At 37.6% G+C, this 105,523-nt stretch overlaps 2 protein-coding genes across 2 annotated transcripts; both read left to right on the top strand.

The window, feature by feature from the left end:
- The first annotated feature begins 25,690 nt into the window (after positions 1-25,690).
- LOC139739449 (semaphorin-1A-like) lies at positions 25,691-69,282 on the top strand. The gene is made up of 16 exons (XM_071650060.1): positions 25,691-25,817; positions 29,116-29,246; positions 31,517-31,597; positions 37,068-37,181; positions 39,586-39,664; positions 41,459-41,596; positions 43,909-44,036; positions 45,872-45,983; positions 47,687-47,747; positions 50,955-51,105; positions 56,908-57,136; positions 62,394-62,488; positions 63,118-63,241; positions 64,180-64,533; positions 65,895-65,992; positions 69,078-69,282. Exons 1-16 carry the CDS (start codon positions 25,691-25,693, stop codon positions 69,138-69,140), a joined length of 2,085 nt encoding a protein of 694 aa, XP_071506161.1. The 3' UTR covers positions 69,141-69,282.
- Positions 69,283-79,279: 9,997 nt separating this feature from the next.
- Positions 79,280-96,099, top strand: LOC139739428 (BLOC-1-related complex subunit 8-like). Its single transcript, XM_071650040.1, has 7 exons — positions 79,280-79,392; positions 81,342-81,454; positions 82,127-82,174; positions 83,372-83,484; positions 84,080-84,144; positions 84,782-84,889; positions 95,782-96,099. Exons 2-7 carry the CDS (start codon positions 81,373-81,375, stop codon positions 95,810-95,812), a joined length of 447 nt encoding a protein of 148 aa, XP_071506141.1. The 5' UTR covers positions 79,280-79,392; positions 81,342-81,372; the 3' UTR covers positions 95,813-96,099.
- The last annotated feature ends 9,424 nt before the right edge of the window (positions 96,100-105,523 follow it).

The following is a 105,523-nucleotide window of genomic DNA, read 5'->3' as shown; positions in this document are numbered from 1 at the left end:
GATCTTGGGGATTTTCCTGAAATATTTACCCCCAAAAAGCAATATAAAGATTAAAAGCATACATCCGCTGGTCGTCATGTTCCATCAGTGATTACAGGAATAGACGAAAGGAAAAGCAGGAGGCGAATTTGGAATTATTTGAACATTTATTTAGATGTTTACACCATATATTCACTGAATATCCTACGAGAGTCTCCTTCCAAGCGCTGTCCGGATTAGACAGAAAAATCCGTCTGTTCGGAGGAATCTTTTATTTTATGTTATTTCATTTTGTTTTATTTCATTTTATTTTTTATTTATTTATATTTTTTAAAAGTAATCGCTCTCCTCCGGAGGGGATCCGTGAAGCCAGACGCAGTGTCCACGGATCATTATCCCCGACGACCAGATACAATGCCCGGATAAGCACATTGGATAAGAATGTTATTATAATGCGACAAAGTAAAACATATATACTTAGGACAGGAAACCAATTGGAGTTGATGAAATTGGAAGTCAACTGCGTGCCGCTAATTCAATAAAGACATAAAGCTACACAAGGCAAAGATGGTTCTACCAGGGATGTCTTCCATCTCCCAGGTGCCAATACCGCTTGCTTGACAGCAAGTTCAATCGATACTTATTGGTAGCACAGGAAACCTCAAAAACAGTACTTATATTTGAAGGGGTCGGTGCAATATAGTGCTAACCCACACAATGATCATTTTGAGATAATCGCTGTTAAATGTTTGGAAAGTCCATACATTGTACATTGATAAAACATGAATGAATGCATTTTTTACCATCTTATTGGTTGAATTCAAATATGATATTTTCACGGAGGTTAGAGTGAAGGGTTTATATTTTTTAAGGATCATGAAAATGCATGTAACTCAATTTTGACAAAAGCGTGGGTTAGCACTATATTGCACCGACCCCTCCAATTTAGTATATTGGAAATGTCAAAATCATCATCTACGTAATACAGTAAGTCCATAGATTAAAAAAAAAGTTAGAGCCAGCTAAATGCAGTTGTTTCTTATAAATACCATGAAGATTCAAAGAGTATATCATACATACAAGTTTCTATACCTTATTGCGCTTGTTCCATCCCCAACATATTTTTAGGGTCCGTGCAATTGTGTATTTATGACTTTGTAATTATGATATATAATTGCCATAGTCAGACGTCAGCATGTTTAAAAGATTAAATGCCTCAACAGTATATCTTAATGTTCTATCATAATAGTCTCAAACATGCCTCTTCATTTCATTAGTATTTCAGTTTAAATTGGTTACAATATGTAGTTTTATATATCGAATTGTTAATTATCGGTCAATTTGTTTATATATGTGATCTGTCTGTTATTTACGTCGTGTAATGTTCTGTTATCTTGCCAGTGGAGGAAGATTTTCTGTATTTTTTAAATCAGACAATAAATGATTGAATTGAATTGAAATTGAATTGAATTGAAAGGACACATCGATCTATACACCGCACTGAGTACATTGGTGCCCACGTATCAATTACAGATGACATGAGATGAAACGTTGACAGAATACACTGATACGTTCTTACCTTTCTTAAATCAGGCTGGTGGAGGCGAGAATTTATACTCAGAGTGCACATGTAGTAGTCGACATCGCGTGACTAAAGTCTCACAGAAATATTGTGGAATACAGTATACCTGTACCGGTGTTACATACTCCAGCTAGAATAATGCACGTGATTGTCATTGTAGAGCGCTAATATCACTAGCTGGCGCCCTTTAACCGTACCGTAGATGAGCAGTTGCACCAGAAATGTCCACCCAAGAGACCTGGGCTGCAAGATCGTGATTCAATATCCAAGTATTAATTCGTTGTAGGATTCATCGATGACACTTGCTCCTGGGACAATTGCTCACATGAAATATCTGCGCGCTATTAAAGCCAAATATAAATTCTACCCACGAAAAAAAAAAAAACCCAAACCGAAACCCTAATCCTAAAACACCAAATTAAACCTAAAACCCTTTTCACAACCCCAACCCTAAACCTAATATCAAACTAAACCTAAAACCCTATATTCACAACCCTGAAACCCTGACCCTAAGTCCTTGGAGAAACTTTCAGACAATAATCGCCGCAGGAGCAAAATGTCTTGTCACCCGTTGAGTTGGATGGATCAGTCCAGTCATCTCTCCAGTAACTCCATAGTCCAGTCTAACCATGGAGCTATACAAGATCTCTTATATCTCCATGGTCTAACCACTGAGCTATCGTTTTAGCTCCATTGCATGGTCTATCCGAGGAGTGTAGTGAATCTTCATTCCAAAGCTTATATAGGATCCCGCACCTGTCACGCGCATTGGAAAAACAACAGCAACAACGAAATTTAGATGAAAACGTAGAAATTTCAAGCCCCTAAAGATTCAATATATTTCTTCTTTGTCGTTGATATTTGGTACGCGCTATGTACACCAGCTGAGTCAATTGCTGTGGATTCGTTGCATCACTGGCATCTGTTATTGTTTGAACTATGTCAATTTTTAATTGTTTTTTTTTTCAAGTGATCCATCCACTTATTATGTATTGCTCTTTTCTTTGTTTTCTGTGACCAGTTTTTACTACTGTTGTTTTCAACGTAACGCGAAGATTGTGGAAAATGAATTCAATTCAAAATTGAATTCAGTTATGCATAGAATGACCAAAAATTTTAATGTGCCTGTTTTGAAGTGTTTCCACATCAATATTGATGATAAGGAAAACAAAACGAAAGCGAACAAATAATCAAACAAACATGCATGTTTGTTTGTTGTTTGTTTATTTGGGTTCCCCCCTCCCCCCCCCCCCCCCCCCACCATCAAAATGACACAAGATACTCTACCAGATTAGGGTATGGGTTAATACACAGCCCTGTCGTATTAATGAGCTGTGGTCGGGCTGGGTAGGGGCGTGCCCCTTGAAGTTTGTCAAAATAGCGATGGTAGATAGGTGCTGCTACTTATCCAATTACCTCGAATGATGCTAATGATGATAGTATTTATGACAATTTTCTCTGATGTCATTCGTAACAAATCATGTATATTAAACATGTTTATAATCTAGCAACGCCCCTCTTGAACCTAATGAATCCGTGAAGTAAAATTGGGTGTAACCATCACTTCTGATCTGAAGTGTACATATAACATCAATAATACTGTCGACAGTGCCAATTATAAAAGTTCTTGCATTTCTAAGACGCAATCTTCGCATAATATCCTCTGATGTCAAAGCCACAGCTAACAAAACGTAAGTTCGACCAATAAAGTATGTTTCCTCTGTTGGGGACCCAACTTCATTTTATTTCATTTATTTCCAAATTCTCATTCAAATGCAAAGAACGAGGTGAGAACAATAACATTGCATTGGATTACAATAACAATGTACAAAAAATCAACACACCGAGAAAGAGAGAAAAAAAAACACAAAACATGAAATTCTAAGAGAGAAAATGAAGAAGCCGTGCAGCAGGGGCCATTCTATTTGAGATTTTTTTAATGTATATTTTAAGATACACTTAAAAGAACGGGGAGGGGGGCAGGCAAATTGTGGCAGGAAGATCAAAGATATGCAAACATTATGATATCATATTGGTTAAATTTCAGCGAAGACTACATGTAATTATTCAACAAATATATTCTATATATAGGTGCCTACGCTTAAAAGAGACAAGAGACGGACATCTAACTCCTAAGAACCTTATATATTCACAAAGTGGAAATGGTCCAAAGAAGAGCTGCGAGATCCGGTCTGAATCGCTACCATGATACCTCAAATTTCACTAAAATGCTGCAAAAACTTGATTGGACCACTCTGCAACAGCGCAGAGAAAATCACAGGCTAACCTTGATGTACAAAGTACACAATAATCTACATAAGTAAAAAAAAAAAAAAAAAAAAGAAAAAAAAAGTACACAATAATCTTGCTTATCTTTCGGCACAGGACTATAATATCATACAGGTTACCCAGATGACGAGAGCCACCCAACCACATTCCTATCGGATACCAGGGGCGGATCTATAGGAATTTCGTAAAGGGGAGGCACCTTTACAAAATTAAAGGGTCGCACGTGCCCCCTTTTTTTCTTTTTATTTCTTTTGTTTTGACCAACAACAAAAAAAAATAAATAAAGAGGGTGTCCCCTCTGGATCCTCTGGATACCATACTCGAGAACTGAATGGTATCGTCATTCGTTCTTTTTCGAGAACAGTTTCAAGGAACTAGATTTCCCTTTCCTCATAAATTGTTACAGCGCCATCTGTGGGAGCATTCCGTAAGCGGCTGACGGTTGAACAGTGGCTGGATAGTCTTTGTTCTTCATTTATTATTTGCTATCTATGTGCTTGCAAAATGATTATCTGTAGATAAACTGTATTAAATAACACAGTCTGCAAGAATCTTCATCTAGATGAATGAAACAGATTTAACCAGAAGAAGAAGAAGAAGAAGAAGAAGAAGAAGAAGAAGAAGAAGAAGAAAAGAGCAAGAGATACAAGAATCTTCAAGAAAAATTTGACTTTCCGAACTCTTTTGTTGCCCTGTAGCCGCTGTTTGCTATGCGAGATCAAGCCAAATGACTTGGTAATAGAACGGCCAAACAAGCCTTAACACACAATCAAGTTGATGCTCAAAACAACTTAGATAAAAGTGGGTCAAATATCAGTTTACATCACATCAGAAATGCCAAAAGAGATGGGAAGAAACAATCTCCCCTCTAAAATGCATACATTGAATTATGTATCAGTGACATCCGAAAATCAAAAGAACAGTGCGACAATTTTGCACTGCTTAAATTATAATAGATATAGTTTTTATTATTAAAGAAGCATGATGCCGGGTTATGTGAAAGATGTGGAATACCAGAAACCACGAAACATTTTAATCGAATGCACTAGATTCATATAGTAGAAAGAACAATGCTTTTAATTGAAACAAATTGCAAGGAAGGAACGTAATATTATTCTGAGACTCCTAAATTCATCAGAGTATACTCAAACCAAGAAGCAATGGTGGCCTTTGTAAGAAGAACACAGAGATTCTCTTTCTTATAATCATTTACAATAAATTATTGAACCCCGGGAAAAACTTGTCAACGTGTCAACGCTCAACTCAACGATATAATTTAAGTGTGTGCATAGGTGTGTATGAGTAGGTGTACGTCACGTGCGTAATAGGCACGTGCGTGGGGTATGAATATTTAAAGACTACTGTATATGCCCTACACAATTACATGTATGTATTCAAGAGGTATGTATATATGCATATGATTTTGGTGATGAAAGATGATCTAGCTAAACGGTAGTAAGGCTTGAAAACTAGAACACCATCTCATCACATATCGAACAAGTCATACGAAGAAAGATGAGACATGAGGCACACAAGTCGTACATGGCGTATTCGAAGGTTTTATTCGAAGAGGTTTCACGTGGACAAGTCGTTGAGCAAGTCACTCTGATGAAACTATCCCCACAAGGAGCCATCCGTATGCAGCAAGCTGTGACTCACCTCTCTGGCTCTGGTGTCAGACGGTAAAACAATGGGATTAAAGATAGTTACAAAGCCATGGTCAGCGTTGATAAGCGACTACCTTCTTGATCATTCATGGGAATTCTTATTTATGTATAGGGGCCTAAATTACAGAAAACACATTTATGATATTAAAACACAATGTAAGAAATGAGACCTTCACTATAGGGCTCACACTTGTAAATAATAGAAAAATGGAATATCCCTGACTGCATCACAAAACTGTATCGAAGATACTAAAATAAATGAAGAAAATCAGAAAAGACGGGGGAGGGGGGGAGGGGTTCAAGAGTTCGAACGAAAGACCCCCTACCCCCCCCCCCCCCCTCTCTCTCTAACTCTGCTTAACTACAATCTTTGTTTTCTTTTATGTTCTTTTATGTTCTAATGTTTCTTTTTAGATCTTAGTAGTTGAATTCATAAGATAAAGTAGAATCATAATACAGATTTTTAAGTATTTCTTTGTTTTGACTACCACTAAAACATAGTTCAAAATACATGGAGTTAATCTGGTTGATAAATCAAAGCCTTTTACAGTACTTTGTAGAAAATAAGGTAATGATGATTCCCCTTATGCAAGAATAAGTGCATGTATCTATTTTATTCATCTTATCAACAGAACTACATTGACACTGCAAGATATATAAAAAAAACAACACCAAAATCAATGTGCATCATTTTCAAAAATGTTCCTTTATAAGCAGCTTTATATACAACCCGTTTAATGTGCAATTTTCATATAATGATGTATAAGGTCGAAATATCATGAAAAACATGTAACAGCTCAATTTTTTCTCTGTTTCTCTCTCTTCCACAATCTCTCTCTCTCCGTTCCGATCTCTCCGCCTCTCTCTGTGGGTCATTGATCCCCTCCGCTGGTTCTCCTCCTCAAACAATCATTATGCTACAGTATTTTTCTCTGTCATGTACACTAGGCCTATTTCAGCTAACTCTCTAATGATTATTTGCGAGCCTCTGCTCGCCAAACTTACCGCGGATACAAACTCTTAGTATTGGAACAAATAATTCTCTCCCGTGGCTTGTCAACGGACACCACTTGACGTCCACGCCGCTGTAATGTCCATAAATAAGGCCGCCAATATAATAATCCCATATACAAGGTAAATTAAATCGCTTGTCAACACTGACCACTGCTTTGTAACTTTCTTCAACCTCCTTGTTTTACTGCCTGATACCAGAGAGGTGAGTCACTTCCCTATACCGACTGCTCTTTGTGTGAAGAAAACAATGTCACAATTTCATCATCAGTTACTTGCTCCGACAACTCGCCTTGTTCAGTGCAGAGCCTCTAATAAAACCCTCTATCTACAATGTACGCCTAGAGTGTCTGCAAGTCTCAATAGGCGTTTTCACATCAGCCCGATAAAAATCCAAGCTCGAGATATTTTCCAATTTCCCAAGTCAGAAAATAGCGCGCTGTTTCGAAACATCGGGCTGATTTGAAAACGCCTAATTGTTGTATATTCGACTTTAGTGGGTAGGTGTTGCTGAGGAGTGTATTCTTGCAGCTGTGCAATACGAACAATACACAAACACACACACACACACATACCTTCGCTCAGTAAAAACAGATTTGTGATATTGAATTGAATTGAATTGAATTGAATTGAATTTATTCATTTCATTTCCATTTACATTGCATTCCATTTTACATTGCATTTTTACATTTGTATTTACATTGCATTGCATTGATGATTACATGTTGACACATAATATTACAGTAATATAACAGCATGAATTAACAGAATAACTGTAGAGTTACTATTCAAAACGGAAATGGGGTGACCCAACTAAAAGCATAGCTTGTAAAATTTGTAGGTCACCATTCAACGAGTAATATTCATAATATGTACAGAGTGATTGAGAATATAACATATATACAGACTCCTGAAACATATTTACATAACTTATACATTTATACATCTTAAAGATAGCAAAAATGAAAGAGAAAGAGAGGGAGAGAACGAGAGAAACAGAGGAAATAAAGTGAGAACCAAAGGGGGAGAGAGGAGGAAGAAAAAAGAAAAAAAAAGAAAGAGAAAAATAAACAATGGAATTAGAATGAATAGGAATTCCACATGAATGATATACCATATAAAAAATGATATAAGATTACCTTATTGGATAAAAGTGTCCAGATATTTGGTATAGGATTATAAAAAACTAGTTACATCGTAACATATTTACTCAAAAGACTTAGTTTTAATTTGTATTTGAATGTTTTGAGGCTTATGGTTTGTTGAAGAGAATAGTCTAAAGAATTCCAATATTTTGGTCCAGCGAAAGCAAGTGTATTGTGTTTAAAATTGGTTCTAATGGATGGCAGGTGGTAAGAAGAAGACTGCCGAGTGTAGTAATTGTGCACTTGTTCATTCATAACAAAAAGTGACGAAATGACTTGTGGAAATTCAGAATCCTTCGAGCTGTACATAATGGATCCTAGATTCATAAAATATATATCCTGTACTTTGTACTTTTATATTAAAAGAATATTATTCAAGAAATGCGACCTTCAGTACTGGGCTCACATCTCATAAATATACTGGAATCCCTGACCGCATCACAAAACCGTACCAAAGATACAAAGATAAATGAAGGGAAAAAATAATTAAAAATTCAATTCAATTTTTTCAATTCAATCATAGTTTATTTCCATTCAACGAAAATCAAGAAACATAGTACAAAGTATACATGTCATGAAATGATATTGTTCGAACATTTGCAAAAGATTCATGTAATATCCGAGAGAAATTACATGTATATAACAACATATGTTTATATATATATATATATATATATATATATATATATATATACAATAATACATAATATACTTCGTGGACGTGCGAAAAATAAATTCGATTATGGAAAATAGTGATCCACTAAAAAGCAAAGCTTGTGGGACGTGGATCGCTAGATAAATAATGAGTAAATAATATATTATTCGAGGGTTTTTATAGCTATTATATTTGATATAGATTATTTAAGTCATTTGTAAAAAATATATGTGTAGTTATATTGAGATACGCAGGTCGGGAGAAAAATATATAAAATATCAATGTTAATGCCTGGACACTGTTCACTGAACCACGTGTACCGAGAAAATATGACAAAATCAGTTCAAAAGGCAGTTTGTCCCCCCCCCCCCAAAAGAAATTAATAGCTGCAGATAGGGCCTATTGGGTATGAATTCCTCTACAAAGTGCATTTTGGTTGGAAGATAAAAACTACTTAGTAGGGCCTATTATCCCAGTCATGTCAAAGGTATAAAAGACAAGTAGAAAATTTGTCGTTCAAAGTTCATCTGACATTAAAATTATTGTTTATCAAAGTCGCATCGTATGTTGTGTTTGTGTGTGTGTGTGTGTGTGTGTGTGTGTGTTTGTTTGTTTGTTTGTTTGTTTGTTTGTTTTTTAGCTTATACCGTTACCATACATGCAGTAATTTCAAAAATCTGCCTATACACCACTCAAAAGGTCAATACCTGCCCTTTTAAAATGCTCAGTAAATTTCAAGAATAGAAATGAAAGAAAGGGTGTGAATAATTCTACCTTTTTCACACAAAAGTGTGATTATACGGATTTGCCAGAGTTAAAAACCTTTCGTTGTAAAAGGGTGGGGAGTAAGCGTACAAGAATTTGATTCCTAAATCATGTTATCTGTATGTAATAAAAATTGTAGATAGGCCTAGGCCGTATAAGCTAGGCTATACTCTAGTAAATGGTATACAAGTACCGGTACACCTGTATTCATTTATTGATCACCCTGAGTGTATCCTTGCGAAAATTTTTCTTTTCGTTGAATTGCTAGAAGATACCATATTCATTGGTGACCGACAGAGTCGGACTGGTAAATTCCCGTTCGCTTCCCGGAAGCATAACAAAAAGCAAAGAAACGATTGACGCGTCGAATGTTGCATTCATGTGCGGACCGTAGTTGACTGACTATGTGCACCTAATTGGTCGCGTGATCTGTGGCAGAAGTCGAAAATTCTGGCGAAAAAAAGCCCGAAAAGGTAATCGTATATCAGTATATTTCATGCAGATTAGTTGATGCTATAAATCTAGCTAGTGGTAGTCAGTGCAGTGTTAACCGTGGGGCGCTCCTTCTACACAGTTACTGCAATTGCAAGCGCTTCGCGTTGTTTCGGGCTGGTCGCAGTGCAGTTCGTACATACACTGTACGTAGTCGTACATATAGCTCCCGTAGGCCGTAGGTGGATGGACAATGTCTGTTCGACACAACAATGATACCGTAAAAATACATACATGTACATGTACTCTCAGCGTACTGTAATCGGGTATCGCTTAAACGGGTACTCCGTTGAATTGGGTAGTTAAATGTCAGAGTCAGTTCCAATCATGCAATGCACATTAAAAATTAAAATACCCTATAATCGGGTTGCCTCTCCTCTCCCCATATAAACGGGTAAATAATTTTCTTCTAGATATCTAATCTAATTTCCACCCACATTTTATCGCATATTAAACACTTTAAGAAATCATGCATGTCAGATTTTCCATGGCTAATCGCATTCTCTGCTTAATTTACAAAGAAAACCGATCATTTGGGGAGTGATTAAACATGAAAACACATGGATGTACACGTACCGACTTGCCACCCGTTAACGAACATTACACATGATGTAGCTGGCACTCACAATTGCATAGACAGACAGGAGTTGAACACACTTGCGCTAGCGCTCCTCCCTTGCTCCGCAACAACATTCACAATACGAAAATTTGCAACGAAAATCAGGCCATGCACCAGCTTCATAATTTTGCTTTTCCCCAGTCAATTCTCGAAAAGTAACCCGACGTTCTACGTTACTAGTGCACGCAAAGAGACGTGTTCATTTCGGAAAACACCTGCGTGTTTAAATAGCGAGGAGTCTATACACACTGTACGTCAAACGACAAAAGTTTTTTGAAGACATATTTGTCCATAAAAAGAGTGTACATTGTAAATTATTGCTCGTGACTGAGCAAGTGTAAGGTATGTATACATGTGCAATGTATGCAAGTACGCGTGGTAAGCAGCTCGGTGCTTTGTGCAGCTGTGTACAATGCATAGCACCATTGCCATTGGAAAAGCATTGGTGGCAATTGTGCACAATTGCCCTATTTACCTACAATGTACCTACCTACAAAATATGTATTATGGATACCTATGGAAGATTCTGAACGCAGGCTGAGCCTCTGTATTCAGATCCAGGTTCAGTCCTTAAGATGAGCTGGGTAGTGACCAGGTGGCGTGGCATCAAACTTAAATTTTATGGGTTCATTTTCCCAGAGATTATCCAAACCAATTTCAAAGCTGAAGACCCTGGGTGCATCTATTAAATTTCTAGGTAAACTATTCCATGGTTTCCTGATGCGCATGTAAAAAGAATTTCTTCTTGTAGTGGTTTGTGATCGAAAAATATATAATTTTTTACTATGTCCTCTTGTGCATTTTTTTATTAAACCCAAGTCAGGCCCTACTTCCTGATCATATTTATGAAATAATTTAAATAATTTATTTAGGGGCAACGTCGACAAATTTGCATTTGCCCAGAGATCCATACCTGAGCTGAGTGGAGCAAACTTCCAAGCTCTGTAATTTTAGTTTGTGCAGACTCACTTGAACAGTTCTAGGAACTTTTAATGACCCACCTTAAAATCACACCTTGTAATTAAGCCCACACCCCTCCTTTTATCGTGCACACAAGTCATATTCATCTGCATTATATAGCCCTTTGAAGATTAAAGAAGAAGAAGAATTGCCGCATTGGTAGTTTGCATTTCACACATATTGTCAGTGGAGGGTAGGGATGTTGGTTTCAAAAGTACAGCGTAATGCCGCACAACCTAGTGCGTCAAAATAACAACCCATACATACGTTCAAAGCAGTTATCTTGGAGCATGTACCAGTATCGCAAATTGCATTTTTAATGAGCACTTGTGAATTAAGGTTCGATGATATTCGGAAGATTCGTTATTCCGAAGGTTCATTAATACGAAAATGTGATAAGGTTTGCTATTCCGTTCGAAAGTTTATTAATCCGAAAATGAAATAAGGTTTATTATTCTGAAGGTTCGTTAATCAGAAAATGAAGCAAAGCTTGTTTTTATTCCAAAGGTTCGTTATGGACCCTATTTCATTTTCAAATCAACCAACCTTCGAACTAATGAACCCTATTTCATTTTCGGATTAATGAACCTTCGGAATAACAAACCATATTTCAGTTTTGGATCAACAAGCCTGCGGAATAGCAAACCCTCTTTCATTTTCAGATTAACGAACCTGCGGAATACTGTAATTTTGAATATTTTTACGCGACTTATTTTTCGCGCTTGGCTGGGTAAGAAGAGTTTTGCATGTTTTTAATTCCGCGGAATCAGGATGTCAACTACTGGAACATGTGGCACGCAAAAATATTTGCATGCGTTTATTTTCGCACTAGCTTCTGGTTGCGCGAAATGCGCGAAAATTTCAACACCGCAAAAATTTTCACTTTTACAGTCATGAACCTTCGGAATAATGCCACAAATGTTCGTGTGGTAAATGGAAATATGCGGTATGTTATTGTTGCGTCAATGCATTGAGGCGCGTTGTGTCCATGCCAATGGCGCAGTGTGCGTGTGGTTGGCAAGGGCACAACGTAACTTTTATTTTCATGAGATAAGATGACGCAGATTTAATTGATTCTGGACTTTGACTTTGACTTGTGAGGCAAATGGACGTGGACATAGTCTCTGCGAGCTCTTTGATGTCGAATAATCAAAAGTTCGACTCTATTTGTTATTCTGTATAGAGTCTAGTAATCCTGGCGCATTGGATGTACGCATGAGGATAATACGGAGTAACGGAGTTTATACATGTATCGGCAGACTGAGACTGTTTGATTTGTTCAATAAAATCTATGCAACGTCAACTGGAGACTGTCAGTGTCATCATTAACCTGGCTTACAACATTCGGATTAACAAACCCATTTTCATTTTTGGATTAACGAACCTCTGGGTATAGGGAATTTGTGTGTTTTGGATTAACAAACCTCCAGAATAACATACACATGTACCTTCGGAATAATGAACAGCACCCATTTTCTTTTGTGAGTAAAATTTCAGGCAAATTGTGGCATATTCTATTTCTATTAAAGTATCTATTGAAAAAACATTAGGGTGTCAATGTGTTGGACACCCACAACCATACAGTGTATGTAGGAGAGTGGATGGTATCAAAAGGCCTGAAAATTATGAATTTGGCAAAATTACGAAAATCATTCACTGCGATTTTTGTAAAATAGATTTCAAATAGATTTGAAGTGTGAAATTGGTGTAAAATCAAATTATGATTCTGGACACTATTTTTGTCATGGAATAATCAACGTGTTTGCATGTTGTCCTTTCACCAGAATCACAGTTCATGCCCACAATTGACCATACACATTCTTTTCGAGTGGACAACAAAGAAAAAAATGGCAAATGAGGTTTAAATTTTGTATTTTACGGTAAACTAAGATATCAAACTTGAACATTTTGAACAGTTCATGCAATAAAACCTTGTGGTAAATCGACATCTTCTTCTGAAACTGAGGTGAAATGTGAATTTCTTAGCATTTTTACATCTTATGTCACAGTTTTTGGGGTCTTTTTTTGTTGTTGTTGCAATTTTGGTCCTTACAACCCTCTGGGACTGTTAGTGTGAGGCTAATCTATGAAATCCAGTGCGTATTGAATGTCATTAGTACCAATGCGCAAAAATGTGTGTGTCCGGAATTACCATAATGTCCGGTAATACCATACCTGCATACCATTGTCGCAAAACCCCCTCAGCACCATATCACCAGACACATCCGTTCTCAGTCTCAGATGATCATCAAATGAAAATGGTAATCTTGAGGTCATTGAGACCGTCAAAGAGGAAAAGAAGCTTAGGGTGTATTTTTCTCTGAACCTCAATTTTACTCTTCATGTACACAAAGTCGCTGCCAAGGCGAATGAAACTATTTGGTGTGAAAAATAAAAAACTTTTACTCATCATACAATAGAAGTTTGTCTTTAACTGTATGAGGCCCTGGTGTAGTCACGGACTGAACTTACAAAGAGTGATGCATAAAAGCTTGAATCATTTCGGGGGAAAGCAACCAAGTTATTTATTCTGACAAGAGACTCAAGTCTTTGGGGATTCAATCCGTAGACAGAGACTACAACCCCAAGCACCATCTGATCTGGAAATTCTCCTGCCTGAAACCCGTAGCAAACTGGAGACTCTTGTAACTTGATGTGCTCGAATGGTAAGCTCACATCATGAGCGCAAAGTCCCTTGTGGCCGGGGTCCAGCTTTAGGATTCTAGATGCTCTCTCTCCTGCTATCTCAGGCTTTTTGAACATACATTGTACGAGGGCATTTTCTGAAGTAGATGATTCAATGATTCAAATCATATATTTTGGTTTGATACAACTTCATATTATAACTAGAAATGTCGTTATGGCGACTGGTATGCCTCCACCATAATGCATGATTCTCCTAATAGGTCTGTAGTACATGTGGACAATGTGTGATTACATTTTCACAAAATTAGCAAAATATCAAAATGACATGTTTGTCACAAATGTGTTGAATGTTCACCTTCCTTGACCTACATGTAGGTTTAATTGGATGAATGGGAGAGCATGTATTTGGGGACTGTAGGACTTTTACTTGACTTTGACCCTTTCATAAGTTTATGCATTGAGCAATTTTTAAGGTTTGGAGAAAAAGTGCAATTTCTGTATTGAAATGGTAAATTGGTACTATTTTCATCTGGCCTTTGATGCTTGACCTTTGAGCCTAAAATTCATAAGAGAATCACTGTCAAGCAGAACATGTATAAATATGTACTAAGTTTCACGATAACTTGAGCCACTTCCGAGATAAGGAGGAAGAAGTAAAGTTCAGCACTTTCACTTGATCTTTGACCTTTTCACCTTTGACCTTTATGGCCAAAAAAAAAAAAAAAAAAAACACCTTCCCAGAGAATCTCTGTTGGGTTATACATGCATACACCAAGTTTAAAAAAAAAAAATAATCCTGCAGGCAGTGCATAAATATGAGGGAAATAGTAAAATTCTGAAGTGTTGCCCTTGACCTTTGACCTCTGACCTTTCACCCCATGAACCCAAAATTCCCTAGATAATCACTGCCAGTCAGTACATGCATAAATAGTATGTTCCATGAAGATACCTTGAACCATTTCCAAGATATGGAGAAAAAAGTGACATTTTAACATTTTTACTTGACCTTTTGACCTTTCACCTTTGACCTCATGACCCTAAACTTTCACCAGAGAATCTTCATTGGGTAATACATGTTTACACTTCGTTTCAAGAAAATATCTTACGGCATTGCATAGATATGGGGGAGATAGTGAAATTTTGAGCATTTGACCTTGACCTTGACCTTTGACCTTGACCTTTTGACCTTTGACCTTGAGCATGTGCACCCAAAAGTTGATAGGCACAACTTCACCCCCTAATACCAGGGGTCGCACTTAACTTTTTTTTGAACTAGCCAGGCGGACTACTTAGAATCAATTTTGACACTGAAGCAATATTTTGGCTAGCCAGACGGACTAGTAACTTCAGAATTTTATGATTTTTGGCTAGTCCGACGTGATTTTGGGTGGCCAATGGCCAGCGGACCATCGCCAATTTCGAACCCTGAATACATACACATGCCAAGTTTCATGAGGATACCTCAAAAGGTTTTTTAGTTACGCTGTCCACAAAATTCATTACGGATGGACGGAAGGACAGACGGAAGGATGGTCAACCGAAAACATAATGCCTCCGGCACCACTTCGTGGCGGAGGCATAATTATCATATCATATGAAGACAGATGTATAGATCTACAATCTGTAATGATGCTCGACCTTGAATCCCCTTGGATTCATAAAAATTTAATTTCAGGTTTTAAAAAGAAGGTGTTTTGGCGGGAGAAATTACAATGTAGATATCAAGCGGGAGAACGGGAGATTTTGCAAAAATGGGCTTTTGGCGGGAGATCTCCCGTCAAAAGCGGGAGAGTTGGAATCTCTGCCTAGAGTATGGACGTGAATGTGCTGATATGATTCAAGTGTATAAAGGGACTGTACAGTACTGGTTGAGGTGGGGATTCATGTTTTGAACATTCCTAAATGAGATTATGAGAAACCTCTTAGAAATATGATAGAGCATGTAATTTCAAGAAGGATTCAATGTTCATTTGATGAAAATTGGTTTTCAAATGGCTGAGATATCCAAAAAAGTGATAATAATAAAAGGTGACAGGCCACGCCTTTTATTGGGCTCTCTTTGTTTTACCTTGTTTTTGGATATCTCAGCCATTTCAAAACCGATTTTCATCAAATAAACTTTTGATACCCCTTAGAATTGCATGCTCTTTGACATCTCATAGAGTGGTTTCTGAATATCTCGCAAAACATTAAAAGCTATTAAAATCCTCACCTCAACCAGAACTGTACACACCCTTTAAGGTTTTACATGATATGGAAGGTTTTTATACTGCATAGCAGTTTCTTTGTTATCGATGATGAATTTACACATGGTTATAAGTTTAAAGGATGGTTTCGCATTAGAGTAGTAAAAGGTTATTAAACTCTTTCAACCAGAGAGTAGTGAATTCTTGGAACAGCCTTTGTGCCGATGATGTTGAGGCAACACCAGTCAATGCCTTCAAGTCTTAACCCCCCCCCCCCCCCCCAAAAAAAAAAAAAAAAAAAAGAAAAGAAAGAAAGCTGTATTGGCTTTTAAACACAACCGACTCTAAAAATGCCCCAACCCTAGAGATTGTGAACAAAATTTCTTGGCTATTGCGATCATGATGGTATGATATTTCAATATCGAAAATGCAGTCGTTATCACTTCGAAGCAGTTGCCATCTTTTGCCAGCTCATTTCAGGTTTACAACTTTCATCTCTTTTTTTTTTGTGTGATTTATCTACCTATTTTAATTTAATCTCTGTGTATAGTAGGCTAGTAGGATGATTTTTTTTTCTCCTTAGAATATTGGGTTTTCGGTTTCACAAGTTGCTGGGTTTTTTTCTTCGTGGAGTCATACAGTGTTTGCTTTATGCAAAATGCCGCAGTAAACACACACACACATACACATACACACACATACACAAATGGCCCACTATGCCAATCCACCCTAAGCTCAATGATCACTAGAAACAGAAGGATTGCAAATCCAGATTGTACAAATTGACCACTCGTTGGTTACTTCAAATTAAACTTCTTTATTTAGGTCCAGGATTGGATCTGTTGAATGGTCATCCACAAGTCTGTGACTTCTGTATACTGGGTGTCATCGTAGGTGATTTAAGGTAATGTTTACCATTGGGAGCAGTGATTTAAAAAATGTTCCCGAGTTATCACATTTGAAGCATATATGTAGAGGTCAGTTGTATCACAAAACATCCTACCATATAAAATTTCCTTACGAAGCCCCAAATATTAGGAGATATCACTATTTTCCTCAATAAACCATACCTGTAGATAGTTTATTCTACAAACAATTTTATTATAACTGCTGTTCACATTTTGTATGTAACCATACTTAACATTGATTATTCTGATTAGCATTTTTAACATTTGTTGTTTCTATCCCTAACTCACATTTTAGAACTATTTTGAAGCAGTAAAGCTGGGTTTTTGTTTTATCTGCAAATGGTCAATAATGCCTTTAGGGTATAAAACATAATGCATGTGAAGAAGACTACCAGGTAGAACATCCTAGACCCTGGAATGTTGTTAAGCATGATTTTTTTTTTTTATCCCTGTCTCATCCACAATAGTAGGCCTACACTGTACATGTATGTACTGAAGCTTCTGGTTGTACAGTGTGTAGATCTAGCACTACAATCTCAGGCACCCTTAATTGAAATTGTGTTGTGCTTTTGTTTTTGTTTTTAAAGTAGACTATGTATCATAACATCACATCTGTTGTACTGTAAATGCCATTTAAGTGGGTGTAAGGTCCCAGTCAGGTTATGGTACATCATGATCTATGCAGTATGCTGTAGATACCTCTTTTTCCATGCAGGGCATTGATATTGTTCAAAACTAAGAATGAGCATACATATCTCTACTCCTAGATCTACAGGTTTTGTATATATCCCATTACATTTAGAAATGATATGCATGTTTTGTTTTTGTTTCTTTTTTTTACCAGCCATTTTTTTTTTTCTGGATAGATGATTCCTCATCATCATATCTTTTCCTCTCTATGTATGAAATCTCAAACTGTTTTACCTAGAAATTGGGGAATGAATGTACATGCTGATTGTACACATCCCCAAAGTGTTTTATACTTTGTATAACTTTGTAGAGCTCTGAAATTAACTCTTCAGCACATGTATGTGTGGAGTAAGATGATTATGGCAGGCTGATTTTGATCTCATTTTGATATGTTTGTGAGATCTAAAAAGTGCAGAGAACATGTCACACTCCATTTACACTGCTGCCTACTGAGGCGGACAATGGCATGGGACATACCACTGTACATTGTAGGGGCCAGAGATAAATAAGAAAACTATGAAAAGGGGGCAGATGGCACAGACAATACATAACATTGTACACGAATTCATATGTGTAATGCTGAAATCTTTTGGGGGAATTCACAATCTCTGTGGGATGACGTTCATTACTTCCTCTTACCCACTTCCCATATTTGGTAAGCACTGAAAATTTGTTTTTTACCACCAAACACACGGTACTCGCTGTGCGTACAGGAAGTTATGTAAAGTGACCCTTTGACCAGACTTACAGTACACCTGCACACGTCATGAAATGTTGTGCATTCATGACTGTATCCTCAGAAGAGAAATTAATGCAGGAAATAGGAGTCCAGTCGTTTTCATGTATAATATCAGATTTTGATAGGACATAGCACTCAAATCATCCATGTCTATGATCATCCAAAAGGGGTAAGAAAGATGTCAGTTTGTTTGTTTGTTTTTTGCATTTTTGTTTCCGAATTCGTAGCAGGAGTACCATTCCATAACTGGCAGTGTAGCTCTGCATAATTAAGAAGTGTGTTTGATGATAATTATACAATGTAAAGATGAGCATGTGGTCTGTCACCAATGATGTACAGTGTACTACAATGTACATGTACAATGTACTGTACAAGCTGAAATTTTCGCGTTCAGATACTTTCGCGAATTGCTACATGGAGGACATTTTCACGTGTTGTTCATTTCGCTGTTGCGAGGGTCTAACTGAACTTAGTTATTTGCACATTGTTATTTTCGCGGTTCAAGGGCGATTCGCGAAATTCCCGAAAAAAAAACCACCGCGAAAATTTCAGCCTGTACAGTATACTACCAGTACCAACAGTGCCATGAAAAAGGGTTTAGTGATAATAGATGGTGTGAGTGTGTGAGTTATATTGTTCGTATTGCAGATGCAATTATACACAGATCAGTCACCCTTACTCACTAATTAAAGTTGTAGAGAAATCAGACTCGGGGTACGCAAGAAGTGCATGAGGTATTGCAGCTTTATTTCGAGGAGGTATACTATCACAAGGACGAGTCGTGGTGCGAGTAACTGTTTCACAATATTCAGCATCACTATTTATACACAATCTCTGCCGGGAGATGACTCACATCTCCAGAAAGCGGTGAAACAATGGGGTTAAAGAAATTTACAAATCCCTTGTCACTTTTGACAGGGGTCTACTGTGTTTGGATATTATCAATCGGCGGCCTTATCTTTACCCATTATACGGCGGCTGCCTCAGAAGTCATGTGCTTATCCAGCGGTGTCTGGGATCGGCCACGAGAGAGAAATATTATGCTGAGTGGCTTTCAATACTAGGAATTGTATCCGTCATCAATAACATTGAGGATAAACACACCAGCCAGCGGAGGCTCGCGAGTAATCATGCGAGAGATACATAATTACCTGATAAGGAAACTTGTCAGGGGAAAACAAAACACTGGAGAGGGTCACAACTACAGAGAGAAAGAGAGAGAGAGAGTGCATGTGTGGAAGACGGAGATCAGAGGTCGGAGCGGAGAGAAGGAGATTGTGGAGGAGAGAGAAGCAGAGAAAAGTTGAGCTGCTACAAGGGCAAGTTTATAATTGAGAGACTCTTCCAAATACATGGACTGTACCAAACATGAATACAAAATTACATTGTAATTTGCAATTAAGATTTTATGTAAAACAGTATATCACAAAGGGCTGTTAATTAAAGACTTTCAATATGTCATTAATTATATTTGTGCCGGTGTGCGGGCTTCAATTTCTGTACTGCATGCAAGCTACCGATGCGTGTGGCCTATTATTGTTGTGTTGTGTGTGTGTGTGTGTGTGTGTGTGTGTGTGTGTGTGTGTGTGTGTGTGTGTGTGTGCGCGCGTTTGTAAAGCCTGTGTGTGTGTGTGTGTGTGATTTGTTCCCAGTTTTATGAATTAAATGCATCAGAGCATGCATGCCAGAATCCAATATAGCACTGCATAGAATATTGATTGAAAGGGTGTGTTGTACATGCGCAAATAGTTGAATGCCTTGGGATGTAGAAGGGGAAACCCCTTCTGTTTGTTTGCATTTGATGTGCTGCAAGTGTACCTGGTTGAGCGTAGCAACAGGGTCTCACTCATACTGTATGCACTCTTGCATGCATACAGTCCAGTGTACACTGTAAATGGCAGGTGTATAGAACATTGTATCCATGTTCATGTCCATGTTCTCCAATCACTCACAGACCAGGTGTCTAGTTTATTTTGTGGCATCATTTATCTATGGAAAAAATTCCTCTTTATGCAATATTTGCCATTTATCCATTTTATGCCAAATGTTTTGGTACATGTGCATACTGTATGTACCATGGTACGTGTACATTGTACGGTTATGTGTGCATTCAGGGGTTTTGTGTGTTCTGTAGAGCTGTATAGTTCACTCCTGTTATAACGAACACAGTTATGACGAAGTTCCTGTTACAACAGATTACAAATTCAGGCCACAGCATTATCCACTCTGTGTAGTTTTTATTGTTTGTTTTTAATTTGAAATTGAAACAAAATCGAAATTAGTAATAACGAAAGAAAACTGCTGATCCCGAGGAATTTGTTTTTAATAACGGGAGTCCAAGCTGTATCAAAACTACAATGTACATTGTACCTACCAAATGCTTTTAAAAATTCCCTCAATTTTACAGGAATTTTGCACTTGTGCACCTGATACTTGATACACTTTACCTGCTGTCCATACAGTAGATCTGGAATGTACAGGGCAGGTTGTTAGCATGTGCATACATTTGTTATAGTCCATGGGCCAGGCCAGATATAGGTACCACCTGAGGTGGCAAAACCTTTTTGGTGTCATTTTGTTTGTCGGGCATAGATATGCTTATCAAGCTCTGATAGCATTTCTAAATGAGTAGCTTAGTCATAATAAATGAATTTTTAACCAAGTTGGTCTCGTTGTTATATCCCTATACTTCTGAATCGAAACTAACCGCTATACAAAGAAGAGCACTGTCTTCTGTATGTTCACAGGTGTTCTGTTGTAGACGCGGTGCGCTTAGTCTTTATTCAAGGCAGCGAAGGGAATATCCAAAGGTTATGATGTCCATAGCGCTTAGTCTTTATTCAAGACGGGGAAGGGAATAGCCAAAGCTTATGATACAGTGTACAACTTTTATCTAAGGACAACAACAACAACAAAAGCAATTCCTCGTGAATTTTACCGTATTTTTCAATTATTTATCATTTTCCGGTGAAAACGCTACGGTGGAAACGCTAACACCACGCCAATGTCGCTTTATTTCCATCCAACAATAAAAGATAATGCAAAAACAATGTACCGGTACACTACAATACATTGTAATGAATAATACTGTAAATGAACAGGGTGATTTTTGTTTAAAACTGATGTATTTGTTGAGAGGGTAGTATAAGAACAGTATAGATAATCCCTTTATGAGGAACTTTAGATATGATAATGGTACATTGGTCTAGATAAAGACTAAGCGCACCGCATGACAGCTGTGGACATCATAACCCTTTGGATATTCCCTTCGCTGCCTTCAATAAAGACTAAGCGCACCGCGTTTACAACAGAACACCTGTGAACATACAGAATACAGTGCTCTTCTTTGGATAGCGGTTTATGTTCGATTCAGAAGTATAGGGATATAAAAACGAGACCAAATTGGTTAAAAAATCATTTATTATGACTAAGCTACTCATTTGCAAATGCTATCATAGCTTGATAAAGCATATCTATGCCCGACAAACAAAATGACACCAAAAAGGTTTTGCCACCTCAGGTGGTACCAACAACCCATTTTTCGAGCCTTGGCCCATGGACTATTATGTTGGTATGATAGCTTTTCTTCTGGTCATGAAGTGTGCATATTATATTTGTAATACAAATTCTTTAGCTTCAAAATAAGTGCAGTGACAGTTCTTGTTGGGAGTTTTAGTGATTCCATTCACATTGTTCAATATACAGGTATGAAGATCTTTGCCAAGTGTTATTCATCATCTGTTTGTGAATACTAGTTGTCATTTTAGTATTGTTAAACATTTAAATATCACCCATCATGCTCTAAATACACCTGGGGCCCATTTCATAAAACTTGTCATCAGTGACAAGTTGTCATAGATGTGACAAGCTACTGAAATCCTTGCATCTGATTGGCTGAGAGCAAATTTGTCATAGAAATGTGGCAGTTAACTGCCACTGATAACAAGTTTTATGAAACGGGCCCCTGGTTGCCATGAAGCCAGTCACTGCCTAGTGCAATGAAGTTATGAAACACCTGGATTTGTATGCATATGATTAGAAGAGATGATAAATTGCATACATACATAGCATGCAATAAGTTGTACTTTATACTTCCACCATACTGTACACTGTACAAGTGAATTTAGATATTTAGTTTCTGTACATAGTGTGTGTGTGTGTGTGTGTGTGTGTGTGTGTGTGTGCATGTGCATACATGTACAATTAGTGTATGTGTGTGTGTTTGTGGTTTACACTGTACATGTGCCGAATGATCTTGCATACGTGTCATACTGAGAAGTGGGCTATGGGCATTTTATGTCACCGCATGCTGTTGCATGTACACTTTGTACAGTATGTACAGTGATTACAGTATGTACATAACATGATGTATAAATAGAGTGACAGGTGCTAGATAATAGTATACACACCAGTATATACTGTGAACATAGAAATTTTCGTGGTAACTGGTATGTTAATTTTTGTGCATTTTGTGCTACTTTTGGCTAGCCCAAATTCTGAAGCCCGCGGAAATAACCTCACAATTTTCTCTGCACATTTTGAATGGACTGTCTGCCTAGAGCGCAGCACGAATTTAAGAACCTGCGTATACCGGTATGTGTTTGAGCCGGTCAGCGTGAAAAATTAATTGCACGAAAATATCGACGTTGCAGTACATGTTCAATTTAGGTGCTGCTTTATTTTATGTTAATGTCTATTTCAGCCATAAATGGGGGCTTATGATGTACAGCGCACTCGGTACGTCGTGAACGCGATAGCGGCAACATTTTTGCGAACAATCGCTGATATTCCACGCATATTTCGCGCGTTGTTCGTATTTTTCCCCGTTTCTGATATTTTTAAGCGGATGAATTGTACTGTACAAATGCTTGTGAGGATTGTACGGTATCGAGTTTGTATACATTTTCATGTCATTGTGACTATGTGCATGTGTGTGCAGTGTCAGAAGGTACGGTGCCAGCAGGGAGGTCCACACCTCCCTGGTGCCAGTGCAGTGGCCGTGCCGCACCGTATATCGGCAAAGTGTGCGTGTTTTGTAGCTGTCCAGGGTCCCCATCCCCTGGTCTGTCACGGCGATACATTCTATTTTGAAGAGAAAATGAATGCGCTTTTCCAGCAAATGTAGAATTATTAAATGGGTGTATCTACAAAATAAATAACTTTTCCACAGATTCTGGTTTGTCTCGTATTTCTGCGGGATACTTTTCTTCACGATGTAAATTCACGGACACAGCCGTGAGTGGTACTGGGTATCATCTGTATAGTGTACTGTTATACAATCATTCATCATCCAAATAATGAGTGATTATCAAATGTCTTTTTAGAACATGAAAAAACATCTTTAAATGTTTAATGCTAGAATGCCATATCAGTATCATTTTGACATCCATCTGCAATTGTACAAGCCAGTTTCCAGTTGAATGTGCTACAATTGTACTGTGAAGAACTGCAGATATACATACCAGCTGTGTGGACACAAAAAGTCACAATCACCAATAAATAAAGCAGTGTTTTGAATATCATGGAATTTATTTCAGTCGTACATTTGTTGAATGACATGTTTTATACCTGTTTCAATTTATAGCACAATACATCAGAATTGCAAGTACACTGGTATCAGAAAAGCCATTACAACACTAAATACCAGTATTAAGATGGTCATGTTCCCTTGACATCTGTAGTGGAAAGAAAAAGCAAATGTATTTCTGCATGCATGAAGCTCTCTCGTTACCTTTCTCAGAATTACCGGACGAGAAACACATATTACTTTCATTTTGACGATCCTTGAAAAAATAGTAAGATATCAAATAGTAAGGACCTCCCTCATCGCCTTGCTCAAAAAACCCGGACGAGAAACTACTTTCTTTTTTTACTTGGCCTTAAGTATTCCTTTAATATAGCAATTTTAGTTAATTTAAGCAGTAACATATGTAGCAATGCACCTGACTCATTGCATACATATTGTGCATGTACAAATGATTGAATCATCTTTTCTTCTTATGTTAGAAACTGCCAATTTATAGCTGACCTCCCTCTATAAATTGCGGTGTTTAAAACTGATTTGGTCTACATGTATCTATACACCCATAGGTTCACAGTGTGAATGTGCTCAGCCAGTTTTCCTTCTGTGCACTTCATAGGTGGAGTAAAGAAAGTTTGTGGATTGTCTGTTTGTTTGTTTTTTATATGTACAGCACAGCATGATTTGGAGAATACATTTTTACTGTGGAATACAAGTCTCTAGGATTTCCTGTCAAAAAAAGAAAGAAAAAGAATGATGCCCAGTAGAATGAACTGTGACTATATTGTACACTAATTTTGATACCTTGGAAGCATTTACATAACAAGTGTACAATGTATAGTGTACATGAGTATTCATACACTGAGACATGTACACAAAATGAAAGGTCGTACACGTACTGTATAGTACAGTACATACCAGGTTGTGTAAACTCTGTACATGTAGATGTTATTCAGTTTTAGGTGTTCTATATAGCTGTAGAGAGTGAAATGTGAAAACAAAATGATGTCATTTATAACTCCATGGTATCATGGCACATGCCTTTACAACTTGTAGTCTGTACTGGGGGGCGTTTCATCAACGAGTTCGTCGGAGGTTTTCACCGACAAATTTGCTATCAGCCAATCAGACGCAAGGATTTTAGTAGCTTTTAACAGTTGTCAGTGAAAATCACTGACAAAAAGTTTCATGAAATGGTCCCCAGAAGACCTGTACATCTACAGTCTCCTATAGTTCAGGCCTACAAGCTTGTAGATATATTACATAGAAATGACAGGATCACCGGCCAGCATTATTTGCGTATAAAAATTAGAAAGTCATTTACGGAGAAAGCCTCCACCACGTAGTATAAAATTATGACCTGGGCACCGTTCTTTGTAAGTTGTCAGCCCTGACAAATTGTTGGTGTCTGATAATCACCATAGTAACAGTCGGTGATGAGAGCTTCTCAGCCAATCAAAACCAAGGCTTCTACTGAAATTGTCAGACACTGACAACATGTCATGGCTGGCAGTTATTTCATGAAATGGTGCTTGGAAGTCATGGAGCTGCTGTACTGTATGCTCCCACAACATAAAGATATTGTCTGTGCATGAATTTATCATCCATAATGATCATATTTTAGTTCATTCTTCTTTTCCTGTCACTCTTGAATTCGAATTATTTTGTTGACTGTACCAAATATGTATTTGCATTTCGTCTCTTTTTACGTGAGGTTCCCTCTTTCATTGATTCATTACCATTTGTGTTGTTGCTGCCGTTATAAATGCCAGTCTCCATTCATTAAATCCCTTTCTCTTTCTCAATACTTCATACTCTTTCTGATATTCAGCCAAGATGGCTGTGTTCAAGTACATCATCGGAGGAACTGTTTTCTGTCTTTTCCTGATGGCTTTAGCGCAAGGGAAATACAACAAGGCAACATTCCCAACGACAGCGGAGGACACTTCCTTTAGTCTAAACTGTAAGTCTGCCTCATCACTGGCCTGTGCCTTTGTGCTCAAACTACCGTAGTTGTGGGTAAACTCGGCCTAGGGGATAAACCAAAGATGCTTAGCTGAAAAGACAGGAAAGTGCGCGCTAATTCTGTAGAAAACAAATGGACTGCGCGCAGTCCTCAAGCGTATTACGCACATCACCTGAGACCACTCGAAGACGCTTGATAAACATTAGCAACGACTTCAAAGACAGTGCTTCTCAGGTGATGTGCGTCTTTGCCTGAGACGCGCTGTCTTTTAAGTTGTTGTTGCTGTTTATCAAGCATCTTTGAGGGAGTGTAGCCTGAACTCTCTTTTTAGATCATGTTGTTGCCAAATTTTTACCTTCACAAAATCCTTATTACCGGTACTTTAGAATGTCGTTCTTCAAAATAATCCCCTTAATCGAAAAAATGCTATGACTATAATTTTTAAATCTTTTTAAGACACCTGGTAATAAAAATATCACTACCTTTGGAAATGAATGATGTTTCTAGGTCTAGCTCTCTTTTGTATCGTCATGTAGGGTAGCCATTTTGTTTCTATTTTTATCATGCACCTTCCTATCTTCCTACTACCTTTTGGGTAATCCCAGCCCCTTGTAATGAGGGCACTAGAGGCAGATTTTACCCATAACTATGATAGTTTGTCGATAAATAGCCCTGTTATAATGGATGCAACTGTGAGAGATAGTCTGTTGTTCGTTGAGATATCATAGATTTGACGATGAAGTGTCGTGTCCGTCTTGTAATAAAATACCACGGGTTCAAGTCCCTGTGAGTCTGGGTGTGCAGTGATGTGTGTTATGCCATCCTCTCCAGTAAAAATGAGGCAAAACAATGTGTCTTTGATGACCCCACTTCTTCTGTTCTTACATTTAAAACAGCTGTTTGTAAGCCCACTTCATGCTATACTGTACATGTATGCCTATGTTACCGGTACTGATTGGAATTTTCTTGAGGTTTCGTATGGCATGTACCAAGGGAAGGAGAAGAGAGTTATAAGGTTAAAATAGATGTGTTGGTGCTGCTTTCGGGGATCCATTTTTAGTCGGGTCAAAGGTCACTGTGATTTCTTGGAAATTTGCAAAAAATGCAGATCTTTATATATGAATGCAGTAACTTAACCCTATTCCAACTGGGGGGGGGGGGGGGGGTCAAATTGACCCCCTCGACATTTCGTGCCATGATTCCGCAACGCGCAAAGATTTTGTGGCGTCGTTTCATGACTTTTTTCATTGAAGTCTCCCGCATATTTTGAGACCAAATTTGCGTCGTCCGGGTATACCGTTTTGAAGTAGGGTAATTCCATGAAGTTGGGGCAGTGTCCATGTAGCATCGTGATATTTGAAATATACATTTCAGCATAACTCAGTATTAATTATGCTATACATTTATTGTTTGTAGGCTTTACATTTGCATTGAGGCCACACATTTTCCTGGAAATTTTGTGCCATTCAGACTCAATTTTGATGAAGTTATTAAACAATATGTAACAGTGTCCTGTAGCATCGTGACGTGTCCATGTAGCATCATGATATTTTAAAATTTGGTCCTAATAGACAAATTATGGCAATTAGCTTGACCAAAATTTGATGCAATATGCATATTTACAAGATATGAATGAGATAGCTAAATATCTCAAATTTCCTGTACACAGTTTTAATTTTAAAAGAAAATAACAAAATGTATCACGATTCTAAGCGGTGTCCTTTTTTGTGACATTTGGTGGACACCGCGTAGCATAGTGACACATTGTGTAATTTTCTTGTAAAAGTAAAACTGTGGAAAGGAGAGTTAAGATATTTAGCTCTCTGACTAATCTAGTAATTATGCATATTATATCAAATTTTGGTCAAGCTAATTGCATTAATTTGTCTTTTAGGACCAGATTTCAACTATCACGATGCTACATGGACACGTCACGATGCTACAGGACACCGTTACATATCGTTTTAATACAATTGTAACTTCATCAAAATTGAGTCTGAATGGCACAAAATTTCCAGGAAAATGTATGGTCTCAATACAAATGCAAAGCCTACAAACAATATATGTATAGCATAATTAGTATTGAGTTATGCTAAAATGTCACTTTGTGCCCCAACTTCACGGAATTACCCAGTTACGTAATGTTTTGCATATGCTTGTTAACCCCAAAACCGCTCAAATTCATGATATCGTGTGCAAATCCAATGCAAATTGTCTTTTTTTGTTAAATTGATATAAATTAGATTTTATCAACTTTTTTTAACCGTTGAAATTAATCAATGCTAATGTAGATAAGCTTGAAAAAGTGCCTGCAACAAATTTTGGCCAAAAAAAAAAAAATAGAAAACAAAAGGTCGAAAAAACAATGAAATACATATAAGAAATTAACAAAACAATAAAAATCAAAAGAAAATTGATTTCGATTGTGCTATTTTTTTTTTTTTTTTTTTGATGTGTCTTGAGGAACTCTGACACAAAAATTTAGCAATCCTTCAGTCTTTTTGATGGAGTTTACAAGTATAGGTGAAAAAATGATTTCATGTGTAAATTTGCATAATTAATTTACTAAAAATATAAAATTAAATTTTTTATTGTATGACCACATAATCTTGTAGTTAACATCCGGCTCTATGTTCAGGCCAAATTTTGCGGCAATCGGCGGCCGAGATCTGAAGGGGGGGTCAAATTGACCCCCCAGTAAGAACTTGATCTCAAATAACCCAGTTAAAATAGGGTTAAACAGGTAGATGAGTTTCCCTTTGAATTTGAAGTACATTTGAGCAGCAGATTCTTTGTCTGTAAAATGAAACCTTCAAGGGCATGACTGCTACTGTATTTACTGCACATCATTTGTATACTGTAAAACAAGGAATGTTTGCGTGCATTTTAATTCTGCAAATTTTACGAGAGCCAAGATTTGCAAAATCAAAATGCACATGAAAGTTCTTGTCTACACTATACACATTGAATGTTAGCCGCAATTCGATACATGTGGAGTGTATATGGAGTATATTCATGTCTTAATGCTCATGGCAATGTGATTTACAGTGTACAAATGTATATCCATACAACATTTCTTTGTGTCTGAATGCTCTCATAGCCTTATGATGTATGGCAATATCGCTATACTATAACTCACTGGCTCTGAGAGCATCCATACTGCCAAACCTGCTAATCCATGGTGTTTGATGCTATGATACGGAAAGACATCAGTTTTGACCTTGATACCGTGTCTTGATGTAGTCACAAGGACTGTTCTGCTCATTTCCCCACCCCCCCCCCCCCATCCCTGCAGGCAACTTTAGTGAGATTGATAATCTTAATAGCACGCCGGGGTGGAACATCTACCGAATTCTGGATGTCGACTTCTCCTATGTACTTCTCGGGAGCAGAGAGCGTGTGTATCTTCTTGATGCAAATGACTTGGTAAGCTTGCTGCAAGGATGAGTATGAAGAGGTTTTTTTTTGCAAAATGAGCTTAACACCATTTTTAAACATTTCAAAGTAAGTCCATCATCAAATAAAGCAAAATTAAGCCTTTCCAGTAATACATCACTTGTGACATACATTTGTAACAAGGAATATTCTAGAAGTTATGATTAGAAATATCCTGTATTTTCCTTTTATTTTCTATTTTTTTAGCAGTTTTAATCACAAATATCTCAACTTCACAAGAATGGTGTTAGCTCATTTTGCGATAAAACTCTTCATATTGTCCCCCACATAATATGTCGGTGAGGCTAATTGATACTTACATGTGGAGTTGAATATCATGATGTGTTTGAATCTTTGTTGGGAGGAAACACTGTCCCTATCATGACATGATCAATCTTTGTCCATATATATCTCTGTTTCATTCTTTTAAAGGCGCGTAGTCCTGGTAGTGTAGATGGCGCTGTTGATGATACTGCCGATCACCGTTAGCATTGATACCAAGATTGCCGAAGTTGAGCTGTCATCAAGAGAAAAGCGCGTAGGTGTTGCTAAGTAACGTTGCCTTTGTTGTCCTCTTTGCGCATCATGCAGTCTGTAGTAAAGCCGGAGTGCGTGCAGATGTGCTTCTAATTATGACATCACAAAAGAAGTTTGCTAGAGCTGTCATCCCCTCAGCCGAATCATGAGCTGAACTGTGGTCGGACCACTGACTACAGTGGCTCGGACTTCTTCGGACTCGGGGAAATGGGTCACAGCGTAAGCGCTAAAGAGGAGTCGATATAGCGTAGGTCTCTATAGGAAACTTGCTCCATGCGCCCAAGTATGCATTTGACTAAACCACCGGGACCATGTGCCTTTACGAGAAAAGAAAAGCAAAAGAGAAAAGCGAAAGATAAAAGTGAAAGATAAAGGCAAAAAAGAAAAGCAAAAAGAGACAAGTAGAAGGAAATCCAGAGACATAAAAGGAAACCATGTTATGAAATGACATATGTAGTCATCAAATGAAATGATGACAGATGTAGCACAGCCCATCATATGATATGATGATAGATGCATGTTTTATCTCTCTTCCAAACTTGATTTCTACAGCCCCCCCCCCCCCCCCCCCGACACAGCTGTGATGACATTCGGCTTGAGTTTTACTTTGATCATAAAGATACTGTTGCAAACCATGCTCCAAAATGTTCGCATTTCAATATATCCCATTTGCTTTTACAAATTTAAAACAGCCAACTTGCATGTGCCTGGTATTTGAAGGTCAAGCAGTTAAGTTTGTTCATTTCCTACAGGTTGTCAAAGTGTCAATATTTTGCACCCTTCCATCAAGGCATGAATATCCATTAATTAAACCCAAAGAGCAATTTGGATTGAGTGAAAGCAAGTGGTCCCCCCCCCCCCAAAAAAAAAAAAAAAAAAAAATCAAATTTTCATAAACATTACACATTCCATCAACTTGATACTGACATATGTTAAGAGTAGCAATTATTCCCCCTGCTTTCTGAAAGCAGTTAGTCAAGTGCTCTTTCATAATGATAGAAAAGTGAATTTTTGTGGAATTTTCTTTATATTTTCTTTATATTGTTGTCCACACATCGTCATAACCTCTTGTAGTCTCCTCATCCTGCAATTCCAACACCAAAAAATTGCTTTGCAGACCCACATACTAGTTTGGTAGGGGTCATCCAGCAAGTAAAAGGTCACTTGATAGTTAAAGGGATGGACTACAATTGTAGTTTTGGTTGAGATGGGGGATTCAGATTGTAGCTTTTTGCGACATGATTAGAAACCACTTAAGGAATATTATAGAACATACAATTCTAGAGGAATTCAAAGTTTATTTGATGAAAGTCGGTTTTGAAATTGCTTAGATATCTATCAAAAACATAGTAAAATAAAGTGTGCCTATAAAAGATGGGTCCCATCATTTATCAGGACCACTTTGTTTGTGGAACGCTCGGCCATTTTTAAAGTATTTTTCATTATAGAGAAAAAACAAAACTTGAATCCCTCTTAGAATTGTATGCTCTTTTATATTTTGTATGGGGTTTCTCGATATCTAACAAAAAAGGTTGGAAACCTGAAGCCCCATCTCAACCAAAACTTTACCATTCCTTGAATATCTTGGACCTGTGTCTGATTTCCTTATTCTTCTTCTTATTTTTTTTTTTTTAAGAATTAAAAATGTATTGAAGTTGGTCAATTACACTTTTTTTTTCATCAATGGGAAATAATACTGTTGGATTTTCATTCTGTTATTACAGACAGTGATAAACAGTGTGCCTTTGAAGCTGGAAAATACGGAAGACTATGCCGATTGTGCACTCGTGAATAGTGGTGACACAGTAAGTATTAATCCCTTCTGCATATTTACCATGAATATCACATTTTGTATGTTGAAATGTTTGCCCATTTGTGTGTGTGTATGGTTCATATACATTCTAGTGTACTAATCAAGAGGTTCTAGTTTTTGAATCGCTAGATCCAATCCACCAAATGGGTGTTGGAAATTACAAATTTTTTAAAGGTAAAACAGTTATGTATGGTCTTATTTATGCAAACAGGTAACACTATATTCCCTGTCTGTTTCTGTCATCCTATTCAGCAATTAACTTTTTTGATAAGAACAATGTATCTTTAAAGGAATTATTTAACATTTTGTTCTTACTTGGACACTCTTTAGCTCACCTGAGCCAAGGGCTCAAGTAGCCTATGATTGTGATACAGCTCTTTGTTTGCCCTGCAGTTTGTCTCCTGTGTTTTTATATGTTTTGATCATCTTCTGTAAAAACCCAGGGTCTGATTTTGAACAAATTAGGCAGGAATCATTCTTAAGGGTGGGGGTGGAGATTAAAAGCTTATTCAAATGGTACAGATATCTAGCTATTGAGCTTCTGTGGTAGGATTCAAAAGGCCTGAAAGTGACTAAATTTTAAGAATTTTTTTTCCCATACTGAGGGTGAATATAACCATGTTGGTGACATTTAACTAGTCTGAGAGGTGGAAATTTTACTTTCTTCCTTTGACACTAAATGTGACCCTGCATCACAAAACAAATAAAAAGTCGCCAGACATGGATTTTTAGTTAAGAGCAGATTTCAAGCTTTAAAATGATGTACAACTCAAATTGAATGGACTCTCCTTACCTTTATCTAAATATTGGAAAGAAAGCACACACTCCAGAAAAGAGGTTCTGAAGCAAAGGGTCTATTCAAGTGTTTAAAGGACAAGTTCACCTTCGTAGACATGAGGGTTGAGTGAATGCAGCAATATTAATAGAACACATCAATGAGAGTTTGAGGAAAATCGGAAAATCCGTTCAAAAGTTATGAATTTTTGAAGTTTCTGCTCAGTCACGGCTGGATGAGAAGACTACTATAGCTTGTGATGTCATATGAGTACAACTATATAAAGAAAGTATAAAGAAAATTCAAGATATTCTCACTTTTCTCACATAATAAAAGAGCACTCGACTTCTCTCTTTCAGAAGTCAGGGGGAATAATATTACCCCTAACATAAGTCAGTAACAAGTCGAGGAAATGTGCACTTTATTCAAAAAGTCAAGTTTTGTGAAATTCTCTTTTTATTTTCCTTATATCGTTGTATGCATGTGACATCAAACACTGTAGTAGTCTCCTCCTCCAGTAGTGATTGCACAGATATTTTAAAAATTCATAACTTTTGAACGGATTGTCGGATTTTCCCCAAACTTTCACTAATGTGTTCTACTAACATTGTTGCCTTCACTCAAGCCACATGTATATGAAGGTGAACTTGTCCTTTAATCTTCACCAAGCCGTGCTACCTGTGCAATGAATGGGACAAAAATGCAGGATGAAAACCACCGGTTTAACCACAATGAAGGGATTATCTGATTAAGCTGAAATCGAGCGTGTTCCACTAAGACATTCCGTCCATGATAAATGGCAACTTTCAAAGCAGTAGTATCATCCTTTCTAAAGTTATTAAGAGTTGAAAGTGACAAGTGTGTACAGCGTTTTTGAAGAAATGAAAGGGGGACTCTAAAGATACACCTAATCACACATTCTCAAAAAAAGTGTTTGAGATAAACTGCTAAAAAAACACACTTTCCTGTTCATTCTATGATACCAAATTTTAGCAAAATGTAGAAGAAGACTTGCTCTTCCAGAAAATTTTTTTAAAAAGTCAAGATTAACCAAATTAACCCTTTTCACCTATTTTCAGTCCTCACACAAAATCAGTGCGTGCAACTTCTTGTTAGTTTTGTGATGCATGGTCACAAATGGTGGTGTGGAAGATCAATACTGGCACTGTCATCTCCTTCAGATTTTATGATCACATATTTTCCAAAGTTAGCTGGAAACATTCAGAAGGGTAGGAAACAAAGATGTTGGAGTAGCTCCGGTGGCAGCCCCCTCGGGGGCAAGGGGCTGGGATCAAAGGGACCAATAGTATCAGCATTTTTAGCTCACCTGGAGCTATTGCGATCGCTCTTCGTCAGGCGTCCGGCGTTCGTCGTGCATCGTGCATAAACTTTTACATTTTCATCTTCTCCTTGAGAACCCCTTGACTGATTTTCACCAAACTTGGCAGATAGCATCCCTAGGGGGATAGGATCTCAATTTGTACAAGTGGGCACCATACCCCACCTGGGGGGCCCCAGAGGGGCCCAAACCCCCCAAACTTAAGGAATCTTAAAAAATCTTCTTCTCTATAACCAGAAGTGGTAGAGCTAAGTTAATACTATGAATTAGTACATTGATGACTGTAGTTTCAAGTTTGTTCATGGTTCATGGCGGAATCAGGGGTGCCCCCCTTGGGACCCAGAGTAGGGGGGTGGGGAGGGGTCGTAATGGGGCCCACATTGTACATTTTCATCTTTTTCTTGAAAATGCCATTATGAATTTTCACCAAAGTTGGCAGGTAGCATCCCTAGGGGGAAAGAATCTCATTCCCATCAAATGGGCACCATGCCCACCTGGGGGCCCCAGGGGGCTTAAATTTGGACCGAAATTTTAAATTTTCATCTTTTTCTTGAAAACCCTAACACTAATTTTCACCAAACTTGGCAGGTAGCATCCCTAGGGGGATAGAATCTCAATTCCATCAAATGGGCACCATGCCCCACCTGGGGGGCCCCAGGGGTCCCCCCCCCCCCCCTGTAAGGAATCTTTACAGATTTTCTCTAGAACTTGAAGTGATTGAGCTAAGTTAATACAATAAGTCAGTGTATTGATGACTGTTGTTTCAAGTTTGTTCATGGGAGAATCAGGGGTGCCCTCCCCCCCCCCCCACCCCCTTGGGACCCAAGGAAGCGGGATGGGATGGGGGAGGGGGGGAGGGAGGTCCAAATGCGGGCCTAAATTTTCATCTTCTTGCTGAAAACAACATAGTGGATTTTCACCAAACTTACAATGTATCAAGTAGCATTCCTATAGGGATAAGATCTCAAATTGTTTGAATGGGCACCATGCTTTCCTTTGGGGCCCCAGGGGGTCCAAACCTCCTAAATTTATGAATATCAAATATTATTTTTCTCTAGTTCTAATCAAAAGTGATAGGGTTTTAAGTCTTTTTTTCCCTAGCAGCATAATCCAACGTTCTGTAAAGTACAGTGTACTTGGCAGGTATTTCTACCAGTGTGATGGAATATATAAATGGACACCATGCCCCCATTCTCAAAGCTACCCCCACCATAAGTTTCCAATGTTCTCAGGTAAGAGTAATGCATGGAAGGTGAACTTGCGATACTCAGGTGAGCGCGTGACCCCCGGGTCTCTTGTTAAATGATTCCTTTTCGAGATCCAGGTGTACATTGTAGCATGACCAAGTTGTATCACATTGATTCTTCATATTCTCTGGGATGAATGATATTGTTTCTCAATGATGTTGGCAGTGTCAGTATGATTTGGCACTTTGAAGGGGAAACAGGGTCAGGATTGGAGCCATAGGGTTAAAACTTACTGTATGTGTCCATCTTACTCTCTCTCTCAAAGATCATATCATATCACCAGACTTGACAGGAAGTTTTTCAACTGACACAGATTTACTGCAATTGGTGCTCCCATAACTGGACCCAAAATAACCAAAAAAAGTTGAAGACCTGCCCAGATCTCAAAGCAGTACAACAGATTAGAATGACATTTAGGTACTTTTAACCCGTTGAGGACAGACTGATTACGCTACAGCACATATTTCCTATAGACACTTGCCCGAGTATATTCGGAACTTGTCCTCAACGGGTTAAGGTAAAGAATGTAACTTATACATAAAGCTTTCTATTGTACTGTGCATCCTCTGTCCATTCAAAAGTACACATTCCCTTCACTTGTTACTGACATATATGTAAAGGATAATATCATTCCCCTTCTTTCTTAACTCTTAACGTGCCATGGTCGCCGAACGGCGACCTTAGTCCTGACGTGCCATGGTCGCCGATCGGCGACTAAGAAGAGCGAGAAAAACATTGATCATTTAAGTTCTTCTGGTACCGTAATGTGTTACACCAAGAAACTGCCAATAATGTGTAGTGGTAGCTGATTAGCATAGCCATCGTTTCCACTAAAAATGTGAGCATGCTTACATTAGAAAATTTTGAGTAATTACACGATTTTTCAGCTAGATGTATTTTTTTCGTGTCGGGAAAATCCGCAGCGAGCGCACCCTCTGCGAGATGTGTATGGATCAAAAGTCTCATTGGTAAACCACACGTGTGTATGCTATTGGTTCTGCGTGTATTGTCTATACGGTTCCAGTCGCATTGTTCTGCTTGGATGCTGTCCTGCGGGAAGCTCTTTTGATTTTGTCCCTCAAAGAGGGTCGTCGGTCAAGTCTTTCATCCTTTTGTTTTGGTGAACGTCACTAATCGTCCCCACGCTAACATAGGAATTGCGCGCGGACAAAGACCCGCCGATTTCAATAGAGTACCTGCGCCCGTGGTCCGCTTAGACAAAAGAAGGATTAGTAGGCTCTTCCTTTTCAAGTGGACAAAAGACACTCTTCCAGGCCCGGGACAATCACTTTAGTTTCAAATACAGGATCTGGGACTAAAGGACTCAGATTTGGGAATGAATTACTGAGGCAGAAAGAGAAATTGCTGAGACAAAATAAACAGCTAGTATCTTTGAAATCATACAATTCTAGAAGGCAATTTTGTTATCATTTGAAAGAGGAGATGTTGCTCTAAAACTTTCTCACAGAGTCAAGGGAGCGTTCTATGGAAGAAAAAACATGACTGACTCTTTTTTCCATACTACACAGAAATTGCTAATAATTTTTCTGATGTATCAATTATTTCTGCAATATTTCAGGTTCAGATAAATATTATGCCAAACTGACTACATGACATGAAAGAACAAACATTTCTTGATATATGTTGTGTAGAACTCAATTCAAAACAGTCAATAGTTTCAGAGATATGGCGGTTTTAAATTTCATTGTCAATGCAGTATCGAAACGTTCTGGCGTTTGGTAAAAACCTCTGGCACGTTAGGGGTTTTGGGCCTGGCACATTAAGAGTTAAAGAGGAAAGTGAAGTGCTCTTTCATCATGCTGGAAAAGTAAAAATATGTTGAATACACAAGTATAAAGGGCCTTATAAATGCAATCATTATTGTATAGTCTGTGCGTGATGTCAGAAACTGTTGTTGTCTTCTCATCCATCTATGGTAGCATCAAAACTTTAAAAATTACTGAATCAATCAAACTTCAAACAAACTTTATGTATTCTTCTAGTGTTGCTGCACTCCCTCCATTCCTTACATGATCACTTTCATTCTCGTAAGTATAGAAGAAATTTGATTTCTAATGTGGAGTTTTTGCTTCTTTTGCAGGAGTATGTCTGCCAGAACTACATCAGCTTTGGATACTTCAAGAATTCCACAGAGTACCGTGTGTGTGGAACATACAATTCAGAGAGTCCTCGTTGCTACGATTGTAGTGTTGAGGTAAAGAAAAATGTCCTTTTCCCTTAAATACTCTGAACACAGTGACCTGTACCTGCTGAAATTCCTTCGTCAAATTTCTAAGATGCGTTCAGGGGTACAGAAGCAAGAGTTTCTTCAGGTTTTCCTGCAAGTGAATGGTAGCTTCCCTACTCTTGATAAGTGTATCTTTTACTGGCATTTAGGCAATCCCCCATTTTCAAATCAATATAGGCTACATCGTGGAGTTCATATGGACTTCATTTATTGATGGTCACTTCAATCGATATCTGATTAAATAATGGTGCAGTCATTGTGCAAGTGAGCGCCAAAGCTCAGTTCTGAGGGTGATTAGGGAGTTGCCCCATAATGTTAGGCAGGGTATAGGACTACCTTTAGAATGACACATGTATATGAAGCAGTACCATGATTTGGGCTTCAGACTTGCGCATCAAGGGTCTTTCTCATGATCCCCCAGCCCCACCCCCCCCCCAAAAAAAAAAACAAACAAACAATCAAACAAACCAACCAAACAACAACAACGTGGATTTCCATCCACCAAGCAGCCACATTATGGAACAATTTTGTTTATCATTTTTAGTAACTTAAGTTAAAATATTGCATGGGAGGGGGGGGGGGTTGGGGGAGACACCCCATACACTGATGTTGAATTTAAACAGTTCCTATGATCTTTTTCTAGTATAAGCTTTGGAGTGAATTGCAGTGTTACAAATTTAAGAGAGGAAAAATGGTGATTTCAAAAGGAAAATTTCCCCCAGAACTGGATGGGTTACCTGCCAATCAAAGTGAAATGGTATTGTTTCAGAATTTAGATTTTGTTTAGATTTATTCATTCATTCTTTTATTTATTTTTATCAGAGGTGTAGATTGGAAGATGAAAATTATGAAAGAGAATATTAATATCCATTAATACCCTACATCTTCAAATTGAGTAAACCACAACCCCAAACCACAAACTTGTCATGTTTTTATCTAGCAAACTGAAAATTTTTCAAATTTTGGAGGATTAATCAACAAATATCCATCCTTGTGCATCATAGATACAATATAGTAGTTTTTAACTTCGCTTTTTCCCCATTAATATAAAAGTGTACTTTAAAGACAATGAACAATAGCTTTAATCTAGCAAAAGTAGCAATTGAAACATCAGACACTTAACCCTAATCAGGCCGGGCTTTTTTTGGCTATGCTAAGACCAGAGGGGGGCGGATTCTGCCCCCCCCCTTGTTTTTTATTGGAAATTGTCACTGACCACTTTTCTACCATAATTAGCATAAAACTAATCAATGAAAGTGATCAATTGTAAAAAATTTTTATGACTTTCATGACAGAGCACTGTTTTCCATAGGAAATGTAAACAAATTCACCAAATTGTACCCGTTTTGGGGCAACATGCCGATACAAAAATGGGTGTGGCTTCGTAAAAATATGCGCGGACGTTGCAAATTTGGTCTCAAAAGTTGCGCGAGACTAGAACAAAGAAAGTCAAGAAGCCTTGCGACAAGGTCTTCTCATGTTACAGAATGATAGCATGAAACGAAGGGGGGCAGATTCTGCCCCCCCCCCCCCCCCCCCCCCCCCCGGCCCCTGTAGGGTTGAAATACATTCAAATTCCAGATTGTAAAGATATTCTGTGAATGCCGTTCACACTGTGTGAAGGGAGAGAGATGTGGATATATGTCCGGATTTGTAGCAACTTTGTGAATGTCACATTCTACATGGACCCATGTCCTGTGGTCAGTTTTTAATGGAAGATGTACACCTGTTCTAATATTGAATGTACAAACAGTATTTGACTATATACTGCAAAACATGTTATTTTTCGCGGCATGAATTTTTCGCGAATTGGAGCTGATGGCCTTTTTTGCAGCATGAAATTTCCAGGAACTGCCACTGCCATTCGATGCATGTAGTGTAGACAAGAACTTTTGCCTGCATTTTAATTTCGTGAATCTTGATGATCGTGAAATTAAAATGTACGCTAACATTCCTCGTTTACTCAGTATTTATAATGGAAGATATACACATGTTGATACAATTATTGAATGTGTACTGTAAAACGGGGAATGTTCACGTGCATTTTAATTTTGCGAATTTCGCGAGTGCCAACATTCGCGAAATTAAAATGCACGTGAAAATTCTTGCCTACTTAAATATGCATTGGACGTCAGTGGCAATTCGCGAAAATTTCATTCCGCGAGAAAGGTTGCCGGCTCCAATTCATGAAATGTCCGTGCCGCGAATTTATCGTCGTTTACAGTAAGCGGTATTTGACTATCATGTTGCAAGTCTGCCAAGATGTTTATCGTTTATGTATATGGCTACAATATAAATATCGAGTGATTGTGCTTATATTTGCTAGATTCAATAGCAGATTTAGTGTTGATTCCATGTTTTCTTCCTGCAGGGAGATTGTTATGATAACATCTCAGTGGATAACATGCCCAGGAGACCACAGCAGAACTTCTCTTCGACAGGTCCCGTGGGTAGGTTACTTTCCACTCCTGTTTCAACGACTGTGGGACATTTCCTCTGCCAGCAAATCTTTTCAGCTGTTGAGAATTTTTATACCTCTGCCATGAAGTGTCTCCATAGGCATGATGTTTTCGGGTTGTCCGTCCTTCCGTCTGTAATCAATTTTGTGGACAGTGCAACTAAAGTAACATTTGAGGTATCCCAATGAAACTTGGCACGTGTGTGTATGAGTGGGCAAAGTTGTGCCTAATAACTTTTGGGTGTGCATGCTCAAGGTCAAAGGTCAAAAGTTCAAGGTCATATGCTCAAAATTTCACAACTTCCCCCATATCTATCTGAAGGTATTTTCTTGAAACCTGGTGCGTATATGTACTACCAAATAGAGATTCTTCAGAGAGTTTCAGGTCATGAGGTCAAAGGTCAAGTGAAAATGATAAGATTTCACTTTTTTCTCCATATCTCGCAAATAGTTCAAGGTATCTTCATGGAACTTAGATAGTACATATGCATGTACTGACTGGCAATGATTAACAAGGGAATCACTTGAAGCCAAAATACAGGTTTTACTAGCTCACCTGAGCCGGAGGCTCAAGTGAGCTATTTAGTCCATGGGCCAGGTCAGATATTGGTACCACCTGAGGTGGCAAAACCTTTTTGGTGTCATTTTGTTTGTCAGGCATAGATATGTTTATCAAGCTATGATAGCATTTCCAAATGAGTAGCTTAGTCATAATAAATGAATTTTTAACCAATTGGTCTCGTTGTTATATCCCTATACTGAATCGAGACCAACCGCTATACAAAGAAGAGCACTGTCTTCTGTATGTTCACAGGTGTTCTGTTGTAAACGCCGTGCGCTTAGTCTTTATTCAAGGCAGCGAAGGGAATATCCAATGTTTATGATATCCACAGCACTTACTTTTCATTAAAGACGGCGAAGGGAATATCCAAAGTTTATAATGCAGTGTATATCCCTTTATCTAAAAACAAAAACAACAACAACAACAACAAGCAATTCCTTGTGAATTTTACCGTATTTTTCAATTATTTATCATTTTCCGGTGAAAACGCTATGGTGAAAACACTAATACCACGCCAATGTCGTTTTATTTCCATCCAAAAATGAAAGATAATGCAAAATCAATGTACCCGTACACTACAATACTGTTAAAGTGGTTTCTTTCGCGGTGGTTTTATTTTTGCGCTTTTCGCGCTTTGAGGTTGAACCGCGAATTCAACATCACGCGAAAATGTTTTGAACTCGTAGCTTGTTACAACGCTATCATTACCGACCGCGAATTTAAACACACGCGAAAAAGTCGGCACCGATGGAAACCGCGAAAGTTTCTCTACGCGAAAGAAACCACTTTTACAGTACATTATGATAGATGATATTTTAAATGAACAGAGTGATTTTTGTTTAAAACTGATGTATTTGTTGAGAGGGTAGTATAAAAAACAGTATAGATAATCCCTTTTATTAGGTATGATAGATAGATATGATTTAGATATGATAACGGTACATTGTTCTAGATAAAGACTAAGCGCACCGCGTGACAGCTGTGGACATCATAACCCTTTGGATATTCCCTTCGCTGCCTTGAATAAAGACTAAGCGCACTGCATTTACAACAGAACACCTGTGGACATACAGAAGACAGTGCTCTTCTTTGTATAGCGGTTGGTCTCGATTCAGAAGTATAGGGATATAACAATGAGACCAATTGGTTGTTTATTGGTTGTCATTTTCATGGAAAGCTGCCAGCCAAGACTCATTGTGATTTTTGTTTTGTTTTGTTTTTCAGATGTCGGTGGTACTGACTTTTATTTCGTCGGAGGATTGGTCAACCACTACTCACAGGATCCCCTCTTCAGCAAAGTTAATGTGAGAACCGGACAGGAAGATGTGAGAACTGATGAGATTCAGAGTCAGTGGTTGGAAGGTGAGTGAATAATAATTCATGGTGATCGTAGAGTCAGCTAGACTGCATGGTCTCACAGATTGTAGGTGACACATGGTATGCAATTATTACCTCCACCAAGGAAGGAGAAGATTAAGTGATCATCGGCGTTGGTTTGTCTTTTTGCAAAATAACTCAAAAAGTTGGGAATGGATTTGGATGAAACTTGCAGGAAAAGTTTATAATGACATAAGGAAAAGATGATCTAGTTTTGGTAGTGATCCGGGAATCTATGGATTTGTGAGGGATTTTCAAAGTCTTTTAGCAGATAGTGTCAATGAACTTGGGAGTTCAAGCTGTGCTTATTTGAGGTTTTCGTAGTGCTCTGCTCTGGCAAGGTGCCACACAGCTGGAATAGGCTTCTACATATTGGGAAATATACAGTGGAAACTCGATATAACGAGATGGTCAGGACCGAGTCATTTTCCTCGTTATAGCCGATATCTCGTTATATCAGTAGGCATAAAAGAAAGTAGAACATAAAGACATTAATTTGCACATGTGGGACTACCAATCATCTTTCAGTCAATACTGATAACTTGATAATGTGTGTGAGGGAATTACTCACCTTTATGGGTGAGAAGATGTTTTTCGCGAATGAAATCCAATATCAAGAATGTGTTTCTTATCAATTGTAGATGTTTGAATTTGTAAATTTATATAGCTTGCGATTGTGTCAAGATCGTCTGTGGATTGGTATGTGGTTATGGTATGGGTGTGTGTTGTGTGTGGAATATGGTCTGCACAATACTGTGTGTGTATGTGACGCATTCTGTATAGATGACTGCGTGTGTGTGTGAAGATGGGGAATTCCCTACGTAGAAAGCCAATCACAGCATCAGATTGCCTCACACCTGCTAAACGTCATGATGATGTCATGTATACATATGGCCGTCCCACCACATTTTCTGCATGTATCAGTGTGCGCGCACACACACACACATACACGTACAACATGCGGTGCTAGCTGGAGTGCACTGAAGAAAATATGTGTGTACAAGACAGTTTTTGGCGCATCAAGCTTTACAATCTCGGAAGGTGATAGCACAAGCGAAGTAAAGCTTTACCCGAAGACATTTTGCTTTACCTCGGTATAGCAGGTTTGATTGGCTATGTTTTTCTTTGTTTGGAAGTCACAAAATTGATCTCGTTATATCAGTTATTTCGTTATAGCCGATCTTGCTATAAGAGTAGCATTTTACATAGACTTGTGTGGAAGGAAATTTGGGACCGGGAAAATTTCCTCGTAATAACCGATATCTCGTTAAAGCAGTGTTCGTTATACCGAGTTTCCCCTGTACCTGGAAATGAGTTGCTGTTCTGATGGAGTTCTGCACCCTCAGAGTGCTTTTAGTTAGGCGAAGTAAAAGTTCTCTGTGTATATGTGTGTGTGTGTGTGTGTGTGTGTGTGTGTGTGTGTGTGTGCTATGCATTTTGATAATATACCTGAAATGTGAATAAGCAGGAATTGTATGATAGGCATTTAAGTAAATGTAAGCATGTAATATGGTTGTTCTAAAATTTGCACATTCTGTCCCTTTTGATATAAATGTGGGGTGTGTGTGTGAGTATATATCCATGAGAGAGAGATAGAAAAAAGAGTATGTTTGTATTTGGATGCCATATATTACCTCTAGTTAATTAACGCTTGATACAAAGGTATGTGTATGTAGTGGAATGTATTCAGAGATCTATAGTGTGGGATATAATTATCATCTATAGAGAAAGTTATGACGGCGCATTAAAAACGCATATTGTTGTCCGCTCAATTTATACCCTTCAATATCAGAGCATATTGAACGAAACGCATAGGCCATCCTCCAACATATTAATTCCCCATAGGCTACCGTTGTCACTGGCTGTTCAAGAATACACCGTATTTTGTCTTGTCTGTTGTGCGAGCTCTTGCTGAGTATGCAAACGTTGCTACTACAGCACAAAATTTTGTTACACATAGCACACAAACATCTGCTAGTTTGCTTGCCACATACGCAGATTTAGGGGCTTCCCCTTTTCAGTGCTGAGATGGGTCTGCTGAGTCAACTTCAAAAACAAGTTGAAGTAGTCCCACAGTATTTTTGTGCAGTTTAAGCTATCTCCTACATAATTGGAGATGATAATATCGTATTGGATGGCATTAATTCTTGGAATACAGGGATAATGATATTGCATTCATCTTCAATTCATGCAATATTGGCCCTAACTCGTGCAATATTCCCTGGTATCCCATTTTAACCATCCAATATAATATAAATATTCACCCATTCCGTCTGTCAATCTCAATTTTACTTCAGAACCTGTGGACTTTGTCGGGGAACCCATGGATTACGGGGAACATATCTATTTTGTCTATCGAGAAAAGGCAGAAGAGTATTCCAACATCGGAAACGTCATCTACTCCAGAATAGGAAGAGTGTGCAAGGTACAGCAACAAAAATGCAGCTTGACCATCATAAAAACAAATTGCATCGGAAATTATGCAATAACTGTAGTCATGGGAAGTGTTTCACTATTAAACCCAAACAACATGATGATAACTATAGGGTATTTGCTCTTATCACTTTATTTTGCTATGTACCATCAAAATTGTGTGAAATGGCACAATCTCTATTAAAGATAATAAAAAGTTTTGGTACCTCAAAAGTTTCCCTGAATTTCCTTGTCTTGGTTTGTGTTTCAGGTTAAAGTACGTTGTCTGTGAGAATTACTCGCCCCAAAGTGCTCTCATGTCTTAGTAATCATGCAATAATGGTTTCGTACCAGAGCCGTCGCGGTACCGCGTCGATAACTAGTGTACGAAACCACTGACTGCGACCAGCAGCGTGCAGCCCATTGTACGCATAGCTAACTGCGACCAGCAGCCCCATACGCATAGCGTAATGGGGCTTCGCATTGTAGCATTCAGGATCATGACAGAATTAGTATCGCGGGTAAATGTCAACTTAAAATCCAAAAATTTCTTCGATTTGAAGACTTACCAATTAAGTTGAAGTATTGAAAACAGGCTTCGAACAACGTTTGGTTCTGCCAATAGTCCCTTTCTGTTCGAATTGATGACTGGTTGGTAAGTCGTCAAATTGAAGAATTTTTGGGATTTTGAGTTGACATTTGCCCTCCGATACTAAATCTGTCATGATCGTGAATGCTACAATGCGAAGCCCGATTACACTATGCGTATGGGACTGCTGGTCGCTATGCGTATGGGGCTGCTGGTCGCAGTTAATTGCATGATTACTAAGACATGAGAGCACTTTGGGGCGAGTAAGTCTCACAGTGTTAGTTATATGAAAGGTACTTTAACCTGAAACACAAACTAAGACAAGGAAATTCAAGGAAACTTTTGAGGTACCAAAACTTTTTATTATCTTTAAAATGCAATCCAAATCATACTGTAGAGCAAGCTGTGTTCCTCGGAATCGGATATTTTACTCAATTTTTGGCACTCAAATGTGTCACATGGAAATACTGTAGAAGGATAATTTTTTGACCGGTGTGCATTTCGTAAACCCACAGCATTTCTCAAATATTCACAGCTATCCTGCAGTCAGCTAGTGCAGTCAAAATGATTGTACTATTTCTGAAAAAAAAAATGTAGTTTTACACTGCCTAATGTCAGTAAACTTTTCAGTGATATTACAACAACTGTTCGCTTCGAAGTCATAGAAGAATTCATATCTCAGGTTGTCCACAATGTAAGTTTGCCAATAGTCCATGCCCAGATCTTTGGTTTCGGAGCTAATTTGAAAAAGTCCACATGAAATTCAATGAATATTCATCTAGGGATCAAGGACAACAATAACTAAATATAAAGACCAAGATTCCTCTGAAGATTCATGTACATGGTTATTGCTATAACCCAATTTGTATTTAATTGATACCATGATTGGGTATACTACTGTATGAGACTGCAGTACTTCTGGTGTACTTTTTTGGCTAATATTTTCTTCAGAACCCACTTTACGGTGAATTGTGTCATCGCAACATTTCACACATTTCTGATACATATAAATCCATTCTAGAGAGAAAAGCAACAGTTTCTGCAGGCATATAGAAACTATATTTTACCTTGACCCATTCCTTACGGGAAGCTGATATACCAGGTTCCTGTGGCGTCAACTCATGTACTTGGTATGTAAGATACCCAAAATATAGACAAGAGTGTCTGCATTTGTGGCCTAAAATCATGTTTATTTGTGTTACGCTGACAAGGGAAATAACTTTGATCGTAATCAAACCTCTTTTCTTTCCATGACTCAGAATGATGATGGCGGGATTGCATCTCCACTCCGTGGGAATTTCCTTACATTTCTCAAAGCTCGCCTGACATGCTCTGTGGGGTCTGGATTCCCTTTCTACTTTGATATCGTCCGTAAGTAGAGTTTCCCTGAATACTTTGATCCCTGGAGAGATTAGGAATCTTTTATGTGACCCGGCGCCACAAAACCAACAAAAAGTTGCCAGACATGGATTTTTGGTTAAGCACTGATTCTGAAAGAGCAGACTCTTTGGCTTTGAAATGGTGTATAACTTGATACAGATGGACTATCTTTACCTACCTAAATAATGGGAAGACAGTACACACTCTGTAAAAGTGTGTACTGAGAAGAGAGACATAGAGTGCCCATTCTACCACGTAGTCTTTTACAAGCCAGGCTCTATGCAATGAATGGGACAAAAAAAAAAGGAATGATGTATGACTCCATAGCAACAACAATGAAGAGATTATCAGATAGAGCTGTAGTTAAGCATGCTCTATCAACACATTCTATTCATGACCACTACCAATTTTCAAATCGGTAGTCATTTTTACAAAAGTAATTTTTAGAGTTGAAAATAAAGTGTGTGTAGAAGGGTTTGTATGAGATGATAAAGGCCTCTAAGACATACCTAATCATACTATTTTAGGAAAAAAGGTATTCTAGAAAACTGCTAAAAAGATTTAGGATGATGTAGAAGAAGAATTGATCTTTCATAAAATATTTAAAATTTATAATTGTTAGGGTGATCCATTTCAGTTATTTTGAGTTTTCACATAAAATCAAGCGTGCAACTTTTTGTTGGTTTTGTGGTGCACGATCACATATTTTGCCATGCTGAGCAATCTGATGTAATTGAATGTATTCCTCATTGAGACATGTACTGCCGTAATTACATGTAGATACATGGGTAAAAAAAGGATCAAACAACAACAACAAAACAGAAAAGAAGTAAAATTCAACTTTAGTCTCCTGCCCACTTCATTGAAAACAAATCAGTATTAACTGTGTACATGTCATATTTCTTCAATTCTAGTATACTGTTATTACTCAAAAGTGATTGTGTGTACAATCTGAATCCCCGTCTGGTTTTACATCCATACAGCGTCTTGTGGGTGTGACACATTACAGCTAGTTGTATCCCTTGGTTCATATACTGGAGGATACTCTTGATTAAGCAGTGTTATGCCACCTACAATGTATTGTGTTAAACCCTTTGCCCTGCTGCAGCAATGATCTGGATCAGAATGCAGCACATGGTGCATGCACAGTTTGTGTAACCCATGGACTCTCATTCATGCTTTTCATCTATTTTTTTTCTTTTTTTTTGTATACATGTGCATTGCCTCTCCTTTTACAGCTCATGGAATAGTATTCAAGAGATAAAAAGTAAAGAATCATAAGGGAGAAATAAAATTCTTTCATGAAATATAGCAATTTCCCAATCTTTTGATGACCTCAACTTATGGGAAGTTTACTGTACAGCTTTCCTGATGTGTCAAATTGTAGAATTTTGATTAACCCATTGAGTGTGGGCTGATGTTGCCAGAAGGCACATTTCCCATAGTAGACACCTGTCCAGGTATTCTAGGGACTTTAATGGGTTAAAATCAGTTACTATCTGAGAGCTTTTGTGGCATATTTCCATGAAAGGCTTTATTTTCACCCTTCAATGTATGATAGCAGTCTGGCGTATTTTGTGTGGATTTCATTTAGCTGACACAATCTGGAATTTTCCATATCCAGTTCAGATAGGAAATACAGTTTGATGCGTGTTCTGTACACTGTACTTTTTCTCTCTCTCTTTATTTCACAGAGGATACTGTGAGAATTGATGATGATGATAATTTTTTCTATGGGATGTTTACAACAACAAGGTTAGTGTCTCAAGCCTTGCTTGCTCAAAGCTTATTTATTCATTGACATCCACTCAAGAATTTACATTTGTATTAAAAAAAAGAGGCCAAAATGGATGGTTGTGTCATGTGATAACTAATTTCTAGCACAAGAAATGAAAAGAGCTCGCTTAAATTTATACATATTTTCTGAAATTTCACAGTTTTTTTGTATGTCTAGAAGACAAAAAAAAAAATGAAACAAAAACTAGGGTGAGAGTGGCAAAAATGTCTCCCCCCCCCCAAGTTCTTTTTGGCTTTATTTGCTTGTATGAATAAATATTTTCCAAAAAGGAATTGTTAATACGGTATATTAGAATCATGACAACATATTGTGGCTGGGATGACAAGACCTCATATTTACCAAATGTCAATTTTCAGGTGAGCAAAAACTAAGAAACAAACAAACAAACAAATATAGCAACCAAAACAGTGTAACAAATGGGAATGCCTTTGCTTTGACATGCATTGGTGCCTCATTTTGGGGGTACAGTTCGACCTCGATTATCCGGCCATGTCGGGACTGGCGCTCATCCGGATAAGGGAATTGGCCGGATATGGGAGACACAATGTTAATGTATATAGCTGCCGTCCAAGCTGCCGTCCCAGTGCACTGGCAGCTAGGCAGGTAGCGTACCCCGCAGCGGTGGTGTAATCTATGCTAGCCTGCGCAAAATTGTAGTCCCTTACTTTTACGGTAATAATGTGGTGTGAATTTATGTTAGTTCTGTCGGGAATATTGTAGGTAAATCGTGTGAGTTTTGTTGAAATTTTATTTGAGTTTAAAGTCACTGTTTTTTCTCAATTTTTGGATGAAAAAAAATGTCCTTAACTGCTTGAACGCGTCCGGATAATAGAGATTTCCACATAAAAGGAGGCCGGATAATCGAGGTCGAACTTAACAGGACAGCTAGGATTTGGACAGGACATCATTGAATTGATTATCGGGCAATCAATCCTAAAAAGTGACTTTCACCAAAATTTGAAAAACAAGGTTTTGTCACCCAAGCAACAATATGCATCACTCGATCTTGATGTCAATATATGAGTTCAGGATTGTATATGCACACAAACTATCATGCTAATTGCAGTTGCCTCACAGTTCTGTGAGAAATTGGTTGTGCTGGATTTTTTAATAAACAGTGATAAGTTTTCCCGATTAAGAATATCTAATGAATATGCAAAGTGATTTCATATGTAGTGGAATGAAAGTATTGCTTCTATCTTAAAGGGTGTGTACAGTTCTGGTCGAGGTGTAGATTTAGCTTTTAACATTTTGCGAGATATTCAGAAACCACTCTTTGAGATGTCAAAGAGCATGCAGTTCTAAGGGGTATCAAAAGTTTGTTCGATGAAAATCGGTTTTGAAATGGCTGAGATATCCAAAAACAAGGTGAAACAAAGAGATCCTAATAAAGTTGTGGCATGTCGCCTTTTATTATTAGCACTTTTTTGGATATCTCGGCCATTTGAAAAAACCAATTTTCATCAAATAAATGTTGAATCCTTCTTAAAATTACATGCTCTTTCATATTTCATAAGAGACTTTTCATTATCTCACTTAGGAATGTTCAAAACATGAATCCCTACCTCAACCATTACTGTACAGTCCCTTTAACCACAACATTGTATTGGCTGTAATTATGAATATTGTGGATTGGTGCAAGATCACTGGGTAAGATCAATGCAACTCAAAGAAGTTTACATTTGTCATGTATGCCTTTAAACTCTTTCATATGACCAGAAATTGCCAGATGCAAAGAGTACTGAAATTGTATTGCAAGTCTGACATTTGTCTGAACATCTTAATTACGAATGATATGGCCTACAGTTTCCCAGATAATCTGTACAGTTTCAATGAAGAAAATGATTGAAATTCTGATGGAAAAGTTTTACTTGACTCTGATAAACCACACATGTACAGTATATGAATAGTGTATTGACTAGCGTGAATGGTATAAAGTGGACCTTTTCCTGAGACATCTTTCCTCTGAGTAATGGCAGACTTTACTCCATAAACTCACAGAGCCGATATACAGTACATCCCCAAATAATTACAATCAGATGTTTGCATTGATAACATCCAATATGATTAAACTGTCTAAATGCTTCTTCATGGTCTTGAAATATAACATCTTCGCTCTGTGTTGCAGAAAACCCCATTCAATTTGGTTCAGCAGTCACAGAGAAATGTGGATTGTTGTAAAGCATGTCATTAGTCTGATTCTTCCAAGTTTAGCACTTGAATGCTCTTGGAAATTTTTGTTAAAATTGAAGATAAGTTCAAGTTCAAAGTTCAAATTTATTTCCATTCGACATAAAATCATCAAACAATTCATACAATGAAAACACATAGATACAAATATATGAATATCAAAAGAAATACACACACGTACACAAAACAACAACAAGAACAAGAGCCGATGCTTAAATTCATGTGAATGGGGGGTCAACAGAGAAGAGCAATAAGCCTTCTAAATCGCTGACCCCTAGAAAACATAGATACTGTGTAAAATATAACGGGAGTATAGAAAAGAAACTAAGGAGGAAAAGAAAAGGACAGGACTTAAGAACAAATCAAAAGACATATATAAGTGCAATTAAAATAATCATTCTGAATGAGAATATGAATTCAGGAGCAAAAATTTATAATTCCTTTTAAAACTATTCAAAGACGGTTTCATTTTCAAATCAAATGGTATTTCGGTCCATATTAATGGACTTTTATAAAAAACTGTATTCTTAGAAATTTTTGTTCTCACATGACATGAATGATAATCATTAGCACGACGGGTGTTATAAGCATAAACATTACTATTCAATACAAATTTAGAATAAACATTGGAGGGCAGTAACACCCATTGAACTGCACATTAATGTGTAAACACAATAGACAGAACTTGGAGGGAAGAGATTCCTGACATGCTCTATAAGATTCCTCATTTCTCTTCGACCACTGAAGCAAATTAAATGGGGTTTTCTGCAAGATTTGGGCAATGAGTTATAGTTTCATACCCTGAAATTGTATTTGGATTGATTCACTATTTTTAAAGTTATCATTGCAGAGGGTCCCGTTGTAATTTTTTTTTTGGACAGACATTACAATGCTACTTGCGATCCAGCACTCCTTGTACCGGTGTGTAACCTCTTTATTACCCCTACACTTACCGTATCTTTCCGCATATTCAGTGGTGGCACGGCATCTACTGCTATCTGTCGCTACAACTTGACGGAGATTGCGGAATTGTTCAATACGGACAACCGAAGGGGCCAGGAGTCCAGTGACAAATTGTGGTTGGAGGTTGCCAGACACCCGGATGATACGGATGCAAGGAGGATGGTATGTCGTGTCATTACATGCCTGAGTGCTCTTTGGTTGTCTGTGTGTGTGTGTGTACATGGGCGTCGATCCAGTGATTTTTGTTGTTGTTGTTGTTGTTGGGGGGAGCGGGTAAACATTTCAATCCCCCCCCCCTCATAATTTCACTGACTTATAGAAAAAACAAACAAATGATATACCTAAGCTGCTTAAATGTGTAAGTAGCACGTAACAAGTTGTAAGCCAATGTTGCATTTAGCCATTAAAACATCAAATGCTTCATACATCCAGGGAGGTGGAAACTCTTCCATCCCCCCGATACATCCTGTAATTCTGTTCCGTGCATAATCAGTTTCCCAAGATTTTGCTAACACATTTGATAGACCAAGGCACTTCTCAGGGTAAATTCATAAGCCTGGCAATTCTTGAACAACCTTTAAGTTACACCCTTTAGTATTCTCACTGCATTCAATCTATTTATGGTTTGAATTTCAGTCTGCTTATAAACAGGAAATAGGGTGTGCAATGTTATAAATAATATTCACAATGGATAGTTAGAATTGGATGGGACACAATCATGGCCATATGCAGCAGGAATTGTTGGTAGGGCAGATGCCCCCCCCCCCCCCAACAAAAAAAAAATTATCGAAACCCCTCTGTCCTTCAGACACAGATACTGTATGTGCTGAATATTTCGCGAGGTTTTTATTTTCTGGAATTTCGTGAGTCAATGAGTTTATATTAATACTATTCTTGAAATTAAAGACACACAAAAATATTGACCCTGATCCTGATATGAATGTGACGTATGCATATACATTTCTCCGTTCAGTACAGGACTCCACAACCACGAATTTAACCACTTGTGAAATCACCGGGAAGTCCCGATTTGCGAAAATTTGGACTCGCTATTAAGATATATAATATGGCATATTCAGTAATAGATTTTTTAATGACTTGATCAGTAAATGATAACTCACGCAATAGCTAAAGAGGTTTCTTGACATCGTTTTTTCAAATCATTCACAACTTAACTCTTTATGTGCCATGATGAACACACCCCGTGTGCCACATCAACCTCAGACCTCATTGTAGTTTTATTGTCGAGCCCACCGGAGGTTCGGGGAGACTAAGGGATTGCCTGCGGCGTCTGTCCGTCCGTCATCCGTCCGTCCGTCGTCCGTCCGTCTTTCGTCTGTCCGTAACGATACAAAAACTTCAATAACTCTTTACTCTGGGCTTCAATTGCAATCAAACTTCGAGGGAAGAGGGGTCATACAAAGTTTATGTTATAGTCATGGATTTTTCAAAAGCTTTTGACAAGGTTGGACATGAGCGGCTTTTACGTAAACTGGACTACTACGGTATCGGGGAAAAATCTGAAATGGATTCAAAGTTTTCTCAATGGAAGAAGTCAGAGGGTTGTTTTGGATGGTATTAAATCTTCTTCAGTAGTGGTAGGATCTGGAATGCCTCAGGGGTCGGTTCTTGGGCCTTGCCTCTTTCTGCTTTACATCAATGACTTGCCTGATGGTCTCGCGTCAAAGCTTCGCCTTTTTGCCGATGATGCAATTTCTTACATGACCATCGACAATCAACATCATACGCAAAGTCTTCAAGAGGACCTAAACAAAATTGGTGACTGGGCAAAAAAATGGATGATGGATTTGAACACAGATAAGTGCAAGGTTTTGACAATATCCAGGAAAAGAAGCAAGGTGCAACACGTGTATCATCTAAATAAGGCCAAGTAAAAAAAGAAAGTAGTTTCTCGTCCGGGTTTTTTGAGCAAGGCGATGAGGGAGGTCCTTACTATTTGATATCTTACTATTTTTTCGAGGATTGTCAAAATGAAAGTAATATGTGTTTCTCGTCCGGTAATTCTGAGAAAGGTAACGAGAGAGGGCTTTACTATTTTCTATATCCAATTTATGAAATGAAATATCACTCTGGCAGCTGTGTTATGAGGGACCAGTTCCCAAGTGTATGTCTTGCCTGCACTCTGTGCATTTTCAAACAAATAAATATATGTACCATACTTGAAATGAAACTTCATGCTTACAGAAATACACTTGCTTTTTCTTTCCACACAAATGTCAAGGGAAAATGACCATCTTAATACTGTACAGTGTATTTAGTGTTGTAATGGCATTTCTGATACCAGTGTACTTGCAATTCTGATGTATTGTGCTATTAATTGAAACAGGTAAAAAACATGTCTTTCAACAAATGTACGACTGAAATAAATTCCATGATATTCAAAACACTGCTTTATTTATCATTGGTGTTTGTGACTTTTTGTGTCCACACAGCTGGTATGTATCTGCATTTCTTCACAGTACAATTGTAGCACATTCAACTGGAAACTCGCTTGTACAATTGCAGATGGATGTCAAAATGATACTGATATGGCATTGTAGCATTAAACATTTAAAGATGTTCCTTCATGTTCTAAAAAGACATTTGATAATCACTCATCATTTAAATGATGAATGATTGCATGCCACACTACAGATGATACGACTCACGGCCGTGTCCGTGAATTTACATCGTTAAAAAAAAAAGTATCCCGCAGAAATACGAGACAAACCAGAATCCGTGGAAAAGTTATTTATTTTGTAGATACACCCATTTAATAATTCTACATTTGCTGGAAAAGCGCATTCATTTTCTCTTCAAAATAGAACAATACATTGCCGTCAGATGCAACGTTACAGAGCAGTGTACGATCCTCTACACATTCTAATGTGTTCATGCGTGCGTGCAGACAGCTGACAGACCAGGGGATGGGGACCCTGGCTCCTGTTTCATAAAGCTGTTCGTAAAGTTACGAACGACTTACGAGCGACTGGTGATCAGTTCTGTTGTGCTATACTTATCAGAATTTCCATAATTCAGCACAAGAACTGATCTCCAGTCGCTCGTAAGTTGTTCGTAACTTTACGAGCAGCTTTATGAAACACCCCCCTGGACAGCTAGCTACAGCTGTACAGACACGCACACTTTGCCAATACGGTGCGGCACGGCCAGCGCCACTGCACGGGCACCGTACCTTCCGACACTGCACACACATGCACATAGTCACAATGACATGAAAATGTATACAAACTCGATACAATCCTCACAAGCATTTGTACAGTACAATTCATCCGCTTAAGATAGGAGAAACGGGGAAAAATACGAACAATGCGCGAAATAATTATGCGTGGAATATCAGCGATTGTTCGCAATTATGTTGCCGCTATCACGTTCACGACGTACTGAGTGCGCTGTACATCACAACTCAGGCCGGCCCGCGCCGCCCGCCCATCCAACTACAGTTCGACTGCTTTGTGGGTCATTCCTTCTTGCCGAGCTCGCAGTGTGATGCATGCGTTATTACATACGCACTACAGAAGCTACAGGTGTACTACAGCGAAGTAGAGGACGCAAGGCGTAATTAGAAATGAGACATCATCACGATTGGTAGGTGTTTCGGCGGCCGAAAAAATAGTAAATATCAAAAAAAGTCGATGCGGCAACTGAAAATCGATGCGGGCGGGGAGTGGGCTGGGACGAGAATTATGAATTTCTTGGTATTTTCAGCGCCATTTTGAAAATAGTAAATAGTAAAAAAATCGACGCGGCGGCCAAAATCGATGCGCGCGAGGACGAGAAACTGGTTTCTTTTTTTACTTGGCCTAACGCCCCTCTTGAATCTGTTGAATCCGTGAAGTACTTAGGTGTAACCATCACTTCTGATTTGAAGTGGACCCAACACATCAATAGTACTGTCAATAAAGCCAATAACGTGCTTGCATTTCTAAAACGCAATCTTCGCATAAAATCTTCTGATGTTAAAGCCACAGCTCACAAAACGTTGGTTCGACCAATTGTTGAGTATGCTTCTACAGTTTGGGACCCATCTACCAAGAACCTAATCCACCAAGTGGAAATGGTCCAGAGAAGAGCTGCGCGATTCACTTTAAATTGCTACCATAACACCTCGAGTGTCACCAAAATGCTACAAGAACTTGATTGGACCACTCTGGAACAGCGCAGAGAAAATGACAGGCTAATTATGATGTACAAAATACACAATAATCTTACTCCTCTTTCAGCACAGGACTATATTATCAAACAGGCTACTCAGTTAACGAGAGCTTCGCAACCACACTCCTATCAGGTACCATATTCGAGAACTGAATCGCATCGCCATTCGTTCTTCCCAAGAACTGTAAGGAAGTGGAATTCACTGTCGTCAGACATTGTTTCAGCGCCATCTGTGGGATCATTTCGAAACCGTCTAACAGTTGATCACAGTGGCTAGTTGTTTTCGTCAAATTTTCTATGTGCTTGTAAATATTTGTAAATAAATTGTATTATAATGTAAATAGCACCAGTCTGCAAGAATCTTCAGTTTATTGAAGGAGGCAGACTTAATCAGAAGAAGAAGAAGAAGAAGTTTCACATTTTACCATATATGAAGGTCACCTCAAGGTCAAAGCTCTTAGGCAGGGGTCAATGAACTTTAGGGCCCAATGTTTTTATGGCGCGTGCCGTGATGTGTCTCGCCCACAAACGTACAACACCTTTTTTTTTGTTGTTGTTCACAAATGGACCTTTGGATCAAAAGTTAGGAGTCATAATTAAATGCACAGTACATTGGGCCCTAAAAGTTCATTGACCCCTGCATGTGACCTTTGACCCTGTGGTGACCATCAACTCCCCAAGGTACATCTATCTATCTATCTATCTATCTACATGTATGTAGATATCAACACCCTTTTAATGATAGTAATAAAAAAAAAAAAAATCTTTAGGTGCCGTGGGTGTTTATCCTGTGGTATGCTTTCATGTGGATAACTGATACAGCAGCAGAGAAATGCTGCCAGAATTGTCAGAGAATAATTGGAAAATTCCTTTTAAAGCCCCGGTCACACAGCACTCCAAGTCCAAATCACGTACAAAAAGTTATGAAAATCTGGTGGACGCGGTCGTAACTGGTAATATTTTGGTCCATTTTGGTTTGGCCGTGCTTTGTACGGGGTATGGCCGTTGACGGCTGTTCCACTGCTGAAGCACTGCCTAAGCGCGACTAACCACGTCCATCCACGTGTGTGTACGCGGAAAAATCCATTTGTCAGTAGTAAGCCGCTAAACACATGCTATTTCCCGTGATACCAATGCGTAACACGCGTCAGATGACCGTGCTCTGCCCGTGACAGACCGCTAAACTTTTGCATCTTTACTGCGTCTCCCCAAGTTTTAATCACTGCCAGAACACAAATTATCACATGTGTTTCACATGTGTTGCGCATCTTTACCTCATGTGCCGCGCAGCTTTACCTCATGTGCCGCCCGTGGTTGTCGGTGGAATAAAATTTTGAGCAGTTCAAAACTTTTTACTGCGTCCGACACCGTTCAGATTTTTCCCCGCGTCCTGCCACGTATATAAATTGACCGTAGCTCGTCTTAAACTCTACATCAACGCGAACAACACCATCTGCCTCACGGGAGACCACTTTTTAACGTGTTTTGGCCGTGATTAAGCCGTTAAGTGCTGTGTGACCGGGGTTTAACTTGTTGAGGATGAGCTGATTTTGCTACAACATTCATTTCCCATAGACACTTGCCAGAGTATACTCAGGACTCATCTTCAATGGGTTAACATCAACTTAGCATTGAAGAACCTGAATGCAATACACACTTCAACTCTCTTTTTTTTTTTTGTATTACACTGTTTGCTGAAGTTTGTCACTACCTTCCATTTAAGATGATGGTCACATGACTAACGTTTTTTCTTATTTGTATGTTTTTCCAAATTTTGGTGGCACCATTCAGTGTATGGTTCCCTACGTAATTGGCTCAAGCAGCATATATGCTCACTTGGAGAAGTACCCACTGCTGAACAGAAATGTGGTGAGTTGTGGATTCGGACAGACCTGCACCTATCCTCGTGGTCTGGACGAGAGTGTGACCGACGCCCTGGCTGTACTGGAGGGTGTCAATGGACAAGAGTTTGCCATCTCCGAAAGCTCAGAGACTTCAATTACCGTGTTTATTGGAACGAGTAAGTCTCTTGTAATCCACTCTTTAACCTTTAACCTTTGATATTAGTCTTTCAGTACTAGGCAAGAGAAATGTTCCATATTTGACAGGCATCAAAGTTGTGTCTTTGTTGCTGACGCTTGCTCCATCCACAGAGGCGTCATAGATGGAGTAGAAATTATCTCCTCTCCTTTGATGTTATGCTTGACACCACCTCGGCCTTGAGATGGCAAAACATCGTATCTCTATCCAACTTCTTTTCCAGTAAATCAAGTTAGAAGTTTCGCAAACCTGCAGCTCTTTTTCTGTTTGCGTTCAATACTTCATACAGTATCTTACCCTTGAAGGACCAAGAGTATCAGTAATACAGTGCATGCAAATTTATTTCACAGGACCCTTTATTTTAAGAATAATTTGCTTTTAATCAAAACATACGTTGTTTTACCGTCTCAACATAACCACACTATTGCCATTAATACAGCAAAACAACCTAAGTCTCGATCACTGGCAGGCGTATGATGTCCTACAAAGTCAATATGCGTGCACATATGCAGCTGCATATGTGCTCAGCCTATTCCTGTGTAAACATGTAGATGGCAAAACAGCGTATCGCTTGTAGATACGCTGCTTTGCCAAGTCCATGCCAGACGTGTTTTGAGCAGGGGCAAGCGTATCGCTGCTTATGTTGTTTTGCCAACAAAATTTGAACACTTTCCAATGGGAGGGAGCATCATATCTCAATGGGTTCTGATTTCAAGGTTTGGTCAAGAGTTAGATTACACAAAGATAAGCTGAAATATGTGACTAAGTCAATTTTCATGAATTTTCAACAAACGTTGTTTTGCCATCTCAAGGCCGACCAAGAAGTTCAATGTGCACCCAGATCCTTTGACAAAAGAGGACATTAGTAACCCAGACCTCTCAACCTTTCTGAATTTGGAGGAATCTTAATTTATACCATTCCAACTCTCGTTTCTTTTGGATTTTTGTAATTTTCTTGATAATTTTGCTACACATGCATTTCATGCTTTTTGAGCCAAATTATCCCTATTTTTTTTTTTTTTTTCAGTCAGAAAGGTTGGTAGGTCTGGTAATTAACGACCAGCTCTGTTACAGCAAAAATGGATTGTCCTGCTGCAGTTTGTTCTCTGCCTCATTAATGCACTGGCATCAGTAAATGTGTGTGTATTGAATGGGCCCAGTGAGTCGAATGTTTCATTAAAATTACACTTTTTATGCCTCCGCCACGAAGTGTCATCGGAGGCATTATTGTTTTCGGGTTGTCCGTCCGTCCGTTCGTCTGTCATTCTGTCCGTAATCAATTTTGTGGACAGCATATCTAAAAAAACTGTTAGAGGTATCCTAATGAAACTTGGCATGCATATGTATGAGTGGGTGAAGTTGTGCCTATCAACTTATAAGCGCACATGCTCAAGGTCAAAAGTCAAAAGGTCAAGGTCAAATGCTCAAAATTTCACTATTTCCCCAATATTTATGCAATGCCTGGAGGTATTTTCTTGAAACTTGGTGTATACATGAACTACCAAATAAAGATTCCCCAGAGAGAGCTTTGGGTCATGAGGTCAAACGTCAAGGGTCAAAGGTCAAGTGAAAATGTTAAAATGTTACTTTTTTCTCCATTATCTCACAAATATTTCAAGGTATCTTCATGGAACTTAGTATATATGCATGTACTGACTGGCAGTGATCATGTAGGGAATTTAGGGGTCATGGTTCAAAGGTCTATGCAATTCCTGCAGGATTTTTTTCTTAAAACTTAGTGTATGCATATATTACCCAATACAGATTCTCTCAGAAGTTTCTTGCCTAAAGGTCAAAGGTCAAGTGAAAGTGCTAAATTTCACTTCTTCTTTAAACTTATAGAAGGGTCAAAAGCAGAGCGCCACTACAACAAAATATTGAAAGGCTTGAATTAAAATTGCGGGGCTCGGCCCCGCAATTGAGGCTGGGTTCGGCCGTGGCTCGGCCCAGCCCCGCACTGTAAACGGGGTCTTTACTCTTTGCCAACTGGATTCCATGGCGACAAAGTCGCCGTTCAGGCAAAGACCTTTACCTATGGAAAACCACCATAAACTATACTAGTTTTCGACGTTGAGGGGGTTAATATCCTGAATAGCGAAATGGTTTGGGCAGAGGGTTTGGAAGCCAGACTAGAATTGGCCGCGCATTTCACCCAGTTTGCGTTTACACTGAGAAAATGCTGGGCTCGGCCGCGGCCGAGACCACCTCCTGAGCATGGCCAAATGCGCAGCCAATTTTGGCCCCGCATTTGACCTTTTGCGCTCTGCTTGTAAACAAACGCAATTTGGTATAGTCTGGTTTTCAGACCCTTTGCCAACTGGATTCCGTGGCGACGAAGTCGCCGTTCGGGCAAAGGCCTTTGCCGAAGGAAAAATCCTTTGCAGGACAAAACCACCTAAAACTATACTAGTCTTTGACGTTGAGGGGGTTAATATCCTGAATAGCGAAATAGTACGGACAGAGGGTTTGGAAGCCAGACTAATATTGGCTGCGCATTTGGCCCAGTTTGCGTTTACACCGAGACCACCTCCTGAGCGTGGCCAAATGCGTGGCCAGTTTTGGCCCCGCATTTGGCCTTTTGCGCCTCGCACTGTAAATGGGGTCTAGATCACCTCCCTGATCCATCATTATAACTTTTTTGTGGCATTGCTGAGATGCTCTTTGTGCAAGTCAGCCCAAATGGAGCTGAGCTGTTGACTGCAGAGGATGCTAGATTGCATAAAGGTCATTATTTATTCCACTCTGCCATGAAAGAGAGAGTTTAAAACCAAAACTTAGTTCTTGTATGCCTGCAGAACTGTCACTTATTGCCCCAAAATGTACACCTATGCATAAGAAATGAGCAAAATACTGCTGTGATAGCGTGATTTCAGTTGTGTAATAAAAAAAACGAGAAATATATTAACCATGAAGGTTTGCCACAAAGTCCACAATTTTGGAGCTTACCTGATCATGGTTGCTACATAATTTGTCATAATTGATTATGAATAATCAACAAATGGGGCAACGGCAATATCCATCGATCTTCCGCACTAGAACAAATCCAATGCAAATTAGGATTACGATTGTATGATTGATTATCATGTAATGTTCTACTTCCCGGCAATGCTGAACAGGAAGGGTGATTCCCAAATAAAAGCTGGTATGCCGACTTTGATCATTTCACACTTTCAAAACTCAAAATCCTTCAAGAAAATGAATGTGCTGTCCAGGCAAATTATGTCAGCCAAACAATTTTCTTGGTAGAACTTTCTGATATATTGCAAGTAAATTCAAATTGGTGAAAGATAAATCTGGAGCCCCTACGAGTACTGTGTTTTAGCTTTAACTCGATACCAATGACCTGTTAACATTTAGTCCATATTGATCGCATGCCCTATTGCCCTCACATTTACAAAACATAGTGATCTAATGAAGAAAAATATAAGGGAAAGAAAATAAAAAGAGCTGCAAAGAAGGCATGTCGAAATTTAGAGACATGGAGAAACCAATGAAATATGACAATACATTTTGCCATCAACTGTGCTGTGTATATGGTATATATGCAAATTTTGATATGGGTGATAGATGAAAATATTTGGATTTCATCTTCTCAGAGAAAAGGGCTTGGAATGCGATTTAATATACATGTGACATTGCACCACAAAACCAGCACAAAGTCGCCAGACATGGATTTTTAGTAAAGAGCAGATTTTAAGAGAGCAGACTTTAAGCTTTGAAATGATGTATGACTTAATTCAAATGGACTCTCTTAACCTGTCTAAATATTGGAAAGAAAACACACACTCTGGAAAAGTGTGAACTGAGAAAAGAAGCTCTGAAGTACAGGGTCTGGTCAAACACTGTAATCTTTACCAAACCACGCTAGCTTTGTGATGGATGTGACAAAAACAGGATGTAAACCACTAGGGCAACAACAATAAAGGAATTATCAAATCAAACTGAAAGGTAGCATGCTCAGTTAACACATTCTTTCTATGATTAAAGCCAACTTTCAAAGCAGTAGCATTATCCTTTCAAAAGTTATGAGAGTTGAAAGTGAAGAGTATGCAAAGGATTTTAAGAAGTGAAGGTGAGCTTCTAAGACATACCAGACCTCACTACTGAACAGAAAAAAAGATTGTAGAAGAACTGCTGAAAATACACTTTCCAATTCATGTTCTGATCCCAAACTAAGGAACAATGTAGAAGAAGGATAGCTATTTCAGAAAATATGAAAAACTCAAGTAACTCTAATTCATGAAATTCTTCCGTCGAGATGTTTTCATTGCAACTGATTGACAAATTGCCCTACATCGACGTAAATAAGCATTGAATTGATCAGTGTTTTAGTAGTAGCCATGATAAAAAAATCATGGGCGTACATACTCGAGCAGGATCCGAACCTACGACCTCCTGATCACCGGACAGGCGTCATCTCCACTAGACCACCGAGCTTTCGCCCGACAGCAAGTGTTGGTTCTAATCCTTATAGCATGCAGCGGGTACTGCTTTGTTATTCAAATTCATGAAATTCTTCCGTCGAGATGTTTTCATTGCAACTGATTGACAAATTGCCCTACATCGACGTAAATAAGCATTGAATTGATCAGTGTTTTAGTAGTAGCCGTGATAAAAAAATCATGGGCGTACATACTCGAGCAGGATTCGAACCTACGACCTCCTGATCACCGGACAGGCGTCATCTCCACTAGACCACCGAGCTTTCGCCCGACAGCAAGTGTTGGTTCTAATCCTTATAGCATGCAGCGGGTACTGCTTTGTTATTCAAATTCATGAAATTCTTCCGTCGAGATGTTTTCATTGCAACTGATTGACAAATTGCCCTACATCGACGTAAATAAGCATTGAATTGATCAGTGTTTTAGTAGTAGCCATGATAAAAAATCATGGGCGTACATACTCGAGCAGGATTCGAACCTACGACCTCCTGATCACCGGACAGGCGTCATCTCCACTAGACCACCGAGCTTTCGCCCGACAGCAAGTGTTGGTTCTAATCCTTATAGCGTGCAGCGGGTACTGCTTTGTTATTCTTGTGTCCTCACGTAAAATCAAGGGGTGCGATTTTTTGTTCCCTTTGTGATGCACGGTCACATACATATAATCTTATAATCTGCAAGCTGCTGCTCACTTGAAGGGCTTTTACATTGGATAGATAAACTTACTCTTTGCAGCATTAGTGGTCATTGTTTGAGATAATGAGGCATGTGACATTTTTTTTCTATCCATTTCAGACAATGCAAAGATTCTGAAGGTCGTCATCAGTGCAGACAGTGCAGAGGTGCAAAAAAAAATCATTGTTGAGCGTCGAACCTTCAATAATACCTATGTAAGTGACAAGAATGCACAAGAGCTGGAAGGGTGCAGCGGAACCATATGTTGTGGGACTAAACCGTATGACTCTGAATATGCAAAGTACTTACGATACTTTCTTCCTCTTGATTAAAAGCAGTTTTGAGCGAAATGAAATGAAAATATCACTATGTGATTTGGAAAGTTTGTTCATTGCAACATATCTAATGCAAAAATTAGTAAGAAATTGTAGTTTTCACACTGGAAATGGTCCCTGAGCAAGAACATTAATATAAAGTATATGCTATCAAAGTGATTGCAACATATTGACCGTTTCTACATTATTGTGTTCATCATCGAACTGCTTTCATTGGACAACACTGAACAACAGTTTTGGTCTTGCAACCACTAAAACTATGTGTATTGTTAATAGATTTATGCCATAGAGGGTAGGAACAATCGCCGACACTTTTGTCTGTAATGAAACAGGTAAATTCTATTGTTGGTGGATACTATTTGGTTATCATTTCAAGTACAAAACTTATAAGTATTGCTCATTTGTCTTCAGTTATGGCGATACTTTATCGCAGCACAATATTGTTCATGTTATGATTTGCATTTTTATGCTCCCTCTCCCCTGTCCCTCTATCACTTAACTATGCCCAGCTTGAGCAGAGGTGGCTGTTTGGTGTCAGAGACGTCACCATTCAGAACAATAGAGTGTATGCTACCATGGATGAGTGCGCCATCAGTTTTGGTGTCAGCGAAAGATTGCCATCGCTTCCATCAAGTAAGAGATATTTTTTAACCTAAAAACATTTTTTTTGGGGGTAGTTTACCAACTGTGAGATGGATTGAACACTTCCGCAATGTGGCTCTAGCATTTCCGCCAATGTAGCAAATTACTGTAAAAGTGGATATTTTTGCGCTACTAAGTTTTCACGCTTGGTGGGGTCAGAAGAGTTTCACACATTTTTAATTCTGCGGAATCAAGACATTGCGCACAGGAACATATGGCAAGCAAAAAAAATGCTATTATTTTCGCGCTAGTTTCTGGTTGCGTGAGGTGCACAAAAATTTCAACACTGCAAAAATTTCCACTTTTACTGTATTTTGATGATTTCATCATGTACCATTGCCACTCGCAAAAGGGGCTGTCCATGTGGTACATAAAGTTGTGATGTTGACTTGTGCTGTTACAGGGGCATCCACCGTAATTTATTTTTATCTCCACCAAGAAAGTTACGCTTTTGCCAGCATTTGTTTGTTTGTTTATTTGACAGCTGTCTCTATCTGTCTGATTTCCAGTGAATTTTTTCTGACCTCAAGAAAAATTCCAACACTTATTCTTGGTACAAAAGTGGATCGTATTCTCGAGTGGCATGGAGTTAGTGTTTCATTTCTTTACTCTCTTTTCTGTTTAAATCTGAAGCATATGATATTTCATACAAAATGTTGGGAGGCATTATTCTTCAACCATGCAAAATTTCATGATGTTCGCAGGAGGGATATATACATATAACCTTTAAAAAGTCTTACAACCTCCCTTTGACTTTGACACGTCTTGTCAATCACAGTGTATTGCCTTCAATATATAAAGTGAATTCTTATTAAAGAAGAAATTATGAAATATCAATGATGAAGTGAAGGAGGAGATATTGCCTTCTTTCCTTTGTCTTTCAATTTGCTTTTGCTCTTATTTGTTTAATTTGCTGTTCATCCACACAGCTATAAAGGACCGCACTGACATGTATGACAAGAAAAACTGCACTCATCGCACCCTTAACGGCAGTGTCACCAACTGCTTCTTGCTCTTTGAGGGTGAAGCAGGCACAGAAATGGAAGCAGAATTCATTACAGACCTTCATGCAGGAACTTACGAGGTCAATTCCAAGAGGTTCAACACTGCGCAGGGCTGTCGAGAGTTTCTCCATGTCCACATTATAATAACAGATGATACGCAGAGCCTTAACTGCCCTGACGGGACTACTTGTACTTATCCTGGATTTGTTACAGTGAGCAGCGCATCGGGAAAGACCAGCCCCAAAGTCGTGCCCTTCCCCATTGAGGTGGATTCATCTGGTATGACTGAGTAGACAGATTTGCTAGTTTCTAATGACATCCACTTTAGCCCCTTCCTTCCACAATTCTCTGAGAATCTTTAAAGGACAAAGAATGCGAGATCTATATTAAGAAAATCATATATGAAAAGGTGTCAAAGCGGGGGGAAATGTTGCCTGAAACAGATTTTTAATGTGACTTATTAAAAGATATTTGCGCATGTACCAAATTACTGATTTCACTCAAGCTAAAATAGCTACCGTACACGTGTAAGTGGCATGCACACGTAGGTGTAAGAGTTCATAATTAAATTATGTACCTGACTATTAAAGTTCGTACATTACAACATGAAGTGAAACCTAAATGATATTGACCTTGCACGTCTTCCGAACCGTTGGCATTACATCGAGATCACATAGGCCTACGTGATTGCGAGTAGCAAGGGTTCTGCAGAGTTAGCTTCTGGTTCTAGTCAGTTCAAGTAGAGCACTTATGCCTACGAGCCATTTATGAGGTGAGACTGAGGCGCAAAAGCGCATATAGAAGTCTGAAAAGATAACATCTACATAATTACTAGTAATTCCAAGCAAGATGAATCCAGTAACTTAAATCTACAAAAATGATAACCAACTTGTACCGGATTGTGTGAAGGAGAGACTTCGCCTTCTATGCAGATCATGCGGAATTCACGCTTTGAACCATGGCGCATCAGCGCAGGGCTGATGCGTTCCTTACGTGAAGTCATAATTTCAGTCCCCAAAATTTTGCCATCAGATCGGGTTCTGACGGTCGGAAAAAGGTCTCAAAACACCATCTCTCCATTGTTCTGGTGACGTTTTCACGTTCTGAAACTTAATTATTCATATTCCTAGAGACTTCATCTTTACAGAAATGTGTAGTTCACTTTATTCATGAATATCAAGCTATTTTTCTTGTGATGACTACTTTAAGGCCGGCAAAAAAAAGAAGAAAATAAAAGATCTTCTTGCCCATCAACAAGGAATGGAGAGTTGGGTAATCTGCCTGGGCAAAAACAGTCAAGCAGAACATGCATCCTCAAACTAACAAAAGCTAACAAACAGAGTAAATAATAAGAATATTCTTTGCTATGTAACAACTGAGGTATCAGTGGAAAGATTTCATTTTGCTCTATGATAATGAAGAAATTAATAATTCTATAGAAACTAATGTCACCGTAAATATTTTGTCCAGCCAGTCAACTGACTGAATCCATCTTAGCAGATTGTGACTCAGTCGGTTTGACCTCTGCACCCATACATAAATTTAGTTCTCCCCCCCCCCTTTTTTTTTGGGGGGGGGGGGGGGGCGGGTTCTCCATTTCACTTGTTTATTTTTTGTGTGTTTTCTTTTTTTATGCTCAGGTGAAAAGACGGATTGTAATGTAGATGACGTGAAGAAGTATGACTACGAAATGGCAATGTATCGCTACGAATTCAAAGAGTGGTTGAGAGATCATGTGGTAAGTAGAACTTGTGTAGATTTTTATATTGATTTCTTAAAAAACTATGATGGTCAGTAGCATGTTAGATAACAGCAGCGATATATCTCACGGTAATTTTATGCCTTTACGTATGTTAGGAATTGTTTTCTATTTTATTGCTTCCCAGTTTAGTTGTAAGATACTGTACATGGCATATGTTTTGCTTTTTTTCTATTTTCATGAATTTTGTGAGTTGGGTGCTATTCACAAATCTACCAATATCCAAAAATATAAACCCTGGTCCTGACACAAATGCGACATACACCATGCATTTCTCCATTTAATGTACTCCATGATCCTAAATTCAAAAACTCATAGAGAAGTACCAATGCACAATATTGTGTAATAAATCACTGTCAAAATCATGAGACGCCAGTTTTTGTTTACATACAGTATATACCAAAAGAAACTTTGCGTTAATAAACATTAACGTTTCATTAACGCAAGCGGTTTCACCTGAATCGTTAGTAACGCAAAGTAACGATCGGGAAAATTAACGTTTGTAGTAACGATGAGTAACGATCCCTAGCGCAAATTAACAATGTTTCGTTAACATTAACGATAGGTAACACAAGAACTCACGCAAGATTTTGGTTTTGTAACGAGACCTGGTGAAAGGACGACGTAGCCCCTACCGAGTTTAGTGATCTATGCCTTATATTAAGCAGAGTCTTTTCGCGAATCGAATCACGATTACGCGAATGGTTAATTTGCGACCGGGGTCACCAAAAACGCACGCCGGGCCACCAAAAAAAGCGGGATGTTTGCCTTCAGTTTTGGAAATGAACAGGGGTAACAATCGGCTCCATAAGATTCTAGAATAAATGTCAGATGTTTGCTCTTAGTTTTTGGAAATGAATAACGGTAATATTCGACTCCGTATAATACTAAAATAAATGTCAGATGTTTGCTTATACTTTTGGAAATGAATAATAGTAAGATTCAGTTCCGTACGGTGCTGAAATAAATGTTGAATGTTTGCTTTGACCTTCGGATATGAATAATAATGATATTCAACTCCATACGATGATAAAATGAATGCTGGATGTTTACTTTTACGTTCGAAAGTAAATAACAATAACATTCATCTCCAGAAGATGCTAAAGTAAATGTCGAATTATCTCTTTGACGTTCGGAAATGAATAACAATAATAATCAACTTCGTACGATGATAAAATAAATGCCGGATGTTTACTTTTACGTTCGAAAGTGAATAACAATAACATTCAGCTCTGGAAGATGCTGAAATATATGTCGAATGATCCCTTTGACGTTCTGAAATGAATAGTAATAATATTCAACTCTGTATGATGATAAAATAAATGCCAAATGTTCGCTTTTTACGTTCGAAAGTAAATAGCATGTAACATTCGGCTCCGGAAGATGCCAAAATAAATGTCAGGTGATTGCTTTTACATTCGGAAGTGGAAAGTAGTAACATTCTGCTCCATAATTGAGATGCTAAAATATCAGACATTTGCTATGTAACATTTTGAAATGAATAACAATAACATTCAGCTGCGTTTGATGGTAAAATAAATGTCAGATGTCTGCCTTGACGTTCGAATATGAAAAACAGTATAACATTCGGCTCCTTATGATGCTGAAATAATTGTCAGATGATTCATTTCACTTTCTGAAGTGGACAGCAGTAACATTTGGCTCCTTACGATCATAAAATAAATGTCGGGTGTTTGCTTTTGAATTTGGAGATCGAATAACGGTAATATTCTGCTCCGTACGATGCTAAAATAAGTAACAGATTGTTTCTTTTATATTTGGAAATGATTAATGGTATCAATCGGCTCAGTTAGATGATAAAATAAAAAGCGGATGTTTGCTTTCACGTTCGGAAATGAATAAGGATGATATTCAGCTCTGTAAGATCCTAGAATGAATGTTGGTTGCTTGTTTTTACGTTTGACAAATAAATGTCGGATGTTTACAAATGTCTGCAAATGCTCCCACTTTCTCATTTCAAACGTATATTTTGACCACCTAAATAGGCATCAACTTTTATGATAATCTATAAGCCTATTTGCTAAATCTTTCTCAGAAGAACGGTATATGATGATTAAATTTTCTGTTTATTTATTTTAGATGTGGGTACCGTCCTGTATCACTTCAGTAATACTTAATATCTATTTTTCTATGTTTAGTAGGACCGATTTAGTTTTGCTTGTTTGTTTTTTTTTTCGGGCCATCAAAAAATAAAAGTCAATCATTTTGATGGCCCGATCGGGCCACCAAAATAAAAGTTAGTGTGGAGCCCTGGCCTGCATCAATGTGGATAAAGTGTCTTGCTGAAGGGCAAATATCGGGCACACCGCTCCAGCTCTCACCTCCAGAGTAGACAACATACATGTACATTATACATATGTACGTGTGGTGTAACTGTAAGTCGATTTTTTTTTTGACTTACTTACAAGTCAAAAATCGCCTAAGTCGATGTGTTTTGCTCAGTCCCGAGAAGATTGACTTATGAGAGTTTAACTGTATATTGGATGGATTTCAAATTTTGCACTACAAACTTCTGTGGCCTTTTCAAAACTAAAGTAGGAATTAGGTATTAGACATTTCTTGCTTTTGCTAGTTGTTTTTGTATTCATGAACTATGTCCTAATCACTCTAGCAAATTTTGTGTGTTCTGAGAAATTGTGCGATTTCCCCCAAATATTTAGTTTATGGCCTGACTTTTGCCACATTTTGAGCACTTGTTTGCCCCTTTGCAAAAATAATTGTTTGTGTGTTTCATAAAGTGGAGTCATCTCTGTCTAGAAACTCTAACATAGAAGTTGATCCAGAAGCATCGTTTCAGTGTGTGACTGTAAAACGAGGTATGTTTGCGCACATTTGAATTTCGCGTGAGCCAAGATTCGCGAAATTAAAATGCACATGAAAGTTCTTGTCTACACTATACGCATTGAGTGTTAGAGGCAACTCTCGAAAAATTTCACGCCGTTAAAAAGGCCGTTGGCTCCAATTCACAGAAAACTTCATGCCGCGAAAATATTGTGTTTTACAGTACTGCAATTACGTTCTGTGCATCTTGTTTTGACTGCAGACCTGTGAGAATGCAGTGATGGATGTGTGTCCTTCTCCTCAAGCTTGCAACCCAAATGTCTGATCTCCAGGAATTCACATGACAGAAGGAGTGTGGCCACCTGCACTATATCTTCAGAGCAGTAATTGATGCATCATATGTTTTATGTTTTCTTTCTTCCTTTTTTTTTTCTTTCTTTCTTTCTTTCTCTCTTTATGCTAATTTCACGCAACTCATAGTGATGCTGCACCTCTTCTCAGAATGACGAAATTATCCGATGGATTTGGGCAGCAAACAATGTATAAGAAGACTAAACACATAATTACGATGCCATGCCAAACTGATCGTATTATCCTGTCTCCAAATTTCCCCTACTCCAAGCCATCTTGTCTCTGGAGAAATATATGTCACCCTGCATCACAAAACCAATAAAAATTGCCAGACATGAATTTTCAGTTATGTTTAGATTCTGAAAGAGCAGAATTTTAAGCTTTAAATTGATATATAACTCAATTCAAGTGGACTCTATATATCTCCTAACCTTTCTGTATACTGGCATGAAAACACACACTCTGGAAAAGTGCATCCTGAGAAATGAGGCTCTGAAGTAAAAGTCTGTAGAATCAACAATGAAGACATAATCAGATTTTTAGATTAAGCTGAAGTTGAGCATGCTGTATCAACACACTCAATCCATAACTGATACCAACTTTCAAAGCAGTAGCATCATCCTTTCAAAAGTTATTAGAGTTGAAAATGAAAAGTATATAGAGGATTTTTAAGAAACAGAAAGGGGCCTCTAAGACATATATGTAATCACGCTGTTCTTTAACAACAAAAAAAAATTTGTTTTAGAAAAACTGCTAAAAGCACAATGAAAGTACATTTGTTCAAAATCTTTAAAATAATGTAGTAGAAATGCTTGCTTTCAGAAAATGTGGAAAACTCAAGATTGAGTACACATAGGTTGACCTGTTTCTCCTATTTTGAATCTTCACATAATATAAGGGCTAGCGACTTTTTGTTGGTTTTGTAATGCATGGTCACATATGAAGTGAGCAAAGAATTTTAGGTTTTGTAAATTATTATAACATACATCTAATATTTGTCAGTCTTTCTAACAGAATTGTATGAATTGTTGACATATTGTATGTACAGAAGTGCAAAATATGAGAGGATACCAGTACAATCCTCACACATGTACACTGTAATTACTTAATGTTGATATGGAGAAGGATTTCAATAGTCAGAGCTTACAGCTGCATAATACATGTACATTGTATTACCAAATTACCTGATTGAAGACTAGACCCAAGTATACTCGAGCAAGCTTCTATGGGAAGCGTGTATATGGCAAAATCAGCTTGTCCTCAACGGGGGCAAGGGTTAACTTGGAATACATTTTTCCCATTTTGTTGTTATTGCTGTTGAAGTGAGTATGTGTGTTGATGAGTGATTGTTTATATCTATTTGTGAGTTATGTACGATGATGAAATGTAAGAAACCTCAAAAACAAGACAAAACAATATAGAATAAACTTAAACATAAAAGCTGAGTGATCGACAGGGCGATGATAATCGATGAGCAGTTGCCAAATTGTTATCTCATATAGCAATGATATAATTATCATTCTAATTGGTTGTTTGGCAAAGTCATGAGGGAATTTCCTGCTTATTTTGTATGTACAGCATTGAACTAGTGAGTGTAATTATTGTACTGAGATGTGTTTAGAACCAACTTCATCAAAGACCCTTCTCTGGTCCTGGGTTTTGTGCCTCTATGATTGTACATTGTGTGATCTGCTCCACTTTTTTTATGAGGTTTGATAGTTTTAGCAAGTTTTATGCTAAAGCAGAATATTGAGGAACACTATCGCACACAGGAAAGTATTGTCATGTGAGCCCGATGCAGCTTCATTTCTTTCCTTCGCTTCTTGCCACACACCTTGAAAGAAGCACATGCATTGCTGCATGGCACTGTATGGTAGAGTCTCTCTTTTCACTGCAATTTAGTGTCAGACAAACAAAAACAACTGGTAAGTGATATTATCTTTAAGAAACTTTATGATCTTTCATGTTTTCTCGAAAGTAGTAATATATACTTATTTCCAGTCACATGCAAATTAGTATCTTTGTGCCAAGTGTACTTGTTACAATTATGTGGTGAAAACAAACAAAGTGAAGACTATTATTTGTACAACCTGAGCTTTAAGGGAATTCTCAAGCATGCTCAATGCTGTGATTATTTTGAATCAAAGTGAAAAACTTGTCCTAAGATAGTAACTAATAATAGACTTCACATTGGAGGATTGTTTTCTTTGGCAGAAAACGTAGTTTTGATTATTTCTTGTGAAATTTCTTTTATTGTTTTACGTTGAGATTGCAGATTGCCTATTAAGCTTGCCTCTTTTTTTGTTTTTGTTGGTTGATTAAAGTTTTAGCAAACCCAAGTTCTGCCTAACTGTCAGAATTAAATGAAGAAATGTGAAACTTGTCCTCGTGGATACCAATTTAAAAAAAACCATGGCAACATGTTTGTAGAAGATATGAGCAATGAAATTGCTTTGAGACCATAGTCGGAGAAGTGAGTCACTGAAATAGTATGCCAACAAGAAATGTAAATTTCAGAGATTACAATGTGTTGTTGTAAAGTGGAGGCATGTGATTCTGATAAAGAAAAGGATGGGGGAATTATTTCATTATTAATGTAAGACAGAGCAACCCGCCTTTGCAAATTGTCACCCTGGCAGTGTGAAATTGCAAAATGTGAAAAATGTACATGTTTAATACATAATAGATAAAAAGTACATAGAACCTATCAAACAATACTCTTAGTTCTTACAGCCTATATTTCACAACCTTACACATTCCAATTTTCATGAGCATAAACACCACCCTGTCGCCCCATGATAGCTGCCATAGTTTGTTGTTGTGTTTCATTTTAAAATAGAAATTGAGCTTTTGTAATTAAAGATATGGTTTTCCTGTAAAAATGGTTTTCCTGCAAAAAGGCTGAGATAAACTTTACCACCAGTGGTATTTATCAGATGCCAGAAGCCATGATCAGTTGAACTCTGTGTGATTGCCAGCATTGATCTGCAATGGAGGATTGCTACGGACACCATTCTAATGCTACATCGTATGTTCTGCATGATGAGTTTTCAAAGTTGCTTTGATAGTTTGATGTGCTGTCGTTTAATCTGTGAATGACATTATGAATGAGAGTTAAATAGCTTGAATACTTAGCATTTTTTTTTTTTTTTTTTTTTTGCCTCATTTTCACAAAGTTATCTCTCATGAGGCAAAGGCATAAGTTGTTAAATATGATTAAGGATTGTTTCATGGTGCGTGGTATCATTTTTGTTTGGGATGGAATTGGTTTTCACACCATTTGCATATTGTGTTATGTTTGGTGAAATTGTTTATGTTTTTTTTTTCCTAGGTTAGTGAGTTTCATGCAGTTTTAAAGTCATTTATGAAATCTATTCACAACTATTACCCAGTACAATACATATATATATGTATACATATATATATATATATATTTGACCGCCTGTAGCCAAGAGTTTGAGTGCTGTGCACCATTTTTACGCACATGGTTGTTACTCCATTATTCCAGAGAAGTTTGCATTACTCAGATATAGTTACATCATTTGTGACAAGAAATATCTATATTTTCTTTGATTTGTAATGGTGTCGTAAATAACAATTTTGTTCAATTCACGTTATACGCAGGGCAACGGACATGAAAAAGTGGACAAATGTGAATATATCAATTAAAGCTGAGCCATAGTTTTATTGCTAGTGGGATAGATGTATTGAGGGATCCAAACATATTTGAATAATTCCACAAGTCTCATGTCTATGATGATATTTCTGCATTTCCCACCAAAGGTTTAAAATAGCATTTATTTTAGGCTTGTTTGTTTTACATCTTTTCACTCGTGAGCCTATCCATCAAGGTATTATACATGTAAATATACAACTTGAAATATTCGCGGCATGACATTTTTTTTTTGCAAATTTGGGCCGACGGTTTTATTCTCACCATGAAATTATTCACAAATCGCCATTTGCTCTCAATGCATAAAGTGTTGACGAGAGAGTGAACATGCATTTTAATTTTGTGAGTCATGGCTTTCACAAAATTTGCAAAATTAAAATGCATGAGAAAATTCCTGTTTTGCAGTGTACATATAAATTGTGCGTACATGATAATGCAAAAAGTACAAATAGTTTCATCATCAAACTCAACAGAGTAATTGAGATGTAACACCATTGAGGGAAATAGTGAAGAAAGAGCAGACATGATACAAGTTCGAATTCCAGCTTTTAATGATTTTGCAACAACTTGAGAAGTGAGTCATCAGACTGCATAGGGTTCGCAAGTGTAACCCTGCCCCCCCCCCCCCCCAAGAAAAAAGGGAAAAAAAATCCGCAACCTCCTACAATGTTCTGATTGAGGCATGGTCTAATGGAGGGACAAGGATGGGTGGCCAAAGTAAAATTCTGGAATTTCACTGATTGGGCAGTGAAATAGTTTTGTCTCACCTCGCCACGTAATGGCATCGACTGACCAATGAATGAAAAGCACTTCAGACGGTGATTCTGACTTTGTGAGCAGGCCGGAAAGAGTGTGGAAGAGACAGAAATATTCATATGATGGAAACGTGTTTCATCATTTTATCATCGGTTATTTACATGATGGAAGACAAACAAGTTTGTTTGGGTTTTTTTTTTCTGTTGCATGTCAGGTAGTAGTGCTCTTGCCAACCTTGAATTGCTACCTGTTTTCAGCTCCTCATCTTGTGTGCATGAATCCAAACTGGTTCTGTGTGCTTAAAGTTTCACAAAATGAGACAAAGTGTGACGTATAAGTTTACATTGTAATGTAGGCAATCTAAATGCGGTGAATAAACACTAGGTTACTGAGTAGTTTGTGCATGCATGCAGACATGCAAGAGAGACAATGATTTCCAGGAGGATTAAAGTCACCAATTTTGTTGTAAATATGCACCATGCTTTCAAGCTGCTGATATAAAAAAGAATAAGTAATTTAACCAAAAAAAAAAAGAATCAAAAGGAAATTGTGCATGTATATTTCCCACATATGTTGTGCAGAATTGAGAACGTAAAGAAGGCCAATTTAGGCAAATGTTTGTAGAAATTGGTATTTCAAAAAAGAAATTGTGTATCATGATTTGATATTTTTAATATATTTCTTTCTTTGCTTAAACTTACATGCTATCCATTTTTGGTGTCAATAAACATTGATAAAAAATACGCTGGACTGTTGCAATTATTGAAAAGGTAAATACTGGTTACACTAAAGACAGATGGATGTGAATGTGTGGTTGAGTGTGTGTGTGTGTGTGTGTGTTGTTTTAAGGAGATTGGGAGGGATTATGTATGTATGTGTGTATATATATATATATATATATATATATATATATATATATATATATATATAGTTGAGACAATGTAGATAACAGAAGATGATGTCGCATGAAACCAGCAGAGTTGTGAAGCTTTCGACCGTGGTCTTCCTCAGCTTTAATATCTGTTTGTGAAACGAAATATATGTTTTTGAGCATAACAAATCTGAACTCATAAACACAATATATTAAATATAAGTTGAGCATGAGTTAATAGTTACATGTCATACTTGGCAATATTTTTTGGCACTTTGCAACACATTCAACAATGTATAACTGTAAATGAGTGTATAGTGAGTATATGTAGCATACAAACATCATACAATAAAAATTATCAAACATATATCATAAATAAACTAAATAATATAATAACCTGCTAAGCAGACGTTTGCGTTGCCTGGATGTCTTCTGGCTGTCTTGTGGCGGGATGTGAGTGATCATGTGATATTGGGGGAAGGTTTGTGTGCGGTGGTGCATGTCAGGCAGGAGTGGGGTAGTATAAAGAATTAGGTTCAGTGTTACAAGTGTGTCAGTCGTGTCAGTGCAGATAAAAGATTGTTAACAATTACGATACAATGAACATTCTCGTGGTCATTAACCCCTACAGCTGATTTACCAACAATCAAAATAGCAGGCATGGAATCTGGGTACAGATAGAGAGTGGATAGAGAGTGGATAGTGTGTTGCCACTTGTCCCTAGGTACATAACACAGAAATATACAATATACACATTATTTTATGTACCAAAATTATTGCTGAAACAATCTTCATACTCTTGCCACATAATATAACAAAATTGTGTCGCACAGTATAATTTTTCTGTGTACACCTCTATCAATCTATCTATTAATCTATTCATAATTCATATTTATATATATTCATATTGAGATCGTATATATATATAATATATATATATATATATATATATATATATATATATATATATATACATATATATCGCTGGTGGGGCGACAAGACCTCGTATCTACAAAATGTCACATGTTCAGGAGAGCAAAAAAACATGGTAGCCAAAACACTGTATCCAATGGGATAGACATTCCTTTGACATGCCGTGGTGGCTTCATGTTTGGGGTAAGACATCTAGGATTTGGACAGGACATCACTTAACTAATTATCTGACCATTAATCCAAAAAAGTCATTTTCACCAAAATTGCAGATACAAGGTCTTGTCACCCCAGCGACGATATATATATACATATATATCCATATACATATGCATGCATACATACACATAAATATTATATACACACATACATATACATATATAATTATATAATTCCTTCTATCCACGTTATATAATAACTAAGTATAAAACAATACCTATCAGTTAACCAATACAACATCAAAAAATCGCAATCCTTTACAGACATTCTATCTTTTCCATAAATACAGTCTCATTTTACATAAAACCCGGGTACAGATAAGGAGGGGATGATGTTTTGCCACTTATCCCTAGGTACACAACACAGAAATAAAATATATGCCAAAATTATTGCTGACAAAATCTTCATGCTATTCCCACGTGATATAACAAAACTGTATTGCACAGTATTATATATGCTGTTTCTCTGGTGCACAACTCTACCTCTCTCTATCTATAATCATCATGTCTTATACATATCATATAATATTCATGAATATTTCGTTTCACAAACAGATATTAAAGCTGAGGAAGACCACGGTCAAAAGCTTCACAACTCTGCCGGTTTCATGCGACATCTTCTGTTATCTACATTGTCTCAACTATAATTTCACTTAAGATGACAGAGGCGTGCGGTAGGAATATCAGCATTATCACACTATATATATATATATATATATATATATATATATATATATATATATATATATACATACATACATACACATACATAATTATGCACAGAATCAAACCTAACTACAATGACTGCTGTATAGAAGATAGAAGAACATATTTTGTAATAAATTCACTTCAATTTATTTTTCACTTTTTTCTTCCACATAAGACAATAGGAAAATTACAAATGCAATTTCAAAGAATTTTCTCCTTGTTTTTCTCCACAGAAATTGATATTAAAGAAAAAACAAATGGTATCAACGAAAATAAGAGGAAATTGATGAATTGAGAGCATGTTTTCATGGCCTCAAACCCAACATGTTATTTTTTTTTCTGAGGAAAAAAAAAGGGGGTCCATTAAAATGCAGTGTTATATGCTGTTAACACAAAGCCTTTCTTAATTGTGTAAGTAAACTAGTTATAAATATCCTGGTAATTCAAGACAGGACAGAAAAAACAACAAAAAAACTACATTACACAATGATAACTGTAAATGCCTTCAAGGTGATTATGATGATTCGGAACGAGGATGATCAAAGTAACTCGAACATAAAGTGGCTGGAACTAGCTACTGACTCGGTGAAGCTGAAGTGATTAAGTACACATTTCATTTCTTGATAAGATGATGACATTTGAATTTGTTATGAATCAGGAACACTGCCTTCGTAGGCCTTTAAAAAAAAGTCAACTTTTAGTGAGAACATTTTTTTTTTGTTCTTTTTTTTGGAATATTTACAGTGTCCCATTAATATTATTACACTTTTTTTTAATCTATCTTCATATCTTCATATAGTATCTTCATATAGTTGCTATGAGCAGTTGGTCATTATAGATAGTTGCTGGAGCAGGTTTAACTGTATTATATCACACAGACAATATATACATTAGTATACAATATATATTCATAAAATTTTCAACCCGAGGCGGGTTGAAAATTTTGTGAATAAAAACCTTCATGTCGGATCTACAGATGGCGTATTTGAGACTCATTCTTCTTATAATTATAACATTCAAAGTCCAACACATGAACAATTCCTAGACATATGTGTATTATATATATATACATGTATATATATATATATATATATATATATATATATATATATATATATATATATATATAATTATATATTGTATACATATCATTTATTGATGTGTGTGTGTGTGTGTGTGTGTGTGTGTGTGTGTGTGTGTAAATATCAGGATACTTTCATTGCATGAGCTTACATCACATGATTCACCATCCCAGAGACTCCAACCCCAAGCACCTTCTGATCTGGAGATTCTCCCGCCTGAAACCCCTAGCAAACGGGAGACTCCAAGTTGATGTGTGCGAAGCGCGATATTCCTAGGGTTCTAGATGCTTTCTGGTGCTATCTAAGGCTTTTTTTTTTCAACATACAATAGCAATAAGTAAGAAATCCTTTCCAACGGGAGACACAGAGTCAGGGCGGGAGAAATTAAATCTCAAGCGGGAGAACGGGAGATTTTGCAAAAATGGGTTTTCGGCGGGAGATCTCCCGTCGAAAACAGGAGAGTTGGAGTCTCTGCCATCTGTCTGAATATACACCCACTGATATACCAGGATACATTCATACATGACTGTATGTAGGTCCTATGTGCATATTTGAATGCAAAAAACAAAACAAAAACAAAACCAAAAAAAAGACTGATATATCCATTTTTATCAACTTGAAAAATTTGCCATTGAAGCTGCTGGAAAAAAAAATGATTAAACCATACATGTGATGATTATGATAATATCTTCAAATCTTTCTATGTAACAAGTGAAGAGTTTGTTTGCAAAAACCGATAAGTCCATTTTTGAAGATTTTTAAGTACGGTTTCTGTCATAAAGTACAAAATGATACCTTTTAAATGATATATTGGTCACTACATATAAAGGCACATTTTTGAAGTTATGGTCAAAAGAAGCAAAAGTTTTCTTATCATTCTCTGTATTTTTCTTGACCTTTAATCGCAAATATCTCCATTTGGCAAATATGGACTTATCGGTTTTTGCGAACAAACTCTTCAAGTACAGTGTCATTGAAAATCTATATTTTTCTCTATGTATGATTATGACCTGACAAGAAAACATGATTCAGTTTTGCATTCAAACCCTTCATTATAGCTTATACACACATATATTCTTATCATATTTACCCTCATTTCACTGAACTTGAGTGATGCTTTAACCCATAGATTGAGGATGAGTCCTGAGTATACACAGGCAGGTGTCTATGGAAAATGCGTGTTGTAGCAAAATCAGCCCATCCTCAATGGGTTAATAATTAAGAGCAAAATTTTGACACAGAATTGAAAATTGTGTCATTGTATTTCATATTTGTAGGCAATTTTCATAGGCAATTTAGTCAGTTTTGCTCACAGATTAAATGAATAGTGTAGTATTAGTTGAGGTGAGGATTATGCCTTTAATTTGTTTTTGAGAAACTCAGAAACTACTTCATGAAATATGAAAGAGCATACAATTCTATTAAAGAGGAATTCAAAATTTATTTTGATGGAAAATGGTTTTGAAATGGTTTAGATATATCCAAAAACAAAGTAAAACAAAGCAACCCTATTAAAAGGTTGGTTCCACCGTTTTGTTTTGGCCCAAAGAACTAAGGAATATGAATATGTGCCAAGTGGTACACTGGGTGCTAGAAAAAGAAAAGACACAAAAAATGTTGTCTTTAATCACTTACGAATTCTGATAGAGATACCGAGTATGAGATCCGGAAATTCAGGCCAATGTCTGGAACGGGTGAGGTGGCTGTGCGTGGAGCATGAGTGGACCAACAGTCAAAAATGAAAGAGCGCCATCTAAGGGATATCTCGCGTGGATCGAGAGAGAGAGAGAGAGACATCCGCGATGAATTCGTGTACTATCAATGGCAATACGAAGAAGCAAAGTTCAGTCAGTCGTAGTTTGTTGTGAAAGTATTTTGAAGACCTTGCGTTTGAGTAAACTACCTAGTACTCGGTTGCCGGATACTTCAGCTTAATAAGTTACATGTTGACTGCCATGAGGATTTATATGGTAGTATTCCTATAAGAGGTAAGCTATGTTTACGTGTGTAAAATAGAACACGAACGTGCGTATGTATTGCCACTCAATTCAAGTCTGTAGTCCCGTGTACTCGATTTCTAGTAATGTATAATGAAGTCGCAGAAATTTCGGAACCATTAAGATACACAACGGACTGTCACTGTCAGTGCTGTGTAAATCTATGCCCAATGAGTGTCAGTATAACCACCTGTCGTTGGCGTAGGGCCTAATAGATCAGCCCAGTTCATTTCATTTCATTCATCATATCCAAGGCAAAATCGGCCCCACTCGTATCATCGCAGTGCGTGTTAACTTTGTGACCAAAAGATTGGTTGAGGTCTGTATCTGGTTGTCGGGATATGTTCCGCAGAGCAGAGACTGCGTCTGGCTTCACGGATCCCCTCCTATTGTCTACAGCGGAGAGCGATAACATAAAAAAATAAAAGACTCCTCCGGACAGACGGATCTTTCTGTCTAGTATTATTAATAGAATAACTCAGCCATGAAACATACAATGTCATTAGCATTAACGTTCATGACATTGGCATTGCTTTGTGTGAATTCTTCCACCTAGTATGTGCTGGGTCCTTTAAAGTTAACTAGCTTGAGCCATCTTACCACTTTAAAAGATTTTGCTAGATCTAGGAGGGTGGTATTCTGAAAATCTTCCTAAGTTTCTTCCTGAGTCGGAAACTTAGTACACTTGTAAGTGCCTGGGAAAGACAGAATTGGTATTCTGAAATTTCTTCCTGGGCCATCAGGCTCCGCCCATGTCCTTTCTTAAGGCAAGCCAATACAAGATGTCATATCATAATCATGAACCAACCAATGACAATCGCCTATTATTATGACATAGGGTTGAATACACATGTGCACGACATGTCCCCTTTCTCGTGCCCATTTCACGCATCAAAAGACATGTTGCGCGCAGTGACAGTGAATGACAAGCGCCTATCACGGTGTTTTGTAGCTTGCTATGTCAGCGTACTTGGGACAAGGATGGGGCTTTCCTAAATATTGTCTTAAAATTCTTTCCTAAGTGCATTCTAGAAAACCAACTTCTTCCTAAGTCAGAAATGTGCATATCTCATATTCATTAGCATATCTTCCTAAGTTTCTTCCAAAGTTTAAGAAAAAAGTTAGGAAAACACTTATACATGTAGGAAGAAACTTAGGAAGAAATTTCTGTAAGAGGATTTCAGAATACCACCCCTAGGCTTCAGTAATGCTGCTCTATAGATGCTACAAAGGTAGAGACAGCTTGTGATAACATCTTTGAATTTTACCAAAATGCCAAATAATTAGTGATTGAGGACAATAATACTTGTCTGGGTATTGCACATTGTTTGTGTTAGCTTCACACATTATTGATCTCCTCAAACTTGCGCGCATATGAACCATGCATGCAAATCCTATGTGAACCAGTTCTTCAGGCTCGAAATATTTTTTTAAAGATACACTGTGTCTAAAGAAGTAATGTAGGCTGAAAGAAAATAAAATGAAGTAAATTGTAAAAAAGAAATCCCCATATTCATTGATATTAGGACCTATGATAGCTGCTCACGCAAATGTTTAATGTGTTGTTTCTTAACTGAAGGAGTTTATAACTCCTACAAAATATGAACCATTCATTGAGGTATGATCATATATCACTGTTATGAATATAATACACCAGGGAAATTTAGATCTACAATTGGTGTTTAATATCAATATTGCCATAAATATCAATGCTAAACTTAAATGTTATCTACACTAGAGGCCCAGGGGCCCTGGGGGTCCTTTTATATCGAAGGCTGCTTTGTAAAATCACTCTGAAGCTCTGCATGTAGAGTCGGCAGTAGGGGATAGCAAATTGAAGGTGTCAATGACGCTCACTGTGTAAAGCCCGTAAGAACTGTGATTGTCTTGATCTGATTTTCAACATGTTCATCCATCCATCCTATTATATTATTTTCCAGTGATGGGCAGATAGCTGGTACATTTACATCCATGGATATAGAAGGGACCTCCATTCAGGCATATTCGGCTGGTAGAATTGCATCAATGCAGCACCCACAGATTTTGCATAGAGGTATGATGACACTCGTGCTTTGAGAAAAATGATGATTTCTCTTTTTTTTCATGAAACATTTTAAATATTTTCTTTGTCTTTGTTCTTATGCAAGACTTTGCTGCACAAGATCTTGATTGGTTGCATTGTAGAATATAGGAGGATGAATGTACAGTGTTTTTCCCCAGACAAAGAATTACACTGCACAGGTGCTTTATGGTCATAGATTAATGGATCAATTTCATGTTTTCAATACAATATGTCAATATAACAAGTGATTTATAATTACATGCTGTTGTATACATGCATAAATCATACGACTTCCTGCGCTACAATTTAGATTCACACAGGTTTAGCGCACTTAATAAGAGAAATGTCTCAAAAAGTGGAATGTTAATTTCAGATCATTGATATGCAGTCTTATCAGAGACAGTTTGATTATTTGTGAATCTTTTATATTTGTTTGATAATGGGTTTGGTTTCACAACACGTTCTACAAAAATATCTTTCAGTGAAACGGGGAGAAAAGAGAGAAATGCGTACATGTTTTCAGCAAGTAATCTCTGTTCTGATTTCTTGTTTTGGAATTACATCAAGTACCAGTAGTTGTATATACTGGCCCACTGGACATCCATGGCATCTGGGGGAAAAAAAAAGTATGACTGACATATCTTTGCAAAATTATTCTTGTAGGAGATGGACAAGGAATGGACCTGGAAGTTGATTACAAGGTCAAAAAAGGTGAGTATGATCTCATTTATATTCCTCTGGCATTAGGTTGTATGACTTCATTCGGGGAAACATTGAAATGTGTGTGAACTGTTGAAAGAGCACACAGCAATGATCAGTTGATGAGCAAACAAGATTTGATTTCTTGTTGGTCAACAGAGCAGCACCTTTTAAGTATATACAATGAATTTTAATGTAATAGTATTCATTTTTTAGGTTTTCCATTACATTATTTGATGAAGTTGTAGTTCATTTACGTGGATAAAGTATACATGCAAGATTGAAATGTAGTTTCTTAAAAAAGGAAGAATTCACTTGTGGTGGCTTGTCTGCTGCAATATTCAGAAGCACAGACTGCATTGGTATTGCAAATTTGTTTTCATTTTAATCAAGATTAAAGATGAAATCAGTTAACTTTCAAGTGAGAAGATCTTCCTTTTTGCATTGCACATGAAGACCAAGTTCTTTGTTCAAAGCTTTTGTTGTTGTTGTTGTCGCTGTTGATGTTGTTATTGTTGAACAAGATTGGTTAGATGGTTTACTAGGGCAAGCAGCATTTGGTCAATGTATGGGTATTTTTGCTCGGTGATAAATACCTACCTGAACCCATGATTGATGTATCTTCATCACAGTATATTGATGTTCTATGCCATATTTATTTATATTATAATTCAGTTTAGATTATAGATCATATTGATATCATACAGAAATTTGATGTCTCGTTCCGAAGGGTGCCAGAGGTGTAATGTTTTCAGGTTGTCTGTACAGGTGCCTGAATATCAGATCAGTGCCAGTGCATGGGGATGACAGGTCAAGGGACAAGGTTAAAGGTTACTAAATTGTGCAGAAAATTGATCTTTTGACTATGAATGGCAACAGTTATAATTATGTCCAATTATAAGGGATAGAAATGAAATGAAATTGCCTTCCTTTGTTCAGAGAGGATGTAAGAGGTTAATATCAATTAAATTTCATCAAATGAAGGACCATGTTCTTATGACAGGTGTAGTGATTGCATGATAGGTGGGGGCATCACTGTGATCTGCACACAGCAGTTACCTAGCAGTAGTTTCTTTTAGGTCTTATGATAACTTCATTATTGTATCCTTCCTTCTTTTGGTGTGTTCCCTGAAAAGTCTTGGTGTCATGTTTTTAAATCCCATATGCTTGCTTTGTTTCTTTCTTAACGATGAAATTGTCTGCCTGCAGTGACGGATAGGCTATCAGAATGCTTGCATATCGTGGTCAACGAACCTTCCTTGGCTCTGTACAGACTCCAGGAGCATGTACGACGATCCATGCCACAGCTTTCTCAGTGCAAGGTAACTACAGGTGCTACAAATTCACGACTCTAGCCGACCTCTTCTTTTGTCAAGCAGTTGGAGAAAGATCGACATTTTCGAAGGGAATATGAGTATTGTAAAGTTATGCTTCTCAGCCTCTTGTTAACTTTATGACTTGTAACCACAGTCCATATGCTGTAGAATCCCCTAGTGTGTACAGACTTAGATAACTGTTATCATTAGCTGACAAAGTTTTCCCCTTTCATTGATATTAAGTTATTTGCAGATACCCTGTTATTATGGAAATATTTTACATACTCAGTAGTGAAGGTTTCCATGCTAAAATTAAATGCAGTCATTTTTTTTTCTATATTACCACTTATGAATGGACAAGAAAATTTGACAGTAACTAAAGCACTGACATCTAAAAAAAATACTCTATTTAGGTTTCTGTTAATCAGGAGTCACAGGAGCAGAAGACACTCAAATTCATTTCAGGATTTGATCAATGTTGGTGTAATATCTGATGTACATGTAGGTTTTATAAGTTCTCAAGAAACAAGCTGAAATCTTCTCGTGTAGTATTTGTAACACAAGAATATGTGTTTACTATGCCTTACTTCTTTATGTGCAGATGGAATTAGCCAGTCTACAGCAAGAAGTACAAGGAAAGTGCCATGATGTGGACTATGCAAAGAGGTGATACATATTAAGTGGATGTTGCTGTTGTACCTTCCTTGTGTGATTCTTCAAAGAAAAGCAGTACACCGAAAACTCCAGACATAAAGATTGATCTACGGTATATCCTATAAAACCAACATAATATTCTGGGCCTTACTGGCCATATAAACAACCCCAAATGAGATGATAGCACTGAATTATTCCCATGACACCTGCAATTACTGCAGTGTACATTCATGCATAAAGACTGGGTTTATAGATACAGTGTACACATCATAAAGTGGTAAAGAATTCATTGATTGCCAAGCCATTGCCCCTTTGGAGTTAGAAGAATGAATGTGAATTTCAGGTCTGCAGTCATTTTGTATTCAGACAAGTAGATACACTATTCGGTGTAAACAGCTTAAAGTCAGTTTCGTTGTATACAATTTGAACTAATAAGTGCAGAGACATGCATGGAACAATTTGAGCTACCAGGTAATAAGTGCACAGACATGCACGGAATGACACCAACATGTTTGTTCCTGGAAATGGAGAAAGATGAAGGGTGAAAAGATAAGGTTTACAGACATGAAATCTGCTACCAAGAGACCGTATACAGTAATGCCGCCTTCTTTTCTGTCTGTCTCTATAACTCGTTTATCCTACTAAATAGAGCTGTTGAAGGTATGTCAGCCAGTGTACGACCTTTCAACTCTATAAACACCCTTCTGAAGAGTGCCATCGTCAACAAGCAACACTTGAACCATCAAGCTTCAGACAGGTGAGTAAGAGAGCTCGAAAACTTAGAGTGAAATGCGTTTGATATTTATGAATACAAGATTATGTGAATGTGAGCAAGTTGTGTAATATTATTTCTCATATGACTGCTGTAATTAGCGTAATGTCCCTCATGTGATTGACATCAACAAATCAATTGTACTCCCCCCTTCTTTTGTAAGATACATATCTCCATTACTCTGCTGTTAAAACATGGTACTGTCTGTTGCTTATTAGTACTTTCACAAATTCCATAAAGAAGCATTTTTGATGATGACCCTTAAAATGTGTACCTTTTCCATGATATGACATTATCACAAAAACACAGGAGCTTAATGAAAAAAAAAGATAGATATTAACATTTCTGTATACTGTACTTGTATTTGTCATCTTTTTGTTGATATAAAGCAGATAGAACATACAACTTCAGTATTGATTTTCCAAATAGTCACATGACCAAAACAGCTGGATTCTCATATTCATATAGGGAAATCTGTTTATTGAAGAGGCCACATTTTGATAGAACTACATGTATCTTTCCTGTCATTTGTGTTCCAGATCACTATTAAAAGACTAAGACATAATACCTTTGATCAGGTGTTGTTGTTTAATTACTTTTATGGAAACAAAGTTTTTCTATTGTAGTATTGTAGATGTCTGATTCCTAAATCCTGTTCTGAACTGAGGCTTGCCTCCATATTGTGGAGATGGACTACCATACATTATCGCTGGGCAGATCTTTGATAAGCAAGTAGTAACTGGTAATGACAGCACAAAATTCTTCCGTGCTCCATATGCGTAGAGTTTTTTGTACTTGTAAACAATGATTTAAGTATCACACATATGAGAACTGGGGGGGGGGGGGGGGGGGGGAGGGGGTGTTTCATCAACGCTTGTCGAGTTGTCGGCGCTGACCAATTTCAGCAAAATCCTTGGTTTTGATTGGCTGAGATGCTCTGGTCACTGACTGTTACTATGGTGATTCAAGTTGTCAGCGCCGACAAGCGTTGATGAAACACCCCCCAGATGGTAAAAGATCACACTCCATAGGTATTTCTGGAGTAGTGGCAGGTGTGTAAAAGGGAGTGGACTGTACTTGTAGCAAGCCCTGTGAGGACTGTTGATAGAGGTAATTTGTTACACCGACAAATTTTTGTGCAGTGCGTGGCATTTCCCCCACATTGTGCTCCGAGTGGCAGGTGACAAAATCAAGGTGTTTGCGACATTGCCGTTTCACTGAATCTGTCACTAAATTGCTACTAGCGTAATTTTGTTGAAAGTTTCTAGCATCTGAAGTCACCACCTTGTCCGTAGGATGACCCTTTTTAAGTTCGTATGACATATAGCTTGATGTACACTATAGGTACAGCTAAACCTGCATTTATACAGTGCACTCCCGTTACAACGAACACGGTTATAACGAAGTAAATCTTCTGGTCCCAAAATTATCACCATTAAAGTCTATGGTACAAAATTTGCTTATAACGAACACGGTTATAGCGAAATTTCCGTTATAACGAAGTCTTTTTCGAGCACCACAGACAAGGAAAAACAAAAGAAATGTGCTCCGTTATAACGAAATGCGAATTGCTTTCGAAAATACGTAGCGGAACAAGCATTATATAGCGTCTCTGCATGGGTGAACGCTTCTCACCACTGTGTGTTCGCTCCTTGTGTCACGCACACTTTCTGAGGGGAACTTGCATTTATTATTGTAATACAGTTATCCCATCACATTTCACATAGCTTTCCAGTGTATGATGAGTATTCAGCAAGCAGAATATGATATATATACGTGGTTTCCTTGTTTTCGTTATATATTGTATTTGTTCGGTTATAACGAAATTTCGTTATAACGAAAGAAAACTGCCGGTCCCGAGCATTTCGTTATAACGGGAGTGCACTGTAGTGCTCAATAGAAATTGCACCACAGAGAGAAGTGGGTGGCCAGCCATCCTTTCATAATATTTTTCGTACTTCAATGTCTTGCTGCTTGTAGTGGCTCCTAATTTTATGTGATGTCATCACTAAAGGGTGACAAATTCAGACGAGATGATTTCTTTTATTCCAAAGCAAGTCAGTGCCATTTTTTTTTTTCATGAGATACTAATATTACATCATTATTCATAGTAGTACCTGCATGTATTTTTAAATGCTACACATGGACCCCGATAAGAGCAAACATATTAGATATATGGCTACCACATTATCTGTAATGATGACAGTTCATATTGGTCACTTGTGCTGTTTTTGTTTAATACTGTATACGCTATAATTTTCGCGTACATAAATTTTTGCGAATTGCCGCTGTCACACATTTTCGCGAGTGGTTAAATTCGGGATTAGGGGACCAGAGAAAATATGAAGTGGCAAAGAAAGTGTGAATTTTCAACTTACTAGCAAATAACAATGATACTAGTTATACACTGCATGAAAAAAACTTACCAAACTCTGCTAACTAGTAAGTTAGAATTCAACATTTTTTAAGTGGTTAAGTCCATCGCGCTAGATTTCTGACGAGTGGTCCCCTTGCGAGAATGGATTGGCTCTATGTACGTAAACAAGCTTAGCCAGTACAGTATATGGTCTGTTCGGTAAGCCATGACATGGTAAACTACTAGTACTGAAATTTTCGTATCATCAAGGCAAGGGATTCATTTGGGAAGGTAATATTTTCGCGTGTTGTTAAATTCGCGAATAGCTCCCGACTCGCGAAATTCGCGTTATTCGCGAAATTCGCGAAAATAAAACCCCCGCGAAATATATAGCGTATACAGTAGTAGCTACTCTGGACAGGTTTGACTGTGCTCTGCTGATATTGATATTAGGGGCTGGGACATTCTTTTGAATTCTTTTACACGATATGTAATGTCTCCAGATGGGAGGTACTGGAGGCGAATGCAGGCACCCCACGCAGCTCAACGGCATCGAGGGAATAGCCCACAGCGTTTGCTGTCGATCCAAGGTTTTATTTCCCTCGACATTGTTTCATGGTGTAGTCTGTTTGTTAACCCTCAAACTCCCAATGTAGTCTTTCATGGATGCATTACTGCATGGCTGATCTTCTGATTTCTGCTACAGCATTGTATCCTCTCTCCCCCCCCCCTCCATTTTCTTGTCTTCTTCCTGTAATTAATGTGCTAATGTGAAACCCTGATTTTGTATATAGTCCCAATTCCCTAACCTGTCATCAAACTTTGCATCTAGCATAAAGTATTCAGTATGCAGTTGTTGATTTTTTTTTTTACTTGCAAGTATACTTTCTCACATATTGCAGTTGTGAGATGATTGCGCAATTCATGAAAAGTCATGTCAACCTACGATTTCCTTTGGTATATGTGCCTGTATGTATTCATTTATGCAGATAATATTGATTATTAGACGCCGCTTTTTTTTGTTATTTCTCCAAATTTTCACGATATTACAGACCTGATTCTTTCATTTTATATTATATGTAATGGCAAGTATGGTTTAATCAATCTTTAATGATTCAATGCCATGTCTTGACTTTTGATGTGTACAGTTTTGTAATCTGTCCTATATCAAAGAGGAACCACAATCTGGTCTAATGTGGGGGAGGGGGGCATTTCATGAAGCGTTTTGTCTGACATATTTATCAGACAAATTTGCTCACAGATCCAGGGATATCAGTAGCTTATAACAGTTTGTCAGAAAAAAAATATCTGACAAAAATGCTTCATAAAATGCCCCCAGGTGTCTTTACCCTTTGGGTACGTTATATGACCATATTCTTTCAAGATGCCTACTTCATGATGTACAGTATATAGTGAGCAAAACCTTTGCTTAACCTGTTCCGGATTTTTACCACTAGGGTACATTGGCTGATGGTATGATTAACTACCCACAAATTTATCTATCATAATTTTCCTTTCATGCAGTTATATCAGGGTAAACAGTATATTAAAACATTTGTGTTTCTGTTTGGAGAATGTAGTAACCAATATTTTACTGATTAGAAATAGTTATCAGGTATTTATTTCATGAACTGGCAGCTAGTGGCAGTACGTCTGGCTTGATCTGTCTGTATTAGTAATCATATAGATTAACAAAGCAGTCTTTTTAAATAGTCATAGTGCAAAGGAACTACCTTGTCATCACATAAATACCCTTTCTATTTTATCTCTGTGTGGGTTTATATCAATATCAGCTGGACTGGGCTATTATGGGCAGCATTGTTTTCATATTCGCATTCTTTCCAGCATTTCACTTGGGAGCCACAGACACGAAGTTCTCTGCAGAGCGTGCAACCCATGCACAACAGAAAGTGATGAGTCTGCAGAGCAGCTGACATCACAATAGTGCATTTGGCACCAAGTTTGACAGTTAGTGAATGGTGACAGTTTGGAAATTGTTTGTCGACTCCATTATTCATCAATTTATATCTTAGCCAAGACTCTAAAGTGACAAAGTGTCATCAGTTGAGCTTAGTATGACATCGACTTGTGGCATCATTGAAGGAATTTAATAATTATCGTAACAATGATAATAATTGCATTTATATGGCGCTTTATACTGGTGTTTCTAAGCACATAATTTTCACTCTGTCCCCCAGATATATCATAAAATGGAGCTCTCATTTATGAAAAAGTCACAACAAATGCGCATAAGAGATCCCATTTCACTCATTCTTTGATAGCAAAGAGCAGGTTGCCTTAGCGAGTGAAGTAGTCCACATGACTGGACCCTGTGGAAGACCAGCTAATGCAGCTGAATATGTGCTATCCAGCCATCTTGTTAGGTGGAAATGAGAGCAGATTCTGTGTCCACATTATCAGCAGAGAAAAAAAAATTGTGAAGTCAGACAGAACTGTAAAGGTTTCATTAAGAAAATTGGACCAGAATTAAGAAAGCTAAAAGTGTTTACACAAAGCCAGTGGCAGGTGTCACAATGATATTATGCAAATTGGACCAGACTTTGTTAAAATGGAGAAACCTTTTCTGATGAATATTTTCTTAAACCCATTGAGGACGGACTGATTTTGCTACAACATGCATTTCCCATTGACACCTGCCCAAGTATACTTGGGACCCGTCCTCAACAGGTTAAGAATCCATAATGTTTATCCAAGAAAGCTGCAAACTTGCAACTGGTTGACAAATTGCCCTACATCAATGTAAGTTAGAACTGAATTAATCAGTGTTTTTCTAGTAGCCATGGTAAACAAAGAGGGGCATTTATGCTCAGGGTGGATTTGAACCAACAACCTCCTGACGACCGGACGGGCGTCTTATCCACTAGACCACAGAGCTTCTGCCTGGAAGCCAGTGCTGGTTCTAATCCTTGTAGCCTGCAGTGGGTACTTGTGGGTAAGATGCCCATCGCGTGATCAGGATATCACTGGTTCAAATCCAGCCCGAGCATGTATGCCCATGATTTTTTTTTTTTTTGCACCTTCTTAAACATTGATTAATTCAGTGTTTATTCACGTCATTATAGGGCAACTTCTCTATCAGTTGCAATCACTCAGCCTGAGGATTTCAGTCGTTTGTATGAAACTATTTTTGCCGCCTGTGCCCCTGACCATTCCATGTGTTTTTCAGCTGCTCATCTTTTGTACTTCTTTCTCATGAGAAGATGCTAGTTCAAAAGTTTTTGGTGAAATTCAATCCAAGCATCACAAATGCAACACATATGAACTGTCTGATCGATCCTTTAATCTACAGCTCATTACCTGATTTTTGCCGCCCAAGCAGGAGAAAGCTATACAATGCTGTGAGCCGTGAATGCAATTTTTGTGGTGATAATGAACAGTTTTGCAGGACTTGTTTTCGTAAGTGATTTTTTTTTTTTCATTTGTGAAATGGAAGCATCAAATTGGACTGACATCTCCACTGGATACACATCATCTGCCATTAATTAGTGTTTGTGCAATATACATTGTACTGATGGTCACAGAGAAGGCTCAGATAAGAAGATGTGAAGTTATATGAAACTGTAAAGAGTTACCACTACTGAAAATGAAGTGCATTTTCAGTACGGCAACATTTTTGGGTCCTGAGCTTTCAAACTTTGTGTATTAGAATGTCAAGTCATCCTGAGTAATCCATGTCAAATCAGCACTTCCTATTAAAAAATAATCAGAAGTGAATATTAACAATTGTCCATTCATGGCTAGATTTCCGCAAACCTCTTGCAATTAAATCTCCCAATTAAAGTGAACTTTTCATGGCCTGTTTCTGCAGCGAAGAATACAGCAGGCCACAGAATAATGTCACACAGTTGTTGGATCGTATTTTCAGTGCAAGCGATAAAATTCTTTGTTTTGAGAAAGTGAAACACCAATCTTACCATAGCCTTCTACCATGAAAACGAGAGTGACCATAGCGCGGTTACTGGACAAGCAGGAGAATAGGTTATGAACATAGCTGCCTGCCATTAAAAAGAGGAATTGATTTATTTTTATTGACTTCATCTGGTAGAGATGGTATCTTGTATGATAATATCAGTTGTCTTTGCTCCTCAGGAAATATGCTGTGCACAACATTGCATAATTCCTATGGTTGCAGTGAAAATACAACTTATCGTGTGATGTGTGTGTTTTGTTTGTAGCCTTGCAACCATTTGGCCGTGCCAAAGCTGAATTACTTCACATCATTTGTCCATGAAAAGAATCAAAAGCGTCAAATTCATGTTACGCACAGCAATGTAAGATATGAAGTGATCAAAGAAGACGTGATGAGGCAGATTCCATAGAACTGGAGCTTATTTTAAAAAAAAGTAGAAAAATAAGAGAACTGTCATATTTGATTGTGTGGTTGCCAATACCTGTGCTCATGGGCTGCGTTTGAGCATTCAAAAGCAAACCGAACCAAACTGAACTGTACAGTACTGTACCATACCATGCTAGATTGGGAGTGTTCTAGCGCTCTGTGGAGATAGCATACCTCATGAGCTATTTTTGGTCTGGAGTCGCAGATTTTAAATGCTACATACAGGTGTCCCTAACAAAGAGAATCAACTCTTTGTATTATGACATAGTAGGCGTTTTCACATCAGCCCGATAAAAGTCCAAGCTCGAGATATATTTCGCGATTGCGAATTAGAGCGCTATTTCATTTCTTATTCACATCAGCCCAAAGAGAATTAGCCCGAATTTTTTTCGAGCTAATTCGTCAGCTGAGTATGTGCAAACAGCATCAGTAATGTGTGTGCCCTGTCAAAAATTTCTCATGATTTGTGTGCAGTTTGCCTCGATCGATAGGGTCACACACGAAAGGCATGATGGGATGCATTACGCTAATTTCTCAAGTCGTTTTCACATTATCAAATAGCGCGCTACTATCCCGCTATTTCAGAAATTTCCCGAGTTGGATTCGAGAAATTTTCTCGATCAGAGCGATACAATTAGCGCGCTATTTTGTGTTCACATTATCAAATAGCGTGCTATTTTGTGATCGGGTTAATTTCCCAAGTCAGAAAATAGCGCGCTATTTCGAAACATCGGGCTGATGTGAAAACGCCTAGTGTGTGTTACGTGCATTCTTCTCATGTGAACAGCTGGTACAGTACGCTTTTGGACCACTTTATGTTCAAGCTCTCTCTGTCATGGCATGTTACTATACAGTTCACTTTTGGATTACATCGAGAAGTGGTCCACTTTTAGCTCGGTTTGGTACAGTAGGGTACGCTTTGGGAGCATTCGAGTACTCCTCTGGCGCGGGTTCAGTACTCTATGCATTAGGAGAGAGCTTGAATGCACCCATGGATGAACAAATGTGATTGATGCTGATTTAGAATACATGGTTTATTTCTTTATAGTTTATCATTTACAGATGTAGTTCAAAAGCCTATCAGATGTAAAGACTATGCTCATTTTCACTGGTATCCTGTAGATCATGATAGTGGTACATCATCTTGTCAGACACCCACCATTTCATGAGTGAAGCAGTTAATAGTCATCAGTCAGTTGGTCATCAGTTTAGTCATTAGTTAGTCATGCCGTGATGAGTGACCATGTGATTTTATGCACTTACAGGAGCAATTGCTCCTATCAGTCTAAGACATCTGAGATATGACCTATTGTCTTTAAAACTTGAGAGTAGTTACCTTAAAAAAAGAAATGCCTTTTGAGAGCAGAATAATACATTGAACTACTTTTCATATGTTCTTTTCATGTTCATTGAGGCTGTTAACATGGGATGGCAAATCAACTCCACTTGCTGCCACGGAGTGTTCACATTCAGCAGCATCATGTTAGGTGTGACGGTCATGCAATACTGCATTCATTCAGTGGCAATCTGTACACTGTAAGCAGCCATCTACACTATGCCTGGTGTAACGTGTCATAGTCAAACATGTGTTAACGTCTGTGTAGTGATAGGATTTCTTCTGTGTTACCACACAAATGCCCCACGTGCTTCATAGACGCAGCAACATGTGTACCGACTGTGCGACATGGTGTCTTGTCCAGCCAAACTAACAAAAGTAGTTAATCACTCATTCTCTGTAATCACAGAGCCCTGTTGTATAGAAGGATGTGATCAATTTAAAGTCAGAAAATTAAACATAAGTCATGTAGCAGCCAATCAAAATTGAGTAGTTAAAGACTTATGTTTGATTTTCTGATTTATTTTTCATCTTAACTTTTATGCAACAGCGCCTTACAGATTATGGATTGATCTCAGATAATTTTATGTATTGTAATGTAAAGTCATTTTCTTCTTCTTCTTCTTCTTCTTCTTTACCCTCCTATACCAGTGGGATCTGATATTCACTATTTGTTGTCATGTATTTGGCAATCAACAGAGCTCAAGCATAATGCCTTGTTGAGCCAGTATGCATGTTTTATTTATGTATGTTCTGTTTTTGAAATCTGTATGTGTTCCAAGTTATGTTTCAGTGGTAACGAATATTCAAGAAAATACACCTCGGACACCTGTAGTGATTTTGCATGTGTAGCTATATCTGTTGCGTGTGTATGTGCCCTTGTGTTGATTATAGAATGTGCAGAATACATATGTATGCATGCATGCAGATAATTGCTTGTTTGAATGTGATCCTAATATTATTTGTTCAGGCAGATGCAAGTTTACAGTCGACTTCATGTTTGGATAAGACACAATGTAACTTGTAATCTCACCATGCTGAAGTACTTGTTATCTGCATTAATGAATAACATGTAAACATCCTAAAACTTCAGAAGCAAAATACCAATTGACCTTTCCGAAGAATTTTTGTTTGCACTTCTGAATTGGAACAAAGTAAAGCATATAGTGTATCACATACTGTAGGCATAATATTCCCTTTCCTCTCCCACAAGTCGAGTGCATGCATATTTTTTTTTTCATTCTTAAAATTCCTTGACTGTACCTTTTAATGAATTTAACTCTCTTCAATTGCATTTTCCTTCATTAGAAAGTCATAAGCTATCCAAATAGAGCAGCAAACTTAAAGTAAGAGATCAGGGGGGGCGTTTCATCAACAAGTTCGTCGGAGTTTTCACCGACGAATTTGCTATCAGCCAATCAGACCAAGGATTTCATTAGCTTTTAACAGTTGTCAGTGTAAATCCTTGCATCTGATTGGCTGATAGCAAATTCGTCGGTGAAAGCCTCCGACGAACTCGTTGATGAAACGCCCCCCAGATAAGATGTGAGCAGAGTAGCACCAATTGGGTGCACATCATGAGTTCGACATCCAAATACAGCCCACGAGTCATACAGCCCATGAGTTTGACACTAACTAAACAAGGCCCACAAGACTGACACATTAAGCCCCACGTTGTAATGTTGAACACGTGGACTCTTTTTACCTAGTGTCAAACTCATGGGCCATATTTGCCTAGTGTTGAACTCATGAGCTGTATGACTCATGGACCTTTTTTTAAATTTTGAACTTGTGGGCTGTATGACTCGTGGGTGTTGGTCTCATGGGATGACCCCGGACCAATCAACGATGGGACATAGTTATGTATCCAGTCAAGTGCCAGTGATCACATATTATGGCTTCATAGAGGCTCTTAGTTCTCGTAGAGCCACTGTTTGTTCGTCTTGCAAATAAAAACTCCGCAAACTGTGTAATTTCTCATTCACACGTTGTACATTTTCATGGAAAGGCGACACTTGGCTGTCGTCAAGGATGTAAAGAAATGATTGTAGCTTCCCATGCATACTTTCACCCATTAGTAACTGAACCGCCCCCAAACTGCCCGTCAGATTACTCCCTAAACTGCCCAAAACCACCCATCTGCTCTTTTGTAGTTTTATGCTTAACTATTTTTAATGTTTTCACATAGAATATATAATGATGTAATTTGAAAGAGGTCAAAGTTCAACAAACGTACATGTCAGAATTATTTCTGTGACACACAAGTCTCTGTGTAAAGTCTTAATAGGCTTTCAAATAGGCATAACTTATAATAGACAAAAATGAACATGCAGTGATCTATTTTGCATAATTTAGGTTGTCGAAAGGAGAGTAATATTGCTGCACCTTCCATGGAACAATAGGCCATCATGTACAGAATTTTCAGTTGCTAAAGGGTTAACCGGAGACATGTAAAAGAATACAAATATATTTTCATATAAGTGACTTTAGCAACATAGATTATGAAGGTTGCCATTGCTGCAATAAAATAACCAGCCATTTTGAGATGCCCACACAAAATCTCCTTTAAAGACTACAAATTTGTTTGACTGGCATATTAAATACTGATAACTTTTTGTTCAACTTTCTTCAAACATATACTTGTTTTGATACACAGCATAAAACATGCTTTACATTCTTTGTAGAAGTTTGTTAAGTACTTTTTGTAAAAATCTCATAGACTAACAACACAATGTGTTCCCTGATGCAAATGTAGAGACATCAGATATTAAGGCTTCAAAAATTGATGGACTTTTTTTTTTTTTTTACTTCCTACTGTGCATTTGCAGGTTGGAGTATGGTTACTACCAGGTCAACTGAGGAAACTCTGTGGCAGGTGATTGTGCAAGATGATGGCAGTGTAGACATCAAAGACTGCTCCAGGTCGCTTTCTTTCCAGCTGTTCTACACCCACAGATTGGTGTGGGATCGTGAAAAATATATTTATTGTGTGGACGGGCAGGAAGCGTCACCTTTCTCTCCCCAAAAAGTGCAATTTTGGTGAGCTTGGAAGAGGACAAGCTCGGCTGTGAAGCGGTTCAATGTGCCAATAATATGGTTGGGGGGGGGGGGGGGGGGTGTTTCACACAGATTTTTAGGCGATCTTAAATTTTGAGATTAACTTAAATTATGGTAGACTGTGTATGTCTTCTATGATATTCAAACTTCCAAGTAGGCATGACAATTTTGAGACTTTTTCATACATGCATTAATAAATAAACAAAGTGAAATAAAGGAAGAAGAATTCTATTCTGCAGATTTTAATGACAATTTGAATGGGACTAAGACATTAGATAAGACTGAAAAGGAAAACCAAGGGCATACCATAATTTTAAGTCGATCTTAACTTTTAAAGGACAAGTTCACCTTCATAGACATGTGGGTTAAGTGAATGCAGCAATATTAGTAGAACACATCAATGAGAGTTTGAGGAAAATCGGACAATCCGTTAAAAAGTTATGAATTTTTGAAGTTTCTGCTCAGCCGAGGCTGGATGAGAAGACTACTATAGCTTGTGATGTCATATGAGTACAACTATATAAAGAAAATATAAAGAAAATTCAAGATATTCTCACTTTTCTCACATACTAAAAGAACACTCGACTTCTCTCTTTCAGAAGTCAGGGAGAATAATATTACCCCTAACATAAGTCAGTAACAAGGCGAAGAAATGTGCACTTTATTAAAAAAGTCAAGTTTTGTGAAATTCTCTTTTTATTTTCCTTGTATCGTTGTACGCATGTGACATCATACACTGTAGTAGTCTTCTCCTCCAGCAGTGATTGCACAGATATTTTAAAAATTCATAACTTTTGAACGGATTGTCGGATTTTCCCCAAACTTTCACTGATGTGTTCTACTAATATTGTTGCCTTCACTCAATCCACATGTATATGAAGGTGAACTTGTCCTTTAAGATCGACTTATAATCTTCGTGTCACACCTCCCAAGAGTACCATAATAGAGCTCATACTCCTGTGGTCAATGAACAAGGCCCAAATTTATGTACAAATAAATTATGATAAATTATATAGATCCAAAAAATTATCTACTGATTTGTGAGTATTGTTAAATAAGTTGTCTTTGAGAGAATGCTGTAAAACGAGGAATGCTTGCGTGCATTTTAATTTCGCAAATTTCGCGAGCGCCAAGATTCACGAAATTAAAATGCACACGAAAGTTCTTGTCTACACTATATGCATTGAACGCCAGTGGCAATTCGCGAAAATTTCATGCCACAATAAAGGCCATCGGATCTAATCCACGAAAATTTACTTGCCGCAAATATAACATGTTTTACATCAGTCTTTGTTGCAGTACGTATACCATTGGAGTATACACAATGGCTTGTGTGTATGACCCATGAGCTGTGTACATTAGATGTTTGATGTACAGTGCACAAATACAATGTATAGATCGTGTCCGTAACTTGGCCCAATTGGCCAGGTGAGCAAAGGCTCCCTCCATTCAATGACAAAAGGTCCTCCCGTGATAAATTCCCAGAAAAGAAAAATAAAGATGCAAGACAATTGGACTACATCAATACATGATAAAGTTGATAATACAGTGTGCATGATTACTAAGAACTGTCAGTAATGAGTCGACCGTCTCCAAGGAAATTGAATTCCTTGAATCCTACTATGAATAAGTAAATGAAAAAAAATATGGTCATCAGATGACATCAGCAAAGTTGATTGGTATCCTCTCAAAGGTGCCAAATGCCTTGGGATTAATAGAATATCAAAGTAAGGTCTTAAGTTGCATTTCATTATGTATTCCACTTGTGGAAGTCAAAATCGCTATGTCAGAGCTTTGTTAGAACCACAGCATTTTTGTTGAATCCATATTTAACAATTGTGAATGTGTTACATAAGTATTGCGAATGCCCAACCCTCTCTCCCCAAGCCGATGATCACATCACAGTAATACCGAGTTTGTGGGATATTGACACCATTCATTGTTTATACCAGAGAAGTACAATCGTATATTGGAAGCAAATGGAATGTAGATAGATAATAATGATGTGACCATTCATGTCTATATCACATGATTGTACACATCTTTTGTAACCACCTCCAAACCAGGAAGTTTATTGGTATGTACAGCAAAGCTATGTAACACTTTCTTTTTCAGGTAACAAACTTGCTTCTTTGTTGCTTTTATTTTCGTCTGTACATGTATAATGAATGAGAAAGATATCATTGTTTGAGGTAGTATCATCTGGGGTGATATGTACAATGTAACTTGTTGGACAGGGAAAGTATATTTCTTATCTTAATCAGTCTGAAAGAATATCTTGATCAGTCTGAAAGAATTCATTTTCTTGCCATCTTTGCCATGCTATCAGCCAGCGATCTGCTGTCAAGTTTCATCCTCCCCTTTGTATCATAAAAAAAGTAATCATGATAGTGCTAATCATAATGAATAATAGACCAGTTCGTGATTCCCCTTTGCGTATGAGCAGAAAAAGGTCATTTGTACCAACAGGCATTTTGGTTTGTAAATTCACGGAGATGAGCATCTGTGATGCGATGATTATTCATGTGATCCTCATCTAAATGGTGCTTGCCAGACATCCACCTGACAGCAAAAATGGTACATGTATTTTGCAGTATAAAAGGAAATAGGCTGTTATTGCATTCAAATACAAAACAATGAAATGTATGCCTGCTGCTAAATTGTCAACTGATGGAGTATTCTGATCACCAGATCTACAATGTAAATGCAAGTTCATTCTTTGTTTGAACATGAATTCCATAAATTGTTACGTCGGGCAAACTTATGCATTATGACGCTTTGAAAACGAGTGAAGTGCCTAACCAACTGAGAAAAAAGAAAGGTCATTAGTAGGCCTACCAATGTGTACATGAGCTAATTATGAACTGGCTTATTGCGACACCCCATCGTGTTCAATTTTCAAACAAAGTATGGCCTTGAATAGTGCATCACTTGATACATGTAGTTTGGACACTGACCAAGTCTCAACGACCCGAGATGGCAAGAAGTCATCCTCACTGACCACATCCTGGTACTGGACCAGCAGGTCTCTGTGGCTACTCGGAAACTACTCTGCTGTAGAGCGTGAAACTTGATCCCACAGTAGAGATCGCTAGCGCTCGGTCTCGACTGCCTAGACATCCAGCCAGCCTACATGCACATTTTGCCCCATGTACATACGAGGACACCCTGTGGTTGTACAATTACAAGGTACACCCATATGTACAGTATGTATCAGTTCATTTGATAAGAGTCCTCTGTGGAGATTTGTGCCTTCTAGTGTTGCATGGGTATCGTATATGGACCACAAAATATGGGCTTGTCGTGAGTTATATGTCATGTTGTAGGTTAAGTACTTCAGGAATGAGGGTAGACGGTCATTAAAGGCACAGTTTACCTTTGGGAGCAGTGATTTCAAAAATGTTCAAGATATCACATTTGATGCATATATTTAGGTCTGTTGTGTCATAAAACATCCTACTACCATATAAAATTTTTGCAGTAAAGCCTAAAATATAAAGAGATATCAGTATTTTTCGCCATAATCCGTAACTGTAGACAGTTTAGTCAGGAAACATTCTTATTATAAGTATTGTTTACATTTTGTGTATTTAACAACACTTAACATCGATTATACGGATTCAAATTTTTACAGTGGTTGTTTCCATCCCTGACTCACATTTTAGACTTATTTTAAAGCACTAATGCTGGATTTTTGTTTCATCTGCAAATGTTAAATTATGCCTTTAAAGAGCCGACTGATGAATTGAACTCATGTGCAACTTGGTACCATAGGCGTTGGATAAAGCCGCAAACATTAATTTTGGTTGTGTGTGTGTGGGTGGGTGGGTAGTGTTAATGTGTAGATTGTATTTACAGTCTCCACGCTCTAGAAAGCTTTCCAGTGAAATGGAATTTGTCTCATTTCATTTAAAAAAAAAAAACACACACACACACACATGCAAACCCACCTAAGAAATTATAAGAAAAGCAGTAAGCAGTAAAATATGGATATCAGCTTCAAAGTTAAAAGGGGTGAGGCAGTTTTGGTGAGGGGATAATTTTGTGGATGACATATACTCTCTATTGTAGCACATAGGATGGATGATATTGATGTCCTTGATGGTTGGTTCCAGATAAAAATGTCAAAATAGATTAAAAATACACCATTAGCTGAAAAATACTGCATCCATTTTTTTTTTTCAGTTACATAACATACCACCGTGAGAACATCTGTAGAGTGCCATCTAGATCTGCTCTTTCAGCATGCATTATTCCCATGCTGTCTTTGCAGTTGTGTGTCAGACTGGAATTTTTCCTCTTGTAACAAGCCTGTATTAGACATCAAAATGCATTGTCCTTTGGATTTGAACAGAAAGTAGTAAAGATATCAAGATATATTCTGATTTTCATAGTACACTTGCCTGTTTTCCGGCAATAGCCATATGCAGTGATTGATTATTTTCGCAGTATACTCTGCTTATATAGTTCTGAGTTTAGCAGGGTAGCAAAGTTCATGTAAGAGGTTTATCTGCAATTTGATCAGTCTGTTGCAAAATCTGTCAGAGCAAACTTCTCTCAGAGCTACCATAGTGTACTAGTGAAATTTGGCAAATTTTTTTTTTATTTGTAAAAGCAGTGAAATGAAAAATGTGTAGGACCACACAGCTCTGAATGTTTATGCTTGAAATCGAAACACTGTTGAATATAAAATACATGTACAGTGTACACAGTAGATCCTAGATGTGCATGTATAAGACCCTGTAGGATGGCTTACCTTGTTTAGTTGGTTGTAACTTTCAAGGTATGTGTTCATTTTCACTCTAGCCACATTCAGCTACTCTTATGTCATTAATTACAGTCTGAAATAGTATGAATAAAGATATCAAAGTAGAGTATCCGCTGTTCTAAAAAGTGTTGTTTGTTCATCTTTTTTTATTAGTCCTTTACAGCCATGATTTGAGAATGCATCACTTAAAAGCAGACTTGCTTGTTAATTGTTACTTGGCATTGATTGCAGAGGTGATTGATTGTCTAAGGCAGTCTGTGCAATTTCTGGGTCTAACTCTTGTCGAACACCATTTGACTGAGGAAAAATAAAGTTTATAAGGCCCCCACCAAAAACGGTGCTTAAGGCATTATTGATTATATAACATACAAACATTTTTTTTATGTTAGACTTGTAGAAGAAATCGAAGGCAAAACCTCTTTGTAAATGCAGTTTTCTGCTGTACAGTTAATGAAAAGAAACAGGCAAAAATGACCCAATTAAATTTTGATTTTTACAATCAAGTGAAATTCAATCTTTTATCACAAGTCACAGGTGTTTTGATGGCAGAACTTTGGAGCATGTATCATGTTTTATGCTTCTGTATAATCCAATGTGTTCATCTTTGTGAATATGACCGGATAGCAAGTTACATAGATTCCATACTAGGGACAATATTGTATGATCCTACCTTTTCATTTCATGGATTAGACCCAACATAAAGAATTATGTTGTATGTTATTACATGTATGTCTATGTATATATGTATGATACATATGAATATATATGGCTATTCTTCAATAAAGATAAACATCCATTAAAAGATGTCACAAATAAATTCCCTCTTCCTTATATTGTATTTCATTCATTGAAGTGTCAGATGTCAAACAGTGAAATGTGTTCTTTATCAACTTGGTGATGTAAATCTGCAATGGGCATTTTTTTTTTAATATATATAAAGTTGTACATGTGTAACATTGTACACATTTTTTGTTCATCTTCTGTGAGATAAAGTCTTCAATGAATAGCTTTACTTAGTATACTATACTGAGAATCATCGCCTCCACTCTATCATGGCATGTAGAAGAACACACAAGAACATTGCTACCTCATTTGTCAAGCATCACTGTCTGCACCCCTTTATCCCAATATGTACAATGTTTGTTACATCATGCTACAGGACGATTACCACATACCGGCACATCATTAAGAATCATTATGAAGGATGGTATAAGGGATATGTACCATATGTCAAAAAAAAATAAAAATTACAACGGGGCCCTCCGCAATGATATCTTTAAAAATAGTGAATCAATCTAAATACAAATTCAGGGTATGAAACTATAACTCATTGCCCACATGTTACAGAAAAGCCCATTCGATTTGCTTCAGTGGTTAGAGAGAAATGAAGAATTTTGTAGAGGATGTCGGGAATCTCTTCCATCCAAATTCTGTCTATTATTCACACACAAAGAGCATTGAATTGCTAAAATTGGAAGAACCAGACTCATGACATGCTTTACAACAATCCACATTTCTCTGTGACCGCTTAACCAAATTGAATGGGGTTTTCTGCACAATAGAGCTAAGATGTTATATTTTATGACCCTGAAGTAGCACTAAGACAGGTCGATCATATTTTTATTTTTATTTTTTTTTTTGGGGGGGGGGGGGGGGACATACTGTATATAATCCTGTATCACCGGTATCTCCTATACACATTCACAATATGCACTGTTTTTTCATAGATATGATAGTATAGAAAAAGTATACATAATTATCATAATCAAAGGTCTAAACCTAAAAGATACTCGTCATTCCTGTTATTCCACTGATAGGCATTGTGCATATTTTTAGCAGAATAAACGTATACATTTTGTAATTGCAACTGCAAACACAGCTAAACCAATGACAAAGAAGTTGCATTTATTTTGTTGCCATGGTAGTAGCCCATTTTGTGATCATGATATATATAAGCCTTAAATTCATCCACCTAATAAGCCCGTTTTAAAGGTAAAATGTCATTGGAGAATGAACAGAGATATCTGTTTAGATTCTTTATTTTGTGAAGTAAATGCCATTATCAATTATATACATTTCCATTAGGGTATACATGTAGTTTTGGATGAGATGAAGATTGCGGTTTTAACTTTTTGCAAGATAATTAGAAACCACTTAATGAAACATACAGAGCATTTAGGTACAATTCTAATGGGAATTGAAAGTTTATTAATTTTGATGAAAATTGGTTTTGAAATAGCAGAGCATATTCAAAAACAAAGTAAAACGAAGAGGTCCTAAGAAAAGGTGGGTCCCCACCCATATAAAAGGTAATCGTTTAGTTTTGCTTGAGACCTAACTTCAGGTTTCTAACATTTTTTTTTTTCGGTGAGATAATGAGAAACCTCTTATAAAATGTGAAAGACCATGTCATTCCAAAAGGAATTCAATGTTTATTTGATGAAAATTGGTTTTGAAATGGCTGAAATATCCGAAAAAGAGCAGTCATAATAAAACGTGGGACCCACCTTTTATAACGATCGCTTTGTTTTTTTCTTTTTGGATGTCTCAGCAATTCCAAAACCGATTTTCATCAAATGAACTTTGAATTCCTCTTAGAATAGTATGCTCTGTAGTATACTATTTCATAAGTGATTTCTTGGTATCTCGCAAAAAGTTAAAAGCCCAAATCTCATCTCCACCAATATTGTACCATCACTTTAAGACGTCATTGGTTTTGTATTTCTCACTCATTTCTAAACTCATTTTCATCAAGTAAACTTTTCATTCCTCTTAGAATTGTGCACTTTTCAATTTATTTCAAATAGGGGGTTTCTAATTATCTGACAAAAAGTAAATATCTGAATTCCCGTATTAACCAAAACTACCGTTCCTTTGATCATAACATTTTAGATTAGTTCAGCCTTGTAAACTAGTTATTTAATACATTTAAATGTTTTATTTCTATTAACAAAATGAAAAAAAAAAATAGCCCCTTTTGCGGTGTCACATCATGGTATATGTCATGACCCAATTCTCTCTCTCTCTCTCTCTCTTTATAGCATTTTGTCCATTTGGCCATTGATATATACAAACGTACACAGTTTGGCACTACTAATAACTTAATTAAAATTTGTACATCAAGTACTTGAATAACTTTACATTGCATCTTTTCGTTTGGTTACATTTCGTTATTTATCGAAGGTATACGTTATTCCCAAGGTTAGTAATTCCAAAAATTAAGTAAGCTTTGTTATTTGGAAGAATCCGAAAATAAAACAAGGTTCTTTATTCCAAGGTTAGTTAATAAAAAACAAACAAACAAGCAAACTAAAAAGTTTCGTTATTCTGAAGGTTCGTTAGTCCGAAAAAGAAAGATCTGTAGCCCTAATCAGATTGGTAGTACGCACCTTTTATTCTATTCCCGGATTAACGAACATCTGCAGATAATTAATATATGCAACAAAATGTTCGGATTAACGAACCTTTGGCATAACAAACATCACCTTTATTTCACTCCTATGTTTACATCTAAAACAACATCGAACCTGTACGCAAATCCCCCCCCCCCCCCCACTAAAAAAAGAAGAAGAAAAGATAAATAAAGAAGGGGGAGGGTGAGGGGACAGAGAGACAGGGTAGAAAACATCGCAAAACCTGTCTTCTGATAATATGAGTGCAAATCCAAACAAGACGAACTTAATGTGTATGCACTGAAAACGCAAGTCGTGCGTGAGGTGATAGGCCTACTTTATACGGTGGGGACTTTTTGTAAAATCAGAGTGCAAAAGTCGCGTTTATAGAGCATTTAAAGGCAAATTTCTAGAGAATTAAGCATAGCGGAAAAAAAAATCAGTGCGAAGGACTATATGATTATAACACACCGGGGTATATTTATGTGACGGTGAGATCCGAGGCGAGGGAGGGTGTGGGATAACCCCTCCCACGGCAGGGATTTTTTTTTTTTTTTTTTTTTGGTGAAAAAACAACAACGTATTACAGTCGCGTTCATAGAACATTTTAAATCAAATTTCTAGGAAATTAAACACAGCAAAAAAAAAAAATGCACTGCGGAGGACCGTATAATTTTAACATACGGGGTGACGTATTGAGATCCTCGGCGAGGGAGCGAAGCGACCGAGCGGGGGAGTGTGTTGGAGGGGGGATATCCCCCTCCCACGGTAGGGACTTTTTGTAAAAACAGAGTAAAAAAGGTCGCGTTTATAGAGCATTTTAAATCAAATTTCTCGGGAATTAAACAAAAAAAAATATCACTGCGAAGGACCATATGATCATAACTTATGAAAACTATTCATGTTACTATGTATATACGGGCAGAGCAAGCGCGTCACTTTCACTTTGTAATTCGACTGAAATGTATTCATTAAAGGCTTAAACGTGATCGTATTGTATATAGAGCAATGAAAATTATTCTTATATTGCCAGAGAGCATATAGAAGAAAAGGAAAAATGAAAGATTTACTAAAGGTATGTTTCAGGGGCACACTGGAGGACGCGAGGCTACCATCGATGCACTAAATTTACTCATAAGTAGGCCTAATCATAAGTCTATAGATGTATAGAAATGTATATTGTTAGTGTATCATAATTTTCGCGTTTTCAGTTAAGAAATTATTGACAACTTTTAGGCAAGAAAGTGTTTTTATTGTTCATTTTTTCTTTAAATAATTGATTAATTATTCTGTCGGGGGGCGGGCAAAAACTCGTTTTGCCCCCAAAGATTTTATTGGGGGGGGGGGTGCCCT

This window comes from Diadema antillarum, unplaced genomic scaffold (assembly GCF_040938485.1).
Source record: "Diadema antillarum isolate AM-2024a unplaced genomic scaffold, OU_Dant_1.0 seq00000798_RagTag, whole genome shotgun sequence".
Classification (NCBI taxonomy): domain Eukaryota; kingdom Metazoa; phylum Echinodermata; class Echinoidea; order Diadematoida; family Diadematidae; genus Diadema; species Diadema antillarum.
Note: the sequence above shows the minus strand (reverse complement) of the source record. Positions and strands in the feature narration are given on the sequence as shown.

Bases quoted from the DNA above. Each gene is read 5' to 3' on its own strand.
- LOC139739449 (XM_071650060.1), top strand. From the start codon at position 25,691: ATGGCTGTGTTCAAGTACATCATCGGAGGAACTGTTTTCTGTCTTTTC. The intron at 62,489-63,117 runs GTAAGTGACAAG...AACTATGCCCAG, and splicing joins GAACCTTCAATAATACCTAT to CTTGAGCAGAGGTGGCTGTT. The intron at 65,993-69,077 runs GTAAGTAGAACT...TTTTGACTGCAG, and splicing joins AGTGGTTGAGAGATCATGTG to ACCTGTGAGAATGCAGTGAT.
- LOC139739428 (XM_071650040.1), top strand. From the start codon at position 81,373: ATGGATATAGAAGGGACCTCCATTCAGGCATATTCGGCTGGTAGAATT. The intron at 83,485-84,079 runs GTAACTACAGGT...CTTTATGTGCAG, and splicing joins CACAGCTTTCTCAGTGCAAG to ATGGAATTAGCCAGTCTACA. The intron at 84,890-95,781 runs GTGAGTAAGAGA...GTGCATTTGCAG, and splicing joins AACCATCAAGCTTCAGACAG to GTTGGAGTATGGTTACTACC.